Source organism: Copadichromis virginalis, linkage group LG1, assembly GCF_057382275.1.
Source record: "Copadichromis virginalis isolate Kocher_CV1m ecotype Utaka linkage group LG1, C_Virginalis_male_GT1.1, whole genome shotgun sequence".
NCBI lineage: Eukaryota > Metazoa > Chordata > Actinopteri > Cichliformes > Cichlidae > Copadichromis > Copadichromis virginalis.
This window is the reverse complement of record NC_140618.1, coordinates 21,884,511-22,028,689: the sequence shown is the minus strand read 5'-3', so window position 1 is coordinate 22,028,689 and position 144,179 is coordinate 21,884,511. Positions and strand designations below refer to the sequence as shown.

At 39.7% G+C, this 144,179-nt stretch overlaps 5 protein-coding genes and 1 long non-coding RNA gene across 10 annotated transcripts; 4 read left to right on the top strand and 2 right to left on the bottom strand.

Moving 5' to 3' along the window:
- Positions 1 to 30,434: 30,434 nt before the first annotated feature.
- calca (calcitonin/calcitonin-related polypeptide, alpha) lies at positions 30,435 to 34,464 on the bottom strand. 2 transcript variants are annotated; one of them, XM_085451216.1, is made up of 5 exons: positions 34,377 to 34,464; positions 33,869 to 33,960; positions 33,453 to 33,584; positions 31,866 to 32,047; positions 30,435 to 31,021 (listed from the first exon to the last, which is right to left on the bottom strand). In XM_085451216.1, the coding sequence occupies exons 2-4, from the start codon at positions 33,952 to 33,954 to the stop codon at positions 31,885 to 31,887; spliced, it is 381 nt and encodes a 126-aa protein (XP_085307342.1). In that variant the 5' UTR covers positions 33,955 to 33,960; positions 34,377 to 34,464; the 3' UTR covers positions 30,435 to 31,021; positions 31,866 to 31,884. The 2 variants fall into 2 exon arrangements, with proteins under 2 accessions (XP_085307342.1, XP_085307265.1); XM_085451139.1 differs by lacking the exons at positions 30,435 to 31,021; positions 31,866 to 32,047 and adding an exon at positions 32,165 to 32,637.
- Positions 34,465 to 43,559: 9,095 nt separating this feature from the next.
- Positions 43,560 to 47,035, top strand: cyp2r1 (cytochrome P450, family 2, subfamily R, polypeptide 1). The gene is made up of 5 exons (XM_085454673.1): positions 43,560 to 43,831; positions 44,563 to 44,704; positions 44,810 to 45,442; positions 45,560 to 45,889; positions 46,054 to 47,035. Exons 1-5 carry the CDS (start codon positions 43,595 to 43,597, stop codon positions 46,269 to 46,271), a joined length of 1,560 nt encoding a protein of 519 aa, XP_085310799.1. The 5' UTR covers positions 43,560 to 43,594; the 3' UTR covers positions 46,272 to 47,035.
- Positions 47,036 to 51,419: 4,384 nt separating this feature from the next.
- Positions 51,420 to 97,531, bottom strand: pde3b (phosphodiesterase 3B). Of its 2 annotated transcripts, none has more exons than XM_085454652.1 (16): positions 96,514 to 97,531; positions 64,162 to 64,212; positions 62,041 to 62,289; positions 61,688 to 61,839; positions 60,933 to 61,033; positions 60,610 to 60,829; positions 60,410 to 60,495; positions 60,096 to 60,259; positions 59,420 to 59,554; positions 58,907 to 59,018; positions 58,670 to 58,783; positions 57,490 to 57,689; positions 55,169 to 55,372; positions 54,836 to 54,997; positions 54,223 to 54,481; positions 51,420 to 52,721 (listed from the first exon to the last, which is right to left on the bottom strand). In XM_085454652.1, exons 1-16 carry the CDS (start codon positions 97,399 to 97,401, stop codon positions 52,519 to 52,521), a joined length of 3,300 nt encoding a protein of 1,099 aa, XP_085310778.1. In that variant the 5' UTR covers positions 97,402 to 97,531; the 3' UTR covers positions 51,420 to 52,518. The 2 variants fall into 2 exon arrangements, with proteins under 2 accessions (XP_085310778.1, XP_085310786.1); XM_085454660.1 differs by having other exon boundaries at positions 60,096 to 60,256.
- A 1,448-nt stretch (positions 97,532 to 98,979) lies between these two features.
- LOC146718729 (uncharacterized) lies at positions 98,980 to 100,080 on the top strand. Its single transcript, XR_014918842.1, has 2 exons — positions 98,980 to 99,312; positions 99,847 to 100,080. It is a non-coding gene; the product is annotated as an uncharacterized LOC146718729 (long non-coding RNA).
- Positions 100,081 to 103,376: 3,296 nt separating this feature from the next.
- On the top strand, positions 103,377 to 111,890 carry copb1 (COPI coat complex subunit beta 1). Its single transcript, XM_085454642.1, has 22 exons — positions 103,377 to 103,532; positions 104,981 to 105,133; positions 105,543 to 105,772; positions 105,936 to 106,105; positions 106,187 to 106,301; positions 106,418 to 106,510; positions 106,610 to 106,747; positions 106,888 to 107,007; positions 107,221 to 107,328; positions 107,445 to 107,591; positions 107,721 to 107,866; positions 108,025 to 108,121; positions 108,206 to 108,366; positions 108,472 to 108,592; positions 108,691 to 108,918; positions 109,400 to 109,579; positions 109,915 to 110,059; positions 110,168 to 110,287; positions 110,409 to 110,554; positions 110,776 to 110,865; positions 111,150 to 111,305; positions 111,641 to 111,890. Exons 2-22 carry the CDS (start codon positions 105,043 to 105,045, stop codon positions 111,698 to 111,700), a joined length of 2,862 nt encoding a protein of 953 aa, XP_085310768.1. The 5' UTR covers positions 103,377 to 103,532; positions 104,981 to 105,042; the 3' UTR covers positions 111,701 to 111,890.
- A 2,490-nt stretch (positions 111,891 to 114,380) lies between these two features.
- Positions 114,381 to 143,087, top strand: rras2 (RAS related 2). Of its 3 annotated transcripts, none has more exons than XM_085454621.1 (6): positions 114,381 to 114,966; positions 136,663 to 136,750; positions 136,948 to 137,050; positions 138,628 to 138,736; positions 139,406 to 139,524; positions 141,023 to 143,087. In XM_085454621.1, the coding sequence occupies exons 1-6, from the start codon at positions 114,865 to 114,867 to the stop codon at positions 141,108 to 141,110; spliced, it is 609 nt and encodes a 202-aa protein (XP_085310747.1). In that variant the 5' UTR covers positions 114,381 to 114,864; the 3' UTR covers positions 141,111 to 143,087. The 3 variants fall into 3 exon arrangements, with proteins under 3 accessions (XP_085310747.1, XP_085310740.1, XP_085310755.1); XM_085454614.1 differs by lacking the exon at positions 114,381 to 114,966 and adding an exon at positions 125,621 to 125,776; XM_085454629.1 differs by lacking the exon at positions 114,381 to 114,966 and adding an exon at positions 131,425 to 131,679.
- The last annotated feature ends 1,092 nt before the right edge of the window (positions 143,088 to 144,179 follow it).

The window sequence follows — 144,179 nt, the reverse complement described above, 5'->3', positions numbered from 1 at the left end:
CTCTCAATGTGCAGCAAAAAAAACAAAAACAAAAGGACAGCAGGTGAGGGCAGGAGGGGTAGGGATGTAAGCTAGCATAATGCCGCTGATGATATTAGCTAAAGCTGTTCAATGTCCAAAATCTCACTAACACCACGGTGCAGTAAATACACAATGTAACTGAAGAGTCAGTTGACAAATCTATTCACACAGAAAACCAAATTATGTTATGAGTGCCTCGTAATTAGGTTTAATGTGATATTACGGCTCTTGTGCCAAAGACAAATTCAAATGAAAAAGCGCCAATTCTTTGACAACAGATAAAACAGCAAATAAGCTAACGGCTCTTTTTTAGCATGTTACATGGCGACACTCTAGACGTTTAACTACATTTGGCTGAATTATGGTAAAAATGAATTCAAAAAATCAAGACATACCAAAAACGTAGAGTTGGCTGCTCAACTTGACTGAGATGGATGCCTTTTTTAAACCACGATCCAAAGCCCGCGAGATGAAATCACGCGTGGTTTCACGAGATTTAACGTTGCTATCTTATTGACTTACGTCACCTGAACATGATATGAACAATTTAATACACCCTTTCTGCATATCATGTAGTTTTTACACTATATAGTTACATTTAACTTTAAAACATGAGGCAATTGTGTTAAATGCATGCAAGATGCTTACATAAATCCAAGAGATGGCCAGTCCCTTTTTTTCAGTGTACAAGAGTTCTTGATATATTTGTCCTAAAGTAGGTAAAATGTGCAGAAGCGCATCATTTATCTATATAAGTTGTGAAGAGAGAGCAGGGACGTGAACATATTTTGAAGAGAATGAGCATGCCTGAGCATGCCTCCATGTGTTTGTAATGAACGCTGTTGTGGTAAAAATCCCGCTATAAAGACTGCATTTCTATGGATAATTCAATTATTTCGCAAACCATGAAAGTTTAATTATTCTTGAATAGTCTTTGAGATAATTTCTAGGTCTTTGTCTTCTCTGCAGTCCCTTGACAAATTTACAGCTCTACAAAATGTGATTCTGATTATTCTTCTGCAGCTAACCCAGTGTTTACCCCATCTTTTATGAACTGAAATAGCTCCTTTTAATTGACTTATTCTTCCCATTTATTCAAAAACGATGCTGTGGTCATGCTCTAAGTGTTTAATTCTTTCCGTTTCCTTCCTCTGAAGAGCCAAGTGCTGTTCTATTGATGTTAAAATGTGTTGGTCTCCTAATTACACACTTCTTGAAAACAGATTGTCATCTTGGCAGTGTTTCACTTCATACTTTCTGGCTTATTTAATTTTTTTTTGTCTCTGCTTTGTGCACATTAAGCATTATCTCTGTCTCCAAATCTACAATAAATCACGCAGTTACAGTGTTAGAAAGCAAGGGGGAAATATTAAGGAATGTTTGCAAATGAGCAGGCAATATACACACAGTACCTCTGGAAAACATTTAATCACACTTTGTCAATAAAACTCACTTCTTGTTTTTTTTTGGTTTTACACTCTCTTTACCGATTGCTTACTTTTACTTGACTGTTTAAACACTATAGAAAGGGAGTTTGTTCATTTTAATGTAAATTTCCAAATGACTGTCACTGACATATATTTATATGCAGAAGGCAAAGCAGGATCCGTCTGTTTCATGGAGTCAGTGGTTTTATGAATACAATTGATTAATCTCTCCAGCTCCTATCAATTAGTGAGGTGACATCATTGGAATGATTGAATTAAATGCCCCATTCATGTATAATTGTCATGTGTAATAAATCATAAACTGAAATATGAAATAAGCCTGTGTCCAGGTCACGCCCTGTAAGTTTGTGATTAACTACTTCAGCTGCCATAACTTCTTTCATCGTCATTGTTGGCTGCAGGTCAGGGAAGGTGTGGAAAAACAGAATAGCGGAGAGAGGCCTTTGATTTGGTAAGAAAATAAAAGTGCACATTTACAAACACCTACAGAGCCAGTTTGGAAAGATTGCCAGGTTCTGTGACAGTTGCCATTCTGCTGCACAATAATAACATGTACATTGAGGCTCTGAGTGGTTGTATGACAGAGCAGCACAGCCCTGCAGTAGGAGGCATCACTTAGCACTGGAATATACACCACCCTGACTAGGAGCCTGCTGGCTGCTCTCACTGGTCCCCAGTGTTCAGTCACCACCTGCTCTGCTGTATGGTTTGTGACAAATGTTGATAGATGTTGCAAGTTTATAGAGATAATTGATTGTTTAAGCTAGGGAATCCCCATACGCAGGCTTCATTTACCTATGGCGTGTTACTGTCATTTGCCAATTTGCCATTTGGCCCTTTAATTCTGTGTATGTGTGTTTGTAGGTTCTTGTCTATCTGTTCGTGACAGGCCTCCATCTTTTATTTTGAGCGATCTATTTTCCACATTGATCAGCCCCTGCCAATCCAAACTTCTGTAATAGTTAATAAGATATACTTAGCGCTCTGTTGTGTCGTGCTTTCAATGAAAACAGTTTAAACAATAAAAACATGAAGCTGCTGTTTGTGCAACTCTTTTACACTCTGCAAGTCAGTAATTACCCTTTTACAAACATGCTGTGTGTACATAAAAGCTTTAACAGGGAGGGAACCATGTGGTTGGCTAAAAAAGCCCTCCATAGGAGAGCAGTGTCGCAGGGAGCACCTGTTCAGTAGATACAAGGAAGGAATGTGGACTGAGGAAGTTTCTTTCAGGGTGCCCCAGATGCCAGTATAACACAGATGTTGTAGTGTTGCTCCAAGACCACAATCACAACATATGGTAATTGCTGCAGAATTATTTTCTGGCCAGCTCTCTAACCAGGGGCTGATAAAATGGAGAAGTAAGCTACCGATGCTCTGCGGAATGAACACCTGCCAAATCTAACTACATGAAATGTCAGTCCTGTGAATGAAGGTGCCACCAGGTAAAGCCATTAGAGCTTGTGATAGCCACGGCAATCTGAGAGGCCATGGGTGAGTGAATCCCCAGATGTTTCTCAGCATTCTTCACAAAGTTGATTGTTTGTGATCCTTCGTGCGCTGACCTGGATATCAACCCTGAGCCTTTTGTTACGCTGTTAATTTTAAATGTAAAGATCCAGGCGCTACTTAGTTTACCTGTGAGATAAGAGTACCTTAGATCCAAAAGATATAAAGAAAATGAACAGATAAAATGTGGACGGAAAGAGGTTATCTGAAACAGACTATGCAAATGTTACATGCATTTTTTAAATTTTATCTTGTTCTTCATGTCCTCCGCTTAATCTCTAAATCATTTCACTATGAGTATAAATCACAAAGATACATCACAATCTCTATGGGCAGAAATCTGTGCCATCAGAAACTGAATTTGAATAAGTTAAATTCGAATTTGAATTGCTCGGATTGAATCTGAATTGTAACTTGAATAAATGCTTTTACAAACTGAATTTGAATTAGCCTAATTTGAAATTCAATTTATTGGTTTGAAAATGATCATCACTAAATCGAAATTGAATTTTATATTTTGAAAATGAATTCATTTGCTTTGAAACTGTATTTTATCCTTTAAAAATTTAGCTCTCGAATAATTTCAGATTCACTTTTCACCATTCAGTTTCAGGTCTACAATTTCAGTTCCAAAATTCAGTTTTTATGGGACTTACATCTGGTTCCGGTTCAAGAGTAGTCGAGCGCAGATTAATAGAACTACGTTTTACTAGCGGGCCGAAAGTGTTACTGACGGGAATCTACAGCGTCTTGAGCTGAATTAAGACTTCAGAAGTCATTCGTCATGTCGAATGACCAGCGGATAAACTCTCAGGTTGGTAATAAATGTATTACATTTATAAAAACAAGTGTCATGTTTACAAATGATAGCCGTACAGTAACTTTTATGCTTTTTGTAGCTGTTAGCTAAAAATGATAATTTAGCGTAGTTTGCCCTGGATTCAGCTTTTACAAACAAATATGATGACAAACACCATAATGGAAGGCCTTTGTCATCACATGCTTAAACTCATCATATATTTTTGCATATGCTGAACAGGCAGTCAGACATGCTGTAACTGTGGGGTAGAAAACTGCATGAACACTATACGGCAGGGGTCTCAAACTCCAGTCCTCGAGGGCCGCTGTCCTGCAACTTTTCCATGTGTCCCTGGTGCAACACATCTAGTAGGTCATTAGCAAGACTATACAACTTGACTGCATGCTGAGTTGGCAATTCAGCCATTTGATTCGTGTTACATACATTTACTTAAATTTACTTGGGCGACTGTGGCTCAGGGGGTTGTGAAGCGTATCTGTAACCGGAAGGTCGCCGGTTCGATCCTTGGGCTCTCTGTCCTGGTCGTTGTGGTCGTCCTAGTCCTGGTCGTACTGGTGTTGGTCAGAGGGGCCGATGGCGCGATATGGTAGCCTCGCTTCTGTCAGCCTGCCCCAGGGCAGCTGTGGCTACAACTGTAGCTGCCTCCACCAGTGTGTGAATGCGAGAGTGAATGAATAGTGGCATTGTAAAGCACTTTGGGTGCCTTGAAAAGCGCTATATACAGTGGGGCAAAAAAGTATTTAGTCAGCCACCAATTGTGCAAGTTCCCCCACTTAAAATGATGACAGAGGTCAGTAATTTGCACCAGAGGTACACTTCAACTGTGAGAGACAGAATGTGAAAAAAAAAATCCATGAATCCACATGGTAGGATTTGTAAAGAATTTATTCGTAAATTAGGGTGGAAAATAAGTATTTGGTCACCTCAAACAAGGAAAATCTCTGGCTCTCACAGACCTGTAACGTCTTCTGTAAGAAGCTTTTCTGTCCCCCACTCGTTACCTGTATGAATGGCACCTGTTTGAACTCATCATCTGTATAAAAGACACCTGTCCACAGCCTCAAACAGTCAGACTCCAAACTCCGCCATGGCCAAGACCAAAGAGCTTTCGAAGGACACCAGGAAAAGTATTGTAGACCTGCACCAGACTGGGAAGAGTGAATCTACAATAGGCAAGCAGCTTGGTGTGAAAAAATCAACTGTGGGAGCAATCATCAGAAAATGGAAGACATACAAGACCACTGATAATCTCCCTCGATCTGGGGCTCCACGCAAGATCTCATCCCGTGGGGTCAAAATGATCATGAGAACGGTGAGCAAAGATCCCAGAACCACACGGGGGGACCTGGTGAATGACCTGCAGAGAGCTGGGACCAAAGTAACAAAGGTCACCATCAGTAACACACTACAACGGCAGGGAATCAAATCCCGCAGTGCCAGACGTGTTCCGCTGCTGAAGCCAGTGCATGTCCAGGCCCGTCTGAAGTTTGCCAGAGAGCACATGGATGATACAGCAGAGGATTGGGAGAATGTCATGTGGTCAGATGAAACCAAAGTAGAACTTTTTGGTATAAACTCAACTCGTCGTGTTTGGAGGAAGAAGAATACTGAGTTGCATCCCAAGAACACCATACCTACTGTGAAGCATGGGGGTGGAAACATCATGCTATGGGGCTGTTTTTCTGCCAAGGGGACAGGACGACTGATCCGTGTTAAGGACAGAATGAATGGGGCCATGTATCGTGAGATTTTGAGCCAAAACCACCTTCCATCAGTGGGAACTTTGAAGATGAAACGAGGCTGGGTCTTCCAACATGACAATGATCCAAAACACACCGCCCAGGCAACAAAGGAGTGGCTCCGTAAGAAGCATTTGAAAGTCCTGGAGTGGCCTAGCCAGTCTCCAGACCTCAACCCCATAGAAAATCTGTGGCGGGAGTTGAAAGTCCGTGTTGCTCGGCGACAGCCCCAAAACATCACTGCTCTCGAGAAGATCTGCATGGAGGAATGGGCCAAAATACCAGCTACTGTGTGTGCAAACCTGGTAAAGACCTATAGTAAACGTTTGACCTCTGTTATTGCCAACAAAGGTTATGTTACAAAGTATTGAGTTGTATTTTTGTTATTGACCAAATACTTATTTTCCACCCTGATTTACGAATAAATTCTTTACAAATCCTACCATGTGGATTCATGGATTTTTTTTTCACATTCTGTCTCTCACAGTTGAAGTGTACCTCTGGTGCAAATTACTGACCTCTGTCATCGTTTTAAGTGGGGGAACTTGCACAATCGGTGGCTGACTAAATACTTTTTTGCACCACTGTAAATCCAATCCATTATTATTATTATTACTTGAGTAGGTAGGGTTAGGGGTTGCCACCTCAGCATGCAGTCAAGTTCTATACTCTTGCTAATGACCTACTAATTGTATTCAGGTGTGTTGCACCAGGGACACATGGAAAAGTTGCATGACACCGGCCCTCGAGGACTGGAGTTTGAGACCCCTGTCATACGGAATATGACAGGTGTGGTTGAACTGCATGAAGACTCTGAAGTTTCTCTTCTCTTCTGGCAGGACAGGAATGTGGCCTTGTCCTGTGAGCCACTGTAAGGATGTACTTAGAGTAGAACTGGACTGTCACCGGCCTCAGGCTCTTCACCTTTTCAAAGACAAAGCAGTCATTTAGATAAAATATTAGATATTGTTTACCTGTAAATGCACAAAGAGAATTTAGAAATGTAATTATTGTCAAGAGTGAACAAGCACTGATAGTGTAATCTACAGCTGTGGCCAAACGTTTAGAGAATGAGAAGTGTTGTTTGTTTATTTACAAAGTTTGCTGTTTCAGTGATAGTTGTATATCATATTATAACACTTCAAACAGAGGTGATCCAGTAATGCTGCACTAATGAATTAGACTAACTATTCACTTTAGCTAAAGTTATTAAGTTAGCTAAAGAGTTGGGATGCTGTGTAAGACATAAATAAAGCTAAAATACAAAGGTTTGGACACCGTTTTGCATGTTTCCCTAATGTAGGGGTCTCTGCAAGCATACAGGGCTCTGAGAGGGTACAAGATGACAACTCTGGAATTCTACTAGAAACAGTCGATCATATTTGTTTGTCAAAGCTGAATTCAGTGCAAACTACGCTAAATTAGCATTTTTAGCTAACAGCTACAATAAGGATAAAAGTTACTGTACAGCTATCATTTAAGATAAGATAACCTTTATTAGTCCCACACGTAGGAAATTTGTTACACATGGGAAATTTGTTAACATGATTTGTTAACATGACACTTGTTCTTATACATGTAATACATTTATTACCAACCTGAGAGTTTATCTGCTGGTCATTCGACATGACGAATGACTTCTGAAGTCTTAATTCAGCTCAAGACGCTGTAGATTCCCGTCAGTAACACTTTCGGCCCGCTAGTAAAACGTAGTTCTATTAATCTGTGCTCGACTACTCTTGAACCGGAACCGGATGTAAGTCCCATAAAAACTGAATTTTGGAACTGAAATTGAACTGAATGGTGAGAAGTGAATCTGAAATTATTCGAGAGCTAAATTTTTAAAGGATAAAATGCAGTTTCAAAGCAAATGAATTCATTTTCAAAATATAAAATTCAATTTCAATTTAGTGATGATCATTTTCAAACCAATAAATTGAATTTCAAATTAGGCTAATTCAAATTCAGTTTGTAAAAGCATTTATTCAAGTTACAATTCAGATTCAATCCGAGCAATTCAAATTCGAATTTAACTTATTCAAATTCAGTTTCTGATAGCATAGATTTCTGCCCATAGATCTCAACAAGTTATTATTTATAGCTTTGACAAGACACTCATTAATGGCAGATTTCCATAAAATGCATTTGTTTTCCTTCTAATGTGCAGCAAACAATTAACAGCTGGGCAGTATACAGATTTTTTACATACACTTACATTTCGTCGAACAAGATAAAGGATAATACAATGCTGCTGCTGCTGCTGCTCTAATTAAATGTTGCATTAAACCTCTTTATCCTTTTTTTTAACACAACCCCCACTCTGTATTAGGCCCCACTTAAATCTCAGTGTCAGTCCAACAATAAATATCTTGATGTTTAGAGGTGCGAGTGTGGCAGCAGCTGAAAAAATTAGCTGATTTTCAAAAACAACACAGAAAAAAAAGAACTTGCTCTCTTTAAAGCCATCAGACTTTTTGGACAAAGCCAGTCATTTTACCTCGCAGAACACAGGAGGTGCTGATCTGCTGTGTAACTTTGGTGTTTTAAGTCCCATGCCTGTGCTCTCTGAGGTTAAATTACTTTTTTGTTAACAGTGCGGCCTTTTTCAGTTGCCTCAAATATTTTTCTCCTCACTCTCTCCATGGCACTACATGAGGGTTTGCAAACCTCTTAAACAAACCTAAACAGACTATGCATAAGTACTTAATGAAAATGCACTACAAACAGTGTCCTTATCTGTTTTAAAACAGTTTACCATGTGAAACTCTTATTTTAGATATCAGAATGTATATATGCATATATACATGTCACCATTTAGGCTAAAATACACAGAAAGGATATCTTTCACCTTCCTAAAAGGAAGTTTATTTAAAGGTATTCATTATCATTCAGGGATATTTTTAACCTCTTCACCATGAAGTGAAAACTTTCAGGTGGGAGTCTTAATGTAAAATATGTTCTATTATAACATATCTATATCATCCCTAGTGGAAGCAGGCCAAGTTTGAGGTTTTGGCCCCTCATCGCCTCAATATTTTAACATTTTCTGTGCCTGTCTTGTGCATCAAACAGCTTCAGACAATAATATGGGCAGTCTGGAAAAATGAACTGGAGCCAAAGCAAATGTTGTACAATAAACTGGAAAATAATTTTAAAAAAGCACTATTAAAATACCTGTTATTGTCCAGATGTTGCAAAACTAAATATGTAAATATGAATTTAAGAATATATTTTATAAAACTCCAAAATTTAGAGTTGCATCTTAGGAAATATTGTAACATACAGTCTGAATTTCAATTTTTAAGCCAAGTGCTACCATCACAGAAATTTTCGTTCTTGACATGTCAATGCCTATGTTCCCTGTGCTCTCTCACTACAAACAAATGCTGCTCCCTTGTCAAATTGACTCATTTCCCAATGTTGAGGCACATCTAAAACATAGTTAGGGTTTTGTGAAGCATTCAGCAATATTCAGGAGCAACATTTTATTTCATTCCGAAGCGTGACTTACCAGTCACCCGGACATTCAATCACTGAGCTTTCTTAATTGTAAATGTTCACATGTGGTTGTTTTGCTCTGGCTATTAGCTTTGCAGAGTGTGTGGAATGTGTTTCTGTTTCAGTACAGTTGAATTCAGCCATTATTCATCCATAGCCCAGAACCAGCCGACGGGGTTGGTTAGAAAATGAGCCCTGTTCTCTGTTTCTCAAGTGAGTGTTTTTAGTCAAGGGTAAATACACTTGCTTTTATACACACGCGCACTCACACATACCTACGCACACACGCGAACACACACACACAAAGTCGCTGCAAACTACAGAGCCATCCAAGAAACTTGCATTAGGACAAATTAGAAATCCGGCATGTTCTCCTCTGAGTTTTTGGCTCCACCATCTGGTCAACGCTGACACAATTCTCGATCCAACACTTGTACTATTCATTAACATTACAGCTTATACATCAAATATATTCAGGAATGTTATTATGCTGCATTTATAACACAATAACTGAGAAGATTTTCTTCTTGCTTATGGAAAAAAAATACATAAGAAAGAAGAAATTCTGTTATAATTTCAATGATGAATTAATTGCTTAATTGTTTAACTCTGACTTTGTATCAGGCAAAAGAAGATATTTTTGGAGACCTTGGATGTAATGACCTAAATGGCCAGGAAAGGAAGTAAATGCCCTGCAACTGTCAGTTCCACTGTCAAAGGAATTGCACATAAATTATTACCGGATATTGTTTAGCATAGCATTTATTATCTCTGGTATGAATAAGAGTGTAATGTTTGCTTGTATTTTGCAGGGGAGGGGGGAGACAAAGCTGTGGTGTTGCTCGGTTGCTGGTTGGTAAAGAGCGGGTTTATCCTCACCGGGGAGTAGGCTGGTAAAGGAAGGGGGGAGTCTCACTTAAAAAGACCTCATGTTATGGCAGCTGTTATTAAGGCTCTTCATTTGCTTTTGAAGACAGGCTGGGGGGGGATCAGTCATGGCAGGTTACAGATGCGGTGTCTCCATTGCTTATTCACCTACTGACAACATCCTTTGAAAAAAAAAAATAATCTGCTTGTATGTGTGCCATATACAGGTAGGTGTATGTATGTTGGTTTTATTTTATTTTTTACGTTTTTGTTGAGGCACTTTTTTGAGTAAATTTAACAATTAACACCCCAGCTCTCTTATTTTTAACCAACAATTTGTAATTACTTTATGTGACTTACTTTGTTCAAAAACATTCACAATTACTTTGATAATGTTCCATCATTTAAATAGAAACCAAAAAGAGACTTCTGCATATGAGCTCTGTGAAAATCACACAAAATCATGCTGTAAAAAAGGACAGCATGAGGTTGAAGAAGGCATTAAATAAATGGAATTTATCATGTATTTTTAAAGATCATCCACTTTCAATCTATAGTTCTGAGATCCTTACACTGATTACCTGTTTGTAATCTTGACTTTGGGCCCTTCCACTCTCACAATGTTAATAGGTTGGTCTTGAAAATATATATCTCCATTTATTGCTATTCCTCATGTGTAAGTACGTGCCCATGCTCAACACCTTTGGTCCACACTTCTTCTTTCCATTTCCTCCAAATCCAATGAACATTTTAGACACAAGTGCCAATGTGGATAAAATTAAAAACGCTGGTCCAATGCTGTAAAAGCGTGAGTACATTCACATGAGTGTCTGAATGACTGTCGTGAAAATTTAACATGCAAAGTTCACAAAAAATAAGTGTTTTTTGAATGTCTTGATGGAACTGCTACAGACATCCACAGACAGAAGAACGTCTTACAACTGCTTGAACAGGAGGACAAATGCTAATAAAACGTTATGATTGGATTTAAAATTTTTATAAAAGTTAGCAAAGGAGGCCTCAGATCTATTATGATTCTACTCTTCTTGTAAAAAAAAAAATAAACTGTGCTAAAACTGGGAAATCTGGTAATAATTGGAACAGACTGATGAATAGACTCAAACTGCACATTAATCTATAAAAAAAATACTGACTTAAAATTGGGTATCTTAATGCCCTCATGTTTCCTTTTTCCTCTCTACTAACAATGGAAGCAGAAAGTCAGGCTTGTTTGTTTTGAGGAGCATTCAAGCACTTCTCCCAAACACGTTCATGCTCTCCCCACGCGATGCTGCTGTTACCGCTGCTGAGAACTGGCAGAGTGGGCTGCCTTCCATTAGAGCAGCATTGGGGAACTAACCATGCAGAAAGCAGCAGGCTTGAGGAAAACTTGCTTCTCTTTTAAATGGATAGGCAGTAAACACTCTCCCTAGTGACTGCTTTCTCCTGACAAAATGATATTTGATGCTTATACCAACTGACTAGACCCAGATGAAGCCCTCAATAGTGAGGTCTCCGCCAGACTCAGGGCTCAGTTGGACTTTTTTTCAAGATGAATAAATGTTTTTACATGTGAAGCAACAGTTCAGCTGACCTCAACCCCTTCAGAGCAAACATTAATAAGTCTTTCATGTTCAATAAGCTACACAATTTAGCTTACTAAAGTATGTAAATTATAAACTGCATGAGTAAGCACACCTGGAAAATAGTATTTTCATATCGTACGCACATATTCACCTACATTTTTTACTGTCTAGGTATGGCTGAGTTTGTATAAAAATGTACTGCAAAGGAATGTCTTTGCAAGACAACGATTAAGCCCAGCTGAATGTTAATGACAGTGACCAGGTGACAGATTTAAAAACAAAAATTTACTTGCATTTACTTGCCATGAAAAACATTTGTTATGTGAAGTTTTTTATTAAAGGTCTTTACAAAGACATTATGACAATACACTTGTTTTATTGTCACTGCAAGTTGTGGATTACTTAAAGCTCTGCTTGACTCAGCTTGTTCTTATATAGTGCTTTTCGATTATAATTTAACACTGAAAGCTTCATTCATCCAATCACACATACAGCCCTTTTATCTATACCTAAACAAGCTGTCTAGCATTTGTGCACACACATGGATGCATCCATAGGAAGCCCAGGGTTCAGTATCTGGCCCAAGGATACTTTGACATGCAGGCAGAAATAGTCAGGGATTGAACCCTTGACCTTCTGATTGACAGATGAGTCACTTCTACCACAGCAAGTGTTTCGCCAACATCTGCTTTACATTTTAAATGGTCATTTAGCAGCTATCATAAATGCAGATTTAATATATCAGCATATAGTTAATATCATCCAATAATCTATATTTGTTGTAAACCTAACCCACATTAAAACTGCTGGGACTATTTGCTTTATCAGCACAATTCAAGTTCAAGCACAACTAAATATGAGTTTATTGTTGTTAACACTATTAAATTAATCTGGAAGCATATTACCATTAAATAACTCAGAGGAAGGAAATAAACAACTTTCAGATTCTTACAAAACGCATTAAAATTGATGGCTGTGGGTTTGATGCTATTTTTTATTTGAGGGTGTGTGTGTGTGGTATCCATTGTACCAACTGCAGTGTTTTAAACATAAAAGTAATTAGCCATTTGCTAAATACATAATCCATCTTGTATCCTGTAACTGTACAGTTAAAAGGCTCTTTTTTATAATTACACTGAAACAAGAAGACTCTAAAAGCGCTAAGCTTTGTTCTTGATCTCCCTGATGATGTTGCCATGCCTTTGTAGGGTTCAAGTCCTTTAACAATGTAAATCAAGACATAATTATAACAATGTCTTTTTTTTTGTTCTGTAGTCGTTTTTAGCCTTTGAAAAATGAAGAGTACAAAGGGGTTGATACTTATTCAGAACAGTATAGTCATGAAAAAATAACAAGTTTATTTGCCTTAAAACATTTATAATCACATTATCCCTAGAGGCCCTCCCCCAGATGAGCAAATAAATACCATTGTAATGCAGTACAACCCTGCCCCCGATTTGAGGCAAATTCCCCATTAGGAGTATAAATCTGCAAGGCTTTGTGGGTAATTAGTGAACATGCTCGGGAATGTTAGAAGGGTTTGGCAGGTGCGTTTGATCAGTGGCAAGAGGCAAAATCACTGTTGACAGAAAAAGATGGCAGGAGGATGGAAATGGGAGGGCAAGTGGGTGGAGGAGTCAAAAGCATGCTGGCTTAGGGGCAGGTTTTTCTAAACCTTTTTTTTTTAAATTACTGACAAAAAAAAAGTGGCGTTTATATGAGGTTATTTACTGGGCAAGAACAACAGGAGTCAGTTAATCGATTAAATATTGTGAACATTGTTTTACATGTCACAGTGATCTGTTATATCTATCCATCTCTCTCTCTCTCATATATATATCTATATATATATAGATAGATAGATAGATAGATAGATAGTGGGTCAATCAAGCTCAATCTAATTTATAGTAATAATACAGACCTTTAGAATTAATTATTACAGTTTAAATATTATGGCTTATATATTTTATTTATATATTATCACGACTTAAACAAACTGAGTTTCGGAACTCAAACTTGTCATCTTGTTTCATAACGAGAACTTCTCCAAACCCCAATGAAATCCATTAAATTTACTCTCATTTTAATATTCATGATCACCTCATCATTGAATTTTCTTCTGACCTAAGATTATTGTTTTAATAAACTGCAAAGGTGAAGTGTTTCAAATTATTATAATGTGAATGAAATGCAAGCTAATGAATACTCTTAAATGCATCTTATGCTGCTGAATTATTTATGTTATTGTGTGTGGGTTAGCTTGGGTTCAATGAGGCCTAATTAGAGGAGATACACTAAGCTAATTTGCAGACGCCAGAAGCATAGTTTATATATAAGAACTAATATTTGAAAGTCAAATTAAAGTTGAAAAGGCCCGTAATAACTGTTAATTAACTCTGGTTTTGTTTTTTCCCTTTGACAAACTTGAATCGAGTACAATATTCACAAGGCTAGTGCTTAACATTTCGGACCACAAAGATAAAATTCAAAGCTTTGAATTATTCGTTTGATGTGGTTATTCTCTGTAGATTAGATATTATTTTAAGATCCCTTTGTTCAAAAATTCATTTTTATTATCGCTGCATGAAATGCACGGCAATTCCCCACATAACTAAGCATTCGTGCAATTAACATCTTCGATCGGGTTCATATTCCTGATAATTTATACAGACTATGCACCTCCCCTGTGATCGCTTGCAGGGTTTGACTTTTCCACAGCCCTCTTGCATTTACAGAATCAGCCTCACACTGATGAAAATGGAAAGTGAAAGTTTAATGAACAGGACTCAACTGTCAAGATAATAAAGACTTTGAAACAACACCGAGGCCAGCTCAACAAGCAAGCCGACAACAGCGCCAGTGTAGTGACATCAAACCAATTAAGACTGACGATAAATATTAACAGGAGTGGGTATTAACAGAACATAACTGGGAAGCCAAGCTGTAAACAAGTGCTGGATGGCTGATCATTAAAACTGTGTCACACAGTGCTGCACAGTTTTGGCGAGCTAGTGATTTCAACACGATTACTGATTTTTCTTCAGAGCTGAATGAAGCACTCGGTATTATCCTCAGCCAGAAGGGAAGCTGGTCAACACCACTGGTTGCTCTCACCTATTAAATCTATCATTTATTGCATCATTGTTGAGGGTATAAAAAACAGCTAAAAACGTAAACCAACTCCACCATAAACAAATACTGAGGCCCCACCCCATCATCATGAAATAGTAGCAACCTCATAAATATTGCCACATAAATATAGAAAAATAGAACTGCAAATGTTTCTTGCTGTTAGGCTGCCCATACACACGCATCGTGTGAACAATAGGGTGGTGTTAATTATTCTGATTTGTCTTCAAAGGACAGTTAAAGTAAGTTCACTTCCTATAAACCACAGCCAGGATAACTGTATGCCTGAAAGTTAACCCTGCTCCCTTCAACTATACAAAGGCTGAAAATGGGAAATTTTGAGTGCTGGTGAATGTCACGGTTGCTAATAAATAGGCAGGATTAACGCATACCTATTAATATTCACGCTGCTTAATAGGCTGACAGTGTTGAATTATCTATAGGTCTCAGCGATTCAAAAAGGACCATCAAACCCAAACTTGAGAGCAGTGTCTTGTAATTGAATAATACATTACATGTGGCAATTATTTCTGTTAGAAGCAGACTGAGAAATCAATAACCAAGGGATCAAATCAAGGACTGTGAAGCTCTTGTTTCTATTCCCCTTGTGACCAATTACATCACCACAGTTTAAACACCTGCAGTGTCACAGCTCACTGTGACACTTTCTTGCACACTCTCTGTCTCTCTCACACAGACACACACACACACACACACACACACACACACAGATAAGTTGTGTTAGGCAGCTGCTGAAGACTTTGAGAAAGGAAAGGTGCCTTTATCAGGATCTAATTTAAGTCTGTACTGAAATGTGCGCTGTGCCATTTAATATTTACATGCTGAAATCTAGTCTGCCTGATTGTTGAACTATTGTGTGCTAAATTGACTTTGCATCAAGACATAATTGTAAATATGAAATGATGGGAGAGTAATGCATCTTTGTTGAGATAATATGCACTCATTGCACAGCCTGACCTGGAGTTATAAATTATGCACTAGTTTTTAGCTCCAGGCACTGTGCTCCCATGACATGTGTGGTGCTGATTAAGAGGGAGTGAAATGGGTCTGTTTTAATGAACATATCCCATTACACAAAGGCATAGCTCCAGTATATCACTTGGAACACACAGGTGACAATGAACCTCTGACCACCTCACAGTCTGTTTGTATTGGTGAATACAATTTGCTTTTATCTGAAATATTCACAGCTCCTAAAAAGGCTGATATCAGGTCTCATTAAATGTTGATGCTCCTGGTGAGTAAAGAGAATACTGGCTACATCAAAGGCCTTGTTATGTCCAGTGAATACTAACTAATCCCGAGTTTTTGCTTTGGGAGCGTCGAAAGCCTGTAAGAGCAGCAGTGTCTGGTTCAATGCTGGGACTTTGTCTGGTCCTTACAGTTCCCAAAGCAGACCTCTGTAACATCACAAGGGAAGTGAGGAGGAGGAGGGAATTGTACAGAGTGAGTGAAGGTGATGTTTTCTGTAATTATCTGCTCTAGCATGTGACGCATTGTGTTTCATCTAGCCCTTTATGATGTTCAGTGGCCTCATATGCTTCCTCTCATCTGAGAATGGATTATCAAAACGCGAGCAGTCAATACTGCACAACACACATAGGCTCACCCAAGCAATAATAGCCTGGAGTCAAAGGATACGTGTTCCACGGCTGATTGATTATTAGTCCCATTTGGATTACTTTGTTTATGTGAGACAGAGAGACAAGTGGATGCGTATGTGCCTGTCTGCGTGTAGAAAACATTTTTAGCTGCAGATAAACTAACTTCTTATTTTATTGATAAGAATTCAGTGTCCACAATAGGTTTTTTGTTGTTGTATTTTAAGAATTAATTAAGTTAGCGAACCATGCCCAGCTTAAACCAGTCAATAAAACAGAAATGAGGCCATCAAAACATTGTGCGAGAAAGCCAAAGCAGGAAAAGCGCCTGCAATGTTAACAGCAGTCATAACAGGTTGTTGGTGTCAACAATCATAACCGGGATAGTGAACTGAGAATAATAAATGCTACGGTGGGCACTTATAAACCTCAGCAAAGAGAAATACAGTGTTCATGAAATAAAAATCATGGGCAGATCTGCAGACCCACATTACTCTGATGTAGAGAGGGAGAGTGCGGTGCTGGAGCAAGTTTTACAGAAGGTTAAAACATCCACGGGCTAGTTGAATGAAGACATGCACAACCAAAGGACTTAACATCAAAAGAACCTGTGTTTTCAGCTATTCTCTGTGGTGGGCTTGCTTTGCATATTTCATGGCGGAGGATTTCATATCTAAGCCCACCTTTCTATTGATAAGAGCAAAGCCTTTTCTATTTTTCAATTAAAATGTGGGCTTTTTTTATTTGAAATGATAATCTGTTGTTTTGGTTTAAAGCTGTAATTTCAATTGTGTTTTTCTGCCGTGGGGAGCGATGCTAACACGTGGAAGCCGCCACCCCTGTGCAGTTCTTACCCCAAAAAATGTAGAGCAAAAGTAAGAGCGCAGCGTTTGTTTTTCTCTACATAAAAGCCTCCAGATGACCTATGGTTCCAGCCAGACCTTTAAAGAAATGGAGAACAATCAAAAGGACAAATGTGACGGGCCTCCTGTGTGAGGTACAAGATGAATGCGAAACAGTGCGTCAGTTCTGTGATGTCTTTGACCTGATAGTTCAAAGCTGCTCCTGGACTCTGGACCCCTGTTCAGTATGTGAGCACCTCAGACAAAGGCTTTGTTCATAATAAAGTAAATCCACCACATTGTTCCTTTGAGCTGAACATCACCATTTCAACCGGGAGGACACTTTCCCGACCTGAGCAGAGCATGAATGTGTCTACAAATACATCACAGGCGCTGACATCTTTTAAAAATCTAAAAAGAAAGAGAGAAAGTTTAATTTTCATCGATTTTAGACCGTGTGATGTTCCCTTTCAAAGTTATGCAATTAAAACCTTCTTTTTAAAAACTCTCCATCTGATATGCAAACCTAGTCTTCTTTATGATTAGACAGTGGATGATATTCTCATTAAAAATCTATGTTTAGCCATCCTCGTCAAGAACAACTCAGTACGCAGACTACCTATGCTGCAAGCAGAGAGGTAGTCTTATAATAGGTTGCATAATGCAGGGGTCAGATTCTGCAGTGGTATGGCCCAAACCAGTGTGCTGTGGAGGTACAGGACACCAACTCTCCCTTCCACCACCTCCACTCTGGTATAGAAGGCATGGGGTGGTGCTCCAGCCTGCAGTCATAGTTAACCATGGCAAGGCAGTGAAAGCTGGCTGCTATGGTGCCTCCATTCCTCCTGAGACACAAGGGTGAGCAAGTCTTTGAAGTTAAAAGTGTGGCTGGAAGACAATATGAGCAGCATATGAACATCTATCTGTACTGTGTGCTGTGTAATGTTAAGGCCAAAGGTGGGACGAGTGATGTTGTTCTTGCTGTACAATTGAGCGAAGTGTGAGTACACCGTGGTAATAGGGATGTATCTGCAATGGCTGATTTATAAAGCAGTTGTGTTTTAAACCATCCAGGCTTTAAACATATTGTTACTTTTAAGGAGTAAGATGGCAAGAGCTATAAAGATTTATATTTCAGGATCATGCAGATTCATGCAGTTCAACTTTTTCAGTTCCTAATTTTATGATAATTTTACTTGTATAGCGCTATGAAAATTAATAACAAACTGATCATTACTATTGAAATATCACAATATAAGATAGATTTTTCCAGATGTTTGCTCCAAATATTTGACAACCACTGAATCTCTATACACAATCTGGTGCGCAGAAGTCGTCAATATATTTATATAGGCTGGAGGCAATATAGCCAGTTGTGGTGCAAAATTATCACAAGCTGCTCAATATTCACGTACGATCAGGAGACACACAAGACGACTGTCAAAGAATTACAGCTATTTCATTATCCAGCGAGGTCCCATGACACTGCCCTAATGAGAAGTCTAACAATTAGGACTACATGTTGTGTGTGTCTTCTTTAAGGGAATATCAGAAAGGCATCTTTATCAGACATAGTTCTTTATAAATCCTTCTGTCACTTACAATTAAACAGATGAACAGCAGGAGCGTGCATATCAGAACAGGAAGCCTGCTTTCCTTTTCAGAGTATACACAGGGCATTCCTATGCTTACAAAGGGGGCCTTCAGAAAGAATGACTGATGATTTGAGATCAACCTAAAAAGAGCTATGCTAGCTTGCATTTGATAACTTCGGTGTTAAGATCATACTTAAGAATCATAGGCATTCAGAGGTATTATAATCCTAAACAGCAGTACCACAATACGCTCATTCAATGCTATACCGATAAACTGACTTCATTCTGATTTTCTTGTGAAACTGGCTAAATGCTTTTAATTTATACCTCATGAAGACTCGACTCTCGAGGTATGAAAAAAGCTGAATGAAACAACACACCGCCGTTTGATGTTAATTTTGCTCATCACAGAGATGTCAGTTATCAGTTTTGTCATTTTGATTTAGTTACCACACTCCTTTCTGGTTGAATAGGTTATTTGACTGGACAGTTTTACTTCAGGAAGAGAAAATCATTTTATCCATTCTGTAAAGTATAAATCCAAAAACGAAATAAGATCAAAATTAGGATATTAAAAAAAAGGCAGAATACTGTTTTCATTCTCTTTGATAAACATAAAACTGATGAGTTGAAAAGTGGGGTAGTATGGCTGTTTGCTGCCATCTAGTGTACATGAAGATACATTACACTATTAAAATAAAAGCTTTGCTTTTTACAAACGTATAGCAATAAGTTTTTATGAAGTTAGTTCAGTCTTTGGAGAAACTCTCAGCACTGACTACTTAAGTTAATGACCATAAGGATTTACAGTACACATGTAAGTGGCACTCGTTATTAGCGTTTCATATATAAAAAGACTATATTATTAAGGTAAGAAAAATAATAGTAGGCCATTATAAATCTTACAATAGCTCCCCTGTATTTTTTTCACCTCTTTGATATCTAATTTTCATTTTTCTGTTGCACAATTAAAAGCCATGGGATTATTTTTCTCTTTGAATTTAATATTATGCACAAAGTTCATCTCGAAATCTTGAAAATCTAACTGGAGGGTATCTAGATCAAATACAAACGTTTCATTACCACTGACATGTAGGAAGCCAAATTAGGCCCTAAAATTACGTTAAATTAAACCCAGCAGACTTGGGCTCACTGTTCACTGTAGCACATTATGAATATAATATGAAAGTGTTGTATTATTGAAAAGGCCCTTCAAGCTGGCAGAATATGTTTTTGGAGCTGGGAACACTTACAGCTGTGTATTTGGCAAACCAAGACCTCACTGATAGGACAAATTCAATCCAACGCAAGGTGTCACACATGTAACACTGATGCACAGATGACCCAGTGGTCCATGTCTACGTGAGCAGTTTAGAATTTATGAGAAAGATTTGTTATCTCACTGTAACAGATTCAGATTAATTGTATTTATATCACACTAATTCACAATAATAGTCATCTCAAGGCACTATACAGTATATGTAAAGCAAAGATACTACCAAAATAAAGACAAAACGCCCTATGAGCAAGCACTTGGAGACAGTTGGAAAGAAAAAAGAAAAAGGAGAACCAGGCTCAGGGAGGGGCAGCCATCCACCTTGACCAGTTGAGGGTGAGGGGAGGGAGACAAGCCAAAAGACACACTGTGGGAGCAGCAGTTAACAATACAAGAGTTTAGTAGAAATCTAAAATCTCACTATTAACCTTAAATGAAGATAAATATGCTTATGATAAAGTGTACAGGATGATGGTTAGCCAACTCCATATAAAGGTCGTTTAGTCTTTGACTGAAACAAAGTGCAGGTTACCAACAGTTTTACAGTTATTGTTGTAAATGTGAAAAATTGCAGTATGTCTAATTATTATTTGTCCTGACCAATGCCATTTGACTGCGTTACTCCTGTGTTGTGTTTGCATGTGAAATATCTTGACTTGAACAGAGAAGAATCGAAGCATTTTAATCAAATTGAGTGTTACGGCCCTAGCAGGGCCTCTCTCCTCCTGAAGGTGCCTGTGTGGGCGTGTCACACTACCTCTTCTGCCTGAGGTGCCACCTTTCCCTTTTGTGCAGCTGACTCTCGTCAGTAATCAAGGAGATTTAAGCCCAGGGAAAGGTGAGCTCTGGGCCAGAGTGCCAGTAGTGTGGTTACAGCTTGTGAGCTGTTGTTGTGTTTTCAGCTAGTAAGCTGTGTTTTTGGTGGTTTTCAGCTAGTGAGCTGCTCTTTCTTTTTGGCTTACGTTTTACTTTATTGACCAACGCCTGAGTTTTGTTTGTTTTCTTAAATGGTGATAGCGGCTTGTCCGTCTCTTTTAGTTAGTATAAATTGAAACTTTAATAAAACTCTTTAATTTAACCCTTTTGCCTCCTTGACTCCTTTTTCTGACCCGGTCACTTTTGTTACGTCCCCCTCCTTGCCTAGACCCCTCAGGGGAACGTAACATGAGTAAAGATTAAAACTTTTGCACATAGGTTATCAGATTATTTGGCTGGATTAGTATTGTTCTGCATTTTTAAAAATAAATTGGAAATCAAACATGTGAGGTTTGGTCCTGGCAGCTAAACCTCTCAAAAATATCATTCTGCATCAATAATCCTAAATGTACATTACAGCAGCCATCTCCATTGTTGTGAAGCCCTTTGGATGCACCAACACACATTTTGAGCCACATGGTGGCATTGTACTGCAAAGAGAAGGAGACAGTGTTTTTCCCTCTGATTTTTGTTGCCATGTGTATTTTGATATGCAGTGATCCATGTGGAAAATGTGCCTGTTAAACTATGTGCCTCAAATTAAACCCTGACCGCTTATCAGTCAATGGAAAGATATAACAATCAAGAAAAGAACAATTTTAAAAGATCTATTAAATTTGCTACATTTCTAAATGTATAAATACAAATATGTGGCAAGAAAATTAAAACATTTTTAAAAGTTTAGCCATGTCATAATGTCTAGTTCTAACTACAGTAGGCGGCAGCTGTATTCCAGCAACTATATAGTTAGAAGCCAGGGCAAATCTGGTTGATTCCTCCACTGCCAAAATACATCACAAGAATTTTAAATTTTTAACCAGGACAATAATCCTAGTGAGTTTCACAAAACATAATGTTAAGAAACGTCTCAACGTCCGCAAATATCCTGATGCAGTGTGAGTGATGGCTGGACACTACTAGAAAGGTTTATAAATAAAAAAACATAGATAAGAAACGAACTGTTCCTATTGGATCATATTCAGTATTGATATGTCAGAGTAAACTGGTATGGTGGTATGGTATGGTATGATGATCTGATCACTGTAAAAACCACATTAATTATAATCATGTTGACAATAACCTATAAGGAAAGAAGGCCAGTGCTACTAAGGCTAAGATTATACACACTTATAGTGTTTTAGTTTAGACTACTTCATTGCTTATTCAGTTATTTATTTGTAAAAATGACTATTTAGTCACTAGGGAAACCTCTAGTTGTTGCTTCAAAGACACAACACAGCAGAAAGGATTTCGCTGCCGATACAGCAGACTGGTGTTTTCATGCATGTGGACTATAATACTTGACCTCAATACAACATTGTATTTCACTTTGGCAAAAGACTGGCAATACTGTTAATGCGGTTTTCTGACAGTATTAAAAACTATAGCATAAGTTTTTCTAAAAACCAGTACAGAAATACGGTGATACCATCCAATCATCTTTACATTATCTTCCACTTATGTTATTCCAGTTGGAGCCTATCACAGCTATCAATGAGGCGAAATCTAATGTACACCCCGTCCTGGTCACTAGTTAATCACCAGCTTAACACACGTGTCTATTCACACCTACAGCCAATTTAGACCAGTACATAGCAATACTGCTAATCTAAAGACATTTTCTGTCAAGTGTAATTGCTCACAGCAAAGTAGGGCAGAGTATGCAAATTATGTGTCAACACAACACAGCCCTTGAAGAGCCGAGGTGCTAGAGCTGTCCTGTATATCATTTTCTCACTATTTTCTTTCCTTCACAGAAGTCCAAGCCTTCATATGAGTGCAAAGTACAAGAACAACACATTCACAGATGCTTTCTGTATTTTCTCTCAACCACTCACTGAACAGAGTACACACAGTAAGAGGCGAGCCTGCAGCGAGAGAAAAAGATCATCCTTGAATATTATCCTTGCAGAGTAAAAACTGGTGACTGCTTAGCCAGTTCAATTCAAATCTGTGCTTTCAAAGGAAAGTTGCTAAAAGAATATGATAGGTGGTGAAATCAGTGATTTTTTTTTTTTTTACATATAGGACAAATTGTGCTTCGTTAAAGACAAGCTGTAACTTCAACTTCAATGAGGATCTGGTTTAAGTGTGCCTACTATCAACCATTGTTACAGTAATGTTAAGGCACATTTTCATAGTCTTGAGCAACCCCCTATGAAAATGGGAATTGGTGCAGCAGTTTATTGGAACATGTGCAAACAAGAAATAGTTTTCAAAATTCTGCTGAGCTTGAATGTCAATAATTGGTGTGACCACTTTTATCAACACAGCCTGAAGTCTCTTAGGAAAGTGTTATTGTAATTTCTTTAACCCGTTTTCAGGAATAGTTCTCCAGGCTTCTTGAAGGACATTCAAAGCTCTTCTTTGGATGTTGGCTGCTTTTTGTTCAGTTCTCTGTCAGAATGATCTCACATTGCTTCAATAATGTTGAGGTCTGGGCTGTGGGGTGGCCAATCCATGATTGATAATCTTACACTGTGTTTTTCTGTCCAGGTATCCTTTTACTTCATGCTTTGGCAGTGTGTCTTGGATCATTGTCATGCTGAAAAATACAGCCATTGTCAATCAGAAGTCTCATGATACTTTAATGTGTTTACACTTTCATAATTCCATCAACCAACAAATATCAGTAACAGTTCTGTATACCTAACAACTGGCTGGCACACACAAGAAAATATGTGACTGTTTCAGCATTAAAACTGAGTGCCAGTTTTGTATCCAGATGGTGTTGAGACAAACGTGGCAGATGCTTGTCCCCAGATGCTCAAAAGTTGTGGCATCTCAGCTCCACTGAGACTTTGAACCAACTCGCACACCCACCCTCATCTCCCTCATTAGCTTTGATTGGGAGTTTACACATGGCCACTCACATTTATGAGTAGACCAACTCTCCTCTGTCTAATCAACCAAGATATGTATGATTCATAAATGCTCAGGGGAGAACTCTAAATGTAAGAAAGGTCATGTTCAGATTTATGGTTCTATAAATGTAGAAATTCTGAAATTCTCCTCTTCTATGTATATTATGTTAATTCTTTCTTTCTTTCTTTCTTTCTTTCTTTCTTTCTTTTTTTTAAACATTATGGTTTCCTGCTTCTTCGATACTAGGGTTTTTAACCAAAACCTCTGATTTAGACATCTTCGATTACAAAATTCTGAAAACATGGCAGTACTTTTTTCGTCATGGTGGGGCTATGACTACAAGTTTTCTTGCCTATCCTGAAGAAGCCATCCAGAAAAAGAAGAAGGATGTCCATATAGCACAGCAAACAATATTTGTGAAAGCGTTGGTTGTTCTAAATAAGAAACTTCTCATTAAGCAAGATAGAATTTATGAGCATAGTTGTTGTGGTGCAGTGCACAAAAGTCACCAGTGCTCCAAATCTCTGAAAATATCAGCACATTAGCCCTCTATCAGATTGCCAACCTTACCAGGGTGAACCCGCCTCTCACCCAATGGCAGTTGGGACAGGCCCAGCCCCATCACAACCCTGATAAGGATGAGTGGAAGAGAATGGATGGATGGATGGACAAAAATGTTGAAGCAGGAGTTTAATGGCACAGATTTCCAAGGCCAAACAGCTCCTTTACGTGTAATGTTTTGGTGGCCTAGTACTTTTTTCCCAGTAAGAAGTATGTATCAAGTCTCCAGCTGAATGATATTGACTTGGCTGGCTATAAATGATCCCATTATTAACACTGAGTAGTGAGTTGTTCATATATACTCTACACAATCAGCAAACACCACATATCCAGGCCTAACATTATGTTAGCAGTTCAACATTTGTATTTTAATGTTATACCTTGACATGATGCCAGAATATATTTAGACAAGGAGGGAAAAAACATGTGCACACATTTTGTCAGCTATTCTCCATAAACACGCATTTTCCACTATTAATATTTATTTTAATGTTGATAAATACATTTAATATGGATTGCAGATAGACAACAGTGAGTAACACTTAGATTAGGTTGAGTTTCATTCAGCTGAGTTACCCACCTTTTCTCCATTTTGTATAACACCCAGTTAGAATTTCACAATGTTCAGAACCAGACAGCATACACGGTGCATATTAGTGTCTCTGTACACCACTGTATATTCACATAATAATCTCCTGTTGTTGATATTCCAAGTTTAGAAAAGCACATTCTCCCAAAAGAGACACTAGAATCAAGAAGTCAAACAACTTGTACAACAAACATGTCAATTAGCCAAGACTAGCAGCCATGAAGTTAAGGGTCTGTTACACAAGAACGCTTGAGAAATGTGGCAGTACTCTAGGGTGCTGTTAGGTCTGGAACAGCAGGTTCCAGGGGATATCCTTCATTATGAAGTAAAAGGACAGACTAACTACTGCTACAACACAGTAACCGTAAAAGTCAAGGGCCTAATCTCAGACAAATGTGACTAAAAGAGCAAAAGTCAGATTTATTGAGTTTGTCACTAATAATTACAAAATGGCTAAATTTAGCCTCGAAGGAGGACACAAGTAAATGATGAATCAACATCATGCTTCTTACTCTGGAACAAAGGGCTGCAGAAACAGAGCTAATGGTGAGACAATAAGATTTTTTGTCAAGGTTGCTCAAGTGGCTAAAACTTTAGTCATTCTGATCTATTTAAATGAAAAAAACACTTTCATTTTTTTAAATAACACTTATCCACCAAAAATTACTGACCCTATGTTTTGGTTTAGCAAAAACAAACGAGTAGAAAAACCCAATGAGTTAATTATCCAATCAATGCCTACTGTACATGAGGCACAGTCCCACCCTCTCCCATAGAAAAAGCTTAGGGATTGGCTTTATTTTGTTTTCGGTTTGTTTTCTAGATATAGCGATATACACACGCATATATATCCGTCTATATTGTGCATATTTTTTACATGGATTCTCTTATACAACCAAAGGGCAATATTTGATATTCAAAGCACTGTTTTTTGGGAGTGTTTTCTTTGCATCATCCTGGTACAGTAAGACACAGTAATCCATGCCCCGGCTCCAACCATACCGGCCACTAGTCGTATACCAACAAAGAAAGAGCAAACATCATCGTTAAATGTGGGCAAGCGAAACCAAGTTCAGAGCAAGTCACCTTCCTACTAGCCTTGCACTATCACAACCTTAGCCTGACATCAGAACATACAAAGTACACTCATATCTTGACAAGACAGAAAACATTTTCACTATCTTGTAAACAATTATGTAAGAGTGTCATAATTTGAAATCAATATTTGCCGGCGAGAGATAAACTGAGAATACTTAGCAAGATACCGCTTTTAGCAAGTCATGCTTTTGGGAGTTTCTGTTTTTATGATTTTTTTTGCTTTGTTATTGTTTTGAACATGACAACGATGATTTGACAAACATAGCAACGCTACAGAGAAAGACATTCACTGAAGCTCATATCAATGGGGCAGCACTCTAGTGATAAAGGTGAATTGATATTTAGTTCCTAGATCCTCCTCTTGTGTAATTCTCTCAGTGTGTACTCCACATTGACATAATGATCTGCATCATTTAATCCAGGTGTTTCTATGTCAGAAGACCTTTCAAGCTGTCTCTATCCATAATAATTTGCGCTTCATGCCACATTATTAAAGCATTACTTTCTTTTTTTTATAAAAGTATGTGAGCTCACTTTTTATATTAATGTGGTTAGGCTAATTTTTATGGTCCTATAATTTTTTTCCAAGTTTAGATAATTTACCATAAAGAAAAAGCAGGAAGTGTACAAGTGTTTGTTTTTTTTATGACTGGCTCTAATCTGCTGCTAAGTCTGTTTCACAGCGCTGGAATTGCAACTGCTAGAAACACAGATCAGAAAATTGATCGACTACATTTTTAGGCTATTTAATCACCAAGAATATTCCATCAATAAAATTAATTTCACTTTGATGTGGTGAAAAACTGTTGAGGTGCCCAAATCCTTTAGTAAGCTATGGGACAGAGTCAAAAATGAACACACTAAGTAACCTGTAATGTTGTAAATTGCATCCATTTTAAAGTTACGGAGCTCTAACGTAGAGCTGTCGCGTTAAAAATAAACAGCAGCAGAGAGCGCACTCAGGGGTAAAATATAAATACATTATGCACAGTGGCTTGTGATGATCATGAATTCATAAGATTAACACCACTATCCGTAGCATTACTCTCTTATTTACAGCATCACTGTTGCATTTTGCAACTACAAATTTTTTTGTAATCTTTATAGATCTCTATCAGCCGCTCCCTTATAACGTCTGACTGAAGCAGGCAGGGTTCAATAGATCAATTCTATGCAGAAGAAAGAAGAAATGACTGTCAAACGCCCCCTTTTTTGCATAAGCATGCACACAGGCTGAAGTAGAAAGCCTGGGTTAACAGAAAAGTTGATAAGTGTGCTTAACAAGGTTTCAGGTTTTGTCAAACCAATTAAGAGAGCCTGGCAATGTTGAACTTCCTTTACAAGAATGCATATCAACATGTACCACCAACCGCCATAGAATAGTTCTAATTTTTTTTATGTATTCTACTCTTTATTGGGTAAGGAATTTGGTAACTTCAAGGACATTAAAACTGGCCTCCCCATCCCTCTCTGTGAGGTTGTGGTACCACATAGATTTATCTCAGCCAATAAAAAAAACGATCAGGTTACATGACAAATAGTAACATTATTGCATCTGACCAATCAGCAGCGGCCCTGAGCATTTGAAGACTTCACTGTCCTTCCAGAATTCAGGAAACTGGGTTTTTGGCCCATGCCTAACCCCACATCTTTATGTTTATGATAGCCTTTATAACAAGGAACATTATATATTAATCGAAAGCCCTGTTCACCTAAAACTGGGTCAAATGATGGTAAATCAATATTTACACCAGATCCATGAAGCCACATTTGTGTTATTTAAGTTTACAGTAGAACTCAACAGTATATTTGATGTTGCCACAAGTTAGTAGAAAATTATATATGGATCCACTTATGCACATTGTCAAGCTATAAATATTAAAATATGTGCTTTTGTTTGTTTTATAACCATATGTATGTGTATTTTTTTATTATACTCAAATTGCATATATTGGTATTTGCTTTTTGTTTATTTTTTGTGAGTTTTATTTACTGCTAAAATTGATTTAGTAGTTCAATATTTCTGTTTTATTTAGTTTTGATTGAATTATGTATAAGAAAAAAACAGCTAACACCAGTAGTTAAAACACTATTTTTTTTACTTCTTGTTAAACATTTACAATTTTCCATGTCAATTTTTTTGTTTGTTTTCAGTAGATCTACACTTCACTGTTACTGTTTTCCTTCAAAGTTGGATTGATATTGACTCAAAAATGCACTCTTTTCTCTTGCAGCTGTCTAGTCGACTCTTTAATGAAAGCCTGCCCATCAAGTACCATGACACAGAATAGCACAACTGGAATTTGGGTCTATATACACATGCTATGTTGAAGAAATGAATTTAAATCTTTGAAGAGAAGTACATAAATGTTTAGCCACATTAATTTACTGGAGATTATTGCCACCTTATATCAGCTTCACAAAGCACTATGAAGCTGTTGCCTTGAACTGGACAGAACTTCACTTTGATTCTTTATTGATGTTATACTGTATTTGTCAAACTTGCACATGTGAGTCAAGAAAAATGTTCCAAAACGTTCCTTTAAGTTTATATGTCCTACATTTTCACATACACACTTTTTGGGAGAAAAATGTGTATGTTTACTCTACAGAGCCATGAACTATATATGTTAACTTAGCTGAGCTTGAGCTTATATATATATATATATATATATATATATATATATTCACCTTAAGACTTTTTTACTTTGTCTGGGGAAAATACACTTCTCTAAACCAAACAGAAGTTTGGTCCAAACTTCATAGCCTGCTGCAGCTAGCTTAATTCTTTAGCAGTAGCATCATGCTAACATCTTCATAAGTATAGGCTCTGATGGCAGCTCTGATATCTTCATACCAGGTCAAGGATCAACATTGCACCTGACCAGTCATGTTGTCTGAGCATTCAGTTAGCATTAGCCGAGATGTTAGCTAATGCTATTAAAACTCACAAGTAAACCAGCATGAGTAATCAAAATTTGGCTAACAGCAAATTTAATGTGTATTCTAGAGAAGAGGGTTTTTTTTTTATAAACACGTATTTTAAAGCCAAGACTTCAAAACAGTGGACCAGTATTAATTTGATGATAGGAGTAGCATGTGAATAAAAAGTCTGACAACAATAAACCTACCCAACTCCCATTTTTTTCAGCAAACCGACTGATAACACAAAAGCAGCAGTGATGATGACGCTGGCACAGTTTACAAGAAGGCTAGTATGTACAGACACACACAGAGACGGTGAGCTCAGGTAGAGCTAAAGACAAGGTGTTTTTGGCCTCTAAGACAGTATTTCCTGCAAGCACATATGTAATAGGGTGTACTACACATGTTAACTTCAAGGTTTTTGTAACAATTATCATATTGAAAGTGAAATAATATAAAATGAAGGCTTTCAGTGAACATGGTCACTGTGGTTCTTGCTGATACTTTTCTGTAGATCTTGGTTTCAACTGGTGGTTTTCTGAATTCTACTGCCTTGCTATCAGCTCGAAGCAGTCATTTCTTTTTCCTGACTTTTTACCCAGAGAACCACTGCTCACTGGATATGTTCTCTTTTTCAGTACACTGTTTCAGTTTCTTAAATACTAAGACCAGCCCATTTGGCACCAAAAGTCATACTCTGTTTAAAGTAACTTAAATCAACTTTTTCCTCATTCAATGCTCAGTTTCCACTTTGGCAGGTCATCTTGACCAAGCCTACTTGCCTACATGTATTGATTGAGTCCCTACCATGTGTTTGGCTGATTAGATAGTAATGGTTAAATAGGTGTGCCTAATGAGGTGGCCAGTCAGTGTGTATCAACACAAACAAAAGCTTTTCTGCAATTTATTGCCACACAGTTAGCTAGTTCTTTCTTTTTTCTCAAAGTCTGTCAACTTATGTAGAGCTTTATTTTTATAAGCATGTTTACTTAATTTCTAACGTTCCACTTAGACCTACTCAACCCGTTTAACTGTTAAGGGAAAAGCATAAATTTTTTTTTTGGATGGTTTGGTCTGACAGAAACGCCCTCTTCACTAAAAGTACATCTCCTTATTCTTAAAGCGCTGTCATTATATTACAACAACTTTATCTGTGAATTTAGTAATATAGCTCAATTAGACTAAAACTTTAAAAGGTTGCTGCAGCTAAAGTCTGAAAAGAAAAAGGCAGAAGTCTCAGAGGATTAGATCTATATGATCAGGAAAGGCCAATCGGTTTTATTGTGGACGTTTGCCAGATGATGCCATTTTCAAAGGCAATTGATTGGTTGGCAAATGATGCTAATGTAGTTATGTAAGTTATTTCTCACCAGAATAAAATGTGAACCGCCAACAGGAAAGAAATAACACAAGTGTTGTGCTTGCTTTTGTGTCACATGACAAGATAAAATGAAATAATAATGTATAACTCATAATTCAATACTTACTCTTTAATTAAGAATCAAGAGCATAGTTTCGTTTTCTCAACATGCAGATTCATTCGCTGTGGCGACCACAGGGAGCAGCTTCCGAAAGAAACCAACTTCATATTTTTAATACAACTTAAATTGCACCTTTTTAAAAACAAATCAACATTTCTTTGTACATTTCTTTGTCCATGAGTCGATCAACAACACAGTAAGACAGTAGAGTCTAATGTAGCTAAAATACAATTTATTCCTGCATTTTACATTTGTATTTTTCACGATAATTTAATTAAAGTGTTTTACAGCAATCCACAAGAAGGTGAAGGTGGTTTTAATGTAGATGGATACATCAGCACAAAATAGAAGCGCAGCTGAGCCACAGGCTGAGACAGAAAGAAATCCACTCTATTTTATCCTATTGAGTTACCTTTCTGTAACTGTAGTTATTTCTCTGGTTTTAAGCACAGATTAATCATCAATACTATGGAAATGTTTGTTAGCCTGAAAACAAGACATCAGTCAGTGTTTATGAAGTGTGTAAATGGATTGATGATGAAGTTGATGTCACCCAAGGAAAGAGGCACTTTGTCCTAAAAAAAAAAAGAGAAGACAAAACAAAAAAGTTTATCTTTTCTGAACTTGCAGTGAATCACAACACGATGTATAAGATCCAGATTTTTGCGGTGAATTTAGGATTTTATATCAGACTTTAACAATAGAGTGCAAAATAAAATAAAATATGACTAGATTACAGAAGTAGATTACACCAAAAGTTAATCTTCTGGAGGAATTAATACATTAATGAGTTTTAATACGATTATTCTGACACACTAAATTTGTTTACTCCCTCTCTTAGTCTAAGGAGCTTGGAAAGAAAAGCGTCTGGACTTCTTTGAGTTGCTTGAAGACGTTTCACCTCTCATCCGAGAAGCTTCTTCAGTTCTAATTGAAGAAGCTTCTCAGATGAGAGGTGAAACGTCTTCAAGCAACTCAAAGAGGTCCAGACGCCTTCCTTTCCAAGCTCCTTAGACTACGATGACCTGGATGACTGAGAACCTTCACAGACATACTCCCTCTCTTATACTTTATTTTCAGCTCAATCTCCGATGAGTTCAGCCGTAAAAGAAGTACAGAGCATGGAGTCCATGTAAAGACGGACATAGCCTCTCACTGGTCAGTGAAGTCCCAAATTTCAGACGTGTATCTGCAAGTAAGACCTTAAACCAATCAGATGGTACATCGGGTGAACTGAATGTTTTTAACATAGACTTTATAATGCATACTGTATATCTTTTGTGGAGTCAAAAGAGTTGCACCCTGCTTGCAATTAGAAAGAATGCAGATTTTAAAGAACTTTTTATTGACTTCATTTTTCAGATCAGCAAGCTTTATCCATCTTTTACCTGCAGTCGATTGTATCCAGTGACTACATACCGTTTATCTGGCAATGTGCTCACACAGAGATGAACCGCTTCCGTCTGCCAAAAGCCTGGGCACCAACGTTGGTGGGAACAAAGTTGCTGTATCCAAGTCCCCCAGACCGACTCAAATAGTCTGCTAGGCGGTGGGTTACACAGGTGGCTGTGTTGCATGCCCGCTTTTGTGCTGTTGCATTGCTTGTAAGGAATAGAAACAAGACAGCAAATTATGGTATTCAAGATAAGACTGGAAACGTATGTGACAGACATTAAGCAAACAATACAGTCTGGAATTGTGAACACCAAATTAAAGGCACTGAAAAACTGCTTTGAAGTAAAATATGAATTTATTATAAGAGAAAAATGCCAGGAAAAAAATTTACATAAGAAAATTTTTTTGTAGAATTACTACAACTTTATAGGTGATGAAATCTTCAGTTTGCTGTCTAAAACTAGTGTAAGCACTGCCATTAAGCTCTTTAAGCTTTTTTTGTCCCTTTGTTTTAAGGTGGTCATACAATACATACAATCCTATACATGTAAACGTATATATCTGCAAGAAAATGTTGACTCAGATAAATGTAACATAAATGGGCTAGCGCTGAGAGCTTCAATTGTAAGAGTTGCTGTAGTTTTCATATTTCTCAAATAGACTTCTCTTCTTGCCGGGTGTTTCTGCTCCCACGTCAGTGCGAGGATGGGTTTGTAGTTTGTGAATATCCTGGGAGAGTTTTCCCAGCACACAAGTGCTTAAGCCTGTGCAGCGCTTAGACATGGGTCTATCCAAGCTGTTAGAGATGGAGACAAACATGCAAAAACAGGCTTACAGTAACATGCAGATAATTATTACTATTTACATGCAGACATATGGTTTTTTTTTTCCTGAAATGTCATGCACCAGCAGAAAAGCTTCAATTAATATTTCAAAGGCATGCTAACGGTTTTGAATGCATATAATGATATCTTATTAACCAAAATAGCTTATGCATGTTTTCATGCTATTGGTATAATCTGCTCTAAGGCTGGCTATCATGCATGTTCCTGTATGTATGACATCATGCTTTTCCAGTGTTGCGCCTATTCCAGGCCTATTCCTGTTCCAGGCATGTCATTTAACATTCAAGAAATGAATGGATGAATGAATAATTGCTGTCCATGCATTAACAGATAATGAAAATGTTTACAGATCTCACTCTATACCTTATTAAGTAATAAACACAAAGTTGGAGCTGTTGGGCTTATCCAAAAGTGTAGTGTAACAATATGATAGATAGATAGATAGATAGATAGACAGACAGACAGACAGACAGACAGACAGACAGACAGATAGATAGATAGATAGATAGATAGATAGATAGATAGATAGATAGACAGACAGACAGACAGACAGACAGACAGACAGACAGACAGACAGATAGATAGATAGATAGATAGATAGATAGATAGATAGATAGACAGACAGACAGACAGACAGACAGACAGACAGACAGACAGACAGACAGACAGACAGACAGACAGACAGACAGACAGACAGACAGACAGACAGACAGACAGATAGATAGATAGATAGATAGATAGATAGATAGATTAAAAAGAGTCATACTTGTTCCCATCAGCTGTTTGTTGGGCTTGGTCCTCTGAAGTTATCTGCATGAACTCCTTCATAGCTCTGAGCAACCTTTGGGCGTCATCATTTGATAGTGTGACTCCATCTGACATGGATTCCTTACTGGTTCTGAAAATACACATTCAATTACTGTACAGTGCATTGATCTCTCAGGCTCTGCCAATGCACTTGCTCATAAATTATAGGTGTTGTCCAGCGTAAATACAATAGCGCACAAAGTAAACCAAAAACTATGTGAAGTGATTGTTTGTTTGTTTTTTTACTGGAGTACACTAAAGTAGCAATATTTCATTCAGCTTGCAACATGTAATAATGTATGTAAATACAGATGATTATCGTACTTTTTAAAGGTCAATATTTTATTTTCATAGGAATAATAACACAGTTCTCACCTAGTTGGAGCTGCCTCTGAGACATACATCTGGCAAATGATCAAGGCATAAGCAAGAAAAAGCGTCCACAGCTTGAACATTATCATTATTCACTGTGGAAGACACATACAATACAAAACAAGGTAATTAAATATGATCAGGAAAAGGTTTTGTGATTTGTTTTGGAGGGTTTTCCACATATGCTCACAAGATTTTCTCTATTCCATACATCCACAGCTGTATGAATCCCCTTTCTCTCTCACACACTCACTGCCTTTCTGCTTGAAGTCCTTGAAGTTGCGGAGGAAAGCAGGAGAGTTATTAGTAACTGCATGTTCCCCCAGAAACTATACCACCAGCTTTCCGTGTTAGCAAAATTAACAGCAGCAAACCAGAGACATCCTAACAACATCACACCAGTGGGTGCCAGCTACTATCCGATTTACCCACCTTCTTAAAATCTGCTGTTTCTAAGACTGACAGCACATTTTTCAGTAAAACCAAAGTAAGCAATCTTTTCTCTACTTACCGTACAAGATTTTTCAGCTGTTGAAGGTTCAAGTGATGGACCTACTCGTGGATCTGCTGAGCACTCCCACAGTACACGCTTTTATATATGTTCCCTATGGGTTTCAGCATCAAGTGAGTGAGCACTCAACGGTAGCTTATTGGCCAATCAAATGCTTTACCTCAAACTACCAGCCAATCAGAAGTCCTTTGTCTCTTAAAGTAAGCCAACAAAAGTGCCTCTGTGCAAATGACATCACTACACAGTCAAATTTACTGTGCTGTCAAGTATTTGTTTTTTGTTGGTGGTGGAATTTGCAGTGTAGTCAACCTTTAACCAAAAGAAATGTGACTCTTCTGCATAAAATTCATCAACTGAGTGCTTCTTATGCCAATCAGAGACATTATCAAAGCAAAAATATGGCTCTTGAAGCCAATTTTAAACTAAAACTCTAATTATAAACCGCTCCAGATCAGGTTCAACATATGATTAGTACTAGTTGTTATTGTGAATTAGCTAAGACAAAGGAGAGTGACCTTTGTGGCACTAAGAACTCCGACTTTAGGTACTGGACATTGTTCAGGAGAAAAGCTAACCCTGACACTTACAAACAGAAGACTGACAGTGAAAACAAACAGGAAACAGGCTGTGCATGACACAAATGTATGATAATGTGGTGTTCATAGATCCCCCGTACTGTTGGTTACTGAATGTGAACAGGTTTGAATGCCATCTGCAGAAAAATGCTAAAATACCTCTAAAAAAGACATCTTGATTATCTATGACTTAACAACACAGCTGATTAAACATTCTAAACAATTTACGTTCAGTTAAAACCTCACACATTAGTACTGATAGCAAGAAAATCTAAGACTCGTAAGAATGCATAATATGCGTCTAAATTGATTTATTATCACGGTAATTTATTTTTCTACCTCCTGAACTGCCAATCAGGTTATCTTCTTCTAGCTGATCTTACGATTGACCTGGCATCATGAGGTGTAGAGAAATACTGAACACAATGATGTCCCATTTGACAACAATTTAAATGTAATGCTGTAAATCAGTGAATCTGGAGTTAATTTCTTAGTTGTGTTAGCTAGTTAGGCAGTTGTTTAATACATGGAAATAGCATCACAGTGAGATACATCGATCAGCTAAACCTCCTATTTCCTGGTATCCATCCTGTTTCTCCGAGCTAATTACTGGGCTGTTGGTCTCTGGCCATCTTCTAATTCCTCTTATGTAATGATATTGGATGAGGTATCATAAACCATCCTGCCTCCTAGTTATTTTTTGCGTCACATGGAAACTCATTAGAGTAGATGAGCCTTTTAGTACTATTGTGCAGACCTGCAGCCTCTTATACCAGAAGCACTAAATTAGTTTCCCCCAGCTCCACATGCTGTCAGAAACTACTCCTGAAAGGCTGAAGCTTATGAAAACGAAAGACTTTAAAGCAAGCAATCCCATTCACAATGACTAATGTTAATTATCTTGTTCTCTGCCAAGACATTTTAATTATATATATATTTATCTTTTAGGTAACTGCTCATCCCCAAGTTTAAGTGCAGCGTTAGCCAAGTAGAGCACATAATTGAAAATTGAAGGGCATGAAAATACAAGAATCTGGAATTCGATGCTACGTCTTGGTTTTCTCAAAAGATGACAGTTAATACCGAAGCCAAGAGTTTTGTAATAATGATGTAAATCTACACTGAATCATTCCCAACTCAGAAAAGGATGTAAGGTGCCCCCTCTAATAAGCCAAACAGATCAAATACATATTGTATTAGCATGTGTATAATTAAGTATCATTCACACTGTTTTGGACTGACGCTTAGAGCCCCAACTGGCCACTATCTGGTTGACCAGGGACACCAAATGAGGCAGAGAAATTACATTCCAAAGGGAAAAGTGCATTGTCAAGATTGCAATTAGCTCACAATATTCACGTTCGCTAACGTTAAGCATGATTTGGCCTGGAAGATTAATTGAAACACAGGAGAATGTTCATGACAGCTAGGGCAACATTAGGCTCGGCGCGGTGCTCATCACTGACAGTCTCAGCAGAGTCACTGTGAATGTAACTGCTCGGAAACAGAAGTAACTCTAGTCTTCACAAGAATTATTCTTTCCAAACTCCTAATGTTTGCTTATATCATTATTTGTGCAGGCACCATGAGGAAATGACCACATAATGAACAAAAATTGCTGAACAAAAATTAAGTGAATTTGAATGTATGCATTTTGTTAAAGAGATGGTTTCTCTCTCTCTTTTTTTTTTAATAATAGGCTTATATGCAAAAAGTAAAGCTGCACTGAAGCATTGAGCACAACTAAATAGGCCGTGAGTATAACATGTTTAAATATGTTTTAAACCCATGGTCAGAAATCAAATGTCAACCTATCCTGTAAGAGCTCAAAAGTGAAAAAACAAAAAACAAACAGTGGATAAAAGAAATATAACTGTAGAAATGGTGTTATGCAAAGTCCTGGGAAAAGAGCAGCCCGAGGAGGACATTTACAGATTGCTCCGTATCTTCAAATGGAACATAAAATTCAACTTCATGGAATTATAAACACAAAGAAGTGAAGTATGCTTCAGCAGAGGTACTTCCACCTGCTGCTCTCCATTAGAAAGCTAACCAAACTCAATTTAACATTTAAACACCTGCCCAGAAGTTGCAGAGGGATTACAAGAGCTCTTGATGTTCCTGCCAGCGTCATTATGTTGTTAGAAAGACGAGGTTCTGGACAGTATTAGCATTAACAGAGAAGGCCAGTTATTAGATTTTCCACATGCACTTGATAATTCCGGTCATCCAGATGGTAAATAATTTACTGTAGAACCAGAGTAGTCAAGAGTCCCACCCAATTAAACTAGCATGCATGCACACAGTATAGCAAAGCAGGAAGAGCACTCCACAAATAGCCTCATAATATGCAAACTGATGTTTCCTACAGCACATATGGTAACTGCATTGATATCCTGTATACTAGACATGACTAAAATCTCTCCAGGATAGGGCTATATTTATATATATGTATATATAGTGGTGGCTACCTCTTTAAAAACTTTTCACAGTATTAGGATCTTGGGTAATGTGCCATAAACTCTTTTTTTCTTAACTCATATGAGGTTCTGCCAAGATTTTGTGGGACTTCACATATCAAGTAAAGTTAATTTATTTTATAAAACTGGTGATGTGAGAAAATGTATTGTTACATTGTTACAAGTCTGTGTGAGAAAGTAACTGTTGAACCAGACCTAACCATTTTTATGCCCTCTGGTGGTCATTTTGGGGCTGTTTATACACGGGCAGCTATACTAATTATGACATTTTTCTTTTCGTCTCCTTCTCAGATATTTACTGGCACCCTGTAATGCTTGTATGCTTGTGGCATTTGTTGTTTTCTACATTTTCTACTAATAACATTCGAATTTCAGACAAATATCTTTGAAATAAAACTGAGTCTGCTTTGTCTGAATCCAGTGTAGGCTTTTTGAGTGTCCGTATTAAACATCTGGCCACTCTTGTCTCTTCTGTTTTGATTAATCCACTAACAAGGTACAGTAAGAGAACATGAGTTTTGATTAGATTTGACAGATGTTTAACACACCCAGACTAGTCTTTGATTCAGGGAGATGGCAGGAAGCAAAGACAAAATGCAAGATTCTCCTTATTATGTAGTAGTTCTAACAGATCTGAATCAGAGAGCTCTGCAGAAAAAGGATTTTTTTTTAATAAAAGAAAAAAATACCAGCTGTCTTAGCAGGAAGCAATGGCAGGGTAAACAACTTCATGTGTAATGAGGAGTCAATCAGGACAAACTTGTCTAGCGGTGTGGCCAGCAAATTTTGTGTCTATAAAAGCTATAATGACATAATGTGAGACCTATGTACTTTACCAGGTAGGTTATTGTTGTTTGTTCCCACTTAGGGCTTTGTTTTATTAAATATAATTTCATCAATCATTGTTTTATTGTCCTGTCCTAAAACATACACATCCAGTAATCCTGAAAAGATCACACATAACTTCACAAGTTTGGAAAGTGGCACGTGCCTTCAACTTTACCCTCTTGAATTAGTCCATGACCTAACCTTTAATGGGTTGAGGTAAAAGAACCTGCAACAGATTACGGGTGTCAACGTTTATTTGCTTTAAAACCTGGTAACGTACCTGGACTCCTCAGTAAGTTTGATGAATCCAGAAGCACTCTGTGAGCCGTTAATTTTACTATCAGTGAGTTATGATTACACAAGTAAAAATGAAAATGTAAAGAATGCTAGTACAGCAGCTATCATTAAGACAATTAGCTAAATAATCCATCAAAATATTAAAAGATTAAAGATTATTCTTATTTTTGAAAACAAAATGATTTTTTGTACTAATATGGGCAAATAGGTTGACACTTGAACCTAAAACTTGAAGTTGCTCATTTCCTTATGGGTTTTTTGTTGTTCTTGTTTTTGTTTGTTTTTTTGTTCCTTTAGTTCATTACCAGGCCTCTGGAGAACTTCAAGACATGTTGAGGAGGTAATTTATCCATTTAAATCAGATGGGTTGGACCAAGCACACATCTAAAACCTGCAGAACACTGGCCATTGAGACCTGGAGTTCCCCACCCCTGCTTTAGCACAAAAGAGGACATGGGTAACAACCAAAATATAAAAAAAAAATAATACCAAAACAAAAAATACAAACTAAAACATAATGAATAATAATAATAATCATAACTATTATTAATAGTTATGAGTAGTTGGTGGTGTCAGGAAATTACATTTCTGTATCATGGCACTTATTATTACTAAAGTTTTACACTCCAACTTCAATCATTTGTTCTCATGCTTTTTAATAACGCACGAGTAGCCTACCTCTTCTGCTCCTTTCACTTTGTTGAATGTGGATTCCAGTGTTGCCATTACAATTGATTTAAAATATCAATGCTGACTTCCTTGCTTATATTTCTTGCTGATAAAGTCACTCTATCAAGCTATTGATAATGTCTCTGTACTATGTGTTTATGGTTAAGGAGTACCCCCTCATTCAGATAAAGGAATACTCCTGTTATCTACAACAAACTTCCAGTCACATACTCAATGATGCTAGACCCTGATGTACAGCCTGTGGTCCGTCCAGCTCACCGCATCCCCGTCGCGATGCAAGAAAGAGTCAAAGCTGAACTTGAACGCATGCAACGCATCGGCGTTGTAACACCAGTCACCGAGCCTACTGACTGGGTGTCCTCAATGGTGGCAGCACACAAGAAAAACAAGCATGAGATCAGACTGTGCATAAATCCAAAAGACCTCAACACACCACTGAAAAGACCCCATCACCCAATGCGCAGCGTTGAGGAAGTGGCAGCACAGATGTCAGGAGCGACAGTGTTCTCAGTGCTAGATGCAAAAAACTCCTTCTGGCAAATACGGCTTGACGAGAAATCCTCAATGCTGACCACATTCAGCACCCCATTTGGGCGATACAAGTTTCTGCGGATGCCCTTTGGTATCAACTCAGCCAGTGAGGTGTTCCAGCGCTCCATGGGACAGCTGTTTGCCGGTTACCCGTGCTCTGTCATCGTGGATGACATCATCATCGGAGGACACGGAGTGGCCGAACATGATGCCAACCTGAAAAAAGTGCTGACACGTGCTCGAGAGATCAAACTCAGGCTAAACCCTGACAAGTGCAAATTTCCCCTAGATCAAGTGTCATATGTGGGCCACATCTTCACAAGGGACGGTCTAAAAGAAGACCCCTCCAAAACCACAGCAATAGGAGCAATCCCGGTGCCCACGGATGTCACGTCGCTACAGCGCTTCCTCGGTATGGTTAATTACCTTTGGAAATACATACCGAACCTTGGTGAGATTGCCGCACCCCTAAGGAAACTAACCCACAAGGAGACTGCGTGGTGCTGGTTCCCACAGCACCAAGAGGCTTTCGACCACCTCAAATCATGCCTCTCCAGCCCGCCAGTATTGGCGTATTACAACGTCAAGGAGCCAGTCACACTGACATATGATGCATCATGCTATGGGCTGGGTGCCGTGTGTTTGCAAAATGGCAGACCGGTGGCCTTCGCCTCGCGTGCTCTCACTGACACAGAGACGCGATATGCTCAAATAGAGAAGGAGCTCCTCACTGTGGTGTTTGCCTGCACGAAGTTCAAAGATTATGTCTATGGCAAAGCAACAATCATTGAAACCGACCACCAGCCCCTGGTGACCATAATGAAAAAGCCAATCCATGCCGCCCCTGCCCGGCTCCAGAGGATGTTACTGCGACTACAGAGTTACGACATCAGTCTGGTCTACAAAAAGGGGAAATACATGTATCTAGCCGACACCCTTTCAAGAGCCCCGCTCGCCCCGCTGTCACGCTGCCCGGTTGAACACACTGATTATGAAGTGATGACAGTGAGCTACATCTCCACTGCTTGCCTGGAGGAGCTAACACAGCACACAGCACAAGATGATGTGCTACAAGCGCTCAGCACAGTCATTCAGCGAGGGTGGCCCAGCAGAGAGAGCCAAGTACAGCCCGCTCTGGCTCCGTTTTTTCCATATAGAGATGAGCTCAGCATGGAGGATGGGATCATCATGAAAAGCCACAAAACTGTCATTCCCCAGTCCCTGCACAAAGAGTACATCAACATCGTACACAAAGGCCATCCAGGTACCGAAGCAACCAAGCGCAGAGCTAGGAGTGTCATTTTTTGGCCAGCAATGTCAAAAGACATCGCAGAAGAGCTGATCTCTTGCACTGTGTGTAACAGCACTAAGACACATCAGCAGAGAGAACCGCTACAACTGCACCCTGTTCCAGCCTTCCCAAGGTCAACGGTGGCTGCTGACATTTTTACCTGGCATGGAAAACAATACCAGGTCCTTGTAGATTCCTATTCAGGATGGATTGAGATTGACCTTCTCCGTGACTTGACCACAGCAGCGGTCATCTCCAAGCTAAAGAGACACTTTTCAGTTCATGGCACACCGCACACGCTCCTCACTGACAATGGCAGACAATACACTAGTCAACAGTTTATTGATTTCGCAAAACAGTGGGACTTCACCCATTCAACCAGCAGCCCAGAGTTTCCACAGTCAAACGGTCTTGCTGAGAGAGTGGTGCGCAGTGCAAAACAGCTCATGGAAAAATCTCACCGAGATGGGACCGACGTGTTTCTTGACCTCCTAAACCTTAGAAACATTCCCCGTGACACACAACTAGGCTCCCCTGCTGAACGCCTCGTCTCGTCAGACACGCGCGGGCATTCCTGTGTGCAGCAAGCTGTTGGCACCCATTGCAAAAGACACAGGACAGATCTGTGACCGACTTCGCAACAAAAGACTCAGACTGAAGCGTCACTATGATAAGTCCAGTCGCACGCTACAGCCGTTGCAAGACGGACAAGTGGTCCGCGTGCAGACAGAGAAAGGCTACGACAAGCTGGGAATTGTGGAAAGGAAGAGCAAGGAGCTACGATCCTACATCATTCAGGTCGATGGAAGAACCTACAGGAGGAATCGCTGCCACATCCTCCCAGTGGCAGAACCGCCTCCGCCACCACTCCATGACTATGACCCTGAGTGCCAGGACACTAACCATTCTACAATGGACAGTTCCACACTCACACCACAATCACACACACGCTCAAACGAAGATTCACAAAACACATCCTCTCCTCAGCCCCAACCTGCTGTGCAGGTGCCCGGACAGAACATTGTGAACCAGACACCATACACTACACGTGCAGGTCGCATCTGCAGACCCAACCCAAGATACATGTAAATGGAAAACACTAGGATGCCTTAGGTGTAATCAGTTTGTTATCAGTATGTTGAAATATGATGCTTGCTATTTGCATTTTTCATAACTGCTGTTATGTTAAGGTGTGGGGTTACTCCGAGCAAAAAAACATTGTTAAGTTAAAGTTGTGTTAGAAGCACTGTTTAGAAACTTGTGAGTGAATTAGTTTTGTTAGGTGCTACCAGCTAAATGGGGAGGATGTAGATCATTTTGATCACCAAGCAATATTTGTTTGTGCAGACCTGCCATAACTGTGGGGGACTAGTCCAACCGGAATAGTATGGTGGGGGGAGTTTTGTTCTTCCGGTGCGGTCTGTGTGTTTTGTCGTGTGCTGGAGTACCATTAAAGTTTTACAGCGGACTAACATCGAGAGTGATTATTGGCTCGTCGCATCACACGAGAGTGCTACACCTAGAAATGCCTTTTTAACCAAAACCTTGTGTTTTAAAGTACTCCCAACATTTAAAGGAAGCGGCCATAGCCACAGTCCCCAGCTATGAATACCCAGAAACTTGCACAGAGCCTGAACCGGTACCGGTCCGTGAGTCGTTTGGTACCGGGCCGCGAGAGTTGAGGCTCGAGTGTGAAATGTATGGTTTTCAGGGTTTTTATCGGTTTTTAGCGTTATTTTGTTATCGTTTTTTATCATTAACTCGGTTTTCCTGGGTCTTTTCACGTGTGTTATGAATAAATCTTCTTTTTTTCGGTACCGGTACTAGTTTTATTTTGTTGTATTTATCCGCCACACTTTAAAGGCCGGTCCGTGAAAATATTGTCGGGCATAAACCGGTCCGTGGCGCAAAAAAGTACATGCTGAACTTCAAATAAAAGCTGACAAAGAGCACGTACATCTGCTTCATTGTAATTTGGGTGAAAATTACCAAGAAGTCTTATTTTGATACATCATACTCGTGCTCTATAGCATATTCTATATCGATAACTGAGAGACATCTGCAAGCTATTCAGTTGCATGTGTCCATATGTTCACTAGTCTCTTCTACTGTAACGTCATAGATTTGAAATGAATTTAGATGAAATTAGTGTGTGACTGTTTTACATCCTCTTTTATTCACATCTTCGTCTAATCGAATACATTTACAAATGCATTTCACAACCATAAGCTCTAAAGCATGTTCACAACCAGTAACGAGAGGATGAATTGCAGTTGTATGTTGCGCTACCTCCCCTGGAAGTGAATGTATAGTTGCCAAAACTCCGTGTAATAGCCACCGAAATTCTTCGGATCATTGATCGATAGTTGAACAAAGTTCAGCCAAAGTCACACTGATTTTCTGACCAATCTTAGCCTTAGAGGCGGGGGATAGAAACGTGAAAGAAGATACATGTGCGCTTCGGTTGCTCAGAGACGAAGCCGAAGTCAGCAGAGTTTGTTTGGTTTAAAAAAAAAAAAAAAAAAGATGATTTCAATAAAATCGCCGTCTCTGACGCCGGTGCCCTGCGCGCAGGCTCTGCTCGGTGTGGGCTGTTTGGCTTTCGCCCTCCTCGCGTTCATGCTGGTTCGCCAGCTCGTCAAGCAGAGAAGACCTCCTGGTTTTCCTCCCGGTCCATCTCCCATCCCTGTGATAGGCAACATTTTTTCTTTAGCCACCGAGCCGCACGTCTTTCTCAAGAAGCAGAGTGAAGTTCATGGACAGGTAATGCCCTTACGCGCACTTTATGAATCTAACGCTTTTACTAGTTTGCAGCGTGTACACCCACACCCACACACCAAGAGAACAAAAGAGACTCGCCTTAATGGCCTGGGAACAGCTGGAAAGCGTACAAGTCAGGGCCTCCCCCAAAACACACACACACATATGTATGTATATAAATATATATAGCGCTATTTCTACCGACCTTATATGACTCTCTTGGAAAGGTGAATAAAACTCATAATGGCAACCTGGTAGTTTGTACGTCAGTTTATTTCAGAACACAAACCATGTCACAAAGCTCAGATCATCTCAAACTGGTTTCTTGGACATGACAGTGCGTTCAGTGTACTCGCGCCCCATACTTAACAGCCACCAGATCTCAATTCAATAGAGCTCCTTTGGTGGAACAAGAGATTGACATTAGGAATGTGCAAACAAAAAATCAGAAGCAACTGTGTGATGCTATCATGTTATTGGCAAGGTTTACCAAAAAAGTGCCCACTGAGTGTGTGTATTATAAAACCGTTTGTCTCTCTATTGAATACCAGGGAACTCCTTCTCTAGTTCAGACAGCCACTTTGGAAAGAACAGACCAGCAAAGACTTGCAAATGCAAATACATTTGTCTAAAAATAGTACATTCCTCTAACAGAGGCTTTAATGTGGATAGAAATGTGTGTGAAGATCTAAATGACTGCAGTGACTGCTAATAATGGAATTCACACCTTTCAGATTTTCAGCCTTGACCTGGGAGGCATCTTGACTGTGGTGTTAAATGGATACGACTGTGTCAGAGAGTGCCTTTACCATCAGGGTGAGGTGTTTGCTGATCGGCCATCACTACCTTTGTTCAAGAAAATGACCAAAATGGGCGGTAAGATGCTTTGATATAACAGTGAATGCCGTTTTTTGCAATCTAAAAAAATGTTATTTTGATTCAAAATGATTAAATTCTGTTTTTCTCTTCCAATGTCCAAAGGGCTTCTTAATTGCAAATATGGCAAAGGCTGGAACGAACACCGCAAACTGGCATGCAGCTCTTTTCGTTACTTCGGCAGCGGCCAGAAACTCTTTGAGAAGAAGATCTCGGAGGAGTGCATGTTTTTTGTTGATGCCATCGATGAACACAAGGGAAAGCCCTTCAACCCCAAACATCTTGTGACCAACGCAGTGTCCAACATCACCAATCTGATCATTTTTGGCCAGCGTTTTACCTACGATGATCGCAACTTCCAGCACATGATTGAGATATTCAGTGAGAATGTGGAACTAGCAGTGAGTGGCTGGGCCCTCCTCTATAATGCCTTCCCTTACATTGAGTATGTGCCCTTTGGGAAACACCAGAAGCTCTTCCGCAATGCTGCTGAGGTTTACAACTTTCTACAGGAGGTTATAAACGGTTTCTCACAGGGCAGAGTGCCCCATGCACCACGCCATTATGTTGATGCCTACTTGGATGAGTTGGAGCAGAATGCAGGCATTCAGGGGTCTTCCTTTTCTTATGAGAATCTCATCTATTCAGTGGGTGAGCTCATTATTGCTGGTACAGAGACTACAACTAACACTCTGCGCTGGGCCATGCTCTACATGGCTCTGTATCCCAACATACAAGGTCAGTTGTAGTAGAAACCCCCAAAAATGTTTTTACTTCTAATTATTTAGTCTGAGTTTGCTCTAAATTTAATGGTTATATAATCTCACCTAATAATCTGTGTTTTTACCTACAAAGAGAGGGTGCACAAGGAGATCGACAGCGTGCTGTCCAATGGGAGGGCGCCCACTTTGGAGGACAAACAGAGGATGCCATACATAGAGGCTGTGCTGCATGAGATTCTACGCTTCTGCAATATTGTACCACTTGGGATTTTCCGTGCCACGTCCCAAGATGCAAAAGTCAATGGGTACACAATCCCCAAAGGGACCATGGTGATCACAAACCTCTACTCGGTGCACTTCGATGAGAAGTACTGGAACGATCCTGGTGTTTTCTCACCGGAGAGGTTTCTGGACAGCAGCGGCAATTTTGTGAGGCGCGAGGCTTTCCTTCCATTCTCCTTGGGTAAGGCTTCGTTTCTCAAAACCAGCATTAGCTATGATTGGTTAAACCAAGTTATTCCTCAAAGACTTTCCTGTTTATTTGCAGACTTGAGATAATTAGCCAGATGCAGTGTGTGTGTGTGTGTGTGTGTGTGAAAAACTAACAGTTTTTTGTTTTTTTTTCAGGGAGGCGTGGGTGCCTGGGTGAACAGCTGGCTAGAATGGAGATGTTCCTCTTTTTCACAACTTTGTTGCAGAGGTTTCATCTTCAGTTCCCTCCAGGAACTGTCCCAACTGTCACTCCCAAGCTGGGCATGACCTTACAGCCCAAAACTTACTACATCTGTGCGATCCGCAGGCAGCAGAAAGTTCCCTGCTCTGGATACACTCCTTTTTACAAGTAGTCAGGTGAACATTTTCAATGGCTTGTTTAGCCATTATGTGTTACACTACTTTGCACAACAATGCAATTGCGTGATAACTTAATCACTCTGAAGTTTCAATGCATTGCATTTTTCCAAAGCATCATTTATGGCAAATACGGCTGTACATCTGATTATTTAATCCACTTTATCTAATTACTATTGCTTCTCTTTTTTTAAAATGAGCAATATGCATGTTTGCACAATGCTCTTTTTGGAAACAACTGGTGAGGCAGCAAGTGATGAAAGAACATCCTGGGAACATGAGTGTCATATTGATTCAGTTCTCTGAGCTCAGAGACTGAAATATCTGTGAACCCTGGGACAGTAGCAATGAGTAGCTTATATGCCAGTCAATGACTTACAGTATGTGCACCTGTGGCGGTTCAGGATAGCACTGGGTCAGACAGAAGACACCAGCAATTTATGTGGGTCACACAAAATGGGATGAACAGTTCGTAACACTGTGTGCTGAAGATAGACGTGGGCCAAGATTCACATCATGTTGACTGACACTGACCCCTTCTCCAGGCATAACGGTCTGTGGAAAATCTTTCTCTTAGAAAGCAAATGCAACCCTGTTTTTTTCTAGAAACTGACGTTGCAACGTTGGTTTCTGTTAAATGGTGCTTCTCAGTATGTACTGAATTTAAGTGGAATGTTAACATTTGTTTGTACTTTATTTGTTTTGTAATGCTGGTGTTTTTGAAGGAGCTTTATGCACATTAATAAAGTATTTTCTAAAAAATTAAAAGACCCAACATTATTCATTTCAAATCTATAAATCATGTTCATGAGAGTGAAAAAGGAACCTGAACATAAACATGGTGCCAAGTGTAAAAAATCTGCCTAATCACACACGCACAGCTACTTGCTGCAACTACCCCTTGTGACAAGGGAGCAGTTAAATTCAGTTCAATTTTATTTATGTAGCAAAAAATCACAACAGTCCCCTCGAGTCACTCTAAATTGTAGGAAAAGACCCTAAAAAAATAGAGAGAAAACCTGCAAAATCAGACGACCCCCACCATGAATATATAAGCAAGCACTTGGTGACAGTGGGAAGGAAAAACTCCCTTTTAACAGGAATAAACCTCCAAGAGCTGAAACCAGCTCCTTTAAAAATGTTTTTCTACCTATAATTCTACTCATAGGTAGAAAAACTAAACAGGCACAGTATGCCCCCTTTGTTAAAGGTGTAGACATTGAAACCATGGAGACAATCCACTCATGAGTCAAATGATTATAAATCAAACTACTAAGATCAAACCAATACATTGAGAGACGCTCACATTTTGTGTACTGATCTTGTGTGGAATTGAAGTGACCTGATCCTTCGTAAATCAAGCATAGTTTGTACATGTACTGTTCCATAAGAGGAAGTGAATACACAGTTGGTATATCTAATGTCTTTAAGGTTATTCTCCTGTTTTTATGGGGTGGCATGGACAAAAAATAAAAAAGAAAATTAAAAAAAAGAAAAGAAAGGCGTATATATTTTGGGCTCACACAGACAAACACAGACACCAATAAAAATCAATGAGAACTGCTGATACTTGAGGGATGGTGTTTTATGACAGCTATAAATAACAACAAAAATCTGTTGCCTCCACAGTGTAGATAAGGGTGAATGGTTACATTAGACAAACGTACGTATATTGATGCTACATAAGGGTAACAACCATTCATTGATGTATTTATGGCACAATCATCAGAGGACACTGTGGTTTGAAGGACTGCACAGCGAGAAGCCAACAAACTTTTACAACTTAATGAGCTGGAATACGTCAGATCAGGGGCTACCGATGCTTTATAGTCCAGCACGGGTCCATGTGAAAAAAAGAAGAAAATAAAATTATGACACGTTTGTCATATTGTTTATGGCTCTGAGTCCACCCGCTATTCTTAACACTGTCACTGCCACTTTGATCCCAGTGGAGTATTTGACACGAGCTGCTTCTCTTTTCACAAATGGTACCGGAGCAATTTTTTTGTGTGTGTGCGCGTTTTGCCAATCAGCTCATCACGGCACACAAATGAATCCATGTAGGTAACGTTTGGCACTAGCTGGGTCAGGTGATAAAGACAGGGACAGAGAGAGACGATGAAGAATATAAGAGTGGTTATGATACAGAACAGACAGACGCTGAAGTTGGAAAAATGAAAAAAGCTAAATCAAAACACCAAGCCCCACAGTTCCACACCTGGAAATAGAAGTAGATAAAAACTTTGGAAACACAAAGGTAATTAAAGCTGCAAGCAGCGTTATGAGGGCCCTCGCACCCCCGGCACGTCGAGCCACTGCCAACACCTCAAACCGGCACGTCCGATGTGATGTCACATTGATGGATTTCATGCTTTTAATCACCAGCTAACATTTCATCTTATTCAACCAGGATTATAGTCATGCCACTAGGTGGCGCTCTAACCATTATTGACAAATAGCATAACAAACATTTCCAAGCTCGAGTCTCATCACACCTGCGACCTTTGGGAGAGATTGGACATTGTGTTTTTTAGTGACAGCAGATTACTGCTTTTTGCGAGTGATTGAAACTCTACGTGCCGCCATGACCACCCCGTTTCCCTGAACGGAAAAAGCTTCGCAATTTAACATCACAAAGGTCTTTAGATTCTACACACTGAAGAATGCTTCAATATGATGAAATCCCTTGGAGGAGTTCGTCAAAGTACGAGGCCTGAAAAGAGGGGAAAATGTTGCCAAAATTGCACATTAATTTTAAAATGGCTGACTTCCTGTTGGATTTGGGATATTGCTCCAAGAGACTTTTTTGTACATCTTGATATCTCCTATAAGCCTACCAGGTTTCAGATTCATACATAAAACACAGAGCTGGGGCTGTGGTTTTGAAATTTTGTAGGGGGCGCTGTGGAGCCATTTTGGGATATTCAATGAAAATGATCACATGACAACAAAGCCTTCATCACATTGGAGGTGTGTGCCAAATTTCAAGCCTCTATAAACTTGCCAAGACCCTCAAGAGCCACTTCATCTTTCATGGTGAACAGCGTTGCCACCAGGGTGCGCCGTTCAGTTTAAAGTCACAATGTTTGCACTGAAGCATCACGAGGGACTGATGATGATATTCACCGCTTTTGAGGTGGCCACGATGAGCCTGTGAAAATCAGTACAACAAAATTAAAGCCATGACATGTCCTGTTGCCACTAGGTGGCGCTGTCCGTATTTCCGACAATGGGCACATCAATCTGTTCAGGGCGGGTCTGACATCATGCCTGTAAAGTCTGGTACTGATCAGACTGGATTTCATTGAGTTATACTAATTTGTTTCTTCATGGCGTGACATCAAAGTTCGCCATGCTGCTGGGGTCACACCCTTTCGCGAAAACTCACAGTTTTCACTGTAACCCAAGACCAACTCCTTAAGGCTTTCCTGGAGAAATTTGAGGCTGCAGATGTCACCCATCACTATACTGTACCCCAAAGTGTAAAACATGACATTTCCTGTTCCCACTAGGTGGCGCTGTCCCTGGTGTCAAATATGGCAGTTGAAATATGTTCAGGGGTGGAGCCTTATCATATGTGTTCACTTTGGTCAAGGTCAGAAAATGTATGACAAAATGAGAGGCAATAAGATTTTCATGGCGAGTCATCGAAATTCGCCGTGGCGCCACGGCCTCATGGTATTGTGAAAACTCAAAAGCTCCGCAATTTAACATGGCCCAGGTGTGTAGTTGACACTGACCAAAGATGAAGCTTATACGACCAAATCCCAAGGAGGAGTTCGAAAAAGTTCGAGGCATGGAAACGGCAAAATTAGAGCCAAAATGTCACCTTCTCTTCCAAATGGCGGACTTCCTGTTGGGTTTGCGTCAATGGGCCCACTGACTTTTTTGTTCGTCTTGGCATGATACACATGTGTGCCAAATTTCATACATGTAGCACAAACGATGTGGTCGTAGGGCTGCATTTTACAAGGCATAGGTGGCGCTGTAGAGCCATTTCCCAGTGCTCATATGTAAAACCATTAAAATACAAAATTTTTCACCAGACCTGGCATGTGTGCAAAATTTCATGAGTTTTTGAGCATGTTTAGGCCCTCAAAAAGGCCCTTGTTTTGCCTGAATAATAATAATAATAATAATAATAATAATAATAATAATAATAATAATAATAATAATAATAAGAAACGGAGCAGATACAATAGGGCCTTCGCACTCTCGGTGCTCGGGCCCTAATTACAGGATCGCAATGTACAATATGTCAGCTGTGTGTAGAAAACAGATGCATTCATTTGATTATTTTAAAAATATATCTTTATATGCACATACTCTTTTGTACAGCGGCTAAACACTTGTTTGGTATTAAAATGTGCACATCTGTATCTATTTTGTGTCTTTAAATATTACTATCTCAGTTTGCACTGCTTACTTAACATTTTCTCCAAACAATATGATTCAATAAGGTGAGAAAGGAGCTAGGTGACAGTTCTAACTTCCCTTTGATATAATGTCTTATTCTAGTGGAATGCCAAGAGTTCTTTAACCTTCCTCATGGTAGGTTAGAATATATATTTATATGTATATATATAGAAACAAAACCAAAGTGACATGAAACTTTGGATCCCTTCTTTGCAAACTGGCCAAGTCATAAGTGTGAACAAAAGAGAAAAGTTTGTCTATCTAAGGTCTGCATTTAGATACTGTTCTGTTAAAATGAGAGTTTGAATTTTAAATCATTTTAAAATTCAATTAAAAAAAACCCTAAAAAAACCCAAACACACTGTTATAGCATGTGTGCATGATGTGCTGCTGCTACAGAAGACACATTTGCAGTCTGCTGACAACCAAGAAAGGCCTTTCTCCAGTGAGATTGTAAAAAGGTTACGCAAACAGTGTATGGATGGCCAAGAGACGGCGCAAACCGCATGTCCCTCTGTCACAGAGGATTTCTCGAGGATTGCTTGAATTTGTTTGTAGTCGAGTTGTTCATTGAGAGATTACAAACTACTTCAGTCACCCAGATTTTTAATCTTCTTACGTTTGAAAGTGTATTTCATATTAATGACATAAACTCTTGCAAAATAATTATTCAACTTTGCGTGAATCCTGAGTAACCTTTAAAAAAATACTTAGAATCAAAAAAAAAGGAAAATGAAGAATCCATTCATTGAATCGGCACTCCTGATCTGAATGCGACATGTTAAACACCAACCAGACGACATTTCACTGATTAGAAATCAACTGTTGCTAACAGGACAAACAAACATACATACAAATTACATAATAAAATAATTAAAAATGCGATCTCTTTCTCCCTGCTCATTCTCTCCGTCACATTCCGGACAAAAATGTTCACACATTCAAACGAAACAAAGGACAGAGAGAGAGAAAAAAAACAAAACAAAATCCAAGAAGACAGGTGGTACGCATGAGTAAAAGCATCAAAAATGATGCATATATAATGCTATTAATCAGTCAACATTTCAATACTGTCTCTGTGACTGAGTCTGATACAGTGTTTCGTGTCACCAGCAAGGAGAGAACTACACAAGCCTAGGCTCTGGGCCAATATGGACTTAGTAAAGGTTCAGACAGGCACATTTGCTATATATATGTATATATATATATATATATATTTACATATATATAATTCAAAAATATACCTGACATTGAAGCTGAAACAGTTTCAGTCTCTTGTCTTTCCTTTGGTAAAGGGTATCTACCACTTCATGATGTCATTTGCTTCAGTATGTTTCCTCTACCTTTCCTTTTGAAATACACAGAAACTGTTTTTGTACCTAAGGGAGGTGGTAAGTGTTAAGCGCTTTGCATTCAAGGCAGCATCACAGCCAAGTTACCATGGAGGACAAGTTCATCCTGGACGTCAGTCCACGCTCTTCTTTTTCTGCACCTTCTGCCTCCTCAGTCCTGGTGCGTTTCTCTGGGTGCACTTGACTCTCCATGGGGTGAAAGTGCATAGGAGTTGGGCCCCCACCGTTGCAGTAAGGATCCGCTCACAGTAGTAAGGCCTTTTTGTTTCTCCAAAAACCACGTGACTGCTTAAGCATTTGAGTGTCAGCACAGTGAATCTTTCAATATGTTTGTGTGGGCGTGTGTAAGAGAGAGGGAACGTGTGTTTTATGTGCATTTGTCAAATGTTAAAGTCGGTGAAAGGCAGGTGGTTGAGGGCCTCGTGCCCTTGTACTGCCTCTCCTTTTCTTGTCCACGCGTCTGCTCCTCTTGCTGCTACTGACGCTCCTCCCCTTCTTCCTCCTCTTGGATGACCTGGATGTCATCTGACGGAGAGGTGGGCAAACTGTCTGGCTGCTGCTGTTTGGCAAGCTCTTTGCTCTTATCCTCCTCATCGATGACCTTCTTCCACACCTTGTGGTTCTCTGTCAGGTGCTGCATGATGCTGCAGAACAACCTGCGCCGTTTTTTCCTCCTTCCTACAACAACACCAAAAATAAAAAAATAAATGTGTTTAGGGAATTCCACACTGGTGTAACTGTAACGTAAACATAAATGATTCTTTATTTTCTCAACACATCAACCGACTCCCCGTCTGACCAGGGTGGGAAATAGTCAGAGTTTGGTGCCCTGATCATAGACTGTAATTAAAGGATGGACACACAGTGACATCACTCATTAGTTTGTAAAGTCCCATTTATAAGCCTTGATTATTTATTTTTAAAATTTCACCAGACATCACAGGTGGAGGTGGATCCAACTAAGAAACAAGAAACACTGGCCACTCTTATGATTTTTTAAAATCACAACAAACAAATTACATAAATAAAAACAATGTTTGATCAACTAATTATAAAATTATGTACTAAATAAACATCAACATGCCGTATGACTTGAAACCTGGGACTGAGACTGTAAAAGTTTCACAAGTGCTATAAATTACATTTTACTTTCATACAGATGGTCTTTAAGAGAGTTGGCCCCTGCTGGCTATCAGGACGAATGAGATATTTTGCATTGCTTTAACTTTTCAGACCTGCAGGCTTTGTTGATATATATACAGTGTATGAAACTGACTGTGCAACCAGGAATAGAAATAAATGCAACAATCAATGTCAACTAGGAACATTTCTGAAAAAATTTTGAGTGTGCAATTAGATAATAATTATTAGATAATAATTACTGATATAATAATTATATAATTACGATTTGAGTTAGTAGCAGCCAATACTGTTAACAGCTTAACAGCTTAGAACAGAAAGACAGACAAAGTGGAAGTGCTGGTATAGTTTGGTGTAGGTATAAACTCCAAGTACAGCAAAAGTTTTAGCACTGGTTAGCGTAAAGGGACGGTTTAGGTTGGTAAAGACGTTGAAAATAAAGAAAAAAATCATTGCCTTATCATACAAGGACTGTCAGCCTAACAAAACGCATTGGCAGCAAGAGGAATCTTCTAGTGCAAAACACTGAGCAGACAGAGGAAGTTGGAAGCAGTTAAATTTGACCAAAACAAACAAAATCGCTCTCAACTGTAACAACTATCATGGAAGCATGTAATTTTCTGTCTGTATATATAACAAAGTGACAACGGAGACTGAATGAGTTGATTGTTCTTCAATGTGGAGGGGGTTTTTTTGGACACAGTTCTATGCGAATTTCAGGAAAACTATCAAACAAATCGGTACCAGGAGTTATAGCGTGCTATTCTCGACACAGTCACTTTGATATAACTTTTACTGAGGTTTTCTCAAAGCTACACAAGGAGTACAAAATAGTACAAAAGTGCTAAATACTTTAGACTGTTACACTAAATTAACCAATTAGCTTAAAAACAGGGAGAGGTAAATATCAAAATGTCAGACGAGTCAATGTCATGCCGTTAACAGTCACATGACCACAAAACCCAAAATACTAAGAATACCTGTCTCATAACGACACCTGAAGTGGCTTTATTTAAAATTTGTGGGTACCACATCTTACTTGGTGCCAGCTCTTCTTCTAGCTCATCTTCCTCATCTTCATCTTCGTCTGTTTCGATGTCCACCTGGCCCTCTTCGTCATCATCATCCGACCCCTCTTCAGTGATCCAGTGGCCAGGAAGTAAGCCAGCAGCATCGTAGGAGTTACAAAGCGGTCCTACAATGTGTGTGATGAAGGACTCCTGCAGCTTGGCCAACTGAGGGGAGGAGCGGTCCATGAAGGGGCTGATGGGTAATCCCAACCTGGATTCTTCATCTCCCTGCAGATTAAAACCGCAGATTACAGACATTTAGAGATGAGATTTGATATTTGATACAAACTATATCACAATCAGAGGAACAGAAAGCGTTGCGCAGCTCTGACTTTTTTCCTCGTATGACCATGCGCACACAAAAGCAGATTTGACACAAATTTGAAAGGTTTTTTGAGTGTTGATATTTCTTGATATTTCTTCTTTCCTGGTTTCAGGATCAGTTTTACAAGAGGGTGCACTCTCATTTTACAAAAAAGTTCAAATCTTCTAGAAGGAAATGCTTAAAGTTTAATACAGAGATAAAAATCTATGATCTATGATAACTAAAAACTCTCTGCAGCATTAGCACGCAGTCTGTACCTGTTCGTAGAACTCATTGACGATTCCTTCTGTCCATTTGAGGTGCAAGTCACGGACTTTGGCTGGTCCATTGATATCTGCCAACTTTATGCACACTTGGCACACCAGCAGTCTATCGTTCTCGTTGGTCCAATCAATTCCTGGACTGTTCACATCGTTCACCTGTTTACAAAGATGGATGCCTTAGTACAACTTGTATCGTAGACTCATTATGCCATGTATTGCTCAACTGATTTTGTTTTTTAACTTAACAACCTCTCAATGCTTAAATCAATGTTTTGCAGAAAATTATACTTTTTGTAAGCTGTCTGTTCAAAATAATTCATCTCAGACCTTGGAATTGAATTCAGCCAGGAAATCAAAGTGCTTCTTGAGGTCTGTGGCCAGTATAGCCTCGATGACGAGGAAACGAAAACGCTTGAATTCCATGTGATCCAGGTTGACGAGGAAGTTGAACTCAGGTTGGGAAAGGTAGAGGCTCCAGGCAGATGCTGCATGGTGGTTCTCCAGCACTGAGCGGTCATTGTACAGCACAGCCTACAGCGCCCAGGAGGACAAAAGCACAAGGTGTCAAAGTGGCACACTAAAATGATTCCTAAAAAGTTCTAAAAGGTTAATAATAGGGTTGCTCGTGTTGTGCGTATGAGCTGCATAACTTGTATTGTGTATAAAATCGCAAAGGTATTGATTTTTAAATCCCGGGTGATCGTTCTTGAGTTATCGTGTTCACTGTTTAATAACAAAGTCCTTAGATCTCAAGGTCAAAGGTCATTGTTATTCAAACTAATCCAGACTCTTAGTAGATTCACCTATTGCATCAAACTGTCGACAAACTGTCAAGTCAGGTGATGGAGAAGTGATCATTTTGCCTTGTTCTGCAGCCACAGTACTTGTGCACTTGGCAGTCAATGAATCGTCCATAAAGTCGTCCGTATAACAAAGTATTGTAGAGGCAAATGTGAGGCCATCATTCTCAAGCAGCTAAAACCTGGCCTAAACCGGATCATGCAGCAGGACAATGTTACGAGCAAGAAAAAGAAAAGAATCAAGGCGTTTAATGGAGCAGTCAACGTCTAGAATCAACCTGACTGAAATGCAGTGGCAGGACCTTTGAGAGAGCTGTGCATAAATGAATGCAAACCTCAATGAACTGACACAATGCTGCAAAGAAGAGACAAAATTCAATGATTCAGAGGTGGTTCTATCAGCTACTGAATCGTGGGGTCACCTTAGGTTTTCACATTCTGGTTCTGCATTTTAGCCTAGTGTCTGTTAAGTAAATAATGAGACAGTGTAATATGTCATTTTCATCTTAGATCAATCTTAGTATGTAAAACTTTTACTGTGACAAGCAAAGGCGCAGACACAGCTGAAAACATCTACTGGTTGAAAGGTATCAAATGATAACAAATGTTAAAACATTTGATACCACAAAATACTTAAGATCCTTTCAACAGACATAGTGGTCGTCAACATCGTTAGCAATCAATAGGTCCAAGGTTCTTTTCTCCTTTTCTTTTAACTCACTTTCCTAGCACGAAACCCAGACAGAGTGAGCGCTATCGCTGGACATGTCGTCAAAATACAATATTTAAACTGGGGCAAGTGGTTAACTGTTTCATCGCTCATTTACATAACTCACCACCAATGAGGGAGCATTAACTGGCCATGTGGTGACAAGCTAATCTTGCACATGATCTTCATTTGTAGAGATAACTAAGGAAGTCTCAGGAAATCAAATAACACCTCAGCGTAAAATAGCCTGTCAGACAAGCACAAGTGTGGCTCGTGTGTCACGCAGCGGTGATGTAAAGAAAAGTTAAAGATTAACTGAAAAACCGGACACTAACTACATAAAGACAAACCACAAAAAATACCACGTGAGGCAATCTGATACCGAGGTGCATGCAAGTTAAAATTTAACATTATGCTTACATTGCTGCATTAGCTGTAATGCTATCTCTAGTGTAGGAACCTAATGTATCTGATGTTACTATATTGCTAGTAATGTTAATATAATAAATCATACATCTTATGTCCAGTGGCAGTAAGTATTCCTTGGGGTGGAATCGGAGGAATGTAAAAGTAAAGCCACACAATATCCGTCGGGTGACACTTCAGGGAAGCCCAATCAATGCTGCACAGACAGCCATGTGAGTTTCTGTATGTACACGAGGCTTGTCTCAGGCCAAGTGTTGATATTTGCTCTTGGGCTGTTGGTCTTCAGGGAAAACAGGTTCCAGCGCCTTTCAGGCAATGACCATCAACAGCCAGTGAGTAATTCACCCTGCAGACTTTGACATAAATGTATTTTGTACTTTGTTTTATGGAAGATACTGTTAATTTCCACAGGAAGCCTAGAGGACTATATAGACTGGCCACCAACTCTGAGTGTGAGACACCATATCTAACACTGCTGTACTAGCAAACAAAGCGCAGGACAAATACTAAGTGATTTATCCGCCTAAATAGGGGTGTAAGCTGAGTAAGTATAACTAATAACAACATTTTGTATACTCTGTCTTCACCACTCCATTTTTAGCAATCCATGAAAATGGCACTTTGCCTTAACCCATATTTTGAATTCATATTGTTATCCTCTGTTTCTGTTATGTCTGCAACCCTCTGAAGTACAAGCAGAAACTGTACGCTACCTGAGGTGCATTAGTGGCTACTAGAAAGGCATTTGTGCGACCAGGGTGGTCATAGTCGTGCATTGCAGCTGCTACATAAAGGGCCATGAGCTCCAGGGCAGGGATGTTCCAGGACAGGCAGCCATAGCTGTCATCTGAAATTGAGGAGCTCTTGGACGAGGCGTAGGATATCCTGCCTGGAGAGATTCCACTGTCTGAATCTGGAACATAACAAACAAGACTGATGAGTCTCAGCAATAAAAAAAATCAGACAGATTACACTTTTAGCTCTTTTGTAATTAAGCAAAACTAAACTGGAGCTAATGTAAAGGTCTCCATACACCTACATGCACACGCACACACACACACACACACACACACACACACACACACACACACACACACACAGCGTTCTATGCCAGCGTATTCGCTGTTTTAGATTTCATTTCCCAGATCACTTCCATTTTCTCACTCCCCCTCTCCTTATCAAATGACAGCTGCTCTGGCAGCAGTGGGTGCACGTCAGTGGATAAGCCTCAGATAATTTCTAATAGAGCTTAAATATCATCTGCAGAAACGAGCCTGGGAATCTCTGCCATTTGAGCCAAACCATCTGCTTTCTTTAAACCAACCCGTGAGGAAGAAACTCTTAAAAGCATCAAGCAGCAGTAACAGTGCGGGCACTTCCAAAGCATGCACACTTTAGCTAAGTTAACACAACAAGGCTAATTATGTTTAGTTGGCTGTATTTTTTTTTACCAGAACAGAAAAAAATGAAACTTAGAAGACCAAAGTGTTTCTGCATGCTAATGACATTTGAAATTTTTTTGCAGTGTGAGGGAATCACTGGGAGTCAATGTTGTGCGACCATGTGTTTGGACTGCAAACAGCATTGTCTAGAGCAGCTTTCGCACATGCACTACGGCCCTGAACTTTTCAAGACACGGAGTGAATGTAAATGAATGTAAATGTTCAATTCAGGCAGATCAATCGCTGACTTTACCCCGAGACCTATTAGTACAAAGGTCGGATAATATCCGACTGAGCGCAAATCCAGGCCCTGTGTCCTGTCACCTGCACACTCTACCCCGGTGCCTCCCTCTGTCTAAACCAAATGGCAGTATTTCCAGTGGAGGAAACTGGTATGCATGAGAAAAGTGATTTATAAGATTATAATGTAATAGTACAAACTGTTGTTTACCTGTGTCACTCCCAGTCACATGCTCACTGTGGATCTGCTGGAACCCAGGGATTGGTCGAGTGGTCAGGTACCAAACAGCGTGCAGCACATCAGTAGCATGTACCCGATTATGATCTGTGTGTTTTTAACCATAACAGTTTAACTTAAAAATTATTGTGCTTGATTATTGCAAAAATAAACATAACCATGTATAAGATTTTTTTTTAAGTCTTAAACACTGCACAGCGCAACACTCACAAGGAATGTCTCTGTATCCATTTTCCAGAGCACAGAAGTATGTCATGAACTCCCTCACAGGGATCTTGAAGATCTCAAAGAGACACATATCCTGGAAAAGGGTGTATGTCACCTGGGGAAAGAAAAGGCAACTTTACTAAAACACCCATCCGAAAACAGGAAAGCCAGCGACATCACATCAGTTTAGTGCTACAGTAAAACAAAGTAGATTCCACAAGTAATAAAGTCCACAGTTGGCTCAAACTGAATCATACTCATAATCATAATCAGTCATAACTTAGGGAGGAGGTACCGGAGCATCCAGGCTCCACTAGACTGCTGAAAATGTATGAAGCTGTGCCTCTGGAGCACCTCTGCTAATTCTGGTAATCAAAGTTTACGAAAAAACTGGACATATTCACTTCAGACTAAAAGGTTTAAAGTCTATCCAACAGGGAAAACAATGGTCATTATATGCTACTAACAGAACTGCTTATCAGATATGTACATATTGGGTTTGGAGTTGTTACTAACATAGCTTAGGATCCTTCCGGTCTTCCCTCCTGTTTTGTCCACCAGGTCAAAAATCTGGAAGTTCCAGGTGTTCATCCTCTCCATGAGGGTCTCGTGTTCCTCAAGCATAGGATCTAGCATAAACTCCTGTTCATCCTGATGACACAAGATCATTAGGCTCACTATAGACAAACAAACAACAAAACAATGCAGTATTTTCCTTCTGATTCTGCAGCTAGCCTGCTGACAGTTTGATCAGAGATTTGCAAATATTTTGTTTGCTGGTCACCGCTAATGTACCCTTCTGCTGATAGCAGGACCTCGCATGGCGTATTAAAACGGTGCTAAACACCTTGCTTCGTATCTCCGATAAACTCCCAGGAAGTTGTCATTGAAGGCTTTTTACAGCTTCTTTGGGCATTGCATGGTCTGACCTTGGGAGGAATTTGCTGAGATATCTGATCCTCGAAAGCCTGAGCAATAAGACCAGTTTTTTGGTCTGACTGCTCCAGACCAAAAAACTCCCCAAACGTCTCACACTTGTTGATGATCAGTTCTTCAAGTGCATTTGATTAGCAGTATCTGGCTGCTAATCACCCTCTTAACTTCTACGGGAACAGTGCACTTGTGTTTTTTTCACAGGTTGTTCTCCGGTCGATAATCACACTGTGAGTAAAAGCCCTCTGATTAAGCTCACCTCTGATTCCTGAGTCTGCTGGTCTGTGCTCGTGCTCTTCTCCTTCTCCTCCTCTGTCAGCCTCTGGTTCCCCCCATCGTCTGGGCACCCATCTTCAGACACATCCATCTCCGAACTCTCCTCCCTGATCAGAGGTTCTCCTATGAACTCTGGTCCTTCCCCTGCTATGTATAAAAACACAATGTAAAACCACCCAGTAATGCATCACATGCAGAGAAAAACATTAGCACCTTACGCAGCTTATAGAAGTTTTATATTTTCAACCCTAAGACTCGAAACTGTGCCATTGTTCCATAACATCTAACTATATGTACCTGAGCGTCTCCGCTGAGCCTCAGTGGTGTACGGTTGATGGGATTCCCCTGTATCACTGTTGCCCTTGAGCATCTGACGACCACAGCTAATAATCACAGACATAACCAAATGCAATCCATCATATATCTTAACGGCAATCGCTGATAGACTGGATAAAAGATGACAGTGTGGCGTGTCTCTTCAGTTCTGCAGGTCTCACCTGGTGCAGAGAGGTAAGGCGGAGCTACGGAAATCAGGGGAGTTTACTGTGTAGCCCAAGGGTTTATGCAGGTTCAGATTTACACTAGGCTTCGTCAAGAAGTCAGCCGTGTCTGGGAACTCCACAGGCAATCGAGGAACAAGGGATGATGAAGAACCTGTGCCTACAGTGGGAGGACTGTGGCTTGGAGAGGTGACGGGGCTCAGGCTCGGTGATGTGCCTAGAGAGAATAAAGGGAGTGCAGGAAAAGACAAAAACAGAGTCAAACATGAGTAATAAACAGACGTGCAGTGAGTCCGAGGAGCTTTATATTTAAGTCTCACCTGCTCTCCTGGGCCCCGCATGGTATGTGAGGGTGACAGAGGAAGATCTCTGCTTGGGAATGGTGAGCAGGTTTGCATTAGGCCCATTGGACAAACCTGAGCTGCAGGACAAAAACACATATATTAAACACGGGATTTATCAAGAAAATATAAAAAGGGTTTCTTTTTATCAGATGTTATGCATTATCCAGACAAAGAACAACAGTTCAAGGCTACTCTGGCAAGCCAATCACGTTACACTACAGAAACAAAGACAAAAAAAGGTGCCAACATAGCCAATCCTCTCCTGCCATCCAGTGGAGACACACGGTAACAGGCACTGCACCCCACCGTCACTATGGTAATTCAAACCAATTTTGAAATGAATTTATTTAAAGCTTCTAAACCCATTTTTAACACTGAAGTGTTATGCTATAATTAATAAGTCCATTTCTTGATTGTGCATCAAAGAATAGATTTGCTAGTCCTTGGTTCATCGAGGTAGCCTTAGTTAAAGAAGTGACAACTGTACTAAAAGTACAGTGATTTATTTACATTTGGGTAAAACTATCACTGCACTTACTTTTCATGATAACTTTCATTATGACTTTCTGGCAATAAAAGGAACACGTTAGATCCTGCAAGAAAAGCAATTTTATCTGCTCCAAAACAGGAGAGATTCAAGTAAGAGATAAATAACGTGCGCTAGCAGCTCTACAGATACTCTTGTGTTTCTGCAAGGTGGTAAGGTAGACGGCTGAGTTTGTGATGAGTACCTGATCAAGTTGAGGTCAGGGTGGGGTCTCTTGCCGTTGTTACGTTCCCACCGTAAAGAGGCGCAGTCAAGAGAAGGGAGTGTGGAGGATGCAGATGAGGTGGAGCTACGCCTTGGCTGAGGGGTGGGGAGGCTGTTTCTGCTGTTCAAACCCTGATTGGTGAAGAAAGATCCAGTGATAAATATATGTTTTATACAGTAACATTAACATCATAAGTTAACTTGGCTGACTATTTGAAACTAGTAATCAGTTTTATGGCTTCAGAACTATTTCCCATCACAAACCAGTGCTGGTTAAAACTATTAATAACTGATAAGGGACTAGTTTTGTGCAGTAGTAACACTTGTTCCCACCTTAATAGGTTTCCTATCACTCCTCTCTACAGAGTCCTCCACCTCATCGCAGGAGTAGAAACCTGGAAAGGGGGTAAAAGGGTTGACCCTGGGGCGGCATGAGCCTGAAAACGTCCCCATGAGGCTGGAGATGCTGCGCAGAACTGAGATAGTGTGTGGAGGCAGCGACGAGTCCATGAGCAGGTCTGACACCAGATTCCTGGCCTCGTTGATGACTGAAAGGTCCACACCGTTGCCGCTCACTGCACCCTGTTGTAAATGCACATACACTGCACAGGTTAGGGAGCAGAGCTGCAAAGGCAGACATAAAATGACAGTTAAAAGTTTATGGTTTGTGGTGTCTAGTAGACTCCTGCTGGAGTGTGAGTACTGGTTTATGGCAGATAGGTGGCCAGGAATAGTATGAGGTTTATAATCGCGTTCTTTATTTCTTCACGCTCTCTTTTATAAATTCCACTTTCCCATAAATTACACATAAACTGTGCAAAAACATGAAGAAGGCATTTTAAATGATTCTGAATCCGGTCCTTGACGATTTTGGTTTCCACTGACTGTTATGTCTTTGTGTAAATTGCACAATGTACATCAACTTTATATACAGTCACGTGATAGATAAAGATAACGTTTTCACAGGACTCTATTCATCACTGTAAAAAACTAACAACCCATGACTCAGCCACTCATAGGTCTACTTTTAACAGCAATAACTTGAAGTTATCGTTTTCTTTATGACTTTATCCATCTCTTACATCATTGTTTTTTTTACCCACTTCCTTTACAGCATTGCTTCAGTTCAATGAATTTTGGGCATTTGTGCACCCACAGCTCCTTCAAAGTCACACCGTTTCAACCAGGTTGATTTTGGACACCTTGATGCTTGTCTCTTCAGCCATTCTGCTGCTGCTCTGTTTGGGATTATTGTTCTGCTGTTTGGCCTATTTTAGGCTGAGCTTTAGCTCTCAGTTAAATGGTCTCACATTCACTGATAATTCATTGTCAACCCAATAACTGCAAGGTGCCATAATAATGTGGCTGCTAAATCATCAACCCTCCACCACCATGCTTGACAGTTGCTTGTGTAGTGTTTGTGTTGATGTGTTTGTGTTTGGTTTTCCCCAGATGTGGTGAAATGTATTACAGCCAAACATCTCTACCTCGGTCTCATCTGTGGTTTGTTCGGATGCAGTTTTGCAAACCTAAGCAATTTTCTTCTTAGAGAGAAGATGCTTTGTTCTTGCAACCCTTCCAACGAAGCCGTACTTGTTCAGTCTTTTTGAACTTTAGCATTTAACATGCTAACTGTGGCCTGTTAAGTCTGAGATGTAGCTACTGGGTTTTTTGCAGTTTCTTCAAGCATTTCACGCTCTGACCTTGGGTTGAATTTCCTGGGATGTCCACTCCTGGAAATCTTGTGGCATTTTGTAACACACACTTGAATGCTCCAGACTAGAAACTAACTTCTTCTAGAAACTTCTGCGTTTCTGGTGCCGCTCACACTTGCGTTTACATTTAATCAAGTACATTTGATAAGCAGCACCTGACTGCTACTTACCCTCTTAGTTCCTATGGATGGACTAAGGGTGTACTTAGTTTTTCACAGAACTGCAGATCTGATGTGTAATTTAAGTGTTCCCTAATTGTTTCTAAACACTATGTATTGTTTCCAACTTCTTCTTCCACATGATTTCTATTTTCTTGTCTCCTTATCCCTCTTCTCTTCCTCTAGCCTTTTGCACAGCAAGATAATAAAAATAGTGTACGTGGATGAAAACACACTGTCTAGACCAGAAATTTGGATTATTGAAGTGACATGCTATTGTCTAAAGTGAAATCCCCAAAATTGTGAGCGCAATCTGTTACAGGGTTTTATCCCTTCTTTTTTTTAGAGCAGATTTCATATGAAATGCTGTTGTTTGTGAGACACAAGAGCAAAACCTGACGAAAAGGTTGCTGTATGAACAAAATGCGTGTTTTAACTTAACGCACTAAACCTGAATTACTCTCTGTGGGTGGACTACAGACTGACTATCTAAAAGAAACTATATAGGCAGTGTGTTTCCTGAATTACCCACAACCTTAAACCCTCATAAACATGCGAGCTAAACAAAGCACAGCACTGACCTGATACTGTGGTTTGTACCAGTGTTTCAGATCCCAGTCCCATAAGATCATCTGAAAAGAAGAAACAAAGGAAACGTCAGTCAAATGTCATCTTTGTATGTTGTGTGTTTATTTATAAAAGAGAATATGAAATGTATCTACACAGATGGAGCTCGGGCTCTGACCTATGCTCCACTTTGAGCACAATGCTTTATGACCTTATAGAGCAGGCGCCGGTGGGCCACAAACAGACAGCTTCTGCTCGTCTGTTCTTCATGTTATCTAAACATTAAACACAACAGTGTAGTCGCAGATTACATTAGGGATTCCCCGTGCCACAAAATACAAATTTTACTACAGGTATGCTAATGCAGTCTGCCTGAGTGACGGCAGACAGAGGCCTCTCACTGAAAGCAAAAGCAGAAAAGCAAACCACGAAAACCACCAAGGTGCGTCTACAATAGAGCTATGAGATCTTATCAAGCCTCAACTACGTCAATTAGAAGCGCTATCTGTTGGTAACTACAAAGGAGCTCTCACATATTACAGAGCTGCACAGTCAAAGTGCTGTGCAAGTTGTTTAACAGTATGTTTCAGAAATAGCCTAAAGCTTTATGACAGCATATACAAATGTAGCAATTTGTAAGTATTTGAATTTAGTTATCCTCTTGCACATTTTCTGTTTTCCTAACATTTCAGCCATGCACTTTATAAAATATATGCATATGCATTTCTGGGTAGCATAACAAATCACAACGTGAAGCTTACGAACTGGATAAATGTGTGCCAAAAAGTGAACTTTCATGTGTAAAAATCCAGACATTAAACATTTCTTTTGCAGCACCAGCATGCAGTCTCACCCCGCTCCACAAGAGGGAGAACCGCAGGGGAGTATGCCTCACACAGAAGCAGCACAAGTCTCATCTGATCATGTAAACACGCATGCAGCCATGATACCATCAGACATAATTAGGTCACAATCAGCAAAATCAAAAGCAAATTTTTATCATTCTGAAATATTACTGTTACACGGGACTGAGCAGAGGAACACTGAAAAGCAAAAAGTTTGCGTTTTGGCACTTAAATGCCAAAACTAGCTATTTTACACTATATTTTTTACCAGCTGCAGCATCATTTGTTGATTATGTCCATACAGTAATCTATTACTAAGCTTGATAAATAGATCAGTAGATCCATGCCATCTCCTCTAATCACTGACTGTTTCACTGATCAAAGTGGGATGATGGGTGTTTGTCATCAGCATCTGTACAGTGCTGCCAAACATTTAATATGGCAAATAAGCCCTGCCATGGCAACCCGACATAGAGGCCAGCAAACAATGCTCCATACACCATGGCAACGAGATGGCGGGAGACAGCCTGAGGACAGAGTTGTTGGCCTTCTGCTTGTTTACAGAGAGAAATAGAAGGGCCGAAACAGAGAGGGAGATGGGTAAAAGCTGAAGGAGCGGATGCCATTAAAGCCGGGATGGAGAGTAAAGGGCTGAGACCTACAGCGAGAGAGACAAAAAAAAAAACAAAACATGTGTACAAAAGCTGCCAAAACCTCACAGTTACACTAGTCTCTTCACTTCTCTCCTTCTCCTCTGCCTTACCTGAGCGCATAACGCACAAGAGCACGGGCTCCTCCGTGATTCTCGCTAAGCTCAGAAACAGGAATAGCTGGATGAATCACTGCTAGTGCCACAACCGGTAAAGCTTGTGTCAAGAGGCACGTGCTCCTTGTGCACGTGACGTGATAAAAATCTTTCAATGAGCACGAAATATTGTCTCCAGCGACGTCACGAAATCATAGCATGGGGAAAGAAGCACAATTCAGCACACGTAGACACCTTTACGCAAGCAGCCGCACAGGCACAGCAAAACACAAGTGAAATGCCATTCACCTCTTTCACCATCGTGCAAGCATTGCAGCTATACTCGTCAAAAGTATTGTGCAGCATGGATATAACACGTACATGTTTATCCTTATGAAACAGTAATACACCGATAATAAACATAGTTAATATAGGTAATATGCAACTTTCCCTTCTAATTTTAAGTACATTTTGATACAACTTATACTTAAACGTGCTATGACAGTTTTTCACATTGTGGTAGAGTTTTGTTTTGTTTTTACTCAAACTAATTAAAAACTAGATTTGAATCAAACTAAACTAAACATGCTTGCAGCTTAATTTGACTTTTTCTGACATGATGCCGATTATGTCAGACCACCTGCTTATCTGATTAATTTAATTAATCAACACATTTTTTACGTAGGAGCAGTGACACATTAACAACTGAACATATCGCCTATATGAGGATTATTTTATCTCCAGGACGGAAATTATCAGACGCACGCATTTTTAACAGTCAACTACGGGCAATGCAGGACATATGACGTCCACTTGCTCGCTGTGAATTATCCGGATAATCTTGCATTGTTCTCACATGGAGTTTGTACTAGGGAGCTGCCAACTGACGTCTCCAGAGTTTTTGAGCTTCTCTGCATGTTTGAAGATGGCTAGAAAGCGAGCTGTACAGATAAGAACACACATCAAAACACACTGGCAAATACTGATAAACATGGCATAACATGAAATGTGAAAATAACTCCTCTCACAGGTCATAAATATTTCCTAACAGGAGTCAATAAAACTGTGCGGGCCATTAGGCCTCCGGCTGGTTACACCTGTGTGTCATATTAGCTGGGCTGTGTGGCGCGAGAGGTGCTAGAACTGATAAAAACATGCTAATAAGAGTGCGTGGGGAGGGCAGAGAAACGGTATCAATGGCAGCCAGACAGGAAGGGCATTTGCATGTAGAGGAGCGGGGCACTGCTGACGTCAGTGTGCAGCGACACACACAGCGTCAGCAGCCCTCTGCACATGCACTTGCTGATAATGAGGGCTAAGCTCTGGCTGTCAAGACCTGCAGAGGGGGACAAGATGATACAGCCTGATTGTTTTTAAGACTATATTCAGGAAAAAAGTGCAATAGGGGTGGGGGGTGGAGGCACATCCTGAACTGACAGAAGTGTGCCTGTAGCTTAGTGTAAGAGCTCAGGCAGGCTAAGGAAGAAGCAGACTGGGATTAAAAATTGTCTCTGAACTTCTGACCTTGACAGACTTGCTACAAGGCTTTATCCTACATTCAACCGCAGATAAACTGGAAACCTGTGTGATAAAATATTTTGCTTTACTAAAATTCTTCAAATTTAGCATGCATTACATCACAAGGACGGATTTTCTAATTGCACTTTGTAAAAACTCAGCTGGACAGCCCACAGGGCCAAAGACTTTTGCTGGTCTCAACAGCAGCCCCATAGATCAGCAAGTCCAATGGGAAAAATCAGGGGCCTCCAGATGGCCAGGCCGCCTATGGCTGTCACCAGTGTTGTCAGGGCGACCTGGCAAGGCCATGGAAAATTCTTTGACTGTGGAAAGGAGCTCGTTCAAAATGTCATTCCTCTCTTTCACACTCATCTACTACTTCACTGGACCTGGAATTGTTCAGCGCGTGCCTTGCGCAAGCAAACATCTGCAAGTGTCCTTTGGAGTATTTTTAAATACTATAAAACCCGGTTTCTTGGTATTTGTATATATCAGACAAACTGTATTCTACTACAAAGAATACAAGTAGAGTTGCTGCATCCACATATCTTAGACTCATATTTTATATGCAGAAAAGACTTTAAAAGAATTAAATTGGTAAACAGACGTCACCAATTCAGTGTCTGACCAAAGATGAAATATGGTCAAAATTCAGGGCAGGGATAGCTCAGTAGGTAGAGTGGTGGCCCCATGATCGGAAGGTCGGGGGTTCGACTCCACTGAACGGCTACCCTGAGGTACCCCTGAGCAAGGTACCGTCCCTACACACTGCTCCCCGGGCGCTGCACTGGCGGCTGCCCACTGCTTCACTGGGTGAATGGGTTAAATGCAGAGGAACTATTTCCCTATGGGGACTAACACGCACACTTTACAATTCCCTCTTGTGTTCCTGAGCTGCAGCTTTAAATAATGGCGAGTGTGTTTTTGCAGCAGATTGCTATGAAGGCAAGTGAATTTGACCCTTGACCTTGTGCATATCAAATGTCATCACTTCTTGAGCTATGGCTTTTGTTAATTCACAGCGACCTTGATCTTTGACCAACTGATTCCAATCAGACTGAACTTGAATCCAAGTAAACCTCTGTGCAAAATTTGAAAAATGCTCTCTAGACATTTGAGAGAAACACACAGAAGACAGCAGCTGTTAATTCAATGTCTCACTTCACCTCACCATCATTATCTCTATGCATTTTCCACAATAAAAACATCTAACATCTACTATCGTCTGATCCTCAAGAGTGTACTTGCACTTTTTTATCTGGAGTTTAACAAACTACACCACAAGAAAGCATTTGAATACAATATTCTAAAATGCAAAAAGAAATTGAAAGTGGTTTTTTTTTTAATTTCTCTATCAGGTTTCCCCTTGATATGGCAAAATTTAAATTGGCAGACTTTCAAAGAGAGATTTCTGATTTCCTCCGTATCATCTGACGTATCATGTGATGTGTTCATAGAGCATCTTTGAAAACAACACTCCTGTTAGCTAAGAACAGGAAACTGAGGCAAGAGTTTGCATGGCCTTGTCGAAATTGGACAAGAGAAGATTGGGGGGAGGAAACATTGCCTGGTCTGATGAGTCTCGATTTCTGCTGATAACATCGTGAGGGCATGGATCCATCCTACCATCTATCTGTGGTGTAATGGTGTGGATATTTTCTTGGCACACTTGGCTCAGTACCACTTGAGTACCATTTAAAAACCAGAGCCTACATGAGTACGATTGCTGACCATTGTCTATCCTTTTATGTCCACAATCTACCCATCTTCTGATGGTTACTTCCAGCAGGATAATCAGCCGTATCATAAAGCTCATCAGCCTGGTTTCTTGAACATTTAACAATGAGTTCACTGTGGCCGCCACAGTCACCAGATCTCAATCCAATACAGCATACAGGATGTGGTGAAACTGGAGAGTCCCATCAAGGATGCGCAACCAACAAATCTGCAACAACTGTGTGATGCTATCACTTCAATACGGATCAAAATCCACGAGGAATGTTTCCATGATGAATTCCGGCAAAAAGGGTCCAACCCAGTTTTAGTACCATGCAACTAATGGCCATGTGGTAACCAGTGAGTTTTTATGAATTTGTTTTTGCTCTTCCCAATTACATCACCATATGGTTGGTTACATTTACTACAGACTCCACTTCCCACCCTATTGGGAACTGTACACTGCAAATCTAACTGTGTGATTACACCTTTTAAACTACTGGGAACTGTAAAGGCAATCCACTGGTCCATCCTTAATGTAACATCCATCTTATGAGGTTAAGGCTTTAACAATCTCTAATGAAGATAAGCCTAAACAGTTGGTCTTTAGCACTAACACTATAAGAACTGGTTGTGTAAACTACAACAACTGGTACATGCTACATGATACGATAAGATAAGCCCCATTAAATAATTATCCACAATATTTTAGGAGGCTAATAAAGGAGCAGCCCGGAACTAATGGCAAGTACACAAATAACCTCCTAAAAAGTGTCGTAAATAGAAGAATGAGGAGGGCAGATGAGGATAATTGTTATTGTAGCTATTTCTCTCTATTTAGAGTCATTACTGAAAGCTGATCTAAAAAAGATCATTTATAAGTCCAATAATATTTCTTTGTCTCACACTATTATGAGAGTAGGTCCTTTCACATTTTTCTCATGCTGCATAATGTTTTCTTTAATTATTTCTTCATTTTTATAGTCATATAGTTTAAGAAAATCCTAAAGGGGACACTTATATGAGTAAATCATAGCATGAGATAAGTCATGTACAACATAAACATTTACTATAGCTCTTTTCTATTTCCATATGGGTGTTGCTACCATCTTGTGAACTATATACTCCATTCAAACCAGTTCTACAGAAAGCTTTTACACTCGCGTGACCTTTATCACAGACCAAGATACCGTGAAAAGTTCCAAATCCTCCTTTTTATTTGTCTCCTTCTAGAAAAACATTGTTGTTTGTTCTCAGAGGAGTATAATTCGTTTACTCTAGTTTCCTTGATAAGTTACAGATGCCTTTTCATGGGACCCCACCAGCTCCAGAGTGTACTTAAGTGAACAACAAGCAAGAGCAAGTATCCACAGATGTGCATGCAAAACCATGTTCAGCCATGTTTTGTGCTGGGCTTGTTTATTTTTAATGTATATGTGTAACAACTATTTAGAATATCTTTGTGGAGCTTTTTGCAGTTTGCAGGCCATTTGTAACATGGTAGACCAATGTGCCTGTGTTAATTCAGCTCCATATTATTGTGTGAAGTTGCACTGGGTTGGGAGTGGTTTTGTGTGTGTGTGTGTGTGTGTGTGTGTCACATTTTTGGTGAGCCAATGGCTGGAATGGGGTTGGACTAATTAGAGGCAGGTGTACTTGATTGCACTGATACACTGGTCTACTTATAGCCCACACTACAAACACTGCTGTGTCGTTTTGTCTCTCTGTGCAGGTATGTAATGTGATGAAATCAGATATGTTTGGGATGGATGGATTTTGTGCTATGAATTCTATAGTGAAAGTGTCGTTTTGTCTCTCTGTGCAGGCCAGGGCCTATTATATGCCACAGCCTAAAGGCAGCAGAGTTGCAGAGGCTGGAGTGACCACTGGCTATATGCTTGCAGGGTGGTGGGTCTCCAAGGACAACTTCTAACCCTGTTACAGGCAACACGTGGAGTGCAACTGGCCGTGTGGCATAGCTGGCTCTGGCCTTGGGACTGTGTGTTTTTTATACAATTCATAAATGGGACACTGGACTGTTTTATCTTTTATCTCTTGATATATTTTTTTGTCAATAAATTATCTTTTAGAATTTTATTGACTGTCATCTTTTTGCCCACGACAGAGACGGTTGGTCAGACCTAGAATCTTTCTTTGGGTGTGTTACACATTTTTCACCTAAAAAGCAGCATTTCCAGATTTCCGTGCCCTATAGATAATAATAGTTTTAATAACAAGCGTAAGTGGTCCCAAATGTGATGTGACCACATGTGCCCATTTGTCAAGATTATGTTACAAATGAGACTAATAAAATTTTGTCCTGCAAAAATCACATGTGGGATGAAGCAGCAGAGCAAGACTTTACTGTATGTTGTGAATTAAATGTGGAATGTGAATTTGTCCTCGGAGATGTAATGGAAAATGAGTTTTTATAAAGTTAAATAAATACAACTAAAACTACATCTAAAAATAGCAGCAAAAATAGGAAAAACAGGAAACCAGAGGAATTTGGACAAGACCAAGTGATTGATCAGCTTCAACACTAATCCAACATCCAAGCATGTCTGGCGTACATCAACAAAGCTTTGTTTAATCAAAGACTAAGGCTAAAGACACTTATGGTCGCTCCTTGCAGCTGCAGACTGATCTTCTCATCTTCTATCATTGAGGCCTAGCATGTGATTTTACTATGGCACTTTGTTTACATGAGTTTGTAGATGTGCGGCACACAGCCTGTGCACACGCAGGCGCTAATTCCACAGGGGAAAATTGTTGCTGCTGTCTGTGTCCCCACAAAAAGCAGATGGGCTGGACAGAGGCTAACAGAGAAAGAGAATGGAAGAGTTATAACTAAGCTCAACTTGACTTTTGGAATGTAGAAGGAAAATTATGCGTGCCAAGTTGGATACTGCTGTCAAGGCGTAGAGACTGGACAAGCCTGAGGCATGTGGAAAGGGTGTTTTTTGTCAGATAGTTCAACTCAAAATATTAGATGACTTTTTTTTAACTTTATGTGGCACAATCTGAGGTACTAAACTGACCCATTTACACCCCTGTGTGGTGAAGGAAATGGCTATGAGCCGACACTAAGAAGTTACTTTGTGTTCAACATGGTCGATGCCAAAGAAACTGCTGATCAAATAAAGTTTTAGCAAAAGACACAGAGGCCTTACAAGCAAAAGCATGCAGAACACATTGGAGGAGTCTACAGTAAAAACACGTGGCTGCCTAAGGAAGCAAAGGCAAGAGCAGAAATCACTCAGGCAGCTCTGTTTCTGCAGGTGTGTCCTCAATTCAAGAGAAAGTGGCGGTAGAGGATACTTAAGTGTCCCGGCAGACTTTCCACTTTGTTGATTTACAGTACAACACAGTTGACCTAAGATCACTCTTGGATCTCCCAAGAAAAGATACAGGAAGTCTCTTTGTGTGAGTGTTGCTGCTGCTGCAAGAAGTGTCAGTAAACAGCGAGTACTTCTTATGTCTTTGCTGGCTTTTTGGGGGGCTTTTGTTTTTTGTATGTCATCAGTTTTATTTTGAGTAATTGCTCTAAAATAATTTGATCAAAGACCAGAAAGACATTAGAACGCTTCAGCTTTTGTTTGCCTGTCACACAAGGCGGAATAAATAAAACACACTGCACGTAAAATATGGTTAAAGCCAACATATCTACCACATTGTTTGCTAGACTACCATTTTAAAGCCTTGAATATGCCATTTTGCCTATGAGCACCCAGGGTTTTGGGGTAACCATATTTGCAGGAGAGGGTGGAATGAAAAGTTGTCACCGAAAGCTAACTACTTTTCTGCTGGTACAAATAACCACACAGCAAGCCATCTGTGTCACCACCCAAGTTTTACTCAAAGTGGTTATGCACTTAATTGAGCATAACTTTGAAGTGGGCATTATATTCATATGCAGACACCATCTGCATTCACCAGAGATGAGTGTTTTGTCTAGACCATTAGGCTTTCCGCTTTGACAAAGCATATAGTTAGGGCTGGATCAGGTGACCCTGAATCCTCCTTCAGTAATGCTGCTTGGGGCTTCCCACAGTGCACCAAATGTTTCGTGTTCACTCACCTTCTTCGCTCACTATGTGCTTGCACACCACTCTGCATTTAATTATTAGTTATTAATTTCATGCTGTCTTCCATTGTTTTCCTTCCTCACTCCCAACAAGTCATGCTAGATGGCTGCCCCTCCTTCAGCCTGGTTCTGCTAAAGGTTTCTTCCTGTTAAAAGTGAGTTTAATCTTCCCACTGTTGCCAAAGTGCTTGTTTATAGTAGAGATGGACCAATCTGATATTAAGTATCGGTATCGGTCCGATACTGACGTAAATTACTGGATCGGATATCGGAGAGAAATAAAAAATGTAATCCGATCCATTAAATATCAAAAAAGCACCTCACAAAACTTGCAACATGGCATAACTCGGCTCATAACCGTAGCGCGTCGGAGCAGTATGCATCACGTGATAGAGCGGCTGTGGCGTGCGAGATCTGTTGTCTGGTTCAGCATTTGGAGCCTCGCTACCAAACCGGCATTTCATCTCCGAGAAAGTTATCCCAGAGAGAAGTAAAGAAAGTGTGTAAGTAGAGCAGGGCGATATGGCCAAAAATATTTATCACGATATATATTTGAAAATTTGCGATAACGATATAACTGACGATATAATTGATGCGAGACAAAATACAACTCCACAACATTACTAGCGCAAAAAGACAACCTTCCATTTATTTTCACTTAAACAAGAAGCTGGTTTTTATGTACATTAAAGCTTTATAAAAATTTAACAGTGCAAATGCAAATTCCTTGCTGAAAGTTTAACCAAAAGGCATTTTCAGTAGAAATGGGCTGACATATCCTGAGCATAACCATGTATAATATCCACTGAAGTTAAAAAGAGGTGCTTTGCAACATTAAACTGCAGTGTGCAGTACGTATTTTCGGACCATAAGGTGCACGGGATTATAAGGCACATTAAGCGAAACAAAGCAGTCAGATAAATCAAACTTTATTAAACTCATTCTTCTTGCTTCCTCCACTTCTGTACCATTGATTCATTAATGTTGAATTCTCTGGCAGCTGTTCTATTCCCATGTTGTTGCAGTATATTAATGACTAACCTCGTATTGTGGATGGATTATCTCAGTCTCCTGACTGAAGTTTGGTCCGTTTACAGCATCCTGCCATGCGATTGCATTTGTCTCTAACCATGAGGAACCTTCACGTTAACTTTTATAAGTGGAAAAGTGTTAGTGTTCGTCCTCCAGCTTCACTGTTTATGTTATGCTAACATAGCTGTGTCGCTAGCGAGCACGTAGCACATAATTATATACCAGCTAGGCCAACTTCAGTAACCCTACAAACGTCACTGCTGTTTAGTTTCCTGTCTTCATTTATGTTGGAAGTGATAGCAGAGCTGTACGTTTGATTTTTTTCAGAAATCTCTCAGTCAGAACATGCAATATCATGCTTAGGTAACTAGCGAAACTAGCGAGCTAACTTCTGCTAGCTTCCTGCTAACTTCTGCTGGCTTCCTGCTAACTTCTAACTCCGTTAAATGTAATACATTTTGTTTTCATGGATGCCTGGAAGTTAAACTTCATAGTTACACCTGATAAAGCAGCAATGCTGATCATTTTATTAAAGATGAAAGAATTTAGACAGTTTTTAACTCTCGGTGATGCTGCAGTGTTCGTTTGACCTGAAGAGACGGAGTTTAGGACCCAGATTACTCCCAGATTTAAGAGCATCTTAGTCCGACAAATACGACAATAACGACGGCCGCTTGCATGTTCTGCAAAAAATGTGCTTTGTCGTGTATCTGACGGACAAACGCCAAACCAGTTCCACATCACTGAAGTTGCACCATTTTTACAAACCAATTCTGGTTCATCTGTTTCACTCAACAATCGGCCATGTGCGTATGAAAACAAAGGCACTGCGCATGCGCGTTTTACTCATATTCTATGGCAATATTTCATCTTCCTATCGTTGCCTAACATTATACCGGTATTACCGTGAACGGTATAATATGGCCCAGCCCTATGTGTAAGTTCATCTCTGAATGTTTGTAAAGCATTCTAGCGTTACGCTTAACAACCGATATATGGAGCGACTGCCTCTTCTCTCTCCCTCCCTCTCCTGCTGCTACTTCAATCGTGAAACTGATCAATGATCAGCTGATCGGCTTTTCTGTCACGAGTCGGTCTCTCATGTTTATTTATCGCCCACTTCGTGCCAGAAAGAGGAAACCAGCAGCTGAACAACAGCAGCACGTTTAAGCTTGATAATCTGTTGTTAGAATTTATTTAATATTACTTTCTACACCAGGATCCTTTTCTACGTAGCTGACGGCTGGTAACTGTGCAGGGGCGGATCTACCAAAGTTTAGCCAGGGGGGCCGATAGGGCATGAACAGGGAAAAGGGGGCACAAAGACATACTTTTCTTTCTTATTCTCATTTAAAATGTCTAGCTTTTAATAAATCATTTTCTGAATCTTACACCCAAAGTTTTAATCTGATGTAAAATGTATAGAAGTCCATTACTGTATATAGTAACTATTAAGTCTAATATACCCTAGTAAGCTATAGTACTTTTTCCTTTGGGAAGATACCATCTGTGCAGTCTGCAATTCTGTTGAAGAAAGATGTTGAATCTATTTAATTATTCTTGAAAAATAATGGATTTCTGTGCATTTTTTTCACACTGCATCAAATTAAAGTTGATTACGTCAATTAAGCATCATGAGGTGGGGGGTGGTTCCCTATTTTTTTTTTTTTTTTTGCTGGGAGTTTTAGAACCGTATTGGTTAGGTTGCTTACTCTTTAAAATACCAGAATAGGAAGGATTGAGTAGGTTTAAGTTTATTAGATTGATTAGTGTTGCTGAACTATGAAATGTTTTGGGTGCAGTGTATTTTTTACATACAGGTATAACAAAATAGCTTTAGTGTTTGTTTGATTTTTAAAATTGAATTTGAACTTATACAAAATGCAGCAAGATATTTAAAAAAACCGTTTTATTGATTAAAAAACACACTATATCGGATTCATATCGGTATCAGCCGATATCCAAATTTATGATATCGGTATCGGACATAAAAAAAGTGGTATCGTGCCATCTCTAGTTTATAGGGGGTCATCTGATTTCCCTGTATTTTTGTAGAATCTTTACCTCACAATATAAAGTGCCTTGAAGAAACTGTTATTGTGACTGGAGTGGTCACTCAGACCCTGTAAGACCTGCATAAGCATTAGTACAATTTAACAGGTGAGTCACGTAAACATGTTTATTTCTCCTATAAAACTAGTCTTTATGGTTCCATAAGAAATGATTCACCTTTGGACCAGCCTCAAGTGGTCATTCAAGGATATTACGTTTAGGGCACTTCAACAACCCCAGAGACTGCAGCTTGTTTTAAATCCTGGCATTTACATTAGCCCAGAATTTTACAAATACCAAATAAAATCAGAAGAAAATTACTAGTGTCACTTTTTTGCACCCAACGTGGTCACATATTGTTTTTCCAATGAAAACTGTACTTCCTGCTTTATAGCATAGTTTGACAATATAAGCATTTCATAGTTGCACAGGAAACAAGCCATTTATCTTCATTTAATGTTTTTGCTTAACTTATTGTAGTCACTTTCAGTTACAGGCTGATTGCTACCACAGCATTGTATTTTAGCTTCGCTTGGCTGCACAGGCCTCCAAAAAATACTTTAAGCATCAACTCACACAAGCGACAATACTGATTGATAGGACTGTCAACACCTTCTAACTCAGCTGTTAAAAAGCAAAGCACTGACAAATGTAAAAGTGAAAGAAGTTCCATAATGAAACGTTTTAGTTGGGACATACTGCAAGATGGTTATGAATCCAGCTATTTAAAAGGATCTGTGAACTCATCCTGGATCGACCTGGTTTCTGTCAACAACACGATCTTATTGGCTATGAACTTCGAGATGAACATCCACAGAAGGAACCCCCCCCCCCCCCACTTTTCTGCATAAAATCAATTCACACTGTGGGGATGTAGACAAAAAAAGTACACACAAGTACTTCACAAGGTGTGTAGTGTCCAAGGCTATGTGTAAAAGTGTATAAGCAATAAGACAGGAGCTGAAAACAGAATTAACTAGTGGTTAAAGTTTGTTAGTTAACAATTTTTTTGAGTCACAACCATCTCTAGTATTTAGAGATAAAGACTCCAAAAATAGAAAATATCAAATTTTCTGAGCGAAAATGCCTTTTGTTGTTACTTATGCAACAGTAACTCAAATGTATGAAAGCCCGTTTCTGCCACTGAAAAAAAAGTATCCATAACTCGAAATTTTGAGTTTTGTTTTTTTTTAATTTAGAGAAAAGTAACACAAAATTTCAAGTTAGCGCTGCCAATCAGTAATCTACGTGAATTACTTCCTTATTATTTATTATTTCCTTTTTACCTGTAAGCTGAAGCCCTCAGCTCCAAATACTACAGCTAAACTACCAGTATTACAGCCAGTCATGATGCACAAATTGCTGAGTATTTTCAGCGTGGCTTCACAAATGATGAATCCTTGTGTTGTTAGCTGAATCACATGGCGTTACTATGGCAAACATACTCTCGAAAGCGCCAGTTTGTTGCGTATCCCTCTGTGGAATATCCTTCTGGGCAACAAGAATATGACGTAATTCACGTAGATTACTGATTGGCAGCGCTAACTTGAAATTTCGAGAAAAGTAAGTCACAATTTTAAGTTACTTTTCTCAAAATTTCAAGTTATTAACTTGAAATTTTGAGTTATGGATACTTTTTTTGTGTGTGGCGGAAACGGGCTTCCATACAAATGACCACTTGTTACACTCAAGGTATGCAGAAGAGCATCTCTGAGAGTACAACAGAGCAGCAGCAGAAGACCACACTGGATACCAAAACAGGTCAATAAAAGGCTGAAAAAAATGTTGTCTGGTCTGATGAGTCTCGGTGTAAAGAGCATGAAAGCTTAGATTGGATTATTTCTTATTACTACTTATTAGTAGCACTAATAATAACGATAATGTCTATCCATATATTCTTCAACATGCAGCGAATGCACCACCAAGAAAAAAATGTCAAGCATAAAATAAAAATTCTGCTGAGTTATTTTTCAATATCCAAATATTTTAAATACACAAAAAATACAACATAATCCAATTTTTGTTAAGCCATATGGCTTTAGGTTTTAATGTATATAATTTCAAAACGTTCTGAATTCTATTTTGCAAAGTGAGAAAAGGTAAGACACAGACAATTCAGTTCAGTGGCCTGCACAGCAGACAAAATGGAGCTTGCACAATGACAACCACAACATGCAGGAACAACATAAATGCCACAATATGAGTAAGGTCAACCCTGCTACGTCAATGATGAACTTTTTCCCACAATGGTATGTTTCATGCTCCAACGGCCCTCAACCTTTTGACTGTGCTCTACTACACTGAAACTAAGCAGAGTTTAGCTTGTAAAAAAAAAAAAACACACTGTACTAACTTATACCTTGGTTAAGATTAAAGTTAAGATGAGCTTCAAGTAAAAGTCAAATGAAAGGGGAACAAAATGTCTTACAGCTTTTAACTCTACACAACATATTCCTCAAAAGGGACTTAATTCATGCGTGACTTTGGCTCCACGTTTACTGGAAACCACTCTGTAAATCATGCCCCTATAAATAGCTGAAGGTAGTCTCTAGTAGACGATATGTATCCAGGTTACATTTTATCTGAGCTTAAATTTTCTGTTGACCTGGTACGCTGCAATTCATCGTTATCACGAGAGATTGGCAAGAATATAGGCATGTATGACCTTTGAAGAGCGGTGGCAGAGAGCCCAGGTGTAAATACTCTAAACAGTGCTTCTCAAAGTCCTTTCTGCTGGCATTGATTTTCTGATCTGCAGGTTCATACAAAAATACTAGATTTACCAAATAGTACCGCACATAATTACTGAAAAGGCAAATGACCTTCTGACACACAGAATGTTTAATCAAAGTGTCATGGCCACTTAAAGTCGTGAAAAAAATGAAACCTATTCAGCAGTTATTTATCGGGGCACAATAAGCAGCGCCACTTTGTTTTTCAGACCTTACAGCTGTATATCCCTATATCAGTCCAATGTTTGATTTACAACACGCCGTTTGAAACTTTGCATTATCAAAGGCTCGATGTATGCCAGGGACAAAGGTAGGCTTGTTGTCCAAGGCAACAAGCTTCCATCCTGCACACACAGTCATGCAGTATATATTTTGCATATTTTACTGCTTAATGTTACATGCTTGTTTTGCATATGCCAGCATAGAGGTATAAAAAAAATGAAAGCCCTGTAGGTAGAATAAACAAATTAACCTGACAGTACTCGCAGAGCTTCCGTGCTGGCAGATCCATTTGACTGCACAGTATCCTGACCGTCTGCTTTTTATTTCGCTTTTTTAGACACATAAACTCTTGAAATGGTAACAGTGTGAACTTTTACAACAATGCTGTACGGCAAATTGGAAAATCAAATACGGGCAAATTCACATTCCAGGTGGATTACTACATAGTTCCAGTGTGTATGTCACAATTATCTAAACAGAGGACTGAATAATGCCACTGTGGTAACTTTATAGAGCTGTAAAATCCTGCCTCATTTTACTGTAACCTGCTGTCCGGTGTTTTGGCATCTAACAGGGCTTACGTATGCTAACAATGAACAGATGAGATAGCAGTGAGGTAACAATCTCTTAAATACAACAGCTAATCCGTGTGCCATTTCCCTTCATGTATGTCCTAACCCTGCAAAACATTACGTGCAACATCTGCAGCTGCGCCATGTGTTTTGGTTTAACGGTATAATTTAGTGCTGAAGTAGGCAACAGTTCTGATAATTGATTAACTAGTTAAGTCATTTATCAATCTGTCTCCAGTGGGAGAATTAGCTACCCTCTCCTCATTGCAAATTACAAGCCCACAATACTGGATGCACTGCGAGAAAACATGGAAGCAAAGCTGTTACTCTAATATTTTTACACTTCCGTGTTGACAACAACTAGTCCATATTCCTTGCATTTTCTATTAAGGACTGTTTCTCTCTATCAAAGTGCAAACATATGATCCATGCCCTTCACACACAACCTTTTTTGACCACTGCGGAGCCCAAGAGCAAGCTATAGTTTCGAGGCTGGGAGGCCCGAGTACAGAACAGGAAGGTTATACCTGATATGGACATGAGAACTAGATGAGGGAGGCTCGAAGCCTTGTAAGGGAACATCTGGTTTTATCATGGAATCAGTGCAGGCTCCTCTCATAAACACAACCTAACGCCTGAGCCCCAGAGCTCTGGCCAATAACAAGCATGTGAACACAAACGCCATCCATCAGAGCTGAGCAGTGGTAGGAGGAGTTCCCAGGGAAGCAGAGACAGAGCAAGAAGAACAGAGAGACAAGAGCACAACTGCGATTAAGTAAATCATTTACAAGCAAGTGACCAACACTGGCTCTAGGAAGCGTCTTATTTCTCCTTTACGTATCACAGTCACAAAGCTGCCATTAACATTCAGGCGACAGGGAGGTTAAATGTCAAAAAGAGGAGCTTATGGGAAGTTCAAATCAGTACAGTTTGGGCCACGATGAAGCACCTCAACATCGGGCAGGCAAGTTGGTGTTAAAGTTTTTTGGGAACACAGTTAAATAACTCAATAGCTGTACAGTATGAGCACAATTTGACCAAACTCAGTTCATCCATCTAAGCAAATCCATAGTGAGAGGCTGTTCGGCTGCTCCATAGCAACAAAGAGCATGTTTCATCCTGTTCTTTCTTACTCTGTTGATCGTGGTGTGAAGGTCTGGGTTGGATCACAGAAGTAAAGGTCAGCATCATACAGGGCTTGTACATGTTCTTTTCAAAATGCCTCACAGCACTCTGTGAGTTTGTCAACTCCAGCTAGGAGCTACAATAGAAAACTTGCCATTAAACATTAACAGCTGAATTCATCAATACACTAAACTCTTTAATACCCTGAGAATTTCTCTAAGCCTCCCGTAGCACCCCTGTGTGGTTTTACAGCTACATATTTTTACTATATGTTTCGGTCTGTTCGGTTCACTCCTCTCGTCTTGTTTGCAATTGACGTAGCGCTCGGTTAATGTAGCGCTATCCACTCACTGTAACACGTGGAGCTGCAGTGCAGACACACCGGAGCTGATGACAGAGACACAGGACAGTTTATCCCCCACTTGCAAAGCAAAGCATGCTATAGCAGCAAGGGATCAGCTGAACCATACCTGCCATACGTGTAGCAGCTGAGCCTTACACAATATTACACATTGGTTTCTTTTTCACTTTTTAATACATTTTTAGAGTTTTAGCAGCACTTCTGAGCTGCTTTAATAAAAATTGTGAGCATGATAATTAAAACATAAATTAGCCAACTTTAAATGTATTTCTTACATGTTAAAAAAATCTTAAAATTACATTTTCTAAAAAATGCTTGGACTCAGCAGCCGGACGCCAGGCTTGCAATACACTGGCAGAAACCCTGCAGAGATAAAAGCTGAACAGTGACTACTGGAAATATATATTCCTCAGAATATATGACTCAAATGAGAGAGGGTGCTTCTCTATGTTTAGATAAATGTTCAAATTTTAACCATTAGAATTTTATAGGGCCTAGTAATGGTTAACGGTGTGCCTGTGAGCTGGGTGTAAGCTTTTTCTCTACTTGTGATCAAGTCCAAGATATATGCACCTCTATTTTTATTATATCCTCACATTCAAAATTTCCATGTACCCACCCCCCAACTTCTTGGTATGCCTGAACAATGGGTAGCAGGTCAGGGACTAAATCCTACAGCAGTGCAAAAGGCTTCAAGATTACTTTTGTTACATTGTCCAAAAGCATGAGAATAATCTACCCTGGCTTCATACGTGATTGCAGCGTCTTTCACAGTGTGGAGTCTCTGGTGTTTAGTACACACATAATGAAGTGAAACTGTCACGACACCGGTACGCTATCTACGACAAAACGTGGAGAAACTGCTGGAGGGAAAACAGAGAACTTTTGTGAATCAAAAGAAAACCAGCAGAAGTCAAAGTAAATGTGTTCACTAAAGTTTAAGGTGAAATGATTCTGAATAGGCTGTATTTAGACTATATATATTGTATTAAACATATATTATATATATATTATATATATATTATATATTATTAAACATATATTATATCCCCACAGTGACAAAACAAAAATGTTAAATCTTTGCCAGTAAATATAGTTTCCACCTTTACAAATGTTTCTATTAACTTTATTTCGATTTAATTAAAATAAATACTTCTGGAATTTTACCTTTTAATTAAAAATCACTGACTCATTTTAAACTGAAATTCAGCTTAATGACACGTCTCAAAGCGTTTGAACGGGGGCAAGAAAAGGCTCAAAAAGTAAGTATCGATAAAAGGACATTTTGTCGTTGATTAGGTTAATTAGCAGCAGGGTAGTAACACAATTAGGTATGAGCAGAGGTTCACTCATCTGCAGAAAAATGCAGCTACGAGTTGCGGAACAATTTAAGAATAAATGCAAAGGCTTTAAATATCTCATCATCTATAGTACGTAATATTATGAAAAGAGAATTTGGTGAAATCTCCGTGCACAAGGGACAAGTTTAAAAAATAATTATTGCACGCCTGTGATCTTCTGGCCCTCGGGTGATTCTGCATTAATAACAGACATGATTTAGCGATTTAGGAAATCACCGCATGGACTCGAGAACACTTCCAGAAATCATTACTTGTGAATGCAGGTCACAATGCAGATTAAAGCTCTATCGTGCGATGAAGAAGCCGCATGTGAACATGATCCAGAAATGCCACTGTCTTCTCTACGCCAAAGCTCATTTAAAATGGACTGAGGCAAAGTGGAATACTGCTCTGTGGCCAGATGAGTCGAAATCGAAAAGTATAAAATTAGACCTTGGCGAGCATTGCCTACGTCACCTGAAACAGATGCAACATAGCATGAACTCTGACGGACTGTCAGATGAGTCAGAGTAACACAAACAAACCTGAAGTAGGTTTACTAAACAGAGATAAGAAGAACAAAGGTAAGATCTTTGTGTACCCATTTCACCAACATGTGTAGAACACACTCTTTCTAGGTATTAAACTGTGGTGCTGATGAAAAGGAAGAGTCAAGTTGTATAAAACGCTTCTAAAGAAAAATAATAAATACATCAATATAGCAGAAAATTGGATTTATTTCCTTTTTTGCTCAAGACATATATAACTCTTTCATACAACATAGCTATAGCTATACTATACTAAAAAATCCTATTAAATTCTACTTTTAAATACCTTTTATTTCTCAGAAACCTGTGCTGTGGATTTGTTTATGTCTCTAAACATTATCTTAACGACCTGATAACTCCTTTCAAACAACCCAACATCCCCTACTAGTTTTTTTACTACCGTCCTTGTCATCGTTCCTGATGGTGTCGTCTAAGCAGAGTTGGTGAGAGAGACTCTCGCATTTCTATCTTTACCCTCCTGTTTGCCTCTTCAACCCTTTGCCTTGATGCCTATAATAAATACCTTAAATATTTTACATATGGCTGATGATTTACTAGCCTTTGGTAAATTTGTGGACATGCCGGCGCTCTGAACCTGGTCCCAAGTCATTGTATATGAAAAAGACAAACCAAAAGAGAATGGAAACAACTCTTACAGCCATCTAGCGAGTTTTGAAAACTGCCAAGTGTATTTACCTCTATTTTTAAATTGAATTTATGCCTGTGTTTTTTGCTAAATGTATAAACACCAACCTGATGTGTCTGTGTTTAGAGCCACAAAACTTTCTATATGATCTGTTCTGAGTACAGTTAAGCTTATGTTGCACATATTTCATCTTTAATCCGTGCCTAAATCCAGCCAACTACTGCCGTGCCTAATGCTCCATGTCTGTAGAGTCGTGCCAGGGAGCCTGCTGTTGATATGTGGCATCAAGTCCACTGCTGATCCGGTTGATCCTTTGATACAGTTGAGACAGATAAGGACAAAGAAGGAGAGTCGGACTGCAAGAGAAACAAGCGGACAACCCCAGAGGTCCACGCACAGACAGAACAGAGCAGTTTAGGAGTTATTCAAGGGGACCTACACATTGCTAAAGTAAACTAACTAAATAAACACATTAAAATTTTGACAGTAATTCCTCTTCCATCATGCCTTGATCCCTGTATATCACTCTCCAAAAAATCCTATGGACATATCATGACGAGACCATCTGAAGGATCAGTAATAATTTGGGGCAGATCCCAGCTCTAACTCCCCACCTCTTAGCTGCAGTAATTAAACCATGTGCGCTACGCTTACTCATTCTGCCATCAGTCAGCTCCATATGACTGCTAAACCCCATAACCCTGTCCATGGATCTTCTGTGTTGTGCTTGTTCCACCTGCAGCAGCCTCTATTAGCCATAATCATTTTGCATCTTTTGCTGTATACAGACTCATGAACTCCTGTGCCATTACTCTGTAATGTTTCTCACAAATATTTTTCCCCAGTGAGCATCACGAAAGCACAAGCTTTTTAGATTAGAGGCCACCTACTAAGATGTTCCTTGCACTGATCTGCTGAAACTTCTGATAATTTCGACTGAGAAAATATGGTTCTGCAAAAACTGTAAACAGTAAACAGACTGTGAGATGGAAACATGTTGCAAAATAATCATAGTAGCACTTATAGTATCTATGCTTCCTTCTGGACGGATGTCACAAACTATGAATATTGACGGCCAAGGATGATGCGCTTCCACGGCAGACGGAGGTACATGCATCACAGATGAAAAACAAAACTTTGGAAGATAAACTCTTAGATATGGAGATAAGATAATGAGTGAACAAACTCAGGCAATACTTACTTACATAAAATACTTAGGTTTGATAGTGAAACCTTAACCAAAGGGGGAAACAACAGGCAATGGTGCCTGGGCAAACAAAAGACATTTTGTAGAGGAAAAAAACAAGTGAGGTTATACAATGCATCAAAAGTGTTATTTGGTTCGCCAGCTGCTGTGGACCCTGGGGATATGACACAAACTGACTGCACCTGCAAGACTAGTGGTAATATGCAAAGAGTGAAGCCACATCAGCTTCCCGGGTAAAACACAAGATTTCATCAAGGAGATCAAACGAGACAACAGTAAGAGCAAAACAGAGCACACTACAGTGACGGCGCTTCGTCTGGGTGTTGTAGTTGTTAAACAACGCAACTTTAGGGACAGTTCTAAAAAAAATTAGTTATCTTCAAAATGAGGGTCCAGGGATATTTACTGATTAAAACAATGTCAGCTATATTACTCCTTTGTTAAAATTAAGGTGCAGAGATGCAGGGCCTGAAGATCACAGGGATTCAATACAAAGTTTTGCCACTGTCGCTTGCGCACAGAGATTTCTCCAGATTCTCTAAATAATTGGCTGATATCATGCCCTGTAAGTGATGACGTACCCAGAGTGTCTGTAATTTTATGTTAAGGGAAATTGTGAATGTATTTCTTTTTTTTCTTTCATTTTTTTTTTCAAATTGGTGACCCTTTGCCCATCTTTAGTTCTTATATACTCTGCCTCTTGATTAAAAGATGCTCTTTTTATACCCAGTCGTGTTATTTGTCTGCTGCCAGTTGACGTAATTAGTTGCAAAACGTTCCTTCAGCTGTTTCCTTTCAGTACCACTTACTTTTCCAGGCTTTTGTTCCATCCCATCTCAACTTTTTTGAGACGAGTTGTTGCCATCAAATTCAAAATTAGATTTTTTTTTTTTTTTAACAAAATAGTGAAATGTGCCAGATCTGATATGTTTTCTATGTTCTATTGTGGATAAACTCTGGGTTTATAAGATTAGAAAATCATTCTGTTTTTTATTTAAATTTTAAACAGCACCATGACTTTTTTGGAATTGGGGTTGTAAAAAAAAAAAAAAATATTAGCAGTGTAGTTTGCACTTTTTATTTCAAATTTGAAAATTTGCTGTCACAGGAGGGAGAGCAGATTGCATTGATGTAAACAATGATACAGGTTCCCTAGGAATTGATTACCTTGAACAACTGCCAGTAGATCAAGAGCAGCCTTGACAGGATGGGGGAGATATCACCCTGAAGCTCCGAGTTAGAGACCTCTGTCCGACACTAAATCTACCTACAAAATCTGACTTGAGAGGAAGGGGGATCTGACATTTCAGTGTGCGTGCGTGCGTGTGTGTCTGTGTGAGTGTGTGTTTGCGTGTTGGGGGAAGGGTAGATGGAGGAGTGGGGGTTAAAGTGAGAAAAAAAGTGAGACAGTGACAGACTGAAGAAAAAGTGAAGAAAAGGGGGTGGGGATTGGTCGGGTGCAGTCCCCCCCCCCCCTTACAAAAGAATATATATGAGTCTAAACCTCATCATTCCACTTTAAAATATTTACTTTTAAACATGAGTTGCTCTGAATAATTCGTGCACAGTTAGTGCAAATGACGATCTTGTTGGTTGGAGTTAGGGTTTTCATTGCAGTGACTAATAGCGCTTCACAGTTTTGCCCTTTTCAGTAGGATCTGCCCTCAGCTGCTAAACACACACAAGCCCTCCTCTGTAGCTGCGGCTGACGTCAACCGTCACTTAGCAACAGCCTTTTGGTGTAAAAGCAGCAGTGCTGACACCGTTTTCAAAAGAGGCGCACACAGAGAGACAGAAAGAAACTCAGAGAGAATGAGAAACAGATACTGAGCGAGAGAAAAGACGAGGGAGAAAGATTGCAAGGCAAAAAATGATAATTGTAAGAACGAATCACCAGCAAAAGCTGAAAACACTTTAAGAACATTGGAGGAAAAGATTAGGTTATGTCAATAAAGTTGTCTGGAGACTATTAACAGTCAGTAAAACCCATGGCATGTGCTCTTTTACGTTAGACTGAAATTTATTACATCCTTAACCTCTCCTTCTCCACACTTAAATTCTCACAGGGGGCTCCCACCATCTATGTCACAGCAGTCAAATTTAACCCTACCACGCTGCTCACACACCATCACTGGACTGAGCAAACAGCCAGCACGTGAAAAGTTCAGCTACCTCAGCCTGAACTTAAAAAGCAACGCCACCTAAAATGTTTGAATTGTGGGGAATCTCGTGGTGTATTTAAGAAAACCTGAGCAGAAGCCAAGATATGCAAAGTATGGGAGGCTGGCACAACAGTTGCAGATTTTTTTTTTTTTTTTTTTTTTTTTAATGGCCCAGATTTATCTGATGGCAATGGCTCCGCATCGCTCTGACCAGTCCAACATTCTGGGCCTCAACAACACACAAACTCAGCACAAATAAGCTTTGTATAGATAATAATACAGGCTGAGACAAAGTCGGGACAGCACATTAAGGCTCATTAGAGACAAATAAGAAACAGGGGACATGCTGCCATAACTAATCCCTCAAATAACTGTAATTTATTGTTAGTCTTGTAAACAAAATGTTAAAAAAAAATACAACAACAACAACAAAAACCAAAGAAAATAAAACTATAAATTCATAATTTTTTTTCAGCCCCCTTTTAGACAGTGACTCCTCAGACACCAGAGTCATTAGGCTAAGCTCTGGTAGACCTATCATGAAAACTAAAGAGCTGCAAGCTAATTGCTGGTGATCATGACGCAAACCGTTTCCAGGGCAACCCGAGTTTTGGAGTACCCGCTCCAGCATTTCCTCATCTGTTTGCACTCACACCAGCAGGCTGACAATGCAGTCGCTGCATCCTGTTTCACTCTGCGCCTCGCACAAGTTAACCCTTTCTAACACTTCTGCCGCTGCGATGAGAAATTAAAAGCAGCTACGCAAACTAGTTTTGACTTTAAAGAAAGCGGGCTGGGAGCAGAATTCACAGAAGCTATCACGGCAGCCCATCTGGATCCAATCCCAAAAAGCAAGAGTTTTAACCAGTGCAATTCCCAACTGGGGCTTGCAAATTATACACTTTTCAAACAGAAACACCTGAAGAATTTCCATCACTCATACAGACAATATTACTGATTAATTTAATATTTATAAAATTGTTACCTATATTATGAAAGCTACCTGTGGAATCAGTGAAAAGTTGCTACGTTGAGAATTGGGACATCTTGGTCTTGATATCGCAACTGTTACACAACCTCCTAAACACACAGTTTACCCCTCATGTATCACTCTCCTTCAGTTCAACAGAGGCTCAGCTTGGCTCACAATTTGTCCCAGAGAATTATCACTTTCGCTAAAAATGGCTATTTCCATTTCAATTTAGAAACCAAGAAAAACACAATTCCTATATTTGAAAACTATTCTTGTCTGACTTGGACTGAGAGGGAAAAAAAACAATGATTAAATTTTTTTTATACTACACAAACACGTCTACTATTTTATTTTAAATTATTTTCTAAGTTAAAAAAAACAACAACAACATAAAACTACATATCAGTGCTGTCTTAAGTGTTCACGATGCATCCTCTGTAAATATCAGGCCCCGAGTGGCCCAATCTCAGCCAATCAGACTTGATTTGATTATCTTTTATACAATTAAAATATGAGATATATATGCTTTTTTCATACTTAATACCAAATTGAAAAAGATGCAATGACCAGGATTAAATGTGTATTGGAACACAAAACAGTGCTTGTTTCAGCATGCAGTCCACACACACACACACACACACTACTCCTGAATTTAATATACATTGCTCAGACAGTGTTTCAGTTTTGATATAACAGCAAATCAAAGGGGGGGAAAACTAAACGTGCATCAAGGGTTTACATCTCCACAAACAACACATGAAGAGGCTAAAGACGCATAACAGTAAAAACGTACGTTTTTCACCACGATTTGATCTGTAGATCAACTGCATTTAGGCCCGAGCAGATTACAAGCACTGATTCTCCAACACATACGTGACTGCTTTTCTGAAAATACTGATAAGGCAGGATTTGCTCAAAGTAAACATTAACTTACACAGTGCTTACAGAATTAAATAAACTGCCAGCAAAATATATGCATATATCAAAGCAAAGTATAATTACAGATAAATATATAATTTCTATATATTTTGGACCTTTATGTGATTTTCTGAATGAATAAGTTGATATGAAGTAGACTCTTTTTTTTTTGTGGCACCTTTTTTCCACCAAAACACACTTCATACTGCACACTGCCTAAAGACTGAGTGCTTCGCTCTTTCTCATCGCTGCTGGAGGCAGACATTATATACTACCAGGCAATTAATAAGACTTGTAATCCCCCCCCCCCCCCCCCTTCTCTGCAATAACCCTGTTGTACGTCACTTGGTTGTGACGTCAATGTTATATCATTCCACATGGCTTTACAGCAAGCTAACGTGACAGCTGAGAGCTGCTCTGCGTTTTCGCTGCTCTCCCTCCAACCTTTCTCTCTACCGCCTGCTTCTCTGTTCCTGTCTGCATGGTGGGGGTTGCGCTGATGGGAGGGGGGGTTAGTTAAGTGTATTATTTACTTCTTCTTGCCCCCGTGAAGTGGTAACCACACATAAAAGGGCTGTCTCCCTGAATTCAACACTGGCCTGCTAATACAGCCTCTGAGGTCTTAGTCATGAAGCAGAGCTTTTAGATTTCTGCCATGAAAGCCCAAATACATTAATCCTACTTTAAAAAAAAATTAAGTCTACTTTACTCTCTCCGTCTCAAAATACCTCAGTTGATCTCACAGACGCACGCTGACAGAGAGGGTTGGACAATAAAATCACTGTTTTGGAAAAACAGTCATTGGAGATAAATTATTCTAAAGGCCCATAACCAAATATGGAGCGGTTAATATAAATTTTCACTTGGTTTGTGGGTTCTTGGGTTTGTTTGTTTTTTCCATCCGGTGACCCTTATGACTATTAGACAGTCTCAAAGTGCAAGACTGATCCCACAATGAAATTAGCGAAATATAGTTTTTACTAAGTCAGATTGAAATCATTGATCTGTTTAAAATATCTATTAAATAAGAATTTAACACACACAGTTAACATAGTAAATCAAAGATTCTGCGATTGCAGTTAACCCACAATGCTTTGGCTGTGCAGATTTTGAGTGACAAAACGTAAAACTGAGAGCACAAGTTAACATTAACTGAAACTAAAACTAAGTCTAAAATTCATAGCCTGAATTTAAGGTGACAGCAACCACAAAGGGTTTTCCTATCTTGTCAATCTGACACATTCAAGGATCACACATTACAAAAAATCGTGTTCTCAACTAACAACAGAAACTGTTCCCATACAGTCACAAGCAGCGAGAGCTGAGAAATTGGCTTTCAAGAATAGTAAAGTAGTTTTTTGACTCAAGGTGAAATCCTGATGATGTCCTCTCATTTTTGCATTTGCTTCTTGCCCAAAGAAGCGCTGACACTAGTGCAGTTGGTACAATTCTATTTAAATTGTAGAGTTGCGGTTGACAAAAGATTAAGTAAGGCTGTAACGGCAAAGTCTATTTCATTTTTATGCTTGCCCACTACCTGAGAGTATTTAAAAAATGACAGATAAAATTTACAAAGGTAGTAAACAGTATACAGTTAAAATAAAAAGTTCATGATTTGAGTGGACACGAGTGGAACCGTGAATGTGCTTAAATGTCTTCAGAGTCGGAGGTGTTACGTAGCTAACATATTACACCTGTTTGGAGGTTCAGTCTTTTCAAAATAAAGCTCTTCCAAAGCCTGTCACTTATGGCAATGAACCAGTAATTACAAATCAGTAGTTTACTAAAACAAAATGCTTCCTTCATTTTCTTTGTATAACTCCGTGGTACAGGACACTTTGCCACTCCACATAAATGGACACCGAGTCAGAGAAGGCTTCAGCTTTTCCTGATTTTATTTAGAAAGCTTTACTTTGCATTTTAGATGCAGTATTGAAATGTATAAACTGATTCAGATTACACATTCAGACATCAGGTGATCGGATTTTCTAAAAGGTAATAATATTTGACTGGACATTCAATTTTCCATTCACAAACATGATTTTTCAATTCTTAAACAATTTGTCGAACCAGGATGCTCCTTTTTTAGCCAGTCATGATACTTGACTTGCTGTTGTATTGTATTCCATCAAATATTTTTTATGACTACAAACCTTTTCATTAATTTTCAAATGCCAACTTTTGGTAACTGAAATTAGGGACTGAATGATTGAATTTTTAATTCCAAATTTAATTGGGAACACAATTGTAAATCCTGATTTTTGCTATCTAATAAACCCATGTCTCCCAGTCCACTAGGGTCCGCTTCGGTCAGAGCGACATAGATTCTGTCATCAGACAGTGAGGGCAAAACTCCTTTCAGATATGCCTGCTGGTTTTTTAGGGGCTTTTCCTAGAGAATTTACATTGCAATGGACCAATTAAGCATGCGCCCCAGGCACCGGACTTCAAAAAACTATAACAGGAACAGGAATAACTCCTCGGCCTTTGGTTCTGTCAGGACTGCAACGGAGTGTAATAGCAGTGCATACCCTAAGTTCAATTCAAGTTATTCTACAGCAACTCTGGAGTCCAAAATTCCTAACTTTACCTTTAAGAAACAACGGTGATGGCTTTTGTCTAAACATCAAAGAAATACTAGTTCTACACAATTGTTAACCAATTTCTGGTACTGTAATGTACCAGAAATTGGAATAATACCTTCAAGTGACTGGGGACTTTGTGAGCAATACTTGGTGGCTGACATAACACTTTAAAAGAAAAACATCTTAAAGCTTTAAGGTTAAAACAGTATGTTCATAAATGTATCCTCACATTTAACTCACAGAAGTGATTTGTAAACGAGATTTTAGGGGGGGAAAAACTAGGTTAAAACTGCTTTTATTACCATGTTTTTACTCATACTGTTCCACCTCCACCAGTGTAAGGCCCACGGTGGAAACACAATGCAAAGCAAGACAAATAAAATTTTGGGAGCCAGCTACATAAACAATATCTGCACACCAAAAAACTATGTACACTGTTTTACACAATTTAAGGAAAATCTGCTAGAATGTGCATATTACAGACAGTACTTGTTATGTACATACATTTGAGGTGTAAAATTAAAATAAGGCTTTGCATAATGAACCAAATGGATATAGAAGTATATATCTGTGGCACCTGTAAACCATCATTATAGTTCTATCTTAGTGATACCAAAAATACCAAAAAGAAAGATCAATGATTAAATAGTAGGGTACTTTTAAAAACAGACTTTTGTAATTTGACTACTTTGCAATTGAAAATAAAACTTAAAGAAAGAGAAGACAGGCAAAGAAGGCAGTAAAAAATGCCCTAACATAAAGAAAAATGATTTTTCTCGCTCATAAACAGTGATTTGAAAGAAGTTAAGAAGTTATTACTGTCTGACGAAAATATGTTGTGGTGTAACTTTAACAAAATCAGAGACGTTCTAGAAAGACACTTAAAAAATGATTTAGCACAAAATTATGTCTCTCCTCTCATGAGGCGTGATCAAAAAGTTTTGGGAACGAGCCCATAAAAGTCAAAAACCATACATAACTCTAATATGACCAATGATCCATGTCAACACCATCTCGTCGTACATCTCTCACTTTAGAAACGTTTGCTTTTTTTTTTATTGCTTCCTGGAAGTCCAATTACACTCTATTTCATTGTGCACTCTGCAACCTCATCATGGACCTCTTGGAAAGGACACACAGCAAAGAAAGAAATTTTATATAAACACGCCCGACATCTGGTGATAAGAGCTGGATATCTAGTCAAATGATAAAAGGAACACACTGGACCTGGCGTGTAGCCACAAGCATGTGCTGTGTAGCATTTTGTTTTCAACATTCATCAGGTAGTACATGAATTTGTCTCCCAGAGGCAGATTATAATCATATACCTTCTACTGTGAGGTCCTCACGTGTCTAAGACAGAACATCCAGCAGTAACGATCTCAAGCAAAGGGAAACACACGGTGCTGACTAAAGTATGATTTTTGGCCGCATCAACAGACGTGTTGCCATAGTTGCCAGATTCACTTCTCTGTGAACCTCAATACCATGAAAATCAAGTTAAAGGTTGGCTTTTTTTACATACTAGAGGAGATCCAGCACTCCTCAAAAAGGAGAAGGTGAAAAGGGAAACTGCACAAATTGTTTTTTAATATTTTATCTTTTTAGGCCCAGGCACATCTGAGCGTAAGAGCTGTGAGTCAGCTTCCGATGATGATTTAGGACCAAAAAAGGGAGCTACTTTAACAAAGCACGGGAATTTTGCTGGGTGAAGACACACTTTTTCCCCCACTTGAGGAAAAACCACACCGTTGACTACAAACAGGCTTTGAAGAGGCAGATACTATCCGCTGGTGACGTGCAACTGAAATATGTAAACAAATTACCCCATCGAGCGCTGCCGGAGCGCTCGCTAGTGGCGCTCCATGTGACAGGAAGAGCCAAGAGTGGATGGAAATAACTAATATGGTTACATAGTGATATACATTTTTCAGTGGTATTATGTGACATTATCGTGCAGACTTCCTACAAGTTACAATGTTAAGTTATTTTAATTATTGTTAACTTAAAAGCACTAAAGTTGTTATTTTATGCATTTAATTCAAATTTCCAGGGAAAATTCTTCTAATTCTATGTTTCGTCACTGGATATAATCTTGTCTCATTACTATTGCAATATAATGCCACAGCGGCTGGGATCTTGTTTCAATAGATTCACATTTCAAATTAGGAAGTCTGTCATCAGTGACATTAGCTCAGTGGAAAAGAAACATGGAAAATGTCCTTGATTTACTTACATTTATTGTAAGCACCAATTAAACATTATTCATTATCTGCTACTTATTGTTGTTAGAAACATGCGCCTAAAAAGGTATAAATATATATCTGACTGTGGTGTCTCTTAGGAGTTGCACTGTCTGAAGCTGCCTTTTTTAAGGGTATTCATGATGGAACAAGACTAATAACAATGGCGCGTTATTGAGAGCATATCTGCTAGTTCAATCATGACTTTAAAAAAAGCTTCCTACTATTGTGAATAGATGTATTGTAGAAAGACTAAAGGCTGTTTTTGATTTTTCTGACAGAACCCGCTAAAGTCACCAAACACAGGATATAGATGAGTCTCAACTTTGCAAAATTCCACTTGATGACAAAAAACAGCCACTGTTGTGCGCTACATCCTTTTCTTTCTTTTTTTTACACAAGGAGTATCATAATGTAAAAATACAAATAAAAAAAACATACGGAGAAATGTGACGCATCAACTGGAATGTCCTCTATCTGCTCCATTATTTTCTGCACTGCCACAGTTATAAAACGGTCTTTTATCAGAGATTAAAAAAAGGGAAGCTGTGTTTACATCATTATCTGTTTTGTTAAAGGTTGTTGGCCGTGGGTTTAAGCCCTGACGAGCCCCATTTCATTAATGGAACTGTTATACATGATGGTGCAAAAAGCACTGATGCTGAAGTTAGCGCTAATAAAGTACATAATAGTTCAAATCAACATGCAGTTTTGCGTGCGATGAGGGAGCATGATAGCATGCAACTGTGATCTGACAATGATTCTAATGTTCTGTTTTGAGATTTGAAAGCACAATTTGAATATCTTTAGTCTGACTCTAGTCGCACACTCATGTCTGTAGTTCTGATCCAGAGCATCTTGACTTGTGTCTGCATTGGGGTTGAACTTTAAATTGGTTTTCCCAAGGCGATAGACATTTTATATTGAAAACCACATGTTGCTGCAAACAGAAAAACAACCTCCTGTCTTTGCAACTGAAAGACAGAAACCAGTACCCTAGTCAGAAATGCAGAACTGTTATGAACTGAACTGTTATGTGAAAATAAATAACGTGTTTGACATTACCAATGAACCCTGAGTGTTTTTATCTGTCTCTGTATTTTATTTTTTTTTAATCTGCATCTGACACAGAAACGGTCAGGTCTTTAAATCATTAATTATTACTTATGTGCAATATAAAACAGACACAAACATCCCTGATAGCTCTTCACTACACACTCACTCACACATTGACAACTAACGGGCAATCCAGGCTTTAATTCACCTGACTGGCATGTGTCCACGCAGCAGATGGAGAGCACTTAAGCTGTTTGTCTCTTCTAGTCACAAAGAAAAACTCTTTGCTTTAGTGTTCACTGGAAGAGAGGCCAGGATACTGTGATGATAACATGTGGGAACTAAAGTTTATTATTAATTTGTTAATTTGCAATCAGTGTCCCGTTTTTACTTTTTAGCTGAAAGCAGTATTGCCCAGTAATTTTAAATTAAATTCCTATCAGCAAAAAGCCTAAAAACTAACTGCAGGCACACAGCGAGGCAACAGTTCTTTGCTTTTGTTGGGTTGACTTTGCAAATTTCCACTTCTATTCAAATATTTTTCCCAAAAATATTTAAGGTCAGTTCTTATAAATAATAATAATGAGAAGCTGACAAATGCTGGAGCTGAGGCCTTAATCCCAAAGCCTAATTCACAGATATTACAACCTACCATGTAACTATTCACTTCTCCATCATTTTCAGCAACACACAAGGTGCATTCAACTTTTCGGTGCTCTGTTTGAGGCCTAGTGCAATGTGACTATCAGGCTTCTAACGGCACACAACACAATGAGGTTAAAAACAACTACTGGAAATAGCACAACTGAGACAAACTGGACATATATTTTTAGTTCTCTTATCATTTGTAACAAACCTCGAAGGACACAAAACAATGTGTGTGAACTGATGGCTTGGCATCCACTAAAGAATAGCACTGGCAACAATAATGCTGGCATTTGTCTACACTGCCTACACTTAAATTAAGGCGACGGGCGGCGTAAGCTGTTTGCTCCCAACATATTGCATGCAACCTGATAGTCTTCATTTTGTACGCATATCACTCCATGTGGGTGTATCAGTTTTCAGAAGTGCTGCAAAGTGGAAAGGAGCACCGCAGGCTCTGCTGTGGGATTGTGGACACTGAAAGATGCCAGTGCGCGCTCGCCATCATTTTGTGTTGTTGACTGTTTGTCATGTGGGACTGAGCCCACATCACTTGCTTTGTTGCTGGCTGTGCTGTTATGCTGCCAGGAGGATGTTGACGTGCACTTGCATTTTATGGCTTGTGTGCCACACGAGCTCTTCGGTGAGGACATTCCCACGAAAATGTGGAGAGACAGCACTGCCTAAGTTTTGTATCCGAGTGCACTTCAAACCAATGGTAGCATTGTGTTTCAGGGTTAAAATCGGGGTTTTGGCCATTTGCTTGACATTATCGATCACAGATTATTAGCATTAATATAAGAATATTATATACGTGTTAGAAGCAACCTGCAGCAACCATATTGAATTTGGAAAACAAATTCTACCAAAGTGACTTTTGTAAATGCTCTGTGTGGGCTTTAGTGATACAGTATTGTGCTTTCAACTTGTGCACATGTGCACTCAGAGTAGCTGTGGATGAACAGTGGGCCTACTTTTGCAACAACAACAACAACAGCAGCAGCAACAGACGTGGTCCTGCAGGGGGGAGACCTACCTGCTCTCTGGATATACAGGGCAACGAAGGTCTGCGAGGCATTTTACAACTGCCATAATAGCTGGTCGACGTCTCCCCCAGCGACACGCAACTGGACCTTCTCCTAGGTCTGATCACAGGGACCTTTTCCTCCGCGCTGGAAATCCCACTCGGTGCTTCCCTCGACGGGTAGTAGCGGTCAAAGCAGAGCCCCAACAGGGAGCCAGAAACCCCCGCAAAGCAGGCAAAGAGCGGTCTGAGCAGTGCGGGCAGACCGCTCAAACTTGTGAAAGAAACAAGCCACACAACGCTGGCAAAAACCAGTATGAGAACACTGTGTTTGAGTTTTAGCGTTGGGATCAGCGTGAGCAGACCCACACATCCCAACACGAATAACAACCTGCCCACCATTTGCATCTGGTGCTGGTCCTCTCCCCATTGTAAAAACCGCAAGACCAAAAAATCCCCGAGGTAACACGATGCTGGCAGTGACACCAGCCAGCATTTGGTGCTCTCCTTCTTTTTCCTCCTCAGGTAAAGTGTCAGGAAGAAGAAAGCACATCCTATGCTGAATAAAGGACTGATGGACTGGGAGAAGCCCGACAAAAAAGTCCGCAAATCCCAAAGCGAGTCACTTTGCAAGCTCCTGGAAATTAGAAAGGAGACCGCGAAAATCACAAAAGCGCCCACGTACAGGGCAGAGACCTTTAACAGTTTGGAGCTGAGAATGTCTTCGTTGCAAAACCTGCACACGCTAAACAAAAATCCCCTCTGATGGTCCTGTTTCAGGGGGGTGACGCAGCTCTTCACATAGCCGTTCCTGAAGCCTTCTGAGCTGTTTACACTTCCAGCTCCGTCGTGGTGCCTTGTTTTACTGTGCAAAACCTCTCCTTCCTCCCGTGCAGCCATGGCTCGACTGTGGCTCCTCGTATCCACGCGAAAGTCCCCCTCTCCTGCTATTCACGCCGTATTAACGCTCAACTACATGACAGCAAACGCACTCCATGGTCACTCAAACGTGCTCCAGCACTTGGACTAAAGAAAGAAGGTGAGATGTTGTTTTTACAGAAATGGGGCTCTCTGTCGCCGGCTATAGGCCACAACTCACACTGCATGGCTTATTTTTGCGATGTGGAGCGCTGAGCCCACAGACCGAACCAATCCTGAGACTTTATAACCCAATATTAGCAGTGTACGATTAGACAGAAGAAGCTCATTAGAATATAATATAGCGAGGAAAACTGTTAAATTTCCATCGCAGGATGTCCCACAATGCAGTTTACTTGTTTTGTCTGCATCCCTTGTGTGCACGGGAAGTCTTTGTTAGTTCACTATTCATCTTATATGTGTGGCAAAGGCTTCATGGAAGTCTTCGCTTCATAAATAAACCCACTAACGCAGAGTTTCTTGTAGTGTTGACTCTTTCTCCTCTCTCGCTTATTATTAGATACAAATAAATGTAATTTAATTTAAATAAAATGATACTGCACGACGCCGAAATTGTTTTGGTCTTCTGGTTAAAATGTCATCGCTGCTTTTCGCAGTCGTTGGATCCATCGACTTGCACTGTGATCGTTTGGTTTGCCTGTCTTTAGCTCAATCGATTCTCGATTTTATCGATCTGATCAGGCTAAACCAAACAACAGTGAATATCACCCATTATCCACGGACGTAATGTAGACATATACAAAATTATGCCGCTAAAACATTTAAGGGGCACTCGGACCATTTTTAACATTTATTATGTATTTATTTATTTTATTTTTTACAAATTACACAGCGTTTGTTAAAAAAATTTTTTTTATCTTGAACATTTAAATCATTATGATTTATGTGTGATTTAAGTACTCCCTTAATTTTTTATTTATTTATTTATTTAGCTGTGGATACATCCACTCTCAATCAAGCGTTTGCTGTGGAGGAATTTTGGCTCACTTTTATTTGTAGGATTGTTATAATTCAGCCACACTGGAGGGTTTTCAAGTATGAATGGTCTGTTTAAGGTCATGCCAAAGCATCCTGATTAGATTGGAGTCTAGACTTTGACCTAGTCACTCCTAAAGAAAAAAAAATCCCCAAAGTGCTGGGGATCATCGAAATGTTTTTTGGGAAGTGTGAGACAAGCCTTTGTGTTCTTTTTGCTCAACAGTGGTTTTCCCCTTGGAGCTCTCCCACAGATGCCATTTTTGCACAGCCTCTTTCTTACTTTCTTACTCTGACCTTAACTGAGGCAAGCGAGGCCTGCAGTTCTTTAGATGTTGTTCTGGGTTCTTTGACATTAGTCAGTGTTCCAGACTGATATCAGAACAAGGGCAAATAATTTTTTCACCATAATTTTGCACAGTAAATTTCTCCTTTACTGCATGGTGAATAAAGTCAAAACAGGTTAAAATCCTAACTGCAAATTCCAAAGTGCAGCTTATACAAGTGTACTTTATTTCACTGTATATATTTTAAATAATGTCTGATTTAAACTACACAGCAAATTCAAAAGTGTTAAATTTTTTGGTGTTAATAGTCTCCTTGCAAAAGTAGAGTTAATTTTACTCTAAGCAGAGTCACATTTTTTTAATGTAACTCTGAGGTGTAAAATGATAGTAGTTAAAATCGAGTGTTAAAAATGAGTGTTTCTCTGTCAAATCTGGAGGTGTTACAATGGAAACATTAACTCTTGACCTCTTAACTCTGAACTCCTAGAGGGGCTATGACACCAACAGAGTAAATTCACAGACTCCGCCCCCAGCACGGCTCCAATCGAAGCTGAAGTGAAGCCGTTTCAGAACATTTTGCTCTACATATTTGAGTTGTTTGCCATGCTTGGTAAGTCATTTTTTCAAAGATTGTTTCAATTATTATTATGAGCTTTTACTTCTGTGGCTCTTTGGAGTTGAGACAAAGCTGTGTGAAAGGCATTAGCCATGTTGCTCGGTGATAGCATAATATTCTGTTTTAGCTAGCTGAAAGGTATTGTTTGCGGGCAAATACCACAGCCTTGAAAAAAGCTTGCATGTGAATTTTCAGTCAAACTTTTGGTCAAATACACCTAAAACAATGTCTAGAATGTGAAATGTTGGTATAATGGTGCTACTTGAAGCCTGAAAACGATCGCCCATAAAAAAAAAAAAAAAAACGAGCAAACAGCAGTAGCTGACATCCTGACTGGATTCTACGGTAGCATTTAGATCCCTCCAGAGTTTTGTGCACACGGTTTAGGTAAAAATGAAAAAGGAAAATACTTTACACAAGTAATGGCTCAAAGAGGATTCCTTTTTTTTTTTACTGTGCTGCAATTGTTTACTGGATTATTTGTGCCATTAATTAGTGTCAACTAATTTTTATTCAATCTCCGCACAGGATATGCTTGTGAAGATGGAATATGGGGGAGAGCAGAAGTGCGTTGAAGTTCCACAAAGTGATGAATGAAGGACATGCATATTGTATTGAAGAAATAAGTGATGAGAATGCTGTTATTTGCATTTACCATGTCAGACCTTTTGATAAACAAAATTCTAATGAAAGTGAGAACATGTACACTGTTACATCTTTCAGAAAATGTTTTGAAATTGTGGTGCACAGTTCAGAATAAAAGTTTTTCAAAAACCATTGCATCTTTTTAGCAAATGTTTATTTCCAAAAGAAATTTCTAGAAGTTCAGAACAGTAAAATTCCCGCTTTTTGGAATGAATTAGAAGATAACTCTTACGTAGTTAAACTAAAATACTCTTTGAGAGTTAATATATAAACTCTTAACACCGAGTGTTAAATTATCAACTCCAGACAGATTTGGTGTTTAACACTAAATCAGAGTTAACGTACCAACTCTCCAAAAAGAGTTAAATTAACACTCTCTGGTGTGGACCCATATAGACACTTTAATAGTGTTGAAATCAAATCTGACAGTGTTAATTTGGACATGCTGGATTTGCTGTGTACAAGTGATGAAAACAGATCTATATTCATATATAGATTCTTAAAAATTACAAAAATCTGCTGAATGTAGTTTTTTAAAAATGTTATTTTAATGTTATTTTTTATGTTATTACAATTGTAAGTCTCACTAGGGACAAGGATCGCTGGTATTTATAAAAGATTAGGTCTTAAAAACCTTTCACGTTTTAATTCAACTGTTTTAGCATTTGTTACAAAACCATACTGATGGTTGTTTTTTGTAGCCAGCTTGTGAGCTTTGTTGTTTCTTTTTAGCTGATGATAGGCTTAGACATCTCTTTGAGTTAAAAAAAAAATGACTTCCTGGTTCGAGCGAGCTGTGGTTAAATTACTATTACTGTGTAGAGATCACCTGCACTGAACTGCACAGAAGGCATTTCCCCATTTTCATTAATATGCCAAATGTGCAAAGAATGGCAGAAACCAAGAAATTGGCCTTTAAAAAACTCCTTTCCACTGCTAAGCATTGCTGAAGTCCCATGAATTAAACTGACAGTCTCAGGTTACCTTAATCATGCAGAAGAAAGTATGTTGACGCCATAACAGACTATTCTTAGAGCTGCTATTTCTGTCATTTTTCCACCGACACAGTAGAAAATCACATTTCATTAATAATATTAATAATGACTGCAGTTTCCTTTAGTCAGTCACAGAGCCCTTAAAGTGTTTCCCCTTAAAATGAAGGCATTTGTAATGTAGCCCTGATTGGTTACATCTTTGTCTCTGCAGCGGAGCTCAGTGGAAGGGCAAGGTGCAGACAGAGTTTGTTTAATTTAATAAACTGTGCTTTGCATGAAAATACACACAAGCAAAATGAATGAAAGTCAGCGCTTATACTGGCAACTACGATTATGTGAAATATAAGTAACAATGACCTTTTATATTCCTTCTTAAGCTAATCTGAATGGTCTGGCACAATATGACGTTACTGCCCCAAAAGTAAGCATGCCCGTTGAACAGGATATGTGTTAAATGCCAATCCTATGATTACTTATCATTTCCAAAAGGCTCATCATCCATCTGTATGAAGCAAACATGTATTTTGTTCCCTGGCTGGCAGGGCTCTTTGTGATAAGTGTACTTTGCTCTTAACTTGAGCCATAAATCTTCTTTATCAGCTTCAGTTTGAATTAGCGCAATAAACGGGTCTGTGGAAGTGGGAATTAATCAGTGTTGGGATCAATTTTGCCTACTGTGGCGTCTACAACAGATAGTTTGCAAAACAGCGTTGTGAAAGCCTGATATGACAATTTAATTCAATTCAATTATATTCATATAGTGCTAAATCACAACAATAGTTGTCTCAAGGCATTTTATAATGTAAGGTAAAGGGCTTAGAGAATACAGAGGAAACAGAGAAAACTCCAACAATCAGATGACCGCCTATGAGCAAGTGCTTTGGCAACAGTGGGAAGGAAAAACTCCCTTTTAAATGAAAGAAACCTCCAGCAGAACCAGGCTGATGGATAGGCAGCCATCTGCCATACTGGTTGGGGGTGAGGGGAGGAAGACAGCATAAAGACATGCTGTGGAAGAGAGCCAGAGATAAATAATAAGTGGTGTATAAACACATAGAACCTGACACCTCAAAAAGTAACAATAACAGTGCCACGTTACTGTACATGGGAGCATTATTCTTTTACTGGGCGTTATTCTGCCATAAACCTACTGACCAAATAACTGCTGTTTAACAGACTTTTAATGGGACTTGTCTATTCACCATCTGTGCGTATAAAATCACTTTCAGTCATGGAAATTATTAATAATTAAATAATTAAGTATTCAGATTTTTAAAAATATATCCTAATAGTCTCTTTGCTTTGGTGCTGTTGGCCATTGATTGATGCATGACTGAAAAGTGATAATAATGGGTGGATGGAAGATTCTGAGGCACTCATATGATTCACTCAAGTCTCTGCCCATCCAATGTGTTACTAAAGTAAACACTAAAACCTTCCACTGGAGGGTGCTGCATACTGTTATTGTTAAGGTACTCGTGTTTTAATTCGGGGTCCATCCATACACGCATTATCTATGCCTGAGCAGCTCTTGTAGGTGTAGTGTGTAGGTGGTTTATCAAGGTGAGATTAGGCAGACTTCAGCAGGTGGGTATTACTATTAAAAAACACATATGTTTTTGAAAGGAGACCTGTAGATACCCAAAGTCTCAATTAGCATGTCTATCAAAGCCATCATCATCACTTTTTCTTTTTTTTCTTTTTTCTTTTTAACCAAATTTTTAGTTAGCTTTCCAAGTTGACAAAATAATTGTAATTTAAAAAAAAAAAATCTAAACTATAGTTTTTATTTTTTTAAATTCGTTGACAAATCTACTGTCAAAAAATATTTATCCCCAAAATGCTAACTTTAATAATTTGATTTTAAGTATGTGTTCCGCGTAATTTCTTACATAACTGTAAAATGTAAAATGTAAAATTTTATGGAATATGGTCTAATTAAATGTACTTGATTGGTATGCATTCAGTTTATACCCATTACTTTTTTCTTAATGATTCATTATTTGGATACATAAACTGTTGATTTTATATATTTCATTTGCATTTCACTCAACATTATTGCTTCATGTTTATGAGGGCAAGAATTATTTATTCATTGTGTTGTTTTAGTTTAATTTTAGTTAACTATAATGCCTTACTTACTTACAAAACAGCTTAAAAAAGTAAACGTATCTCAACCATAGAAACAAGGTGACAGACAACATACATAACAATATATTCATTTAAAGTTGGCAGTATAAGATTAACGGCCTTTCTCGTGTTATTGTTAAGCAGAAAGAGAGGACCAGCTTGTTAGATTTTCTTTTTGTTTACTGATTGATTTTATTTTATTTTATTTTATTTTATTGTTTCATTTTTTTGCGTTTGTGTTGCACAGGCGTTCGGTTTGAGCCTTGTGGCGCACGGTAGCAGTGATGTGGCTCTCGGTAAAGTAATCTTCCACGTCACTAGGAAGTAGTGCAGAGCCGAGGGAGTGAGAGCTCGCCTGCGGGAGCTTTTGAGAAATTTTACAGATGTAAATATCTCAAACTGCACATCGAAGGTCACCTGGGAGGATAATAGTCCTGCAGATAGGTAGGTTTTGGGACTTATTTTTAACCAACATGAGTGACATTTGTTTCGCTGTCTGGTGGTAACTCATAAGCTCGTTAGCTAACGTTACTGTCCTCCATTTCATTGCTAACCGAAGCAAAAGCTAAACTCCTGTCAGCTAATTCTTGATAGTCAGCAGTTGGTTCTGTGTTTTAACCTAGAAAAACCAGCTTTGGGGACAACTAACTAATAAAAATGAGCAAAACCTTGCTATTTTAGCATTTTTGTCTTTACGCATGTATCGCCATTTAACCTGTTAGAAAGCTTATTAGCTACGTGTCACTATTTTTTGACTTGTTAGCTTATGCTGTTTTGTGATGAAGGCAACCAAGATTTTCCGTAAAAAGCAGCTGAAAACTTTGATCTGACTTTAATTTTGAGAAGTAATTGTCGTTTTCAGGTTTAATCCAGACGTAGACTGAACACCAATCACCTGGTTCTCCAGGTTTCAGCTAGTAGTATGTTTTGCAATTCAGTTGTAGCTCTATAGCTAAATTCTAAAGCAACAGAAGTTAGCACAAAGTGCTTTACTGACACACTCATTTGTAATACAGGTCTCCTAGAACCCAACTAAAAACATGGAACTCACAAAAACAGACGGCAAAATAAAACTGCAGTTAAGGAGAAGCGAGAAACTAAGAATAAAAACATAATTAGATTTCAATATTGGTAAAAACATCCACACACGCACAAAAAGCAATGGAAAACATTTGCAATACGTTTGGCCAAATCATGATGAACTCTACTAAAAGCAGCTGAAATTGGGTATACCTTAGAGGTTCTTGTCCGGGAAGCCAGACTGCTTCATCGACTAGGGGCAATAACGATGGTCCAGTCACCTTAAGTTTTTAGGTGAGAAGATGGCACTTTGAGCAGTTGTTGGGAGGATGACCTCAATGACTTGAAGGCAAAATATCACAGATTTAAAAGATTTCGATATATAGTGCAACCAAATCCACAGAAGGCCTTAAGAATGTGTAATATAAGTTTAACATTTATCCAAAACTGTACCCAGTGCAGCTGAGCTATTAAGGGAGTGGACTGATGTGCTGTAGTTTCTGAATATCTACAAGAGAAATTCTAGGACAAATTTATCCTACCACAGATTACCAGGGAAATGCTATTTGGAAACAGAAAAAAATGTGTACAAAAAGGCAACAACTTGATCTGACTAACTCAAACTACCACAGCTTTTATTTCAGATATAGATCAATTATAAGTATAGGACTTTATCAAATTGTGTGTATAAAATCTATGTGCTTTTATCTTGTGTGGAAACATGTTGATGATCATAGTAGCATAAACAAAGAGGAAGAACTGGCAAACGTATTCCATGAGATTAGGTTAGTTTTGACTTCACTGAGATTTTTTCACCAGTGTAAATGTTTTCTCCATCACTGACGAAATCTGTTCTTTTTCTGTTTTCATAGGTATTATCCAGTGAGCAACATACATTTGGATTCTTCTAATCTGATACAAGCACAGCAGCAAAATGACGGCTGCAGAGAACGTTTGTTACACTCTGATCAATGTTGCCTCAGACTCAGAGCCCCCTTCTGAAGTCAGCCTAAAGGCAGATCTAGGTAACCATTTGCTGTAAAGTTTAATAACTTACCTCAATATACAGTACAAAGGGAAAAATAGCCTTTCTCCACTTTTTTCTACATCTTAATGCATTTGTGATGTATGAGTGTTATTTTTATAGGCCATTATATAATGTCTGGTTTAGGGGAAAAACAGTTCAAATCTTTTTTTTATAGATTAATTTTGATTCAAAGAAGTATTGTTGATGTATGACATCAAGCTTTGATCAGGATTGGTTTAACTTTTTTTGCATTAACGTGCAAATAAGTCAGTGTCCTTTGGGGGGTAAAACCTCACAACGTCCTTTGAGAGTTTTTGGTGAAGTTTAGTATCAGATGAATTTAATTCGATGAAGACTAGTTTAAATAATAACTGATTGCTATGCTAAATATAATAATCTTTCTTTAGAAAAGGGAGAGATCAAGGCCAAAACTGAAGCCTTGAAGAAGGTCATCATCATGATCCTGAATGGCGAGAAGTTGCCGGGACTGCTGATGACTATAATCCGTTTTGTGCTGCCGCTTCAAGACCACACCATCAAGAAGCTTCTGCTGGTTTTCTGGGAGATTGTTCCCAAAACAACTCCTGATGGCAAACTCCTTCAGGAGATGATCCTGGTCTGTGATGCCTACAGGAAGGTAATCTAAGTGATATACTATCAGCTGCTATAAACAGTGCATTTTTAAATATACACATCAGGTTACACTATTTATTACTGCATAACTATAGCAATGGGGGAAAACTAAAGGTTAAAAAAAATCAGTTCAGCAATTCTAATTTTAAATATTTCTTCTATTTCAGGACCTGCAGCATCCCAATGAGTTCATCCGTGGCTCCACTCTGCGTTTCCTGTGCAAGCTGAAGGAGTCTGAGTTGCTTGAGCCTCTCATGCCAGCGATCCGGGCCTGCCTGGAGCACCGCCACAGTTATGTGCGCCGTAACGCTGTCCTGGCCATTTACACAATCTACAGGTACTAGCTGCTAAATATTATAACGTATAAATTTTGAACTGTATTCATCATGAACAACAACCAGCTCTGTTTGTTTTGTAGGAACTTTGAACATCTCATCCCAGATGCTCCAGAGCTGATCCATGATTTCCTGGTCAATGAGAAAGATGCCAGCTGTAAGAGAAATGCTTTCATGATGCTGATTCATGCAGACCAGGTCTGTAGCATATTGTCTGTTCTTTTCTTACTGTTTCTACTTTTACTTTTAGTCATACAGTAAATATGCCAAAGGTCTATCTCACACCTTGTCATTCATGCATTTATATGTTGCAGGATCGAGCTCTGGACTACCTCAGCACATGTATTGACCAAGTTCACACTTTTGGAGACATCCTCCAGCTGGTTATTGTGGAGCTGATTTACAAAGTGAGTCACAGCTTGTGGTGGTCATATCTAAACCTTTTAGCACAATGGATGATTTCACATCCAAGTTCTTGTTGTTTTTCTTTTTTCCCCCTCTGTTAGGTTTGCCATGCTAACCCTTCTGAGCGTGCCCGTTTTATCCGTTGCATTTACAACCTGCTGCAGTCTTCCAGCCCGGCGGTTAAGTATGAGGCTGCTGGCACCCTTGTAACACTCTCCAGCGCTCCCACAGCCATTAAGGTACGTCATCAGTGTTTCAGTGGTTGTGTGTATGTCTTGTATCATTTATACAGTGCTTTATACATTGTATTACGTTTAGATAGATTGGTATCTTTGCTTTATTAAAGCCTGTATGCATTCTGTGCTTTGTTGGACTCTAGGCTGCTGCCCAGTGCTACATTGATTTGATCATCAAGGAGAGTGACAATAATGTGAAACTGATCGTTCTTGATCGTCTCATCGAACTGAAGGAGCATCCCACTCATGAGCGTGTGCTCCAGGTACGTCTCATAATGGCTTTTATTAGTTTTTCTAGCACTTAAGAAATAAAGTTGTTAGTGGCTCTTTCACTACAGAAACCATAAAAGGAAAGGAATGGTACCCAAAAGAAGTCTTTTTGAGATCATAAAATTTATTAGAAAATATACAAAAATTGTTATGTGTCAGTACCAACTGTGTTAAAAATTGGGTCTCACTAATACGTTTTCATTCAGGACCTTGTGATGGACATCCTGCGTGTTCTAAGCACTCCTGACCTGGAAGTCAGAAAGAAGACCTTACAGCTGGCGCTGGACCTTGTTTCATCCCGTAATGTAGAAGAGGTCTGTTGACATTTGCAGCTTTTGTGTATTTTTGTTGTTGCTTTTTTTGTTTTTGCATTGACACCTAGAAAAACTGGAATACAGTGTTAAAGTAGTGACTTCTGTCTGGCTGCTAGTTGGTGATTGTTTTGAAGAAAGAGGTGATCAAAACAAACAACGTAACAGAGCATGAAGACACTGATAAGTACAGGCAGCTCTTGGTGCGCACCCTCCACTCGTGTAGCGTGCGTTTTCCTGACATGGCAGCCAATGTCATACCTGTGGTGAGTTTCCTCTTATTTCCTTTTAAGATTCTCGTGATATCTTTAGATTTCTAAATATACATTTTTATCATAAATGGTCTTTAAAATAAAACATTTTCTAAACATTTTCTATATGTTGATGTTTTACAGCTGATGGAATTCTTGAGTGACACTAATGAGGCAGCTGCTGCCGATGTGCTGGAGTTTGTGCGGGAAGCCATTCAGAGGTTTGACAACTTGAGACCCCTGATCATCGAGAAGATGCTGGAAGTCTTTCATGCCATCAGAACTGTCAAGTAAGTAATCCTGATGAGTCTAAAGAGCAGATGAAAGTCAATTCGTGGTTAAGAAACCATTGTATAGGCTGTGCTTGCTAAAGGGAAGTCACTACTTACTCTTTGATTGTGTAGCACTGTGATTGTTTATAAAGTTCATCACAATTGTCCTGTTTCAGGATTTACAGGGGGGCACTGTGGATCTTAGGAGAATACTGCAGCACCAAGGAAGACATCCAGAGTGTGATGACAGAAGTTCGCAGGTCCTTGGGAGAGGTATGTTTGTTCATTGTTGTCAGAATTACAAGTAACGCACGCTATTTTGATTAAAACGTTTATAATTGTCTCTCCCCGGGACAGATCCCAATTGTGGAGAATGAGATTAAGAAGGAGACCGGTGAGGTGAAGCCAGAAGATGAAGTGAGCGCAGCTCCAGCTCAGAAACTTGTGACAGAAATGGGCACTTATGTGACACAGAGTGCCCTCAGCTCCTCCAGGCCTTCAAAGAAGGAGGAAGACAGGTAAACACTGGACATCATGGAGGAAAAGCATTTTGCTAACACTGTATACCCTTCATTGTGCTGAATTTTCCATCCACCTCGCTCATTAAGAATTTGTTGTTCCAGACCTCCACTCAGAGGCTTCCTAATGGATGGAGACTTCTATGTGGCAGCTTCTTTGGCCACAACGCTGACCAAAGTGGCTTTGCGCTATGTTGCTCTTGTTCAAGATAAAAAGAAGCAAAATGTAAGTTATTCTTCCTTCATTTCAATAAAAGCACTTTTAATAATTTGCCCTACCTTTGCTTCTTCTGACCCCTGCTGTCTTGGTGCCCCCCCTTGCAGTCTTTTGTTGCAGAGGCCATGTTGATCATGGTCACTGTGCTGCACCTGGGTAAGTGCTCTCTGCCCAAGAAGCCAATTACAGACGACGATGTGGATCGCATCTCACTGTGCCTGAAGGTCCTGTCAGAGTGTTCACCACTTATGAATGACATTTTCAACAAGGAGTGTCGCAGATCCCTGTCACACATGCTGGCTGTCAGGCTGGAGGAAGAGAAGCTGTCACAGAAGGTAATGAAAGTTGACCTAAAACTCACCAACCTCGTTACACAGAAAATGAGCAAATTTTTGGTGCCAAATTTAATACGAAACCTGTGATATGTTTATAAGCCAACTTTTGTTTTCAAGAGCCTGCACCCTGATAGTTCTAAGGAGGAGTGTAGTAATATCACACCCCTAGATGATCATTTAAACCTGATGTGTATACACATAAGACTTTTGGGACTGATGGAAAACTTTTTTTTTTATAGTGCACCAGTTTCTCTTGACAGCAGCATTGTCTCTGTCTTTCCAGTTTCTCTTAGTTCTGCACAATAACATCTGTTTTTATTCTCTTTCTGTTGAACAACTGTTTCTTATGTCTTTTTTGTAACTTGCTATGCTGTGTTATTTTCACTATACTAGACTACATTATAGATACTTTTGTTGTTGTTCCATTGGGGTTGTTATTTCCTCCAAAAATAACCACATGTGTTTCTTCTTCTGACTACAGAAAGAGTCTGAGAAACGCAATGTAACGGTCCAGGCCGACGATCCAATATCCTTCATGCAGCTCACGGCCAAAAATGAGATGACTTCCAAGGAGGACCAGTTCCAGCTCAGCCTGCTGGCTGCTATGGGCAACACTCAGAGGAAGGAGGCCGCCGATCCTCTGGCATCGAAACTCAACAAGGTGCACCATACTTAACCCCTAAAAGCCTTTCCATAAAAGGAAACTGGAAATTAATGTGAGAGATAATGTTGGAGTAGTGCTTTTGAACAGAAAAAGAGGGAAAGGGACTGATTATTGCTGTTTGCGTGCATTTCAAGTTTACGGCTTAGTCTAACTTATTTACTGTTCATATTATTTCATATTATTGGCAACATGGCAGCAACCGCTGCTGAAGCCCTTCTTGTGCACATGCTTTGCTTTTAATAGGTTATTAAAAGATAATAAACTAGTGTTTAGGGAGTGCTTGTACTAGGTTGTTTATTAATCATTAAATGAATGCATTTTGTCCAACTTAGGTGACCCAGCTGACGGGCTTCTCAGATCCAGTCTATGCTGAAGCCTACGTTCATGTGAACCAGTATGACATTGTGCTGGATGTGCTGGTGGTCAATCAGACCAGTGATACTCTTCAGAACTGTACACTTGAGCTGGCCACTTTAGGTTAGTGTAGTTTTTTCAACTTCTGTGAAAATATGTTTTTTTTTCTCTCATTTAAGCTGTACACATTTGGGTTTCTACTATAATGTAATTCAACTTTCTGTCCTGCAGGCGATCTTAAGTTGGTTGAGAAGCCTTCACCTTTAACTCTGGCACCTCATGATTTTGCTAACATCAAGGCCAATGTGAAGGTGGCATCAACAGAGAATGGCATTATATTTGGAAACATCGGTAAAAGAATTTTTGACTATTTTTAGCATCACATCTCAAGTCACACCTTTTTTTCTTTCTTTTTTTTCTCTAAATGCATTTTTTAAATTAATTGTGGGGATGTCTGGATTCTTCTTTTCAGTCTACGATGTGTCAGGAGCTGCTAGCGACAGAAACTGCGTTGTCCTCAGCGACATCCATATTGACATCATGGACTACATCCAGCCAGCCTCCTGCACTGATGCAGAATTCAGACAGATGTGGGCAGAGTTTGAGTGGGAAAACAAGGTAAACTTAAGGGGTTAAAACACATTCCTGAAAGCTGACTCGTTTTGCAAAAAGTGGGACATGTTAAAAGTTCTCTCTCTCTCTCTCTCTCTCTCTCGCTCTCTCTCTCTCTCTCTCTCTCTCTCTCTCTCTCTCTCTTTTTTTTTTTTTTTTTTTTAAATGGGTTTAGTTGATGCACATTCAACTAACATTGAGCACTGATTGTCCTTTCTTTATTGTAGGTGACAGTGAACACCAACATCACTGAGCTGAACGAGTATCTCCAGCATATCCTCAAGTCCACCAACATGAAGTGTTTGACTCCTGAAAAGGTTGGTATGAGAACATTTTGTAAACCACAGACTAAGGAAAGTAAACAACCTTTTAAATCTTGGCAGCTTTCCCAAATACAAATAACAAGGGTAATTAAAATTTTTGGCACCAGTGCACATCGGAAAGAATCATTAGCGGCCGTATAGCAGGATAGTTTCTTGTGCTGACTATATAAAGAATATATGTAAACATAAGACATGCCAGTGCTTCCTTATAAGATGAATGTGCAGATACTGTGATGTTGTTTGTTGTTCTTAACCAACGTTCTTCTCTCATAAACAAGGCTCTGTCTGGCTTCTGTGGCTTCATGGCGGCCAACCTTTATGCTCGTTCTATCTTTGGAGAAGATGCCCTGGCTAATGTCAGCATTGAGAAGCCTTTCCACCTGGGGCCCGATGCACCTGTCAATGGACACATACGCATTAGAGCTAAAAGTCAGGTAGGTCACAGCTGCCACACCGTGAACTCTTAAGAATCTGAGAGGTAAAGGCTAGGTGGACTTTATTTCCCCTCAGTAAAGCAATGCATCCATTTGTAAAAATATCACATGACTGATTTGATTTGAAATAATTGATCAGTTCTGCAAGTATTTGCACAGTGACACAGTTTTTGCCTCTCTAAAGTACCCCAAGTGTGGACTTTCATCCTTAAATGCACGCAGTTAACAAAAAATTTGCATTTATTAATCTCCAAATGCTGATGGATTTCACTGTATTTTAAATATGCTAATATGTAGCATGTGTCGCAGCTAACCCTCTTTCCTTTGTTCCACAGGGGATGGCCCTGAGTCTGGGTGACAAGATCAACCTCTCCCAAAAAAAGGCAAATGTCTGAAACAGCTGCTGTTCTGTGTCACCTAACTTACTGTTTGATAATCGTCATAGCAGATATGAACTATTATATGGTCAGTTACTTCTGTGCTCTATATTTTTTAACATCACCTCTTTCTGAAAACTACATCTCAGCAATGTGCTTTCGCTGTCCTGTTTCATTTTCAATAAATGTATTGAAATAATGTCCAAAAGATGCTCTGTGGTGTTTTCATTGAGTTAAGAGCCTTTTTTTCTTATTAAAACCTCATTATTTTTATTTTTTTTATTTTTATTTTTTTTCAAAATAGTGCAATTTACAAATGAAACTTAAGACAGTATATGCAAAAGATAGGGAATTCCAGTTCAATTCAGTAAGAAAAGGGTAAAAAAATTCTCTAGTACCTCCCAGAACCACTAAGGTTCATATTGAATTTGATATTCTTAAAGGCATAAGACGGAAAAACATCCAAACTAAAACAATGATCTTTAAATAAGTGTGTACCCTTTTTATAGGGTCAGTATAAGGCTTCCTGGGGTGACTGTTGATGAGATTTGGTGCTTTATAAATAAAATTGAATTGAATTTTGGAGATGGCAGGGAGGAGCAGTGGTTAGTAATAGGTTTGAATCAGCTGGCTGGAGCCTTTCATTGTAAAGATTCTAAATTGGGCATAGGTGTGAGTGTGACCGGTTGTCTGCTTGTCCCTGTGTTATCCCTGTGACAGATTAGCAACCTGTGCAGGGTGCACCCCACCCACTGTGACAGCTGGGAGCATCTCCAGCACAACGGTAACCCAGAAATGTAGTTGGACTGTATGCCTTCTTTTGGAAAATATGGAAAGTTGTGCTGTACCTGCCTTAATGTGCATGACAGTAGATGTTTAGTAATAATCTTTAAAGAAGCTGTTACAATTACCTAAAGGACGTTGTGCCCCAAAGTGAAGAGAGTGTCTAGCTTGTGATGGTAGCTCTGGGATCTAATTAGAATTCCTCAGATTCCTTCCACAATATCTCCCACAGTGGGGTAACTGATTGGAATTTGTACTGCCAGTACCTCTAAACTGACGACATCACCTTGAAAATGTCTGTCTACATGCATAACCTGGGCAAGAACATAAATTCTTTTAACCTCAGGTAATATATTGCCAAGATTTGAATTGAACTCTGAGTCATCTGCAAGTTTCACTGTCAGCGTGATAATGAGATGGAGATAGATTAGTGCTGGCACAGGCCTCCATATTCCACTCGTCCTCCAGTTTATTATTTATGAGTAAAGGGATATTTCTGGCAGTAGGCCAGATTAAAGGGTCACCACCCCAGTCATACATTTACAGTATCTGTAAAAATCTCCCCCCAGGGTTTTTAGATAAAGGCTGAAAGGTGGCGTTGAGGTCAGACCTTCAACTGTGAAAATAAACAGCCAACTCCAACTGCCGTGTGCACAGCACAGACTGTCTGGTTCGGGTATAGTTATTATGAGAATCACAGCTACACCTTCTAACACAAGGCATGACTTTGGCATTGTGCTTTTGGGTGATTTTCTTGCTTTGCCACATCAATATGTAGACACAAAGTGTTCATGCTAAACACAGGATCACTGTCACAATTCCTCCAAATTTTAAGAAGGTTTGGGTGATATAATATTTTGTATTATATTTTAAAACCACTCTGGTACGACTGAAACTGACAGCACTCACCATGTAAACCATTTGGAGGGAGTCTTGATGCATGCTCAATCATCCAGTGGGTAGTTTCAGTCATTCTGCAAATGTACTGTTTATAAGATTGGGGAAACCTGCAGTCAGCTGAGACTGAAGAAGTCACTTGGATGAGTGACGAAACGTTTCTCCCACAAAACGCTACGTCCAGATGAACAGAATCAACTTTTGGAGATTTGGAGGGAGTTTTTTTTAAGGCCCCGCGTTTTCTCTTTTCTGACACCGGGTGGCGCCACGGGTCCCAAAGCCATGTGGTGTTTTATGTTTTGTTGTTGTTGTTGTTTTAATGCAGTTAAACATTGGATTTAGCACGAAGTGAGACACGATTTACGCGCTGACAACACAAGTAGGGACTTTTGCGCAATGAAATAAAAGGTTGTAATTTAGACGAACTGGTACGAGTCCGTTTCAACAAGGGAAAAAACAAAAAGAAAACACAAATCACAGTCCACCACTTTCAATTTCCACCTGCGTGATGAGTTATGACGCCGCATATAAAGTGCACACATGTGCGCATTTTATAGTAAATTGCGGGGCAGCAGCAGGCGTGTGTGCAGCGTGCAGAAATACTCCTGCAAACATCACTTTTACTGCATTTCCTCCGTTTGCTTTATCTGTCCACAAAACCTATTTTTCCCCACTGTGCTGGAAAAGGTTGTTTTTTTGTTTTTTTTTAAATAATTGAATATTAAAATAAGTGATTTTTTTCTAATTAAATCTATCTAAAATTGGATGTCGCGCACAGCACAAATAAAATGTTTAAATCCGACTAAGCTGTGGAAATATTGTAGATAACATATCAAGAAACGTCACCCTGAGTTTGTTTGTTTTTTTTACAGTTTTTATTTTTTTATTCATTGGACTGAAAAGTAAAGAAACTAGTAACTTCCAGCATGTTTAAACCATATTTACGTTGCGACGACGACGGCCACGGGGCGCGTTATCGCTGCGTAATTGGCTGTAATTACAGCGAGCAGACAGCGCAGAGCCATTTGAGGACAGGAATGTGACTGCAGGGTGCATGATATTAGTGTCAGGGCAGAGCTGCAGAGTGGGTTGAGGTCTACTTGCGTCGGTGTGTGTGCGTGCAGGAGGGTGTTGAAGCAGTTTGCAGACTGCCTCTAGAAACAGCCCCTAGCGTCAGACATCAGTATTAGCCTGGCTGATTACTCTTAACTATCGGATCAGCATCTTGAACGGTGCAGTGTTGGCGAGCCCGAAACGCGGTCAGGCGTATGGACAGTCGGTGGTAGCTCCGATCGGGATCCCTCTTCGTTTACATCCCTACAACTAAATAAAAAGAGAAAGGGGGGCTGCTGCACAGGCGAGACTGTTTCGGCACGTAGCTGGCCTCTGTATCTGCGTTCCGGTGCCTCCAACTACGAGGGCCTCTTCAGTTTACAGGGGGAAAAGTGGGTGTTTGCTGCTTCACTGGTGTTTCGGCAGCGGCAGCGGCGGTGGTGTCCTCGATGGCAGGCTGGAAGGACGGCTCGGTGCAGGAGAAGTATCGCCTGGTTGTGGTCGGAGGAGGTGGCGTCGGGAAATCAGCCCTGACTATCCAGTTTATTCAGGTCAGTAGCGGTAAACCTTGCAGTTGAAGCGAATGTAAGCCTCGCTCTGATTTCCACGCTCGCCCGAAAAAACACGGCCAAACAAGGAGGGAGAGGCCGGACACGGGTTCCGTCCGTAAACGGACACCGGGGTCTGTTTTTCCTCACTACTTTGCCGAGGCCTGCGACTGTCGGACGGATGGGGAGGTTTTGGAGAATTAAACGTCTGTCACTTTAACGCGACGATTTCCGAGAGGACCACTTCCACTTTGCAGTTTGTACAGCCGCTAGTCATAAGAGAAAGGAAAGTGGGTCTTTGGAGCTTAAAGAGTTGTCCTATTTTCTTGTACCTAAGTTTCCCTACAAAGTAAAGCAGCGGATTTAGAGTTCGTGCTAAGTTGTTAGAAGTCCTGTGATTTTCTTTGAGAGGGGGTGCACTGGCCCACCAAGCCACACAATGTAATACTTCAAATAGAAGGATGCAAAAGCTGTACAACGTTGGTACATTGGTGTCTCTCTGTGTCACTCTCAAGAGGAAAAAGTGCGTTTGAGTTCTTTTTAAGTGCCACCAAAACGGATCCTCCAGATCTCACTGGAAATATGTGAACTAGACAGAGAAAATCCGTTCAGGTTGGGTGACTGTAAAATAAGCAGCAGCTGCACAAAATGTCCAGTGAGAGATGATTAACTTTTGTGCTCTGATGCAGAGTCTCACCAGGTCTGCTGGTTAACCTCGTTTCAAGCTGAAACCAAAGGCAAGCAAGCGCACTAATATAGATAATCTATAGAAATGAAAGGTTGCTTCCACCACTCTTAATCAGTTTTACAGCAGCCTGCTTGAAGAAAACTTGCTGGGTGTCACATATAAAAGGCGTGTAAACAGTTTACCTCCCTGTAATGCCTGGTTGCATTCCAGCACAGTGCAGACACTGCTCTGACCTTCCAGGCTTTCATAATCGCCATTTAGGAGAGGGCCCAAACACACACACACACACACACACACACACACACACACACACACACACACACTGTAAGAAAGAGATGACATTCTTTGCCCTTTGCCTTGTGTGTGTGTGTGTCCCACCATGGTGTCACTGTGTTACTGATGCTTGCTCTGGATTGCAGGAGACAAGACAGGCAGGCAGCTGTGTGTCTCCACACTGACAGACAATAGTTGGGGGGGTGGATTGTGAAGCTTGTGAGCAAATGTGTGTGTTGGGTGGGTGGGGGAGAGTTGTATCCTAATGAGGGTTCAAAAAGCTCATTAACTGCATACCAAGTAGGAAGGGATCAGATAGACCTGAACTGGGTGGAAACACTTGAGATGTTATGGTAACACCACTGGAATAACGCTGATAATGTCATTGTGAATTTTCTCATTTGTAGTTTTGCTTGTCATATGTAATAATCGTTTAAAACGTGCTTCATATATGCACGAGGTGGGCCTGGATTTAGTAATAAAGTTTTCTCTAAGGTCTCACAGACTCATTTTCAAATCAGCTAACTGACTGCTGACTGAGGATTTTGCTTGGATGTCCCCTTTTCAGTTAATCACCGTGTGTGTTTTTCTTACTGCCGGCTTGCATGTCTTGTGCCGTGATGGTGATAGAAATAGTAGGGTTAGGGGAGAACTGACAAACTCTTCAGAGGTTTCAAGAAGTCGCCTGCTGTGCTGTGTTGGGGTGGACCTGACAGCTGATTGTGAAGTCGAGGCGATACTCAGAACTATGCTGAGTGTTGTGAGTTTGAGGGTGTGTGTGTGTGTGGTGGTGGGGTGGGGGTGGAGGGGTCGGAGGGTGTCTGAGTCAGCCTGGATGGGTTAATGGTCACGGACCATGTGGAATTTGGCCCTTTGGCAGAGGAAGTCCCTCTACTGCTGCTCTTAGGGCCTCCTAGTTCTGTATGGAAAAACATGACCTGCTTCCTGAATCACTGGAATTCTGTGCACGTGTGCGTTTGTGTGTGTGTGTGTGTGTGTGTGTGTGTGTGTTAGTTGTCACTTTGACTAGCACTAATTTTAGTTTTATGTGTTTTACCAAAAACATAAAATACTTGATGAAGTGACTGCAAGTGTCTCAAGTCTCAATATATCCCAAATACCCTTCTTTGGTTAGATTTCTCTTTAGCAAACGCTCTTTTTCAACTAATAGATTTTTCCTACATTGCTCATTAATGTGCTTTTAATCACCTTCATGGTATGAAATATTGCTCATAGTTTTAGCCTCAGCTGCTGGTGAAACAGGTTAACGTCATTTATTATCTTGTCAGTAACCCTCTGAGGTCAGAGTCGTCATCAGTGACAACTCCAACCCTAACCCTGACCCACATCCTGTACTATCAGAACTTGTTGTTCTACGGTTTCAAAAAACAATTGTTCCCTCAAGTGTTTGGAATTGGGGAACAAAAAAAAAGTTTGGATTTCTTTAGAAAAGTGCGGTGGGTTATGGTTAGGATTGGGGATCATGACAGATTAAGACTGTGAAGATCTACTTCTAATAAACCAGTAACAATGAGATATTTATGGTATTATGTTATCTACTTCCATTGGATCCATATATTTAGATCATCCTCTTGTGGCATCACAGTTTAGAATTTTGTTTGTGTGCTGAAATGTTTATCGTTGTTGTTCGTGTGTTGGGGTGGCTGTGGGTGACCACAATGCACCAGCACAGTAGCATTTTTAAAAGCACTTCGTCAATGTGGCCAATCATCTGATGTCAGCTTTTATATTTATTCCGCGAGCACATTTTAATCACTTGCTAGTCCTAAGGTGTATTAGCTAATGTTGATCTTGAGGTTCCCGAGCAGCTCAAATAAAAGACTTTTTGGGGAGTCAGAACATGAAAGATGATGTCGCTAGCAATAACAAAGAGTGGCAGGTCCCTGGCTGCTGGCCACCCTAATGCCAAGCATTAGACTCAAGTTCAAATAGCGTTAGGATGACATAACATTGAGTCATCTGACAAAAGTTGTTGAACACTGCGTGTTGTTTAATGTGACGTCTGCGGGGCAGGAAGCATCCCAAGTAAGGGAAAAGATGACTCACATTAGCCATGTGAGCACTGCATGTGGGTTGCGTCTGTGCCTTTTTTGTGCCTGAAATAATGGTATATTAGAAACCCTTCTCAATTTACTCTGGGTTACCAGAGAAGCCGCCAGCATGAGACAGCTCTAGAAATGTTGAGGTGAAGCGTGGTGTTGTTTTCTCACATGCTTGCTAATATTAGCATGATGGCAGCCCCTGGCCATGGAGATTCATAAATGAGAGCAAAACATCCTGACTGATCAAGTCCAGACAGATTAGCTGAGGATTTATGTAGACCTCAGCTGGATTTACAGCTAAAGCACGTGTTCTCCAGTTTCTTTAATACACACCCTCATTACATGCATCTCTCATAACTTCTAAAATGGATTTGATTAGTCAGATATGAAAACTTTCAAGAGACATGTTGCCAAAAGTAGCAGCTCAGTAGGGGGAAAAAAGGCTGGATTATGAGGGCAGCAGCCCTGGTTGAGCATGTGGAGGCAGGATATGGCTGTAATAGTAGTGTTTGAGTAGAAATGTGGAGGGTGCCATTTCAGAAACAGCCACAGGTGTCTGGGCTTTGCAACAATGTTTTGGTGAATGTGTGTTTTGAGAGATTGTTTTATGTATTTCCACACAGTGCATGCTCTCAGCCCATTTTTAAATACGGGCGGTTTGTAGCTTTTTGTAGGGCTTAGTCATATGCCAAATACCATACCAATGAGTGCAAACAGCTCCATTCACTGGATATTCTGACTGGTGTTTTTTCTTTTATAAGGAAGTTTATGTCTTTTTGTTATGTCTCGTGCAAGCTGAGGATTATATTTGCTTTCAGATGCAGACACGGACACCTGCAGACACCAGACAAGTAGTTATTTCTGTCTGCTTTTTCAAAGACCGCTTGAAATTTTCCTAATAAACTCCACTCGGCTTTGCTTTTATGAACTTTGGGATGCCTCCATAGGCAGAGGCGGTCATTTATCAATTGAAAAATCGATAGGTCAGCGGTTTGATACCCGGCTGCTCCAGTCTAGACATTGAAGTATCTATAGGCAATAAAGTGCTGTATGTGTGCATGATTGCATTGGCTGTGGTAAAAAGTTCTTTGACTGCTTAATTAAAGTAAAAAAAAAAAGTGCTTTATACAGGGAAAGTATAACATTCTCCTAAAACTGACCAGTATAACAGTAAACTCATTTTAAGTGTAGGATGTGGCAGATGTGTGTGTGTGGGGGTAGGTGAGGAGAATAACTGTTTGTTTAACACTATTGAGTGGTCACACCTTGGCTTCTCTCAGAGTGGAGCCTCAGTGAGAGCAAATAAGCCCCTCAGTAACTTTCACCATAGACTCAATATTGAGTCATCTTATGTCACCCACTGGTTTGAGATGGCATTTTGGCTGCTGGAGTCTCCATTTCGGAGCTTGAAGTGGACATATTAACAGAAGAAGATTGTGATAACTTGCTAGCTTGGTTAGCAAAGCTAGAGGTGGGAATTACTAAAACCTGCCATAAGAATGTTGCAACCTGTTCAGTCTCCTTGCGATCAAAAGTAGTCATGAGTGTCCAACACGCAGAAGGTCTGGGCAACCGTTTAGTCACTACAAGTTGGAATTGTTTCTCCAGCCTCCGGATGATGCCTCTTATTTTTAAAACAAAATAGAAATGTGTATAAAATATTAGCAAAAGAAAATTTATCAGAAAATTATGGACTTCAAATTTCACGCAGCACTATCCCTCAGAAGTTTAATTGTAAACAATTGCCATAGACCTACTGTTTTTGCGAGCGGTTTCACAGCCTGTTTGTCTATGAATCATCAATCAAACAGACAATATTTGTGTTGTGTAAACAGCAGGCGGTGTGCACTCTATATCATAGCTGGCTGGAAAGAAAAAAATTAATAGTGGGTAGTTGTCATTCTGGTGGCTTACTGAGAGTCAGATTACTATAAGCGCTCAGTGCTACACTCACATCAATACCTGTTTCATGTTTATGAGTTCCAGTAAGATTTAGACTGCTGGGTTTAAAGCAACAGTTTCCTTTCCACCTTCTCTGCCGTATTTGAATCTTTTGGTGCTATGTTATTCTCAGTCTTTATCACTTTTCCACTCAAATTCTCTGTTAACACTTTCCACTTGCTTGGGGTCGTTCTGTAAAGATGGCAGATTTCATGTTTTTTAAGGACAGTGGACCAATTCTAATATGGCACCATAGCCAGATGTGCTCAGGTTCTTCCAGTGTAACTTCATCCACTATCCCTTGCTGATCTTAAGCGGTCAATTTGTATTCTGCACTGCCGCTCTCCTTCACTCATGTGAAAACAATATGCAAGTCTACATACTTAATTATACTTCTTAATGTATCTCACTTCAGTGAATATTAAACTCTATCCAGATATAACCTGTAAGGCATACAGTTAATTCATAAATGCTTTTTTTAATGTGACCAGCCAAGTATGAATTCAGGAAATCATGTCATTTGTGCCTTTGTAGCGCTGCAAGAACAAATGTTGTAATGTATAGAGAAAACATAACTGTACACATGAATGCCAGAGGTTCTTTGACACAGAGAAACATCAGTTGTTGTTGCAGTGCACTGTTGTATCTTTACTGATGCTCACCGATGGCTGAGTGTCAAGCTGCAGATTTGTGCTGTCCGATTTGTCTTTGTGTCGTAGGCTGCTATGAGTATTTCAACATCAAGATCCCCTAAGTAAGACTTTAAATGCAGGGGATGAACGCAATCCCATTGCTGAGGTAATTTAGCTGTATCTGGCAAAATGCCTAGCAACACACCAAAGGAATGTACACGAGAAGAAGTTCAGGATCCATAAAGACACTCCCACCCATCTGGGAAAGCTCAAGAGACTAGTAGGTCATTCCCTTTGCTCCACGCTAATGAGAACCTAATGACTATCCAGGGAGGAAGACCACTGTTAATCAGCAAAAATTAAATGGGCATCACAGTCATTAATGCATTGCGCAAAGCAATAGGAGTAACCTCTATTTTTGCACTTATACACTTTTGTTTTATTGTCAGGAAAGATCTGTTGTCAGTTACAATAACAATAACAGGAGTACATTTACATACATGGGTCACACACATAGTTTACAGTTTTCTCTAGCTCAGGTTTTTGTGGCCTTTATCTTTTTAACACATGCTGGCTGGAATCCACGTCCTCATGTTCCACACATCGATATCCCCGAACAATGGGCATCACTTATCTTCAATGGAAAGTGCGCTTCCTCATTCTGCATGCTTCTTCTGTATATAGTATGTGTTTGTTATAAAGTGCTTCTCTGTTCTCGTTGATTGTGTGACATCGAATTACTGCTCAGTCAAAGAAGAACTTTGTCTCAGGGCCGCACATATGATGCGAGTTCAAGAAAAATGCTAGCATTCTCTTACCTAACCGAGATCAGTCACACCCTGAGTCATTTGTTGCCTTGAATGTCAGAGTAACGGAGCAAATCTGCGTAAGAAGCACTGCTGAAGGTCTCAGTAAAACGAAATCAACAGAATATATTACATTGTGCCGATAACGTGGGAAAAAACGTTGCGTCAGTGATCGAATTTGTATTAAACGGCTCAATGTATCTATTTGGAAGTACCTGTTTTGCACACATTTTTTAGTTGGAGGCAAAGGTGTGATTTAAAATGTTCTACAAAAGGCAACACAGATTTGAGATCAGATAACACAGTTCTTCTTTCCGTCTCCCTCAGTATGTCTGTCTCTCTGTAGCAGCAACAAGCAAGAACCAAACCATAAATCCCATTAATGTAGAAACTAACAAAAGAGCTATACATACATACATACATACATACATACATACATACATACATACATACATACATACATGCATACATACATGCATACATACATGCATACATACATGCATATTGGAAAAGAGAAATTATGGGGGAATTAGTCATAAACTCCAACAATGTAATTCATAAAATAGCATGCAATTACTGTTATGGTCACATTAGGAAAACCAGCGGTTGGAGACTGCAGCATGACCAAAGTTATTGTTACCGTACGCAGTGGATGCTGCCTCTGAAATGGTCACTTCAGAGTTGTGCAGTTACCATCTTATTACCTTTTCAATAAAAAGGTAATAAGATGGTAACTGCACAACTCTGAAGTCCATCTTATTACCTTTTCAATAAAAAGGTAATAAGATGGACTCAGTCTTCTCTCATTTTGTGATTGAATGAGGTCAAGTTGACAATTATATGCAGTCTTTTTGTGAAAATATAAAGATTAACGTCAATTTGATTGAATTCAGTTTTTTTTTATATGCAAAATCACAACAACAGACGCCTCAGTTTGCTTTATATTGTAAGGTAAACCCCAACAATTAGACAAACCCTATGAGCAACCACTTGGTGCGACAGTGGGAAGGAAAAACTAGGAAGAAACTTCTGTCAGAAACAAGTTCAGGGAAGGGCAGCCATCTGACACGACAGATTTGGGTTGAGGGGAGAAAGACAGGACAAAGCTGCAACTAACTGTGAATGATTGTGATAAAAATGCAAAAGTCGCAAATTTGTTGCCATCTGCGTGCAGAGAAAGCTACATTAAAAGTAACTACTTCCATTCAGAGTCCAGCCAGAACCTTATAAATTTGAAACAGAAATTCCTTGACTGGAAGTGATTTAAGAATGGCAGTTTAACTATAAAATGACATAGGCACCCAGAAACCTTGATTTAGGTATGGGCATGCAGATAGAATGCAACCAGGTTGCCACCACCTGAGTCGAGTCCCCAGTTGCAAAGAGATGCATTGCAGATGAGTTTCACTCATCAGCACAGACTGATTCAGACTCGTTGCAAATTGTTGGCAAGTTTGATAATGGTTGCTGTCAATCCAAGAGGAACCATGATTGTTTGGAAACATTTTGCCAATCTGACCTCTGGGCAACCAGTTTGCCACTGTAACTACTTGCAGCTGGTTGCCGAATATGAAAAACTGAATGCAATCACTGAGCAACCAATTTTTCCTACTCACAAGGATGTTACTGCCATGTCACACAGACTTAGAGAACAATTAGTGACACCTGGTCACCACAGGTCGCTAGGGAAAAGTTGCTGACCACTTGGTTGGTTGCTGGTAGTGGCCAGCTAAAAAAAGGATTTATGATGCTGGACCAAAAACCACCTTGCTACTGCTTTTGTTGCTAGCAGATTGCCAAGGTTTTCCATAGTTTGTGACTTATCTGCTGGTGGCATAACTGTGGAAAACAGTGTTCAACTTCAAAGTAAAAGTTGTGCTGTTTGAAATGTGTTGCCTGAAGCTTTTCCTTTGAAGGCAAACATTCCGGTTTGTGTCACACTCTTCCAAGGTTTTACTTATGCTCAGTGGTTAGTTGCCAAGTGTTTCCAAACAAATTGCTGGTTTCCATGCAAACTACAGGTGACCAATTGCCAACCAGTTGTGGACTTCATATTTTTCTCTAGCAGTTAGAGGTTGCCAGGGGGTCGCTGACTAGTCTCTTACCATAAAGACACACTTGAGTTTGCGCCACTGTCCTGATGTCTAGTCTGTTAACTCCACCACTACAGTCAGGGCAACATCTATTATGAATATCTTCAAGAATTTAAAAAGTACTGGACGACAAACCAGCTTTCAAGTGCATGATGATTTCATGGTTAAAAAAAGGATAATTTGCTGTTTTGAATGGTGATAATTACACTATATAGTGACAAATAGTCCGAAAATGCAGCTTAATGTTCAAAAAAGTCAAGGAGGGTAGGATGAAGCAGGTGACAGCTATGATTACTGTTGACTAATCATTACTAATAATGAAAGCAAGTAGGAGTTAGAAAACACGTCAGCGTAATTTGCAGGGTGTAAATATGAAATCAGAGCAAAGTTTGGCTGAACAAAGTAACTTCTCCATGCAGAATACATTATTAGTATTTCCACTGTCTGTAGGCCGGGCATCAAGCTGGCGTAGGACGTGTGCAACGAGCCATTCACACATCATCACCGTCAGCAGTGCCATAAATGACAGTCATTTAAAAACAGCTAATGTTGGTATGTTGGCAACCATGTCCACCCCCATGGACTTTGCGAGTAAACGCTCGGAACATTGTCTCAGATTTCACCTCAAAGCTAGTTTCCTTTGTTAGGCTTACAGTTTTAACGCTGAGAGATCTGAGCAAACAGAACCCACCAGCAGCCTTATGTCAAGTTTGTAATGATGACAAAAAGGCTCGTGCGTCTAAGGTGTGATTCTAGTTTTGTTCATTTACAAACTGTATTCAGTTTAGGGCTGTGCGATATGACCAAAATCTCATATCCCGATATAAGATATCTATCGCCCGATAACAATATAAATTACAAAAATTTAACATTTTCTGTAAATTCTGTGAATCTAGTGTTTCCAGCTGGGCGTCGTGTACCTGGAGTCGAGTGTTTTAACCGATGCGTGAAACTATATATTTTTAGATATAAGTTTCAACGGCCGCCTTTTTCTTTGTAAGTATTTATTATATGGTGTGCTGCAGGAAAAAGCCTGTTCTAATGTTTGAGTCTAAGGTTTATTTTTTAGCACCTGACGGCTCTTTTTTGCTTCTCATCCGTAAATACTCTGCATACTATTTCACGGGGTTCCGTTTATTTTGAAAAGTCTCAACAGGATCTTGAGCTTTATTGTGAAAGGTTTATGTGGAAAATAAGCGGATACGGGATGGTTTTATCGTCGTTTTTGCTAACAACGCATAAAAACAGGTGCTTGTCCGTCTGTTATGTGGTTATATTAAATATAAGAGAAAGAGAGAACTTTAGGAAATTAATATAGCCACTACAGTGACCATCAAAACAAAAAAAATTGTCATCCGATATAAATCGTTATATTGAACAGCCCTAATTCAGTTGTTTACTTCCTTGATTTATTACCATTTTTAAAATTGCATTTGCGTTTGTCATATTGATTGAAAAGCTGCATCGTTTCCAGGTTTTATTTCTACAGTACTGAAGATCATTAAGACAACATTCATTCTTAACTTTATATCATAAGATGTTAACGGAATTTTTCCTTATTTTTCATGCAATTTAATATCATTGTATAAAGCCAACAAGTGACGGATATGATGTGGAACTAGAAATCGCAGTTTTCCTTTTTCAGTTTGGTCCAAGCCTAAATTTTCTACAGAACATGCAGTTACCCATGTATATTTTGTTGGATGTCCTTCTAATAGCGGAAAAAAATTGAAATATACTCCCTTGTTTTCTAGTCGAAGCCCCTCACATAGTCAGACAGACAGAGAGGACGGCGGGTTCATCCGTGTTGTTTTTGGCTATTGTTCTGTATTCACACATCTGTCTGTTTCAGAATAACTACTCACAGTATCAGGTCTCACATCTCAGAGTCATATAACAACAGCTCTGGCTATGGGAAACCAACATGCAGGCTGCTTATTTTAGCATCCCACTCCACCACACCTTTTAACATTTAGCATTTCAAAGGTAAGTCATCTTTTTTATGATAAGCTTATATTTATTAATGGTGCGACAGATAATTCTGCTGACTTTTAAAATAGTAGGCAGTGTTGATTTCATTATTGGCGTGACTAGTTACACGGCTAATTGAAGCGTCTTTTGTTGTTTGCCAAAAGTGAGGGGGACATTTTTCTGAACCTTAGTCAACAGAGCGCTCTGAATGGTTCTTTTTATGTCCGTGTGCTTGTCGCTGATGCCGTGCTCTGAACTGCCTGCCAGGCAGCTGGTGGACATTTGGCACATCTCGAGCAGACAGTGTCCAGAAGCCTGTGGGGCACCTGCTGTCCATCAGGGGGAGGTGAGGCACGGAATGAGACAACCCCTCAACAGGTGACGGTATAGCACTACTCACTGTCCAAATGTGTCTGCGACAATGGCCAATTGGGCCTCGTGTTCTTTCTGCCACTGATAAAATGCAAGAGCGTCAGGTAAGCGCGTAGATACACTCAGGAATATCTGAATTTGGTTTGCAACGCAGCTGTTGTGTGACTGCTGCGCTGATCTGACACACAGCAACTGTATGCGACCGTGTGCGTGACACCAGTTGGTGTCGACTAACCCGAATTTTTATTTGGCACACACCAGTGCGCACAAAGTCAACAGCTGTGTAAAAAACAGCGTGCTTAGTATGTCTAACCAAAACATTGTTGTCTCACAGGCAAGCCTCTTTGGACTTTGGGGGACTAGTTAACGAATGTGACACTCTGCCCCCTGCACACAAAAAAGACAACCGCCGTTTCGATTTTAATGATGGCACTTTGAATATATACAGTGTCAGTTGAACAAAAAAAGAAGAAAAAAATCACTGTGGGAGGAGTTACCAACATAAATGACTAAAAAGGTGCATGCATATATCGTGGTCACACTGCCTGACATTTTGCACCCTTTTATATATATATATATATATATATATATATATATATATATATATATATATATATAAATAACAAGTTATTGTCAGATACACAATTGTTGATTCTGACATGGTGTTTGTCAGAATCAACAACAGGGTGACAAGATCAACAGAGAGGAACCGGGAGAAGGTGAAGCGCAGATCCATTAGGACTTATTTATAAGAAGGCGCCTGTTGGAGTAATAACTTTTCTGCTGCCTGTGATGTAGGGCTGCTGGTTTAAAAGCACACGGCACTAATGCTGCGGCGTCTGACATGATGCCAGTCAGTGGACCCATTTCCTGTGACATATCACCCCATGCTAGGAATTATGGTCTGCAGCAGAGCACACCATTGCAGAAATACACACTGAGCGCTTGTCCCAGTAGGGAGAAAAGGGAGAAGATGATAACACACACACTCAGATGCAGTACAGTTAAGGGTTTTAGAGGTATCTGCCTTGTTTTAAAGCAGATAATAAGAGACAAATGTTTATTGTAGCATCGTGTGTCAGCTATAAGCATTCAGTTATAAATAAAACTACGGCCTGTGTATTTTACATCACTGATCAGCGTTACCATTATTTGGTCAGTCATACGGTTTTCCCGAGAACCATAGACTGCGAGACGCACTCCACTGAATGACTTTGTGTGGGGTTTCTGAAAGTCACACAGTAGTTTCTCTGTCCTCGTAGCCACTGCGGTAGCTGGTGTCCTCTCGCTGAGTTGTCACAGTGCCGCTTTGTCGATGAGCACGCGTGCAGCGCTACTTCTGCACAAACACAAGCAGAGGAAGAAGAATTGAATAAAGCCCAGAGTGAAGCAAGAACATATGTAAACATGGAGCTGTATTACATGTCGGGTAACCAGCAAGGCTCACGCTCAGTGTATCATTACATAGCTTGTGTGTACCTAAACTAGGAGGGTCTGTGCCTAAACAGATCATAACCTTCATTACTGTTTTAAGTCGTAAAAAAAGGATTTTTTTGGATTCTCTTTTGTCATTTAATGCATGATGTCAAGCACATTTATGTCAGCACCTTTCACCTGTAAATGATCAGATCTTTCCAATTTCGTTTGTAAGTTTTGAGGCAACCTCGCATGGGTCTAGTTTTTTCCCCAGCCTCCACAAAAGAAGACATTACGGAAGAAATGTCAAAACAGTCAAAGGGGCTCACTGTGTCTTTTTTAGATATTTTTCGGTTGAGCCTTTTATTTTGTGTTCCCTCCAGCAAAACAGCAAAAAGCCGAAAAGAGAAAACCGGCGTCGATGAACAGTGACTTTAGGGTTTAGGGTTGGCTTAATGCAGAGGGAGAAGGAACATTAGTGAGATCGCACGATCACCTAGAACGTCTCTGAACGACACATGCGTCTGCCACGCGCCTGCTTATTCAAGAGAATTGGCTTATGAAACTGAGATAAAGAAACAGTGTGCTGTGTAGCCACTATAGAGCAAGTAGGTGGCTTTGTGCCAAGTGATCTGGTAGAAAAAAGGCCTTTAAATGGCACCGCTTTGATTCTGCGTCTTTGAGCGGGTTCAAAAGTGTTCAGTCCGGCACGCATTGATATTTAGCAGAGTGATTGAAGTCTTAATGCCAGAGAGGTTAGAGGAGAGCAGGGGGTTGACTGCACCAGGAGTTGGCCTACTTGGTGGGACATTTATCCTGTGCTTTATTCTCTGCATGGGTGCTGTCCCCATATCTAAAGCCATGAGTGCAGGCTGGTCATTCAGCTCGCATAGCCTACTTGACTTGTTTTATCCTAACAATGCGTCCAGAATAGTTGTAATAAATCAATGTAGCGTTCATTTATGCCTCATTAATGGCTACTTGGATGAAAATAGTCATTGTTGGGCGATGACAACAAGAATTAGTTAAGAAGGAGTCAAACAGTGCGAATAACCCAAGCAGGGAAAGAAACCTACATAAAAATCAATGAACATGTCAAAGTAAAAATAGTTGTACTTATTGAAAATGTAGGAGGTCGAACCAAAATGTTGGGTTGTAGTGACTTCAACTAGTTCTCTGAAAATAAAATCAGTGTTTTATGTTTTATTTTACTTTCTTATGTGTGCTCCTTAATTGTGAAGACTTTGTGGATATCTTTGCTGTGGAGTGTGTGGCCATTGGGAAATTATAATAGGTATTAAGTTGCACATAGAGGTTGTAAAGTTAATATTTGCAAGGGACTGTTTTGACCTCGTTAAATAAGTTTCAGACTAGTGATCATTCCAACACTACTATTGTACGTTTGTGGGAAAGTTGGGACTTCAATATCACAGTACGGAATTAATAAAGGCATTTTCATGAAATAATTAAATTATAGTTCGAAATGAATGCTTCTGCCAAAAGTTTCCTTCAGTTAAAAGGAAGTTTTTCCTTCCTACTCTTGTCAAGTGCTTGCTGATAGGGGTCGTCTAACTGTTGGGGTTTTCTCTGTATTATCGTAGGGTCTTTACCTTTAAATATAAAGTGCCTTGAGGCGAACACACACGCTCAAATATAGGAATAATAATAATAGTAATCAAATATTATAGGAGGGCCACAGAACCAAGGCTATAAAAGACTTTACAGTACATGAAAAAGATTAAAGAGGAACTTGTTTGGAGTTTTGAAAAAGAAGAACAAGAGATACACTCACCTACATCTTTACTAAAATAATAAGTGCATGAGTCTGCCACCACCCATATAAGACTGTCATACATCAGCGCAACGACATTACTAGCTTTCCCAGCTCGAGTGATGATTGTTTAAGGTCATGGGTCAGGACAGTCACCACTTTTGCCATTAGACAACTGTAGCGTGAGTCACCTGTAAATTTCTATGTTGTGTAATGTTTCTCTCTTAGAATATTTCTGATCTAATTATAAAAGAACCACCATTAAAGACAAAATCAATGTTATATGCTTTATTTTGACCTTACGTTTTATCGTTCTTGCCATCATTTCAGTTGCCTATGGGGAACTCTGGCAGAACCTGAGCCTGGTTCTGCCGGAGGTTTCTTCCTGTTAAAAGGGAGTTTTTCCTTCCCACTTTCGCCAAAGTGCTTGCTCATAGGGGCTCATATAATTGTTGGGTTTTCTCTGTATGTATTATTGTAGGGTCTACCTTACAATTTCAGGCGACTGTTGTCGTGATTTGTATAAATAAAATAAATAAAATTGAAGTGAAGTGAATCTGAATTTCCAGTAAGGTCACAGTGCTGGATAGATGTGTGTGTTATGTCGAGGGTTTGCCTGTTGGGGTGGGGCTTCACTAGCCTGCTGGCATTTAAGGACAAGGCAATGATTAAAGGAAAAAGACTATTGATCTGTTGCGCATTAGGAGGAAGAGCGCTTGTAGGAGTGATGTGCAGGGGTTCATTTAATTCGGCATCATGCCAACGTTTGGCGCCTGTACCCAGACCGCATTCTCCAACTGTAAACATTCAATGGAAGTCACATTACTATGGATGCTTATTTGGCTTACTTTATAGCAGGGGTGTAGGGCTTTTTGGAAATGACCAGCACTGGGTTTTTTGTTTTTTTTTTAATGTTCGAGTATTTCTCTGCAGCATTGTTTACGGTCTTAAAGCTTTCCCAGCTATAACAGAATGCTCCCCCGTGGCCCTTTAAGCCAGTGGACACATTGTGTGCTTTCTTTCTCTCCATGTGTATTAGGTATTGAATAAGTGACCTTTCTGGTTTGTATGAGCTCATGGGAAAAGTGGGTGTTTCCACAGGAAGTTAATGCCTTTCCCTCCCCCTCTTTTTTCTCTCGCTCTCCCTCTCCATGTAGCTTACAGTCTTACTCCCCCTCAAACCTCTTCATTCGCTCTGAACGCCCCCCCACCTCCCACCCTATTTTTCAGGCGCTCCCAGGTACTCGACAGAACAATGCTCCTCGCGGCAATTCTTGTATCACTTGTGTGAAACTTTGTGAACCATGAAAAGAAAGGCGATAACGGAGGGGGACAGGCAGGGCAGAGATTGCAGAGGAATTGGTCTTCATTTCCATCTGTTTAACATTAAACACTGATGGCGGCTATTTGATTGCAGACAGCTGCTCGCAGCCCCGGAGGGTCCACAGAAGGTTAAACCTGCATGGTTTTTCGGACAGGAAGTGATGCCCACAGTCAAATTTCTCTTTTCTTAGACGGCAGTGTTGCCCTGCCGGTTTGAGGTAATCGAGACTTGCTTGATCAAGTATTTGCTTACCGTCAGATTGAGTCCCCCCAATATTTATGCTGTTTTGCCTTTTTGAAGCCTTTCATTAGCATGTACAGTGTATGAATTTACCATGTCTGGCTATGATGTGCTGTCAGAAACGGATCTACACATTCTGTCTCAGACTGTAACTTGGCAGGCTCCAGTCTGTCTGGCGTGGGGTTTGTGTTCTTAATCAAAATTGCTGAACTTGGCTCCGGCCCACCGAACAAGTCTTACAAATGGCATGTCTCACCTGTCAGCTGGGGGGCACGCCCCCGCTTCATGTAGCGACCACTCCTGTTCTACTCCTCGCTGCTGATATTTCAGTCCATCTAGCAGTTTGTGCTTGCTCTGTCAGCAAAACAAAGAGCATGGGTCAGTTTTGTGAAGTAAGCTGAACGCTCACTGTAAAGAGAGCTATAGCTTTCCCTTGACCGTGCCATATAGCTTTTCTGGGCCAAGCACTTTTGATACATTTGGCAAAAGTCCTGCAGTGTGAGTAAGAACTGTTTTCATTCACTCAAATTGTGGTCACAAATGCTCTGAATCGACAAAGCTTGCTCAATTGGATTTGCACAAGTCCTGAGGTTTGCTGCTCACCTTCAGCTCATTCTGCAAAATGCACAAAAACCACAAGCGGCTCATTTTCACGCCCACCTCTTCGTGCAGAGCTATTTTTCTTTTTCTTTCTTTTTTTTCTTTTCTTTTTTTACTTTTTCGTTCATTGAGCACAAAACAGGCGTTTGGGTGACGATCTAGTGAGCATTAAGAACTCAAAACCAGCTACGTTGACAAAAAAAAAAAAAAAAACAGAATGGCGTGCTCAAGATATAAACAGTTTGTTACATGCGAGGTCGCAATTCCAGACATATCACAAGAGATAGTTTTCTTATAAAATGTAAAATGTTTAGTTGGGGAACATTTTGTGGTAGGCTTGCGGTGTGCTGGAGCGGGGAATGAGCAGTTTGGGGAATAGTGCAAATCTGCATATGCTGACTAGAATAACAAGATTTAATGGTATTTAATCTACATTTTTTTTCTTTAATTAAAGAATATCTACGGCTGATGATTCTCAAAGCTGAGGTCTGGGAATTCTCATTGGGCATTAAGCCATATGCAGAAGGTAATTAACTCCCAACTGTGTTGATGACTATTTGTTTTAACTCAGCATTCCCTCTCATTATGACAGTCTTGTGAGCGGGTGCACCATGTAACCTACATTGGGTGGGTGTTTTTTTTGTTTTTGTTTTTTAATGAAGTTTTTTATTATGTAGTAAAAAGAAAATCTCAGTTTCATCTCTGCTGCTGCTGAATCAGTGGTTTTATGTTCCGCGTAGATAATGATGGTAACAGTCAAATCGGCGTCTCTAACCAAACAACCAAACAAGCAGGATAACTGAGTGAGATGGAAAAGGGTCTATATTTAGTGTTAGCATAGCTGTTTGTGTGGGGAGGAAGTGGGTGCATAATGCAAGCACTATGCTGATTACACGCCTACACATATCACCCATTCTTGCGTCGCTGGCAGCCAGCAGTCGTAACAGTCGGGATTAATTGCTTTATTTCTTCACTTGTTACAGAGCACAAACTTCACCAGGTGCTTTGGTGTTTTATTCCTGTGTTGAGCAATGAAGTGGCTTAGACGACAAAGCACCTACACGCTGAATTAGCGCTTTTTTTTGTGCGTGGCTCGTGTAGCAAAGAGGGGGGGGAAGACGTGCGTCTAAATGAATCAGTGCATCATGTTTTTCTGTTTTTTTGCATTTCTTGGATTTCTGAAAGGATAATTAATCTACAGGAATTTGCGCAAAGACTTGGATTCTTTTTCTCTCTTTTTTGTCAATTATGCAAAAAACAACAACAAAAAAAACCCTCTTCTTTTTAAGAATCTGTTGATTCTCTTCTTCCTGCTTTGTTTGAACATTTTTTATACATTATGTATTGTTTTGAAAAAATATAATATGAAATGGTAGAAAAAGGCATTTTAAGAACATTGAAAACCATTCATCACCGGCACCCAAACAAAAGAAATTGATCATAAAATAAGCAGATCAGAAATCAATCCCTTGTTGTAGCCTATTTTTTTTTAACCCTTTCCTTGACTTTCTCCTTTATATGACAGCTTCTTAGTTTCAGCCCAGAAAACAATCTGTCTTTGTTTCACAATCATCTAGATACAGAACGGCCTCAGCACACAAAGCCGCACTGCTGCTGAGCCTCATCAACTGGGCCTCCACTCGTGGCCTTTAATGATTTCCTGGTGTGAGCGTACATGTGCTTTGTGTGTGTGGCTGGGATGTATAGCTAGAATGCTGGAGGAGGACTGAGCCACAGGATCAGACTTTGCTGGAAAGGCGGGGTAGGGTAAGATGTCATCTGTGACATCACCACCACTCGAAAGCTCGACCGGGCCAGCTCCGTGCTGCAGAGGTGGAGTTTCCTTCCTGTGGAGCTGACCAGGGCTGAGTGTGGCTTGACCCACCTTACCACCGACAGCTAAACTAGACTGGATTTATTTTTTCGTCATACAGTGTGTTGTTGTGTGCTCACTGTTGTGCTGGTTTTCTTTCATATTGTTAAGCTTTAGCACCTTTATTTGATAATTTGTGTCAAATAAACCAAAATTTTGTCCTGCTGCTGAGTGGAGGTGAAACCAAACCATGCTGCTAATAATGTGAGAAATAATTATTTGTTCTTCTGCTGAATTTGTTTGTTTACTCACTTACGAAGAAATGAGCAGTCTCTAATTTTTATGTCATTGTAGTGGGGAGAGACAGAATATAAACCAAAAATCCTAAAGAGAAAAACCCCCCAAAAGACAGGATTACATAGAAGTTAGAAACTGAGTAGGTTCCTTTAGGTTTCTTGGCTGCTGCTTCTCAGCTCGAAGCTTCAGTTCCTTCCACAAATTGTCTAAAAGACTGAGATCTTTGAAGACTGGCGAGGCTACTCCATGAATCCTGGTGTGCTTATTCTTTAGCCGCTGCTTTTTTTTGCCTTGGCAGTATGGTTTGGGTTATTGTCATACTGGAGGACTCAGTGATGGTCCATCTTCAGTGTTCTGACTGAGGGGGGGGGCGATTTTACACGGCATGGCCTCGTCCATTAGCCCCTCAGTGCGCTGCAGTCGTCCTGTATCTTTAGCAAAAGAAAGAAAAACAGTCCAAAACATAATGTTTCCACCTCTGTGCTTGACTTTGGGATGGTTTTCTTTGGGTCACTAGCAAACTAAATATCCTGCTGGTGCAGAAAGATTTCCATCCGTTGCGCTGTAGTGTATCACGAATGGTGTTCTTTGGGATTGTGGTCCCAGCTGCTTTCAGATCATTACCACTTCCTCACATGTATCAGTTATGGGCTGATCCACCAGCTTTCTCATGATCATCCTCCCCCCATGAGGCAAGATCAGTTGATGGAATTTTTATATTTCTTCCATTTCTGAATAATCACAGCAACAGTTGTCACCTTCTCACCAAGTTTCTTGTCGATGGTCTTGTAGCCCGCCTCCAGCAGCCTTATCTTCCCTAATACATATCTTGCAAACACACACGTCCTGTTCTGGTTTATTAAAGATTTATTACACAAGCTGGTATACTGTATTTTATCTCAGGTTTGCAATGTTGCTGCAGAAAATCTTTAATGTCAAAGCTTTTGACCTCATCTGAATCCGTCTAGTCTTTTCATTTCTGTCTAGTCAAGTCATAATCTGCCTACATTCTTGAAAAAGTATTTTGCTTATCAGTTAATTTATTAATTGTGCGTTGTGCTCATAGCTGTAGGTTTAACATTTTTAGATGAAATACAATATGACAGCTAAAACACAAAAGTAAAAGAGAGCCGAGAGGCGATCAGCACCTTAAGGATACTACCTTTGTGGTGTGTGGTGAGCGTCTGGGAGCTACTGTTTCCCAAAACCTGCAGCTGTTCTCGTACTCGACATGCAGCAGATTCATTTCGTTATAAGGAGCCTGTTTCAGCTGATGAAGTTGTGGATTTATAGGCCATATTACTACCCATGATTCATGCTGGCACATGTCATATAGTTATTGGTAGCCCTCCTGTCATGTTGCACTTTCTCACCTAGCCCATCGCTTTGCTGTGGCCGAGCTGAAAGCCAGCCAGGCTGGGCTACAGCCCTGTTAGTGCTGGCTCTGGTGCTGCTGGCACTGCAGAACAGCCTCATCTATCACGGGAAATGGCAATGAGACAATCGGCCAGAGTGGAGTGCAGCATCTCCATCGCCTGCTCGCGCAGAGGAGGGAGAAGGGAGGAGCAGCCAGGGCAGAGCGATGCTCATCGTAGCCCGAGGTTGACAGAATAGGAATAAGAGATTGACGTGAGGCCGAGGTCACATGCTGAAGCTACAGCTGGGAGAGTGCTAGAGGTGGTGGTGGGCAGGGACAAGAAACATAAGCAGCATTTTTTTTTGTTGTTGGGGTTTTTTTCTTAACCCCCTTCCTCTCCCTCTCTCTCTCTCTCGCTTTCTGTCTGTCTCGTCGTCTGAAGGCACACTGTCAGTGCAGGTTTGCAGTGTGCAGCGAGTTCTAGGATGCACAGTAATACTGATGAATTATTGAACAGCGGTGAACGGATGTGACACAGGCCAGTCTTGCTTCCACGCTACACAACGACAGGAGCGTGCGATGGAGAAATTACCTGCATGTGCAAAAAGCTGCAAGAGACAAAAAATATATAAATACAAAAATAAAGTACCCTATAACTGAAACAGAGCTTGACTAAGGACTAAGAAAGGCTCTATAGAAGGCACGAAATCTGATTATATGCAGTATCAACCAGAGACTTAAAGGCATAAACATTTTGATCCCATGAATATATTTGAGCATCCCAAGATACAATATTCATGGATCATCCGCGATGGAGCTGCAGAAATGATCCAACAGGCTAAAAAGAGTTTTGATAGCATATATGAGCTTCTCGTAGCTTTAAGTGGTGATGTGCTTTTGCAGTTTCAGTGCCACCATCACTTAATATTTATTGACTAAAATGTTTCAGTCCCTCTCAAATGAAAATTACGTTGCGTTAACCGCCTCCGTATTACTCAGAGATGTGCTACTGACAGCACATAGAGCAAGAGCTCTCTGTCTCCTCAGCTGCTAGCTAACCCCAAAATAAGTGGGATTGTGTGTGAGTCATAAAATAACATACAGTTTCAGGCACAAACAACGCCACTGCAACTGTAAAAGTTTAATTTGGCCTATTGTTAGAATGACAGGGAAACTTGTCTGGATTTTTATGTCCTCGTGATCGCGCTGCGTTTTAGGGTGTTGGTTTGACATTCCCCGAGCACTCCCCTCAGCTGTCACCGCTTAACTAGTCCCAGAGGAGAGCGAGAACAACAAAACATGGGAAAAATGTAAAAAATGCACGACCCCCCCGCCTCACCCCACCTCCAACACCGCCCTGGCCCCACCCTTCCAGCTGAGGTTACTAAGAGACCAGATTTTGGCCTCGGAGTGAAAGAATCAAAGCCTACAGCGGTAACGGAGGAAACATCTTGTAAATGAGATATTAGCGTGAAAAGCAGGCTGCTGTCAGAGCCTAAGCGGCTTTTTTTTTCGTGCAGGTGTCCGCACAGAGTGTGCTTACCTCCTGCGTGCAGCATGCTAGTAAAGGTAGAGGTCAGTGGAACTGTAGTGTGTTTAAACCTCAAACAAAAGGACAAACAGAAGGGGCAGTTTTGAAGCCGCCTGATCAATGCACACAGTCGTTTTTCAGCAGCGTTTAAGCACACAGTGGAGGGAACAAAAGGGTAAAAAGTTAACTCAGACTTTATATTTTTAAACGTGCTGTGGACATGCTTTATGAATGGTGTTGAAATATAAACACATTTTTGTATAAAGACGTACACAAAAAAACATCTAATAACGTCACTTCATTTCATTTTATGTTTGTTTTTAATGTGAAATCTACAAAGATGGAGAAACAAAGTAAATGCACTGTAGGTTGGATGTAATGTTGATATGTCTAACCCGACGCAGTTCCAGGCCTCGGATGCATTCACAAATTCATTATTTCATTTGTTACAAGAAGTAGGCAGAAAGAAAATATTATCCACCTTTATTGTCGTTTTCTTTGCCTCCTACAGTCGTACTTTGTCACTGACTATGACCCGACAATTGAAGACTCTTATACCAAGCAGTGTGTGATCGACGAAAGGCCGGCCAGGCTCGACAGTAAGTGCACTTTGCTGAATAAACACGACCAGTGCAAATACGCAAGTACAAAGACGCACACGTAGCTCCTTTGTCCTGAAGTCTATTGCACTTGAGGAACTGATTTCAGAAGTTTATTTTGCTGTGAGCTACCCTGTGTGTGTGTGTGTGTGTGTGTACTTTTTTTTTTTGTCAACGCACATGTTCATGCTCTCTAGTCCTCGACACGGCTGGACAGGAAGAGTTTGGAGCCATGAGAGAACAATACATGAGGACAGGGGAGGGCTTCCTGCTCGTCTTCTCAGTCACTGACAGAGGAAGGTAAGTGACAGTTTTCATCATGTGCAAACACACACACGCACACACGCCTTGCACATTTCTGTTTACAGTAACATACGCTTGTGCGCTGCTCCTCCTCTATCTCCGACTCTAAAGTAAAACCATAAATCTTGCACCGATACTCTCACTTGTTGCTCTTACTTCCGGACCTTGTTGTTGCTCTTGTTGTCATATTCTTTTGTTCTTCGCACTTACCCCCTTATCCTGTTCTCTTGACTTCACCTTAGCTTTCTATTTAAAGCCTGCTGAAACAATAGCGCATGGGCTCAGAGAGCATTATACAAGTTGACGCTTAAGGGAGTTGACAAGAATCCCGTAGCAATCCCTGCTGAATTCCATCATGTATACAGTAGAAACATGCACGTATGTATGTACTAACAACACTCTGAGGCACAGAGAGTCCTTTAACTTGTTAAACCCCGGTGCATAGCACCCTGAGTCAAAGTAACACTGTCACGGACCTTTAATTTAAACTTTAGTCCACACTTTCTAATTGGTTCTGATTTTAAACAACATTTAAAGGATGCCAGATTTATTTGGTCACCTTGGTAAAAACAAGTGTCATAAATCACTTTTAAGCCAGCGCCAAGCAAATTCATCTTTTGAAAATGAAGACAGGCTACTGCAATAGTGAAACTAAAAAGAATAAAGGGTGTTCCTCCTGTTTATGTAGATAATCTCAGAAACGGCAGGCTCCACCAGTTTCAGTAAAAGCCAACTGACGCCATATAGCAGCATCTAGGCTTCCTCTCTTCACTAATACTATTGAATAGAAGCAAAAAAGTAATAAAAATATGCAGATACATCAGTATGTCTCTGTATGTCTCTATGTCTCTCAGTATGTGTCGCAGCTTACGCCACATAAAATAGTGTTTTATGTGAAACTTTATAGAGTTTATGCTGTGATCTCTGTGTTTCTACTCATCTTCTTCATGCCTGCGTCCCTGCCCAGCAGTGCAGTGAGCTGCATTCCCCTTGCCCCCACAGCCTCCTCCCAATGTTTATGTTGTAAACAGCCTTTCCTTCCTCCATTTATATTAGTGAAGTCCTTCCAGATTTACTATGTGCTCACCAAGCTGTCTGTGGGCCCGATGCTGGAACGCCGCCCTGGGTGCACTGTTCCATTCTGGCCCCCCACCTCCTCCTTTTTTTTACTTATTTTTTTTAACATTTTTATTTTCTGTTGGGTTGAAACTAGGGCTAGTTTCAACCCAACAGAAAATAAAAATGTAGCCCTCACATGCTATCTTTATTGTAGTGGCTCAGCAGTCAAGTCAGCATGCAGAAGAGAGCCTTAAATAAATGCATTCGACATTTTTTATATTCTGACATGTTTTAGCCTTTCTGTCTCATGCACGCTGCCGATGACCCTTATCTCTGGGTGATCGTTCTGTTCGCGTGGGTGTGGTAATGGTGGGCATTTGTAGCTACATTCCTTTTGCTTTGAAGTCTGTCTCATGTACATTTTTAGATGAATGCATTCATCGATATGTGAGAAGATATTGCACAACCTGTTTGTTTAGGGAACACGACCTAACACCACATACTATGATTTACAGCTTTGAAGAAATCTACAAATTCCAAAGACAGATTCTCCGAGTGAAAGACAGAGACGAATTCCCTATGATCCTTGTAGGAAACAAAGCAGATCTGGAACTACAGAGACAAGTAAGTCCAACAGATTGCACTGACAGGCTCACATGTACCCGGTTTGATCAGCTGAAGAGATAATACGAACCAGTCGGGAGGATTTTGCATTTGCATACTTGAAAGTGGTAGCGCAGCAGCTGCAGCGTAGCTGCTGAGATACAACAGGATGTGAGTGAAAGAATAAAAGAAGCTGCAGAAAGGCTGGTGTCGAGGGGAGGATGGATGGAAACAGGAGTGTGATGAAATGATGAATTTTCAGCCGCTGGTGTGCAGTCAGGCCTCGCTCCCTTCGGTAAATCCACACCGCCCCCTAATGGTGAAAAAGAATCTTGAATCTTGATATAAATCAAGAATCTTGATCGCTGACCTGTGACTCCTTTTTGACTCCAAAGGGAGTCACGGTTAAAGCAGGTATTGTCCTCTGTGAATGCAACTTTGATTAATACAGATAGAGCAGCAAAAGGAACTGGTCGATGTTGCACACTATACTCATAGAATAAAGGCAAGTATGTGACAGACATATTTGATATTTTACAATATTATGACATTTGTAGCTTTTCAGTAAGTAATAACATTGTTTTTATAAACACAGTGATTGCGTTGATGGATTGTAGAGCATGATCCTTCCTGGACTTCAGTTTACATTGAAGGTTCACGTCATCATTACCATCTTTCTTTTTGCCTCAGGTAACCCAGGAAGAGGGCCAGCAGCTGGCCAGACAATTAAAGGTCACATACATGGAGGCTTCAGCTAAAATACGAATGAACGTAGACCAGGCTTTCCACGAGCTGGTTAGAGTAATCAGGTAGGTGCTTTGTAAAAGTGTGTTGTTTTACATATCGTCCACATGTCAGTCTTTTGTGTTGTATCTGTAAACAGTGTGGAAGCTTTAGTGTTGAGGCATGTTGCACATATTGCTTAAAAATAATATGTCTAATCCTCAGAGTGCCCTGTTAAACACACTGCAGGATCTCAGGGTGAATGTTTACAGGAGCAACATTTTTTTTTTCTTAAGCTCTTTTGTTTCCTGCCTAGCAAATTACTATAAAAACAGGGACAAGCTATGTCAACAGTTGCTGTAACAGATGAGTTACATTTCTTTGTTTCTGTCTATATTCTTTGAATTTTAAAATATAAATTCCCCACCACTCAAGTATAAAGTCCTAGAAAATATTCCAGAAGGCTTTAGCATAAAACAACTGTATCTGCATTCTGCAGGGAGCAATAGGACAGTATTTCCTTCATTTATTGACAAGGAGTGCTAAAACTAAGCACACAATCTCTGGCTGTGTAAAAGAAAAAATCATATTAGATAAAACTCAAAGGAATTTAAACTTTGGCTCACCATTAATTGTGGTAAAGATGAAGAAATTAATTATTAATTAGGTCACATTTCAATGTATGTGGTCATGGAAGTGTCACAGTCAAGGTTAATTTAAATTTAATGTAAACAGTTTCCATATGTACTCAGTAACAGAGGCCAAGAGACCAGTCCACATATGTATTCCACAACCAGTTAGAAAGTGGTTGCTAGAGGTTGTTGGCTGTCGCTAGGTGAAATCAGTTACAAACTAACTAACTGCCCGGTTCCTTGACTAGAAACAGTGGGTGACTCTGGTAATCTGTTAGCACCCTTGAGGAGGTTTTCAATTTAACCAAGTGACAGCAAGCAACTTCCAGCAACCCGTGACATGAACGTAAATGCTCCAGTAGTTCAGAACACAGCACCTTCTTCCTGTATTTACTTTTAATGTTCCCACCCCAAACACATCTGGACAATAAGCGGACTGAACATTCTCACGTGGTTTGTAGTGATGTGCTTGGGTTTGCTTGTTTTTTTTCTCTGTGTAAAAAGAAAGTGAATCATGTGAAAAAGCTACAAGTTTACAAACTCATCAACAGATTCGGACCAGAAAAAATGAACGATATGTGTGAAAATATCGTTCATATATCGAGGCTGCGTTATGGCAGCCTCGCTTCTGTCAGTCTGCCCCAGGGCAGCTGTGGCTACAACCGTAGCTTGCTTCCACCAGTGTGTGAATGCGAGAGTGAATTAATAGTGGTATTGTAAAGCGCTTTGGGTGCCTTGAAAAGCGCTATATAAATCCAATCCATTATTATTATTATTATTAAAATGCCCTGAGTTAAAAGGAAGGAGATTTAAAGGGATATAAGGTGCTTTTGGTGGATAACATGTTATAGATGATAGTTTAAAGACCGATTAAGTATCTCTGGCCATAATTACAGGGGGAAAAGTACACACTGGGTCCTTATAGCTATGCTCTATCTCTTCCAACTCCCAGGAAATTCCAAGAACAGGAATGTCCACCGTCGCCAGAACCTACAAGGAAAGAAAAAGACAAGAGCGGCTGCCACTGTGTGATTGTCTGAGTTGGCCTTATCACTGTAACTCATGCAGCTACTCTACCACCCCACCCACTCTGCCTGACATCACATCCTAAGTGGATGACTGACCGCTGCCTTCTCCACGTGCATGACTTCAGACAGCCTTTTCTGAAATACTTTGACCAGGAACTGCTGTCCCCAGGACATCGCTATGGACAACTGACAATGCCAAAATTTAACACCACTCTACCTTCAGCAGTAATCTTAATTCACACGAGAGTCCCAACACTAAACATTGCCTTCTAAATCAGCCTGACAAATTAATGTTTCGTACTCTGAAGGACTTCTCTTGCCTTGTAGTGACATTTGTACTTGCTACCGAGATTGAATGAAAACTATGTATCCAGAATGTTAATGACTTTCTTTAGTTTCCAGTGTCTGACCAGAGCAGAGAGATTATCTTATGAAGCTTTGTGTATGTTGTGCCATATCCACCTTTACTCCCATGTGCTAATCTGCTACTGTACATATGTGACATTTGTTGTGATTTTGTATTTCTAATGACCTATTAAATCACCACAGTACAGTGTGTGAGATTGAGTTTGGTTTTACATATATGAACTGAATATATAAGTATGTATATAAATATAATGATAGCCCTTAAAGCTATTATGAGATTAGAGGTTTCTGGCATTTTGCAGTGAATTCTTGATCTTTTTTGTGGTTTCTGCTTTCATTTTAGTCAAAAATGAAGTGTCTACTGTATTTTTTTTTTAAGTCTTACAGATTGAAGGATTGTTAAAAATCCTACACTTGTCAAAAAGTAGCAAATCTGTCTGAATTTCTTTCCTCGAAGGTGGCGGTTAGGTCAGCATTGGACATACTACATATTTTTTTCACATTTCTAAGAAGCAGTAGAAATAAAATAACTGGTAGCGCTTTGTGTAGCCTTGAAAACTAACCCGATTTCAGCTCAAAACACTGAAAACTACATTCTATACTCAGCCTTTGACGAGCAATGCTAGCAAATCCCTTTGTTGCAAATCAAGCTTTCAGAGCTCCATTCAATCTAGATCATTCCAGTGCAAAGCATCTTTTCTGTCAAACATTTAGTCCATGATGTAGATCAAATAACTGTTTCACCATTCCAATAACACAGTGGCAATGTGTTTGTTCCCTTTGTCTTTGAATTATTCTGTAACACGGCTTCCTCCCCCCCCCCCCCCATCCCGATGGTCTGCCAGTTGGAAAATTAGGACAAATGGAAGCTTTGAGATGCACATCATAAGACAACCCATCTCCAGTGGGACATGAACTCAACGGACCTGCCACCTGTGGAGCAGCCATCGCCACATACCCAGTATAATGTTCTGCCTTCCCCTCCCACTTGTGTACTTCTGTTCAGGCATTCAAACAGAGTACTGCAGTTTGTTTTTCACTCATCATCTTGTAATATAAACCACAAAAATTAGACGATTGAAGTAACGGACTTGATTAAATGTTTCTACTCTACTTTTATACATTATTTTCTTATCAGACTAGTTGACAAGTATTTTTATATGTTTATAAGTGAATACATGTTCACAGCACAGCTGTGTATATATGTAAAGAAGAATATTTAATTCTCTCAATTATTTTAAACTGAAGATGACTGTTGGCCCAAAATTGCAAAATTGGATTTGTCACAAACATGTGACCAGGAAGGGTTTTTTTGCTTTTTTTCTTTAGTTGCTTTTTCAAAAAAATCTTATGTGGCTTAGTTATGGAGAGTATATTTATTATGAGGTGTTCATTACCAGCACAGAGTATAATAATGCCGGTTCAAGTGGAGGAGAGTTTGGGAAACTTTACAGAGGAGCTTTAAATTATACAAATGATTATTATAATTGCTGAAATCTCCCATCTTATTGCAAAACCTAGTGTGAACCCCAATCATACTGTTTGTTTTTTCTCTTCAACATCAGTGTCCTTTGCCCTGTGTCTAGCTTTTGGTGCTAAAATAAAGTCTGTCATTGAGCCTGAGGGGGTAGAGAATCTTTTTTTAGCTTTAAAAAATGAGATTGAACTGAAAATTCACTATTTACTGCAGATCTGCATTACTGTCCTTTAATCTGCAGGGGACTTCATTTTGGCATGCTTTAACCGAGGCATATAAATTTCCAGACACCTTACATAATAATACACATGTTTATTCTATAAGTGTTGAAATAAACGTGTAGTCTAGACCTAAAACAGACCAAAAAAGGCCAGATTCAGACAGATCAGTCGCCTTTTCATACTTTCTTCTCATTTTGAGTCTTTGAGACCAAAACATGTTACTGACAATGATTTAATAAGCTCCCCGAACCCAGTTAAATTCACACAACTGTGCAAAAGCAAACCTCCATAAACAGCTACATGCATGTATTTGAACCACAGGGTAACTGTTTGACTAAAGGGAAATGCTATTAAGTACATGTACCAGAACATGGTCAAGGCAATGGTTCTCATTTTTCTCTCATACCTTACATCAGATGATACAAAACACCACCCAACCCACAGTTTTTTTTTTCGCCGATAGAAAAAAATGACCCAAGTAAATTATTGAAATAAAGGTCAGTAAGATAGGATCAGTAAAGTCTTACATATAGTAGCTCTGTGCCTCCAAGGGAGGTCTGCCTACACTGTTTGAGAACCACTGGGTTTATATAGAGAGCACATAATACAGAGACATAAAGCTCGATGACAAATTGATGGAAGGACTTAGCTCTTAATAAGTTTTAGCAAAAATAACGGGCTATCATAAACATCTTAACAGCTCCTTGGCATAATTCCTTGTCAACTGAAAGAATTTACATCATTCGTTTACTATAATTTAATGATATTTTGATTTTATAATCACACACACTATGCCACTATTTGTGCAATAGGTTCTAGAGAGTAACAGCAATGTCAAAATTCGAGCATATGTGATATTTGCGCCTGCAAAATAGCAGAAACTGGAAAATGAAAGTTGCTCATTAGTGCAATCTCAGGCGCGTTCCTCCTGAGATTAAATACGAGAAAATGAGAAATTTGAAGGAGTTTGTATTTTTATTTGTTGGCATAAATGGAAGGCTATTACAGGTGAAGCTC

Bases quoted from the DNA above. Each gene is read 5' to 3' on its own strand.
- pde3b (XM_085454652.1), bottom strand. From the start codon at position 97,401: ATGGCTGCACGGGAGGAAGGAGAGGTTTTGCACAGTAAAACAAGGCAC. The intron at 61,840-62,040 runs GTGGGAACAAGT...TTCACCAATCAG, and splicing joins GTGATAGGAAACCTATTAAG to GGTTTGAACAGCAGAAACAG. The intron at 52,722-54,222 runs GTAAGATGTGGT...GTGTTGTTGTAG, and splicing joins AGAAGAAGAGCTGGCACCAA to GAAGGAGGAAAAAACGGCGC.
- copb1 (XM_085454642.1), top strand. From the start codon at position 105,043: ATGACGGCTGCAGAGAACGTTTGTTACACTCTGATCAATGTTGCCTCA. The intron at 105,134-105,542 runs GTAACCATTTGC...ATCTTTCTTTAG, and splicing joins CAGCCTAAAGGCAGATCTAG to AAAAGGGAGAGATCAAGGCC. The intron at 110,288-110,408 runs GTAAAAGAATTT...TCTTCTTTTCAG, and splicing joins CATTATATTTGGAAACATCG to TCTACGATGTGTCAGGAGCT.
- rras2 (XM_085454614.1), top strand. From the start codon at position 125,639: ATGGTTCTTTTTATGTCCGTGTGCTTGTCGCTGATGCCGTGCTCTGAA. The intron at 138,737-139,405 runs GTAAGTCCAACA...TTTTTGCCTCAG, and splicing joins ATCTGGAACTACAGAGACAA to GTAACCCAGGAAGAGGGCCA. The intron at 139,525-141,022 runs GTAGGTGCTTTG...TCCAACTCCCAG, and splicing joins GAGCTGGTTAGAGTAATCAG to GAAATTCCAAGAACAGGAAT.
- calca (XM_085451139.1), bottom strand. From the start codon at position 33,954: ATGATAATGTTCAAGCTGTGGACGCTTTTTCTTGCTTATGCCTTGATC. The intron at 33,585-33,868 runs GTGAGAACTGTG...GTGTATTTTCAG, and splicing joins TCAGAGGCAGCTCCAACTAG to AACCAGTAAGGAATCCATGT. The intron at 32,638-33,452 runs GTATGACTCTTT...CATCTCTAACAG, and splicing joins CAAACAGCTGATGGGAACAA to CTTGGATAGACCCATGTCTA.
- cyp2r1 (XM_085454673.1), top strand. From the start codon at position 43,595: ATGATTTCAATAAAATCGCCGTCTCTGACGCCGGTGCCCTGCGCGCAG. The intron at 44,705-44,809 runs GTAAGATGCTTT...CAATGTCCAAAG, and splicing joins GAAAATGACCAAAATGGGCG to GGCTTCTTAATTGCAAATAT. The intron at 45,890-46,053 runs GTAAGGCTTCGT...TTTTTTTTTCAG, and splicing joins TTTCCTTCCATTCTCCTTGG to GGAGGCGTGGGTGCCTGGGT.